The sequence below is a fragment of the Oncorhynchus mykiss genome, chromosome 7 (genome assembly GCF_057628025.1).
Source record: "Oncorhynchus mykiss isolate SJ-2025 chromosome 7, ASM5762802v1, whole genome shotgun sequence".
Lineage (NCBI taxonomy): Eukaryota > Metazoa > Chordata > Actinopteri > Salmoniformes > Salmonidae > Oncorhynchus > Oncorhynchus mykiss.
This window is the reverse complement of record NC_143028.1, coordinates 84,419,177-84,537,794: the sequence shown is the minus strand read 5'-3', so window position 1 is coordinate 84,537,794 and position 118,618 is coordinate 84,419,177. Positions and strand designations below refer to the sequence as shown.

General features: G+C 44.0%; 2 protein-coding genes across 6 annotated transcripts; one reads left to right on the top strand and one right to left on the bottom strand.

The window, feature by feature from the left end:
• Positions 1–8,239: 8,239 nt before the first annotated feature.
• Positions 8,240–99,203, bottom strand: ptpdc1a (protein tyrosine phosphatase domain containing 1a). 5 transcript variants are annotated; one of them, XM_090242161.1, is made up of 12 exons: positions 98,963–99,201; positions 90,009–90,098; positions 56,607–56,778; positions 34,134–34,214; positions 33,330–33,448; positions 31,305–31,442; positions 26,914–27,233; positions 22,954–22,980; positions 21,555–22,883; positions 20,858–21,043; positions 13,230–13,340; positions 8,240–9,769 (listed from the first exon to the last, which is right to left on the bottom strand). In XM_090242161.1, exons 2-12 carry the CDS (start codon positions 90,088–90,090, stop codon positions 9,650–9,652), a joined length of 2,685 nt encoding a protein of 894 aa, XP_090098287.1. In that variant the 5' UTR covers positions 90,091–90,098; positions 98,963–99,201; the 3' UTR covers positions 8,240–9,649. The 5 variants fall into 5 exon arrangements, with proteins under 5 accessions (XP_090098287.1, XP_036840252.2, XP_036840254.2 ...); XM_036984357.2 differs by lacking the exon at positions 22,954–22,980 and having other exon boundaries at positions 21,555–22,910; positions 98,963–99,203; XM_090242162.1 differs by lacking the exons at positions 8,240–9,769; positions 22,954–22,980 and adding an exon at positions 11,219–11,290 and having other exon boundaries at positions 21,555–22,910; positions 98,963–99,203.
• Positions 99,204–108,441: 9,238 nt separating this feature from the next.
• Positions 108,442–112,160, top strand: barx1 (BARX homeobox 1). Its single transcript, XM_021610827.3, has 4 exons — positions 108,442–109,449; positions 110,638–110,929; positions 111,222–111,306; positions 111,474–112,160. The coding sequence occupies exons 1-4, from the start codon at positions 109,242–109,244 to the stop codon at positions 111,639–111,641; spliced, it is 753 nt and encodes a 250-aa protein (XP_021466502.1). The 5' UTR covers positions 108,442–109,241; the 3' UTR covers positions 111,642–112,160.
• The last annotated feature ends 6,458 nt before the right edge of the window (positions 112,161–118,618 follow it).

Below are 118,618 nucleotides of genomic sequence, written 5' to 3'. Positions count from 1 at the left end.
TCCCTTTAATGGAGCTGCAGCTCCCCTCCCTTTAATGGAGCTGCAGCTCCCGTCCCTTTAAACTGGAGTTTACGTCCCTTTGTCATGTACTGTCATGTTGTCTTGTCTCTGTCCTTTCCCTTCACCCTGTCTCCCTCTGCTGGTCGTTGTTATGTTACCTTTTCTCCCCCTCTTTTCCCCAGCTGTGCCCTGTCTCCTCCTAACTACCTCGTCACCCCGTTCCCCACCTGTTCCCTTTTTCCCTCTGATTAGGTCCCTATATCTGTCTCTGTTTCTGCTCCTGTCCTTGTCGGATTCTTGTTTGTTTGTTTGTGTGTCTCATGCCTGAACCAGACTATCATCGTGTGTGCTGCAACCTTGTCCTGTCCTGTCGGAATCTACCTGTCCATCTGAGCCCACGTATGTTCGTCATTAAAGTACTCTGTTTGTTAATTCGCTTTTGGGTCCTCATTCACGCACCATAACAGAAGAATCCGAACAAGAATGGACCCAGCGACTTCGGATCCTCTCCACTCAGCCGTCGAGATCCAGGGAGCGATGCTAGGCAGACACAAGCAGGAATTGTCTGCTGCTCGACATGCCGTTGAGACCCTGGCCACCCAAGTCTCCAACCTCACAGAACAGGTTCACCATCTCCGCCTCGATCCACCGGCCACTTCCAGGGCTTTCGAATCTCCGGAGCCCAGAATCAATAACCCGCCGTGTTACTCTGGGGAGCCCACTGAATGCCGCTCGTTCCTCACCCAGTGTGATATTGTGTTTTCTCTCCAGCCCAACACTTACTCCAGGAGCACTGCTCGTGTCGCCTACGTCATATCTCTCCTTATTGGACGGGCTCGTGAGTGGGGCACGGCAATCTGGGAGGCAAGGGCTGAGTGTATTAACCAGTATCAAGACTTTAAGGAGGAGATGATACGGGTTTTTGATCGATCTGTTTTTGGGGAGGAGGCTTCCAGGGCCCTGTCTTCCCTATGTCAAGGCAATCGATCCATAACAGACTACTCTATTGAGTTTCGCACTCTTGCTGTCTCCAGTGGCTGGAACGAGCCGGCCTTGCTCGCTCGTCTTCTGGAGGGTTTCCGCGCAGAGGTAAAGGATGAGATTCTCTCCCGGGAGGTTCCTTCCAGCGTGGATTCCTTGATTGAACTCGCTATTCGCATTGAGCGACGGGTTGATCTTCGTCACCGAGCTCGTGGAAAGGAGCTCGCGCTCTCCGTCGCCTCCCTCTCCGCATCACTACCATCTTCCTCTGCCGGCTCGGGTGCTGAGCCCATGCGGCTGGGAGGTATCCGCATCTCGACTAAGGAGAGGGAACGGAGAATCACCAACCGCCTCTGTCTCTATTGCGGTTCCGCTGGTCATTTTGCCACTTCATGTCCAGTAAAAGGCCAGAGCTCGTCAGTAAGCGGAGGGCTACTGGTGAGCGCTACTACTCCTGTCTCTCCTTCAAGATCCTGCACTACCTTGTCGGTCCATCTACGCTGGACCGGTTCGTCAGCTTCCTGCAGTGCCTTAATAGACTCTGGGGCGGAGGGCTGTTTTATGGACGAGACCTGGGCTCGGGAACATGACATTCCTCTCAGACAGTTAAAGGAGCCCACGGCCTTGTTCGCCCTGGATGGTAGTCCTCTCCCCAGGATTCAGCGTGAGACGCTACCTTTAACCCTCACTGTTTCTGGTAATCATAGTGAAACCATTTCTTTTTTAATTTTTCGTTCACCTTTTACACCTGTTGTTTTGGGCCATCCCTGGCTAGTTTGTCATAATCCTTCCATTAATTGGTCTAGTAATTCTATCCTCTCCTGGAACGTCTCTTGTCATGTGAAATGTTTAATGTCTGCTATCCCTCCTGTTTCCTCTGTCTCTTCTTCACAGGAGGAGCCTGGTGATTTGACAGGGGTGCCGGAGGAATATCACGATCTGCGCACGGTGTTCAGTCGGTCCAGGGCCACCTCTCTTCCTCCACACCGGTCGTATGATTGTAGTATTGATCTCCTTCCGGGAACCACCCCCCCCCGGGGTAGACTATACTCTCTGTCGGCTCCCGAACGTAAGGCTCTCGAAGATTATTTGTCTGTAGCTCTTGACGCCGGTACCATAGTCCCCTCCTCCTCTCCCGCCGGAGCGGGGTTTTTTTTTGTCAAGAAGAAGGACGGGTCTCTGCGCCCCTGCATAGATTATCGAGGGCTGAATGACATAACAGTGAAGAATCGTTATCCGCTTCCTCTTATGTCTTCAGCCTTCGAGATCCTGCAGGGAGCCAGGTTTTTCACTAAGTTGGACCTTCGTAACGCTTACCATCTCGTGCGCATCAGGGAGGGGGACGAGTGGAAGACGGCGTTTAACACTCCGTTAGGGCACTTTGAATACCGGGTTCTTCCTTTCGGCCTCGCTAACGCTCCAGCTGTCTTTCAGGCTTTAGTCAATGATGTCCTGAGAGACATGCTGAACATCTTTGTTTTCGTTTACCTTGACGATATCCTGATTTTTTCACCGTCACTACAGGTTCATGTTCAGCACGTTCGACGTGTCCTCCAGCGCCTTTTAGAGAATTGTCTTTTCGTGAAGGCTGAGAAGTGCACTTTTCATGCCTCCTCCGTCACATTTCTCGGTTCTGTTATTTCCGCTGAAGGCATTAAGATGGATCCCGCTAAGGTCCAAGCTGTCATTGATTGGCCCGTCCCTAAGTCACGCGTCGAGCTGCAGCGCTTTCTCGGCTTCGCGAACTTCTATCGTCGTTTCATCCGTAATTTCGGTCAGGTGGCAGCTCCTCTCACAGCCCTTACTTCTGTCAAGACGTGCTTTAAGTGGTCCGTTTCCGCCCAGGGAGCTTTTGATCTCCTCAAGAATCGTTTTACATCCGCTCCTATCCTTGTTACACCTGACGTCTCTAGACAGTTCGTTGTCGAGGTTGACGCGTCAGAGGTGGGAGTGGGAGCCATCCTTTCTCAGCGCTCCCTCTCTGACGACAAGGTCCACCCATGCGCGTATTTTTCTCATCGCCTGTCGCCGTCGGAACGTAACTATGATGTGGGTAACCGCGAACTGCTCGCCATCCGGTTAGCCCTAGGCGAATGGCGACAGTGGTTGGAGGGGGCGACCGTTCCTTTTGTCGTTTGGACTGACCATAGGAACCTTGAGTACATCCGTTCTGCCAAACGACTTAATGCGCGTCAGGCGCGTTGGGCGCTGTTTTTCGCTCGTTTCGAGTTCGTGATTTCTTATCGTCCGGGCTCTAAGAACACCAAGCCTGATGCTTTGTCTCGTCTCTTCAGTTCTTCAGTAGCCTCCACTGATCCCGAGGGGATTCTCCCTGAGGGGCGTGTTGTCGGGTTGACTGTCTGGGGAATTGAGAGGCAGGTAAAGCAAGCACTCACTCAAACTCCGTCGCCGCGCGCTTGTCCTAGGAACCTTCTTTTCGTTCCCGTTCCTACTCGTCTGGCCGTTCTTCAGTGGGCTCACTCTGCCAAGTTAGCCGGCCACCCTGGCGTTCGGGGTACGCTTGCTTCCATTCGCCAGCGTTTCTGGTGGCCCACCCGGGAGCATGACACGCGTCGTTTCGTGGCTGCTTGTTCGGTCTGCGCGCAGACTAAGTCCGGTAACTCTCCTCCTGCCGGCCGTCTCAGGCCGCTTCCTATTCCCTCTCGACCGTGGTCTCACATCGCCTTAGATTTTGTCACCGGACTGCCTTCGTCAGCGGGGAAGACTGTTATTCTTACGGTTGTCGATAGGTTCTCTAAGGCGGCTCATTTCATTCCCCTTGCTAAGCTTCCTTCTGCTAAAGAGACGGCACAAATCATCATCGAGAATGTTTTCAGAATTCATGGCCTTCCGTCAGACGTCGTTTCGGACAGAGGTCCGCAATTCACGTCTCAATTTTGGAGGGAGTTTTGCCGTTTGATTGGGGCTTCCGTCAGTCTCTCTTCCGGCTTTCACCCCCAGTCTAACGGTCAAGCAGAACGGGCCAATCAGACTATTGGTCGCATCTTACGCAGTCTTTCTTTTCGCAACCCTGCGTCTTGGTCAGAACAGCTCCCCTGGGCAGAATACGCCCACAACTCGCTTCCTTCGTCTGCGACCGGGCTATCTCCTTTTCAGAGTAGCCTCGGGTACCAGCCTCCGTTGTTCTCATCTCAGTTCGCCGAGTCCAGCGTCCCCTCCGCTCAGGCTTTTGTCCAACGTTGCGAGCGCACCTGGAAGAGGGTCAGGTCTGCACTTTGCCGTTATAGGGCGCAGACTGTGAGAGCTGCTAATAAGCGTAGAACGAAGAGCCCTAGATATTGTCGCGGTCAGAGAGTTTGGCTCTCCACTCAGAACCTTCCCCTTAAGACGGCTTCTCGCAAGTTGACCCCGCGGTTCATTGGTCCATTCCGTATCTCTCAGGTCATTAATCCTGTCGCAGTGCGACTTCTTCTTCCGCGATATCTTCGTCGCGTCCACCCGGTCTTCCATGTCTCCTGTGTTAAGCCCGCTCTTCGCGCCCCCGCTCGTCTTCCCCCCCCCCCCCCCATCCTTGTCGAGGGCGCACCTATCTACAGGGTCCGTAAAATCTTGGACATGCGTCCTCGGGGCCGTGGTCATCAGTACCTAGTTGACTGGGAGGGGTACGGTCCTGAGGAGAGGAGTTGGGTTCCCTCTCGGGACGTGCTGGACCGTGCGCTGATTGATGATTTCCTCCGTTGCCGCCAGGTTTCCTCCTCGAGTGCGCCAGGAGGCGCTCGGTGAGTGGGGGGGTACTGTCATGTACTGTCATGTTGTCTTGTCTCTGTCCTTTCCCTTCACCCTGTCTCCCTCTGCTGGTCGTTGTTATGTTACCTTTTCTCCCCCTCTTTTCCCCAGCTGTGCCCTGTCTCCTCCTAACTACCTCGTCACCCCGTTCCCCACCTGTTCCCTTTTTCCCTCTGATTAGGTCCCTATATCTGTCTCTGTTTCTGCTCCTGTCCTTGTCGGATTCTTGTTTGTTTGTTTGTGTGTCTCATGCCTGAACCAGACTATCATCGTGTGTGCTGCAACCTTGTCCTGTCCTGTCGGAATCTACCTGTCCATCTGAGCCCACGTATGTTCGTCATTAAAGTACTCTGTTTGTTAATTCGCTTTTGGGTCCTCATTCACGCACCATAACACCCTTAGTTAAACTGGAGTTTACGTCCCTTAGTTAAACTGGAGTTTACGTCCCTTAGTTAAACTGGAGTTTACGTCCCTTAGTTAAACTGGAGTTTACGTCCCTTAGTTAAACTGGAGTTTACGTCCCTTAGTTAAACTGGAGTTTACGTCCATTAGTTAAACTGGAGTTTACGTCCCTTAGTTAAACTGGAGTTTACGTCCCTTAGTTAAACTGGAGTTTACGTCCCTTAGTTAAACTGGAGTTTACGTCCCTTAGTTAAACTGGAGTTTACGTCCCTTAGTTAAACTGGAGTTTACGTCCCTTAGTTAAACTGGAGGGCTTCTGTCAGTGTTACACATCTGCAGTGGGCCACCGGCCCATCAAACAGACCTACATTACGTTGACAAAGTATTGTCTTTACGTTGACAAAGTGTTGTCTTTACGTTGACAAAGTGTTGTCTTTACATTGACAATGTGTTGTCTTTACATTGACAATGTGTTGTCTTTACGTTGACAATGTGTTGTCTTTACATTGACAATGTGTTGTCTTTACGTTGACAAAGTGTTGTCTTTACGTTGACAAAGTGTTGTCTTTACGTTGACAATGTGTTGTCTTTACATTGACAATGTGTTGTCTTTACGTTGACAATGTGTTGTCTTTACGTTGACAATGTGTTGTCTTTACATTGACAATGTGTTGTCTTTACGTTGACAAAGTGTTGTCTTTACGTTGACAATGTGTTGTCTTTACATTGACAATGTGTTGTCTTTACGTTGACAAAGTGTTGTCTTTACGTTGACAATGTGTTGTCTTTACATTGACAATGTGTTGTCTTTACGTTGACAATGTGTTGTCTTTACATTGACAATGTGTTGTCTTTACATTGTCTCCTGGGCCTGCATCCCAAATGGCACCCTATTCCATATATAGTACACTACTTTAGACCCAAAAGGAATAGTAGTGCACTATAAAGGGAGTAGGGTGCCATTTGGGACGCCAGTCCAGTAAGTGAGGTCAGAGTAGTCTTAGCGGCTACGGTGTTCAACAATCTACAGTGTTTCCTTTAGAGACAACATTACAGATCCCCATATCAGGCCATTATAGTAGTTAACTAATAAACACAGTGACATTATAGATCCCCATATCAGGCCATTATAGTAGTTAACTAATAAACACAGTAACATTATAGATCCCCATATCAGGCCATTATAGTAGTTAACTAATAAACACAGTAACATTATAGATCCCCATATCAGGCCATTATAGTAGTTAACTAATAAACACAGTAACATTATAGATCCCCATATCAGGCCATTATAGTAGTTAACTAATAAACACAGTAACATTATAGATCCCCATATCAGGCCATTATAGTAGTTAACTAATAAACACAGTGACATTATAGATCCCCATATCAGGCCATTATAGTAGTTAACTAATAAACACAGTAACATTATAGATCCCCATATCAGGCCATTATAGTAGTTAACTAATAAACACAGTAACATTATAGATCCCCATATCAGGCCATTATAGTAGTTAACTAATAAACACAGTAACATTATAGATCCCCATATCAGGCCATTATAGTAGTTAACTAATAAACACAGTAACATTATAGATCCCCATATCAGGCCATTATAGTAGTTAACTAATAAACACAGTGACATTATAGATCCCCATATCAGGCCATTATAGTAGTTAACTAATAAACACAGTAACATTATAGATCCCCATATCAGGCCATTATAGTAGTTAACTAATAAACACAGTGACATTATAGATCCCCATATCAGGCCATTATAGTAGTTAACTAATAAACACAGTAACATTATAGATCCCCATATCAGGCCATTATAGTAGTTAACTAATAAACACAGTAACATTATAGATCCCCATATCAGGCCATTATAGTAGTTAACTAATAAACACAGTGACATTATAGATCCCCATATCAGGCCATTATAGTAGTTAACTAATAAACACAGTAACATTATAGATCCCCATATCAGGCCATTATAGTAGTTAACTAATAAACACAGTAACATTATAGATCCCCATATCAGGCCATTATAGTAGTTAACTAATAAACACAGTGACATTATAGATCCCCATATCAGGCCATTATAGTAGTTAACTAATAAACACAGTCACATTATAGATCCCCATATCAGGCCATTATAGTAGTTAACTAATAAACACAGTGACATTATAGATCCCCATATCAGGCCATTATAGTAGTTAACTAATAAACACAGTGACATTATAGATCCTCATATCAGGCCATTATAGTAGTTAACTAATAAACACAGTGACATTATAGATCCTCATATCAGGCCATTATAGTAGTTAACTAATAAACACAGTAACATTATAGATCCCCATATCAGGCCATTATAGTAGTTGAGGCAGAGAGCGTTTAAATGCAGAGGTGGCTGGAGGCAGGTTTTGATGAGGTCGTCCTAACCCACTGGGAACCCACTGGTTGAATCAACGTTGTTTACGTCTATGCCCAGTGGGAATGACATTTCATACAGTACAATGTTTTCTCATGTCTCAGTCAGGTGTTTTTGGTGTATTATTTAAGATGAGGACAAAAATTACAGTATTGCTTTAGAAGGACAATCACTGTGACCAGCTAGTTTGCATTACTTACGATAGAAAGAGCATTTCCAGTTGCATTTTAATCTAGCTAAGCAATTTACTAATTAACATATCAAGTTCTGCATTTTGTTGGTCTGCATCCCAAATGGCACTCTATTCCCTATATAGTGCACTACTTCTGACTAGAGCCCACGGCACAATGTAGGGAATAGGACTCTGGTCTAACGTAGTGCACTATATAGGAAATAGGGCTCTGGTCTAAAGTAGTGCACTATATAGGGAATAGGGCCCTGGTCTAAAGTAGTGCACTATATAGGGAATAGGGCCCTGGTCTAAAGTAGTGTACTATGTAGGGAATAGGGCTCTGGTCTAAAATAGTGCACTATATAGGGAATAGGGCCCTGGTCTAAAGTAGTGAACTATATAGGCAATAGGGTGCTATTTGGGACACCCTGTTTCATCATGTTTTTCTAATCAAGTAAGAAGTTCAATAAATAACACATTGGTTAGTTTTAGACAGTGAAAATATATTTTGGTTAAAATTAAATCAAGTTTTTATTTTTTTTCTCTTCTTCAGCTGAGCAAAGCAGAAGTTCAATTCTTCACTGAAATAAATTAACATTTACATTCATTTCATCAGGATTCCCTTTCCAGTCAATGCTGACAAAAACCAACGTACCGTACCGACCAACACCCTATTCCCTATATAGTGCACTACATACTTTTGACAATGACCCATTGGGCTCTGGTCTAAAGTAGTGCACTATATAGGGAAAAGGTCCCTGGTCTAAAGTAGTGCACTATATAAGGAATAGGGCCCTGGTCTAAAGTAGTGCACTATATAGGGAATAGGGCTCTGGTCTAAAGTAGTGCACTATATAGGGAAAAGGGCCCTGGTCTAAAGTAGTGCACTATATACGGAATAGGGCCCTGGTCTAAAGTAGTGCACTATATAGGGAATAGGGCCCTGGTCTAAAGTAGTGCACTATATAGGGAATAGGGCCCTGGTCTAAAGTAGTGAACTATATAGGGAATAGGGCCCTGGTATAAAGTAGTGCACTATGTAGGGAATAGGGCCCTGGTCTATAGTAGTGCACTATATAGGGAATAGGGCCCTGGTCTAAAGTAGTGCACTATATAGGGAATAGGGCCCTGGTCTAAAGTAGTGCACTATATAGGGAATAGGGCCCTGGTCTAAAGTAGTGCACTATATAGGAAATAGGGCCCTGGTCTAAAGTAGTGCACTATATAGGGAATAGGGTGCTATTTGGGACTACCATCCATTTCCACAGCAACACCTACAGTAGTAGATGGATGAGATCAGAACACTAAGTCATGTAGCTGAAACATCACCTGGCACATTAACACAGTATGGCAGTTTTACATTTAAAAAAAACGAACAGTAAGAAATAGCTAAAAACAAACAAAAACAAACCTTGATGCTGAAATCACATCACGTTGTCATACAACATCATCATTATTTCATCTAAAGCTTGGTAACAGTAGGGAACGCAGCGCAGCAGCAGTATCGTCCGTTAGCTAGTCAGGACAGAGCTCCACCCAAAACTATATTTTAGTATTTGTTTCATTAGTCCAATGTTGACATAGTCCCAAACTGTTTTGCTTGTCAGCAATCAAGTTTCCAAGATATGTAACTTTCAAAATACAGAAATCATCCCCATATGATGCATTTTGAAAGTTACATAACTTAAAAACTTGATTGCTGACAAGCAAAACAGTTTGGGACTATGTCAACAATGGACTAATGAAACAAATTCCAAAATAAAGTTTTGGGTGGAGTTTTCCTTTAACGTTGGGCCAGGAGAGAGAAAGAAGGGGAGCAGAGGCGGGAGGAGGTTAGCTGGTCAAAACAGAGCTGGGTTAAACTAGACGCAAAGAACAGGGGGGGTGGGGGGAGAGAGAAGAGGTCCAAGGGAACATCAGGAGGAGTGGTTGGTCGACTCCATCTCCTCCTCGGCTCTGTCTCTCAGCTGATGCAGGATGGGAGTTAGGGTGGCCATCAGTGTCTGGTGTAGAACATGGTCCCTCTCTGAGGAGATCTGGTGGATAAGACATAGAACATGGTCACTCTCTGAGGAGATCTGGTGGATAAGACATAGAACATGGTCACTCTGAGGAGATCTGTGAGATAAGATATAGAACATGATCACTGTCTGAAGAGATCTGGTGGATAAGACATAGAACATGGTCACTCTGAGGAGATCTAGTGGATAAGACATAGAACATGGTCACTCTCTGAGGAGATCTGGTGGATAAGACATAGAACATGGTCACTCTGAGGAGATCTGGGAGATAAGATATAGAACATGGTCACTCTCTGAGGAGATCTGGTGGATAAGACATAGAACATGGTCACTCTCTGAGGAGAGCTGGGAGATAAGACATAGAACATGGTCACTCTCTGAGGAGATCTGGGAGATAAGACATAGAACATGGTCACTCTCTGAGGAGATCTGGGAGATAAGACATAGAACATGGTCACTCGGAGGAGATCTGGTGGATAAAACATAGAACATGGTCACTCTTTGGGGAGATCTGGGAGATAAGACATAGAACATGGTCACTCTCTGAGGAGATCTGGGAGATAAGACACAGAACATGGTCACTCTCTGAGGAGATCTGGTGGATAAGACATAGAACATGGTCACTCTCTGAGGAGATCTGGTGGATAAGACATAGAACATGGTCACTCTCTGAGGAGAGCTGGGAGATAAGACATAGAACATGGTCACTCTTTGAGGAGATCTGGGAGATAAGATATAGAACATGGTCACTCTCTGAGGAGATCTGGTGGATAAAACATAGAACATGGTCACTCTCTGAGGAGATCTGGGAGATAAGACATAGAACATGGTCACTCTGAGGAGATCTGGGAGATAAGACATAGAACATGGTCACTCTCTGGGGAGATCTGGGAGATAAGACATAGAACATGGTCACTCTAGGGGATCTGAGGGATAAGACATACAGAACATGGTCACTCTAGGGGATATGGTGGATAAGACATAATGAACATGGTCACTCTAGGGGATCTGAGGGATACGACATAATGAACATGGTCACTCTAGGGGATCTGAGGGATACGACATACAAAACATGGTCACTAGGGGATCTGAGGGATAAGACATACATAACATGGTCACTCTAGGGGATCTGAGGGATAAGACATACAGAACATGGTCACTCTAGGGGATCTGAGGGATAAGACATACAGAACATGGTCACTCTAGGGGATCTGATGGATAAGACATACAGAACATGGTCACTCTAGGGGATCTGAGGGATAAGACATACAGAACATGGTCACTAGGGGATCTGAGGGATAAGACATAATGAACATGGTCACTCTAGGGGATCTGGGAGATAAGACATAGAACATGGTCACTCTCTGAGGAGAGCTGGGAGATAAGACATAGAACATGGTCACTCTCTGATGAGATCTGGGAGATAAGACATAGAACATGGTCACTGAGGAGATCTGGGAGATAAGACATAGAACATGGTCACACTGAGGAGATCTGGGAGATAAGACATAGAACATGGTCCCTCTCTGAGGAGATCTGGTGGATAAGACATAGATCATGGTCACTCTGAGGAGATCTGGTGTATAAGACATAGAACATGGTCACTCTCTGAGAAGATCTGGTGGATAAGACATAGAACATGGTCACTCTGAGGAGATCTGGTGGATAAGACATAGAACATGGTCACTCTGAGGAGATCTGGTGGATAAGACATAGAACATGGTCACTCTCTGAGGAGATCTGGTGGATAAGACATAGAACATGGTCACTCTGAGGAGATCTGTGTGATAAGATATAGAACATGGTCACTCTCTGAGGAGAGCTGGGAGATAAGACATAGAACATGGTCACTCTCTGAGGAGATCTGGGAGATAAGACATAGAACATGGTCACTCGGAGGAGATCTGGTGGATAAGACATAGAACATGGTCACTCTGAGGAGATCTGGTGGATAAGACATAGAACATGGTCACTCTGAAGAGATCTGGGAGAGAAGACATAGAACATGGTCACTGAGGATATCTGGTGGATAAGACATAGAACATGGTCACTCTTTGAGGAGATCTGGGAGATAAGACATAGAACATGGTCACTTTCTGAGGAGATCTGGTGGATAAGACATAGAACATGGTCACTCTCTGAGGAGATCTGGGAGATAAGACATAGAACATGGTCACTATCTGAGGAGATCTGGTGGATAAGACATATAACATGGTCACTCTTTGAGGAGATCTGGGAGATAAGACATAGAACATGGTCACTTTCTGAGGAGATCTGGTGGATAAGACATAGAACATGGTCACTCTCTGAGGAGATCTGGGAGATAAGACATAGAACATGGTCACTCTGAGGAGATCTGGGAGATAAGATATAGAACATGGTCATTCTGAGGAGATCTGGGAGATAAGACATAATGAACATGGTCACTCTAGGGGATCTGAGGGATAAGACATATAGAACATGGTCACTCTAGGGGATCTGAGGGATAAGACACACAGAACATGGTCACTCTAGGGGATCTGAGGGATAAGACATAATGAACATGGTCACTCTAGGGGATCTGAGGGATAAGACATACAGAACATGGTCACTCTAGGGGATCTGGGGGATAAGACATACAGAACATGGCCACTCTAGAGGATCTGGGGGATAAGACATACAGAACATGGTCACTCTAGGGGATCTGAGGGATAAGACATACATAACATGGTCACTCTAGGGGATCTGAGGGATAAGACATACAGAACATGGTCACTAGGGGATCTGAGGGATAAGACATACAGAACATGGTCACTCTAGGGGATCTGAGGGATAAGACATACAGAACATGGTCACTAGGGGATCTGAGGGATAAGACATACAGAACATGGTCACTAGGGGATCTGAGGGATAAGACATACAGAACATGGTCACTCTAGGGGATCTGGTGGATAAGACATAATGAACATGGTCACTCTCTGATGGGATATGGGGAGGGAACACACCACATCACACCAATGCTAGTAATGGATATGTTCCAAACAGCACCCTATTCCCTATTTAGTGTACCTTTGACCAGGACCCACAGGGCTCTGGGTGACAGTATGTTAGTATGGGTATTCAGCTCAGGACCCACAGGGCTCTGGGTGACAGTATGTTAGTATTGGTATTCAGCTAAGGACCCTAAGGGCTCTGGGTGACAGTATGTTAGTATTGGTATTCAGCTCAGGACCCACAGGGCTCTGGGTGACAGTATGTTAGTATTGGTATTCAGCTCAGGACCCACAGGGCTCTGGGTGACAGTATGTTAGTATGGGTATTCAGCTCAGGACCCACAGGGCTTTGGGTGACAGTATGTTAGTATGGGTATTCAGCTCAGGACCCACAAGGCTCTGGTCTAAAGTAGTGCACTATGTAGAGAACAGGGTGGCATTTAGAACACGCAAATGGCTTTCATATTCTGAATAACAGGGATGTCCTTCTGTCCAGTACTGACCTTAGTGAACACCTTGATGGTGTGATTGAGGAAGTCAGCTTCCTCCTTGTCAGGTAAGGCCAGCAAATGAGCAGCACAGTCCAGGATGCAGAGCAGGGTCAGTCTGTGGCCCTGGAGGAGAGGGAACAACAGACATAGAATTAGGGTTTAGGGTTCCAAAAGGTTTTCTCCTGCTTGGAGGATTTCCCACCTGGGAAATTCTGAAAAATCAAAGAATTTGGGGAATGTTACTGGAATATTTAAATTTGATTATATATATATATATATATATATATATATATATATATATGGAACGGTTACCTTAACCACACAATAACCTGTTCCTTTGTAGCTCAGTTGGTAGAGCACTGTGCTTGTCACTCCAAGGTAGTGGGTTCCACTCCAACGACCACCCATTCGTAAAATATATGTATCCATTATTAAATCATTTTGGACAAAAGTCTGCTAAATAGCATGTATAATTTGTTATTAATTCTACGGTTTACACACTCTATGTGATAAGCCACACCAACCACGCGGCAGCCCATACTAACTACGCGACAACACCATACTAACCACGCTGAAACCCATTTTACATAAGTGATATCCCATATTAACCACACGATAACCCATATGAAATAAGTGATATCCCATATTAACCACGCGATAACCCATATGAAATAAGTGATATCCCAACTGAAATAAGTGATAACCCATATTAACCACTCTGTACCCCATATCAACCATGCTGTAACCCATATCAACCACGCTGTAACCCATATCAACCACACTGTAACCCATATACCCACGTGACAATCCCATATCAACCACGTGACAACCCATATTAACCACGCTGTACCCCATATCAACCACGCTGTAACCCATATCAACCACGCTGTAACCCATATCAACCACGCTGTAACCAATATTAACCACGCTGTACCCCATATTAACCACGCTGTAACCCATATCAACCACGCTGTACCCCATATTAACCACGCTGTAACCCATATTAACCACGCTGTACCCCATATCAACCACGCTGTAACCCATATTAACCACGCGACAACCCATATTAACCACGCTGTACCCCATATCAACCACGCTGTACACCATATCAACCACGCTGTAACCCATATCAACCACGCTGTACCCCATATCAACCACGCTGTACCACATATCAACCACGCTGTACTCCATATTAACCCATATGTTAATAAGTGATAACCCATATTAATCCCGCTGTAACCCATATCAACCACGCTGTAACCCATATTAATCATGCTGTAACCCATATTAATAACGCTGTAACCCATATCAACCACGCTGTAACCCATATCAACCACGCTGTAACCCATATCAACCACGCTGTAACCCATATCAACCACGCTGTAACCCATATTAACCACGCTGTACCCCATATTAACCACGCTGTAACCCATATCAACCACGCTGTAACCCATATCAACCACGCTGTAACCCATATCAACCACGCTGTAACCCATATTAACCACGCTGTACCCCATATTAACCACGCTGTAACCCATATCAACCACGCTGTAACCCATATCAACCACGCTGTAACCCATATCAACCACGCTGTAACCCATATCAACCACGCTGTACCCCATATCAACCACGCTGTAACCCATATCAACCACGCTGTAACCCATATCAACCACGCTGTACCCCATATTAACCCATATGTTAATAAGTGATAACCCATATTAATCACGCTGTAACCCATATCAACCACGCTGTACCCCATATCAACCACGCTGTACCCCACATTAACCACGCTGTACCCCATATTAACCACGCTGTAACCCATATTAATCACGCTGTAACCCATATCAACCACGCTGTAACCCATATCAACCACGCGACAACCCATATTAGCCACTCTGTAACCCATATCAACCACGCTGTAACCCATATCAACCACGCTGTAACCCATATCAACCACGCTGTAACCCATATCAACCACGCTGTACCCCACATTAACCACGCTGTACCCCATATTAACCACGCTGTAACCCATATCAACCACGCTGTAACCCATATCAACCACGCTGTAGCCCATATTAACCACGCTGTAGCCCATATTAACCACGCGACAACCCATATTAGCCACTCTGTAACCCATATCAACCACGCTGTAACCCATATCAACCACGCTGTAACCCATATCAACCACGCTGTACCCCATATCAACCACGCTGTACCCCATATCAACCACGCTGTACCCCATATCAACCACGCTGTAGCCCATATTAACCACGCTGAACCCCATATTAACCCATATGTTAATAAGTGATAACCCATATTAATCACGCTGTAACCCATATGAATCACGCTGTAACCCATATGAATCACGCTGTACCCCATATCAACCACGCTGTAACCCATATTAACCACGCTGTACCCCATATCAACCACGCTGTACCCAATATCAACCACGCTGCAGCCCATATTAACCACGCTGAACCCCATATTAACCCATATGTTAATAAGTGATAACCCATATTAATCACGCTGTAACCCATATGAATCACGCTGTAACCCATATGAATCACGCTGTACCCCATATCAACCACGCTGTAACCCATATTAACCACGCTGTACCCCATATCAACCACGCTGTACCCAATATCAACCACGCTGTAGCCCATATTAACCACACTGTACCCCATATTAACCACGCTGTAACCCATATTAATCACGCTGTAGCCCATATTAACCACACTGTACCCCATATTAACCACGCTGTAACCCATATTAATCACGCTGAAACCCATATCAACCACACTGTACCCCATATTAACCACGTGACAACCCATATTAACCACGCTGTAACCCATATTAACCACGTGACAACCCATATTAACCACGCTGTAACCCATATCAACCACGCTGTAACCCATATCAACCACGCTGTAACCCATATCAACCACGCTGTACCCCATATTAACCACGCTGTAACCCATATCAACCACACTGTACCCCATATTAACCACGCTGTAACCCATATTAATCACGCTGTAACCCATATCATCCACGCTGTAACCCATATTAATCACGCTGAAACCCATATCAACCACACTGTACCCCATATTAACCACGTGACAACCCATATTAACCACGCTGTAACCCATATTAACCACGTGACAACCAATATTAACCACGCCTTAACCCATATCAACCACGCTGTAACCCATATCAACCACGCTGTAACCCATATCAACCACGCTGTACCCCATATTAACCACGCTGTAACCCATATCAACCACACTGTACCCCATATTAACCACGCTGTAGCCCATATTAACCACGCTGTACCCCATATTAACCACGCTGTACCCCATGTCAACCACACTGTACCCCATATTAACCACGCTGTAACCCATATCAACCACGCTGTAACCCATATTAACCACGCTGTAACCCATATTAACCACGCTGTAACCCATATCAACCACACTGTAACCCATATTAACCACGCTGTAACCCATATTAACCACGCGACAACCCATATCAACCACGCTGTAACCCATATCAACCACGCTGTAGCCCATATTAACCACGCTGTAGCCCATATTAACCACGCGACAACCCATATTAGCCACTCTGTAACCCATATCAACCACGCTGTAACCCATATCAACCACGCTGTAACCCATATCAACCACGCTGTACCCCATATCAACCACGCTGTACCCCATATCAACCACGCTGTACCCCATATCAACCACGCTGTAGCCCATATTAACCACGCTGAACCCCATATTAACCCATATGTTAATAAGTGATAACCCATATTAATCACGCTGTAACCCATATGAATCACGCTGTAACCCATATGAATCACGCTGTACCCCATATCAACCACGCTGTAACCCATATTAACCACGCTGTACCCCATATCAACCACGCTGTACCCAATATCAACCACGCTGTAGCCCATATTAACCACACTGTACCCCATATTAACCACGCTGTAACCCATATTAATCACGCTGTAGCCCATATTAACCACACTGTACCCCATATTAACCACGCTGTAACCCATATTAATCACGCTGAAACCCATATCAACCACACTGTACCCCATATTAACCACGTGACAACCCATATTAACCACGCTGTAACCCATATTAACCACGTGACAACCCATATTAACCACGCTGTAACCCATATCAACCACGCTGTAACCCATATCAACCACGCTGTAACCCATATCAACCACGCTGTAACCCATATTAACCACGCTGTAACCCATATCAACCACACTGTACCCCATATTAACCACGCTGTAACCCATATTAATCACGCTGTAACCCATATCATCCACGCTGTAACCCATATTAATCACGCTGAAACCCATATCAACCACACTGTACCCCATATTAACCACGTGACAACCCATATTAACCACGCTGTAACCCATATTAACCACGTGACAACCAATATTAACCACGCCTTAACCCATATCAACCACGCTGTAACCCATATCAACCACGCTGTAACCCATATCAACCACGCTGTACCCCATATTAACCACGCTGTAACCCATATCAACCACACTGTACCCCATATTAACCACGCTGTAACCCATATTAACCACGCAGTACCACATATCAACCACGCTGTACCCCATATTAACCACACTGTACCCCATATCAACCGCACTGTAACCCATATTAACCACGCTGTAGCCCATATTAACCACGCTGTAACCCATATCAACCACACTGTAACCCATATTAACCACGCTGTAGCCCATATTAACCACGCTGTACCCCATATTAACCACGCTGTACCCCATGTCAACCACACTGTACCCCATATTAACCACGCTGTAACGCATATCAACCACGCTGTAACCGATATTAACCACGCGACAACCCATATCAACCACGCTGTACCCAATATAAACCACGCTGTACTCCATATTAACCCATATGTTAATAAGTGATAACCCATATTAATCCCGCTGTAACCCATATCAACCACGCTGTAACCCATATTAATCACGCTGTAACCCATATCAACCACGCTGTAACCCATATTAACCACGCTGTACCACATATCAACCACGCAGTACCCCATATTAACCCATATGTTAATAAGTGATAAGCCATATTAATCACGCTGTAACCCATATCAACCACGCTGTAACCCATATTAATCACGCTGTAACCCATATCAACCACGCTGTACCCCATATTAACCACGTGACAACCCATATTAACCACGCTGTAACCCATATTAACCACGTGACAACCCATATTAATCACGCTGTACTCCATATTAACCACGTGACAACCCATATTAACCACGCTGTAACCCATATTAACCACGCTGTAACCCATATTGACCACGCTGTAACCCATATTGACCACGCTGTAACCCATATTAACCACGCTGTAACCCATATTAACCACGCTGTAACCCATATCAACCACGCTGTACCCCATATTAACCACGTGACAACCCATATTAACCACGCTGTACCCAATATCAACCACGCTGTAGCCCATATTAACCACGCTGTACCACATATTAACCATGCTGTAACCCATATTAATCACGCTGTAACCCATATCATCCACGCTGTAACCCATATTAATCACGCTGAAACCCATATCAACCACACTGTACCCCATATTAACCACGTGACAACCCATATCAACCACGCTGTAACCCATATCAACCACGCTGTAACCCATATCAACCACGCTGTAACCCATATCAACCACGCTGTACCCCATATTAACCACGCTGTAACCCATATCAACCACGCTGTACCCCATATTAACCACGCAGTACCACATATCAACTACGCTGTACCCCATATTAACCACACTGTACCCCATATCAACCACGCTGTAACCCATATTAACCACGCTGTAGCCCATATTAACCACGCTGTACCCCATATTAACCACGCTGTAACCCATATTAACCACGCTGAACCCCATATCAACCACGCTGTACCCCATATCAACCACGCTGTAACCCATATCAACCACGCTGTACCCCATATTAACCACGCTGTACCCCATATTAACCACGCTGTAACCCATATTAACCACGCTGTACCCCATATCAACCACGCTGTAACCCATATCAACCACGCTGTACCCCATATTAACCACGCTGTACCCCATGTCAACCACACTGTACCCCATATTAACCACGCTGTAACCCATATCAACCACGCTGTACCCCATATCAACCACGCTGTAACCCATATTGACCACGCTGTAACCCATATTAACCACGCTGTACCACATATCAACCACGCAGTACCCCATATTAACCCATATGTTAATAAGTGATAACCCATATTAATCACGCTGTAACCCATATCAACCACGCTGTAACCCATATTAATCACGCTGTAACCCATATCAACCACGCTCTACCCCATATTAACCACGTGTCAACCCATATTAACCACGCTGTAACCCATATTAACCACGTGACAACCCATATTAATCACGCTGTACTCCATATTAACCACGTGACAACCCATATTAACCACGCTGTAACCCATATCAACCACGCTGTAACCCATATTAACCACGCTGTAACCCATTTAACCACGCTGTAACCCATATCAACCACGCTGTAACCCATATCAACCACGCTGTAACCCATATCAACCACGCTGTAACCCATATTAACCACGTGACAACCCATATTAATCACGCTGTACTCCTTATTAACCACGCTGTAACCCATATTAACCACGCTGTAACCCATATTAACCACGCTGTACCCCATATTAACCACGCTGTAACCCATATTAACCACGCTGTAACCCATATTAATCACGCTGTACCTCATATTAACCACGCTGTAACCCATATTAACCACGCTGTACCCCATATTAATCACGCTGTAACCCATATTAACCACGCTGTACCCCATATCAACCACGCTGTACCCCATATTAATCACGCTGTAACCCATATTAACCACGCTGTACCCCATATCAACCACGCTGTACCTCATATTAACCACGCTGTAACCCATATTAACCACGCTGTACCCCATATTAATCACGCTGTAACCCATATTAACCACGCTGTACCCCATATCAACCACGCTGTAACCCATATTAAGTGATAACTCATATCGACCACGTGACAACCCATATCAACCATGCAATAACCCATATCAACCACGTGACAACCCATATTAAATGAGTGACCACGCGATAACCCATATTAAATGAGTGATAACCCACATTAACCATGCAACAGCCCATATTAAATACGCAACAACCCATACTAAATGAGTGATAACCCACATCAACCATGCAATAGCCCATATTAAATACACAACAACCCATATTAAATGAGTGATAACCCACATCAACCATGCAATAGCCCATATTAAATACACAACAACCCATATTAAATGAGTGATAACCCACATCAACCATGCAATAGCCCATATTAAATACACAACAACCCATATTTGCAAAAATGTCTAAAAACCAGTTTTCACTATCATTATTGGATATTGTGTAGATTTTTATTGATTTAATCCATTTTAGAATAAGGCTGTAACGTAACAAAATGTGGAAAAAGCTAAGGTCTGAATACTTTCCGAAGGCACTGTATATGACATCATCATACCTTCTCCAGAGAATTGAGTGCATGCTGAGAGTTGTAGTTTTTCTGGCCCAGGGCCTGGACATCCTGAGAGGAGATGATTGGTTCTTTGAGCTGCTCCAGCCAGGACCACATGAGACCAGCCAGCACCATAGGGTCTCTCTCTAGACTCAGCCTCTCCCAGGCTCCTTCTCTGGAGTTCAGCTCTGTCTGCCGGACCACACACACTATCGTATTAGTAGTCAACATCACACCTGGGTGCAAATACTTCATCTGTGTTTCATTGAGCTGCCTGTTGCAATGGAAGCAATAGAACAATTCAAATGGTGCCAACCTGGCACGCCAACCTGGCACGTCAACCTGGCACGTCAACCTGGCACGTCAACCTGGCACGTCAACCTGGCACGCCAACCTGGCACGTCAACCTGGCACGCCAACCTGGCACGTCAACCTGGCACGTCAACCTGGCACGCCAACCTGGCACGTCAACCTGGCACGCCAACTTGGCACGCCAACCTGGCACGCCAACCTGGCACGCCAACCTGGCACGTCAACCTGGCACGTCAACCTGGCACTCCAACCTGGCACATCAACCTGGCACGCCAACCTGGCACGTCAACCTGGCACGCCAACCTGGCACGCCAACCTGGCACGTCAACCTGGCACTTCAGTCAAACTGTCATGTCTTACCTACCACGTCAGTCAAACTGTCATGTCTTACCTGCCACACTGAGACCTTGTAGTGGAGATCTTCATCATTCAGGCCCAAAGCCAGAGCTCTGGCCACCAGCAGACGTCTGGCTTCCAGGGACAGCTCAGCATACAGGGTGATGACAGGGACCTCTGTCAGCCTCTCCCTGTCCTCTCTGTCCTTCCGTTCCTCTCTGTCCTCTCTTTCTCCAGCCTTCCCCCTCACTCTTTCCTCTCTGTCTCCAGCCCTGTCTACCCCACACACAGACTCCTCTCCTCCTGTAAGGCTCATCACAGGCATATCTCCTCTCCACGGCCTCCCCTCTGACAGCTCTTCTCCTGAGGGCTTGGACAGACTACCCCCAAACCCAAAGGACAGACTTCGCTGGCCCTCGCAGAGCTGCTTCCGTCTCTGGAAGAGAGGAGACATGTTCTTCTGGGTGTGGTGATCACTCTCCTTAGAACTCCTTTCCTGTCCTCCTCGCCTCTCCTCCCTTGTCTGCTCTCCCATGGAGAAGGGGTGGTGCTGTGGAGGGAGGCTAGGGGATGTGGGGGGCTCCCAGGCTGTGGCTAGCTGGTGATGGGTCAGAGGATTGCCGCAAGGGATGCTCCAGATGTGGTTCTGGTTCTGCTCCTGGTCTGGGTCTCGTCTGGGGTCTAGCTTATACAAGGCTGAGTCACTGTAACTCAGCAAGCGTTTCCCCGGATGCAGAGGCTTCAGGAGGGAGGCAGCCACCCCATTCTGCCGCTGCCACAGAGGGTCCAGCTCCTTGTCACTGGACAGAACCGGGTCGTGGGCCAGGGCTGGGCTGAGAGGGGGCTCTAAGAGTAACGATGGTTCCTGGAGTAGTGCTAGGTTTGGAGTGAGAGGTCGTTCCATGTGTAGTGTGTGGGTTAGGGCTGTCTGAGGGCGGGGACAAGGCTGGGTTAGGGCTGTCTCAGGGCGGGGACAAGGCTGGGTTAGGGCTGTCTCAGGGTGGGGACAAGGCTGGGTTAGGGCTGTCTCAGGGCGGGGACAAGGCTGGGTTAGGGCTGTCTCAGGGCGGGGACAAGGCTGGGTTAGGGCTGTCTCAGGGCGGGGACAAGGCTGGGTTAGGGCTGTCTCAGGGCGGGGACAAGGCTGGGTTAGGGCTGTCTCAGGGCAGGGACAAGGCTGGGTTAGGGCTGTCTCAGGGTGGGGACAAGGCTGGGTTAGGGCTGTCTCAGGGCGGGGACAAGGCTGGGTTAGGGCTGTCTCGTGGCGGGGACAAGGCAGGCAGGGTGAAGGCACAGGGATGCCCTTCCCTCTCATCTCCTTCCCCAGCAGCTGGATGGCCTGCTGGGACACTGTCTTCTCCACCTCCGCCGTCAGGTCTGGAACCTCCAACACCGCCTCCTCCACCACCACCTTCAATCACATCATCATCATCATCAATAGTCAGGTCTGGAACCTCCACCACCGCCTCCTCCACCACCACCTTCAATTACAACAATATCATCATCATAATCAGGTGTGCAAACATTTAAACGAAATTGAGATCCTTAACATTAAGAAAAATCCCTAAACAAAATGCAGTATTTTTTTTTACATTTATGTAGATGCAGAAAGTAAACAGCATAGTGGGTCAATTCCCTCAACAACTAAGAGCATTGAATCGCATGTCTCAACTTCTCTGCTGTCTTGGTGCCCTGCCTACCACGCTGTGAACAGCGTGAAGCCAACCTGTGCACATGCGCAGATACTGTGTGTGAATGTGTGAGAGCCGAGTGTTGCATCTCGCTCAGCTCAATATCCTAGCCTATTAATTGATGATAGGCCCTGCTTTACTGAAGATGCAAAACATTGCAAGCCAAGAAATTGCAAGATACAGCTTCTGATTGATGATAGATAGGCTGACTATCTGACTATTCTGACTCGGTCTGCCTGGTGGCCAACCTACCTATACTGATAGATAGGCATAGTACACAGTTCTGACTCGGTCTGCCTGGTGGCCAACCTACCTATACTGATAGATAGGCATAGTACACAGTTCTGACTCGGTCTGCCTGGTGCTCAACCTGGCTACTGTGCCCCTCCCCTCACTAGCCTGCTCTGCCAGGACAACAACCTCTCCCTCAACGTCAGCAATTCAAAGGAGCTGATTGTGGACTACAGGAAAAGGAGGGCCGAGCACGCACCCATCCACATTGATTGGGCTGTAGCATAGTGGGTCAAGAGCTTCAAGTTCCTCGGCGTAGATATCACAAAGGAATTAACATGGTCCACACACACACACACACAGTTGTGAAGAGGGTTCGGCAGCGCCTCTTTCCCCTCAGGAGGTTGAAAAGTTTTAGCATGGGTCCTCAGATCCTCAAAAGGTTATACAGCTGCACCACTGAGAGCATGTTGACTGGCTCCACCACCGCTTAGTACGGCAACTGCAAGGCACCCGAGGCACTACAGAGGATGGCCCTGTACATCACTGAGGCCAAGCTCCCTGCCATCCAGGACCTCTATACCAGGCGGTGTCAGAAGAAGGCCCTAAGAACTGTCGAAGACTTAAGCCACCAAAGCCATAGACGATTCTTTAATGCTTAACCATCTGAAAGGGACGCAATGTGAATTCACATGGTATTTTATGGATTTTTTATATCATTTGAACGAAAAACGGATTAAAAAAAAAAGACATTTAAAAAATTAAGACAAAAATTCAATTTGTCGCATCACTAATCCCCATCAACAGTCAGGTCTGGAAACTCCACCTTCAACAACAAAATCAACAGTCAGGTCTGGAAACTCCACCTTCAACAACAAAATCAACAGTCAGGTCTGGAACCTCCACCTTCAACAACAACATCAACAGTCAGGTCTGGAACCTCCACCTTCAACAACAACATCAACAGTCAGGTCTGGAACCTCCACCTTCAACAACAACATCAACAGTCAGGTCTGGAACCTCCACCTTCAACAACAAAATCAACAGTCAGGTCTGGAACCTCCACCACCTCCTTCAAAAACAAAAGTAATATTTAGTTTTTTTTTACCTGTCTATTACACCATAATAATGTATTACCTGTCTATTATACCATAATAATGTATTACCTGTCTATTATACCATAATAATGTATTACCTGTCTATTATACCATAATAATGTATTACCTGTCTATTATACCATAATAATGTATTACCTGTCTATACCATAATAATGTATTACTCATCTATACCATAATAATGTATTACCTGTCTATTATACCATAATAATGTATTACTCATCTATACCATAATAATGTATTACCTGTCTATTATACCATAATAATGTATTACTCATCTATACCATAATAATGTATTACCTGTCTATTATACCATAATAATGTATTACTCATCTATACCATAATAATGTATTACCTGTCTATTATACCATAATAATGTATTACCTGTCTATTACACCATAATAATGTATTACCTGTCTATTATACCATAATAATGTATTACCTGTCTATTACACCATAATAATGTATTACCTGTCTATTATACCATAATAATGTATTACCTGTCTATACCATAATAATGTATTACCTGTCTATTATACCATAATAATGTATTACCTGTCTATTATACCATAATAATGTATTACCTGTCTATAATACCATAATAATGTATTACCTGTCTATTATACCATAATAATGTATTACCTGTCTATTATACCATAATAATGTATTACCTGTCTATTACACCATAATAATGTATTACCTGTCTATTATACCATAATAATGTATTACCTGTCTATTATACCATAATAATGTATTACCTGTCTATAATACCATAATAATGTATTACCTGTCTATTATACCATAATAATGTATTACCTGTCTATACCATAATAATGTATTACCTGTCTATTATACCATAATAATGTATTACCCGTCTATTATACCATAATAATGTTTTACCTGTCTATTATACCATAATAATGTATTACCTGTCTATTATACCATAATAATGTATTACCCGTCTATTATACCATAATAATGTATTACCTGTATATTATACCATAATAATGTATTACCTGTCTATACCATAATAATGTATTACCTGTCTATTATACCATAGTAATGTATTACCTGTATATTATACCATAACGTATTACCTGTCTATACCATAATAATGTATTACCTGTCTATTATACCATAATAATGTATTACCTGTCTATTATACCATAATAATGTATTACCTGTCTATACCATAATAATGTATTACCTGTCTATTATACCATAATAATGTATTACCTGTCTATTATACCATAACGTATTATCCATCTATACCATAATAATGTATTACCTGTCTATTATGCCATAATAATGTATTACCCATCTATACCATAATAATGTATTACCTGTCTATTATACCATAATAATGTATTACCTGTCTATTATACCATAACGTATTATCCATCTATACCATAATAATGTATTACCTGTCTATTATACCATAATAATGTATTACCCGTCTATTATACCATAATAATGTATTACCTGTCTATTATACCATAATAATGTATTACCTGTCTATTATACCATAATAATGTATTACCTGTCTATACCATAACAATGTATTACCTGTCTATTATACCATAGTAATGTATTACCTGTATATTATACCATAACGTATTATCCATCTATACCATAATAATGTATTACCTGTCTATTATACCATAATAATGTATTACCTGTCTATTATACCATAATAATGTATTACCTGTCTATACCATAATAATGTGTTACCTGTCTATTATACCATAATAATGTATTACCTGTCTATTATACCATAATAATGTATTACCTGTCTATTATACCATAACGTATTACACATCTATATCATAATAATGTATTACCTGTCTATTATACCATAATAATGTATTACCTGTCTATACCATAATAATGTGTTACCTGTCTATTATACCATAATAATGTGTTACCTGTCTATTATACCATAATAAATTATTACCTGTCTATTATACCATAATAATGTATTACCTGTCTATTATACCATAATAATGTGTTACCTGTCTATTATACCATAATAATGTATTACCTGTCTATTATACCATAATAATGTGTTACCTGTCTATTATACCATAATAATGTATTACCTGTCTATACCATAATAATGTATTACCTGTCTATACCATAATAATGTGTTACCTGTCTATTATACCATAATAATGTATTACCTGTCTATTATACCATAATAATGTGTTACCTGTCTATTATACCATAATAATGTATTACCTGTCTATACCATAATAATGTATTACCTGTCTATTATACCATAATAATGTGTTACCTGTCTATTATACCATAATAATGTATTACCTGTCTATACCATAATAAATTATTACCTGTCTATTATACCATAATAATGTGTTACCTGTCTATTGGCAGCGATGTCCAGGAGGACCTTGCAGACCAGCTGGACGATCTTTGGCACGTTCTTCATCTGCCGCGCCTCGTACCCGTGCAGCAGGTGGCGTTGGCGAGTCAGGTACTGGGACAGCGTAACAGCGTTGGCTCGGGGTTCTGCGCAGGAGAACACGTTCCTCAACGGAACCAGGAACTGGGCGAACTCCCGGACACACAGCAGCTGGCCTCGGGTCTGGATGGAGTTGGGCCGCTTGGCTCTGACAAACAGGATGGCCTGGTCCGCACTCATACGAGAGGTGAACACCAGATAACACGCCAGTAATACACCTGGTAAATAGAGTAACACACCAGTAACACACCTGGTAAACAGTGTAACACACCTGGTAAACACAGAGGCACACTTGGTAAACACAGAGACACACTTGGTAAACACAGTAACAGGTAAACCCAGTAATACACCTGGTAAATAGAGTAACACACCAGTAACACACCTGGTAAACAGTGTAACACACCAGTAACACACCTGGTAAACAGTGTAACACACCTGGTAAACACAGAGGCACACCTGGTAAACACACAGGCACACCTGGTAAACACAGTAACAGGTAAACACAGTACTACACCTGGTAAACCCAGAAACACACCTGGTAAACACAGTAACAGGTAAACCCAGAAACACACCACGTAAACACAGTAACAGGTGAACACAGTAACACACCATGTAAACACACCTGGTAAACACAGCAAAACTCCTGGTAAACACACCAGTAACACACTTGGTAAAGACAGTAACACACCTGGTAAACAACCAGTGACATCCTAGTAGCCACTGGGCGGCAGAGAGCCTAGCGGTAAAGAGCTAGTTTCTCGAGGCAAATAACACTGAAACATACATGATAGCACCTGCTGTTCCGGGAGACTGTGTGATCAGGCTCTTCGCAGCCGATATGAGTAAGACCTTTAAACAGGTCAACATTCACAAGGCCGCAGGGCCAGATGGATTATCAGGACGTGTACTTAGAGCATGCGCTGACCAACTGACAAGTGTCTTCACTGACATTTTAAACCTCTCCCTGTCCGAGTCTGTAATACCAACATGTTTCAAGCAGACCACCAAATTGTTCTTGGGCACAGGCACTAAGGTAACCTGCCTAAATGACTACCGACCCGTAGCACTCACATCTGTAGCCATGAAGTGCTTTGAAAGGCTGGTCATGACTCACATCAACACCATCATCCCAGAAACCCTAGACTCACTCCAATTTGCATACCACCATAACAGATCCTGTTCAGATCCTGTTCATTGACTACAGCTCAGTGTTCAACACCATAGTGCCGTCAAAGCGCATCACTAAGCTAAGGACCCTGGGACTAAACACCTCCCTCTGCAACTAGATCCTGGACTTCCTGATGGGCCAACCCTGGTGGTAAGGGTAGGTAACAACACATCCGCCACGCTGATCCTCAACACAGGGGCCCCTCAGGGGTGCGTGCTCAGTCCCCTCCTGTACTCCCTGTTCACTCATGACTGCACAGCCAGGCACGACTCCACCACCATCACGACTCCAACACCTGGGGCAGCAGGGTAGCGGTTAGAGCGTTGGACTAGTAACCGAAAGGTTGCAAGTTCAAATCCCCGAGCTGTCGTTCTGCCCCTGAACAGGCAGTTAACCCACTGTTCCTAGGCCGTCATTGAAAATAAGAATTTGTTCTTAACTGACTTGCCTAGTTAAATAAAGGTAAAAACAATATTTAAAAAATAAGTTTGCCTATGACAACAGTGGCCTGACAACAACGAGACAGCCTATAGGGAGGAGGTCAGAGACCTGGCCGAGTGGTGCCAGGACAACAGGACAACAGCCTCTCCCTCAACGTGATCAAGACAAATTGAGATGATTGTGGACTACAGGAATAAGAGAACCGAGCACGCCCTTATTCTCGTCGATGGGGCTGCAGTGGAGCAGGTTGAGAGTTTCAAGTTCCTTGGTGTCCACATCACCAACAAACTAACATGGTCCAAGCACACCAAAAGTATTCCCACCCGGGGGACTTAAAAGATTTGTCCTCAGATCCTCAAAAAATTAAACAGCTGCACCATTGAGAGAATCCTGGTTGCATCACTGCCTGGTATGGAAACTGCTCAGCCTCCAACCGCAAGGCACTACAGAGGGCAGTACATCACTGGGGCCAAGTTTCCTTCCATCCAGGACCTCTATACAAGGCAGTTTTAGAGGAAGGCCCTAAAAATTGTCAAAGACTCCAGCCACCCTAGTAATAGTCTATTCGCTCTGCTACCACACGGCAAGCGGTACCAGAGCGCCAAGTCTAGGTCCAAGAGGCTTCTAAACAGCTTCTACCGCCAAGCCATAAGACTCCTGAACATCTAATCAAATGGCTACCCAGACTATTAGAAAATCCAGAAAATTACATTGTATAATTTTTAAGTAATTAATTTGCATTTTATTGCATGACATAAGTATTTGATACATCAGAAAAGCAGAACTTTATATTTGGTACAGAAACCTTTGTTTTTAAATACAGAGATCATACGTTTCCTGTAGTTCTTGACCAGGTTTGCACACACTGCAGCAGGGATTTTGGCCCACTCCTCCATACAGACCTTTTCCAGATCCTTCAGGTTTCGGGGCTGTCGCTGGGCAATACGGACTTTCAGCTCCCTCCAAAGATTTTCTATTGGGCTCAGGTCTGGAGACTGGCTAGGCCACTCCAGGACCTTGAGATGCTTTTTAGTTGCCCTGGCTGTGTGTTTCGGGTTGTTGTCATGCTGGAAGACCCAGCCACGATCCATCTTCAATGCTCTTACTGAGGGAAGGAGGTTGTTAGCCAAGATCTCGCGGTACATGGCCCCATCCATCCATCCCTCCTCCCCTCAATACGTTGCAGTCGTTCTGTCCCCTTTGCTGAAAAGCATCCCCAAAGAATGATGTTTCCACCTCCATGCTTCACGGTTGGTATGGTTTTCTTGGGGTTGTACTACTCATCCTTCTTCTTCCTCCAAACACGGCGAGTGGAGTTTAGACCAAAAAGCTCTATTTTTGTCTCATCAGACCACATGACCTTCTCTCATTCCTACTCTGGATCATCCAGATGGTCATTGGCAAACTTCAGACTTGGACATGCACTGGGTTGAGCAGGGGGACCTTGCGTGTGCTGCAGGATTTTAATCCATGACGGCGTAGTGTGTTACTAATGGTTTTCTTTTAGACTGTGGTCCAAGCGCTCTTCAGGTCATTGACCAGGTCCTGCCGTGTAGTTCTGGGCTGATCCCTCACCTTCCTCATGATCATTGATGCCCCACGAGGTGAGATCTTGCATGGAGCCCCAGACCGAGGGTGATTGACCGTCATCTTGAACTTCTTCCATTTTCGAATAATTGCGCCAACAGTTGTTGCCTTCTCACCAAGCTGCTTGCCTGTTGTCCTGTAGCCCATCCCTGCCTTGTGCAGGTCTACAATTTTATCCCTGATGTCCTTACACAGCTCTCTGGTCTTGGCCATTGTGGAGAGGTTGGAGTCGGTTTGATTGAGTGTGTGGACAGGTGTCTTTTATACAGGTAACGAGTTCAAATAGGTGCAGTTAATACAGGTAATGAGTGGAGAACAGGAGGGCTTCTTAAAGAAAAACTAACAGGTCTGTGAGAGCCGGAATTCTTACTGGTTGGTAGGTGATCAAATACTTATGTCATGCAATAAAATGCTAATTAATTACTTAAAAATCATACAATGTGATTTTCTGGATTTTTGTTTTAGATTCCATCTCTCACAGTTGAAGTGTACCTATGATAAATATTACAGAACTCTACATGCTTTGTAAGTAAGAAAACCTGCAAAATCGGTAGTGAATCAAATACCTGTTCTCCCCACTGTACCTGTCCTCCCCAGGCCATTATAACGTACCCTGTCCTCCCCAGCCCATTATAACATACCTTTCCTCCCCAGCCCATTATAACGTACCTGTCCTCCCCAGCCCATTATAACGTACCTGTCCTCCCCAGCCCATTATAATGTACCTGTCCTCCCCAGCCCATTATAATGTACCTGTCCTGTACCTGTCCTCCCCATCACATTAATATGTACCTGTCCTGTACCTGTCCTCCCCAGCCCATTATAATGTACCTGTCCTGTACCTGTCCTCCCCAGCCCATTATAATGTACCTGTCCTGTACCTGTCCAATACCTGTCCTCCCCAGCCCACTGTAATGTACCTGCTCTCCCCATTGCATCATAACGAACCTGTCCCTGTCCTCCACAGTCCATTATAACATACCTGTCCTTTACCTGTCCTCCTCCCAGCCCATTATAACATACCTGTCCTGTTCTGCCCAGCCATGTGACTTTATAGGTTTAGTGATGCTATGATTGGGTAGATTTGATGTACCTGTCCTCCCTAGGCCGGCGTGACAGTGCACGGCCATCTTTCCCTCCTGGATGGCGAACGACATCACCTTGACCATGTCCAGTATAGTAGTCAGGGACGCCACGCCGTAGTCCTTCCAGCCAAAGTTATAGAAATAAACTGGAAACAGAGGAAAGATAACAGGACTTCTCACAGGCTGAACATGACGGGGATCCCAAAAGACACACTATTCCCTATATAATGAAACTATATAATGAAACTATTGACCAAAGCGATGCACTATATAGAGAATAGGGTGCCAATTGAGACGCAGTAAGAACATGAACTACAATCTACCCCAATGATGTGTTATACATTGTTACAAAGGCCTGATTCAACCTGAAGAATGATGTTCACAGTGTTCCGAATGTCAAGGGAGCATCTGAGCAGTTTACACTACTGCAGACTCGCAGTACCGCAGACTCTGTGAATCATTTATTTGGGCTGCAGTCTGAGGTGCAGTTAACTCTAATCAATCTACACACAATCTACACACAACACCCCATAACAACAAAGCGAAAACAGGCTTTTTAGAAATGTGTAAAAAAAAAAAAACAGAAATACCTTATTTCCATAAGTATTCAGACCCGTTGCTATGAGACTCGAAATTGAGCTCAGGTGCATCCTGTTTCCATTGATCATCCTTGAGATGTTTCTGCAACTTGATTGGAGTCCACCTCTGGTCAATTCAATTGATTGGACATGATATGGAAAGGCACACACCTGTCTATATAAGGTCCCATAGTTGACAGGGCATGTCAGAGCAAAAACCAAGCCGTGAAGTCAAAGGAATTGTCTGTAAAGCTCCAAGACAGGATTGTGTCGAGGCACAGATGTGGGGAAGGGTACCAAAAATGTATGCAGCATTGAAGGTCCCCAAGAACACAGTGGCCTCCATCATTCTTAAATGGAAGAAGTTTGGAACCAACAAGACTCTTCCTAGAGCTGGCCGCCCGGCCAAACTGAGCAATCAGGGGAGAAGGGTCTTGGTCAGGAAGGTGACCAAATACTCAATGGTCACTCTGACAGAGCTCTAGAGTTCCTCTGTGTAGATGGGAGAGCCTTCCAGAAGGACAGACATCTCTGCAGTACTCCACCAATCAGGTCTTTATGGTAGAGTGGCCAGACGGAAGACACTCCTCAGTAAAAGGCACATGACAGCCCGCTTGGAGTTTACCAAAAGGACTCTCAGACCATGAGAAACAAGATTCTCTGGTCTAATGAAACCAAGATTGAACTCTTTGTCCTGAATGTCAAGCGTCACGTCTGGAGGAAACCTGGCACCATGAACGGAGCAAAGTACAGAGAGATCCTTGATGAAAACCTGCTCCAGAGCACTCAGGACCTCAGACTGGGGTGAAGGTTCACCTTCCAACAGGACAACAACCCCTAAGCACACAGCCAAGACAATGCAAGAGTGGCTTCGGGACAAGTCTCAATGTCCTTGAGTGGCCCAAGCAGAGCACGGACTTGAACCCGATCAAACATCTCTGGAGAGACCTGAAAATAGCCTTGCAGCAACACTCCCCAACCAACCCGAGAGGATCTGCAGTGAAGAATGTGATAAACTCCCCAAATACAGGTGTGCCAAGCTTGCAGCTTCATAACCAAGAAGAGTTGAGGCTGTACTCGCTGCCAAAGGTGCTTTAACAAAGTACTGAGTACAGGGAATGAGTACTTACATACATGTGGTATTTCTGTTTTTTTCTATATAAATTAGCAAAAATGTCTAAAAACCTGTTTTTGGTTTGTCATCACGGGGTATTGTGTGTCGATTTAATCCATTTTAGAATAAGGCTGTAATCTAACAAAATGTGGAAAAAGTCAAGGGGTCTGAATACTTTCCAAATGCACTGTATAGACATATGGAATGGAATGTTTAATGTTCGTTTTTTATTGTTTATTTCAATGTAGTATCTAATTCACTTGCTTTGGCTGTGTAAACATAAGTTTCCCATGCCAATAAAGCCCTTTGAATTGAATTGATTCAGAGGTAGAGATACTCACTACCAGCCTCCATGAACATCTCAGGTCTGTAGGTGAATCCAGAGTCGTGTTCCAGAGGGTTGCCACAGCTGGCGTGTTCCCCGGGACGCTGCAGGTTGATCACCGTACGAAGGCCACACCTGGAGGGAACATGTTGCCAGTTATCAACACCACCAATAGGCCTACACATCACACCTGAAAACACCAGGAGAACACTAGCTGTCACTAGCTATTAGCACCACCATGAGACCACTAGCTATTAGCACCACCAGGAGACCACTAGCTGTCACTAGCTATTAGCACCACCAGGAGACCACTAGCTATTAGCACCACCAGGAGACCACTAGCTGTCACTAGCTATTAGCACCACCAGGAGACCACTAGCTATTAGCACCACCACTAGCTATTAGCACCACCAGGAGACCACTAGCTGTCACTAGCTATTAGCACCACCAGGAGACCACTAGCTATTAGCACCACCAGGAGACCACTAGCTATTAGCACCACCACTAGCTATTAGCACCACCAGGAGACCACTAGCTGTCACTAGCTATTAGCACCACCAGGAGACCACTAGCTATTAGCACCACCAGGAGACCACTAGCTCCTGGTGGTGCTAATAGCTAGTTACAGCTAGTTGTCTCCTGGTGGTGCTAATAACTAGTGGTCTCCTGGTGGTGCTAATAGCTAGTTACAGCTAGAGGTCTCCTGGTGGTGCTAATAGCTAGTGGTCTCCTGGTGGTCTCAGGTTTGTAGGTCTATTGGTGGTACTAATAACTATTGACAGCTAGTGTTTTGTCCTCTAAAACACCAAATACCAAATACCTTGTAAACTGCTCTATGATATTGTATTTCTCGAGGATTTCAGTAGAAGGCCTTGCCATCGCCAGCAAGTTGTCAGTTATCCTGCAGAGAAAGAGACACAGAGCGAGAGCGAGAGAGCAGAATTACATGGTGATTACACATCAGGACAGTTCACACACCGTTAATGAATCACATGCAGTACATGTAATATGAATTATTCGAACAGAGCAGCCCGGAAAACAAGTGGATGAATGATACTACCAGTTAAGCTGTTGGGCGTTAGTTACTGGCCATGTGTGGCAGTGGAGGAGAGTGGAAAAGGGTGAGGAGCGTTTACTGATTACTTTGTGTTTACTTATTGATCAGATATCTATTTACAATAGGACACCACCCAGCTGGCTGCCTCAGACATGGGAGGAGCAGCATAGCACAGGACTTACAGGAAAAATACAGAATATATAGGATACCCAGAGAATACACAATACACAGAGAATATAGAACATGCAGAGAATATAGAACACAGAGAATACAGAACATGCAGAGAATATAGAATACAGAGAATATAGAATACAGATAATATAGAATACAGATAATATAGAACACAGAGAATATAGAATACAGAGGATATAGAACACAGAGAATATAGAACATGCAGAGAATATAGAACATAGAGAATATAGAATACAGATAATATAAAACACAGATAATATAGAATACACATATAAATGTAGAATACACAGATAATATAGAACAGCGGTAGGCCTGATCACTGACAACGATGAGACCGCCTATAGGGAGGTCAGAGACCTGACCTTGTGGGGCAAGGACAAAAACATCTCCCTCAACATGATCAAGACAAAGGAGAGGATTGTGGAAAACAGGAAAAGGAGGACAGAGCCCCATTCTCATCGACGGGGCTGTAGTGGAGCAGGTTGAGAGCTTCAAGTTTCTTTACTATTCCATGCGAGAAATTGCCAAGAAGCTGAAAATCTCGTACAAGGCTGTGTCCTACTCCCTTCAGCGAACAGCACAAACTGGCGCTAACCAGAATAGAAAGAGGAGTGGGAGGCCCCGGTGCACAACTGAGCAAGAGGACAAGTACATTAGAGTGTTGAGTTTGAGAAATAGACGCCTCACAAGTCCTCAGTCCTCAACCCGGTACCAGCAAAACACCAGTGTCAACGTCAACAGTGAAGAGGCAACTCCAGGATGCTGCCCTTCTAGGCAGAGTTCCTCTGTCCAGTGTCTGTGTTATTTTGCTCATCTTAATCTTTTATTTTTATTGACCAGTTGGAGAAAAGGCTTTTTCTTTGCAACTCTGCCTAGAAGGTTTCTGTTTCTCAAACTAGACACAAATGTACTTGTCCTCTTGCTCAGTTGTGCACCATAGCGCCAGTTTGCGCTGTTCTGTGAAGGGAGTAGTACACAGCGTTGTACGAGATCTTCAGCTTCTTGGCAATTTCTCGCATGGAATAACCTTCATTTCTCAGAACAAGAATAGACTGAAATCAGGACAAAAGTTTTCAGCTGTGCTAACATAATTGCAAAAGGGTTTTCTAAATGATCAATTAGCCTTTTAAAATGATACACCTGGATTAGCTAACTCAGCGTGCCATTGTAACACAGGAGTGATGGTTGCTGATATTGGGCCTCTGTACGCCTATGTAGATATTCCATTAAAAAAACAGCCGTTTCCAGCTACAATAGTCATTTACAACATTAACCATGTCTACACTGTATTTCATTTCTGAGTGACCCCAAACTTTTGAAAGGCAGTGTATAATTTAGAAAACACAGAGAATATAGAATAAACAGAGAATATAGAATACACAGAGAATAAAAAATACAGACAACATACAATGCAGAATACACAAACAATATACAGTTGAAGTCGGAAGGTTACATACACCTTAACCAAATACATTTAAACTCAGTTTTTCACAATTCCTGACATTTAATCCTGGGCTGAGTCACTGGCTTACTGGTGCTCTTCCATGCTGTCCCTATGAGGGGTGCGTCGCTTGAGTGGGTTGAGTCACTGACGTGATCTTCCTGTCTGGGTTGGTACCCCCCCTCGGGTTGAGATATTTGTGGGCTATACTCGGCCTTGTCTCAGGATGGTAAGTTGTGGTTGAAGATATCCCTCTTGTGGTGTGGGGGCTGTGCTTGGGGGTTATATCCTGCCTGTTTGGCCCTGTCCAGGGGTATCATCGGACGGGGCCACAGTGTCTCCTGACCACTCCTGTCTCAGCCTCCAGTATTTATGCTGCAGTAGTTTATGTGTCGAGGGGCTAGGGTCAGTTTGTTAAATCTGGAGTACTTCCCCTGTCTTATCCGGTGTCCTGTGTGAATTTAAGCATGCTCTCTCTAATTATCTCTTTCTCGGAGGACCTGAGCCCTAGGACCATGCCTCAGGACTACCTGGCATGATGACTCCTTGCTGTCCCCAGTTCACCTGGCCGTGCTGCTACTTCAGTTTCAACTGTTCTGCCTGCGGCTATGGAACCCTGACCTGTTCACCGGACGTGCTACCTGTCCCAGACCTGCTGTTTTCAACTCTCTAGAGACAGCAGGAGCGGGAGAGATACTCTGAATGATCGGCTATGAAAAGCCAACTGACATTTACACTTGAGTTGCACCCTCGACAACTACTGTGATTATTATTATTTGACCAGGCTGGTCATTTATGAACATTTGAACATCTAGGCCATGTTCTGTTATAATCTCCACCCGGCACAGCCAGAAGAGGACTGGCCACCCCTCATAGCCGTGTTCCTCTCTAGGTTTCTTCCTAGGTTTTGGCCTTTCTAGGGAGTTTTTCCTAGCCACCGTGCCTCTCCACCTGCATTACTTACTGTTTGGGGTTTTAGGCTGGGTTTCTGTACAGCACTTTGAGATATCAGCTGATGTAAGAAGGGCTATATAAATACATTTGATTGGATTTCATCACATTCTGAGTGGGTCAGAAGTTTACATAAACTCAATTAGTATTTGGTAGCATTGCCTTTAAATTGTTTAACTTGGGTCAAACGTTTCAGGTAGCCTTCTACAAGCTTCCCAGAGTAAGTTGGGTGAATTTTGGACCATTCCTGCTGACAGAGCTGGTGTAACAGTCAGGTTTGTAGGCCCCCTTGCTCGCACAACCTTTTTCAGCTCTACCCACAAATGTTCTACTGTTTGTGATGGCCACTCCAATACAATAAGACTTTGTTAAGCCATTTTGACACAACTTTGGAAGTATGCTTGGGGTCATTGTAGATTTGGAAGACCCATTTGCAAACAAGCTTTAATTTCCTGACTGATGTCTTGAGATGTTGCTTCAATATATCCACAAAATTTTCTCTCTCATGATGCCATCTATTTTGTGAAGTGCACTAGCCCCTCCTGCAGCAAAGCACTCCCACAACATGATGCTGCCACCCCCGTGCTTCATGGTTGGGATGGTGTTCATCGGCTTGCAAGCATCCCCCTTTTTCAACCAAACATAACGATGGTCATTATGGCCAAACAGTTCTATTTTTGTTTCATCAGACCAGAAGACGTTTCTCCAAAAAGTACAATCTTTGTCCCCATGTGCAGTTGCAAACCATAGTCTGGCTTTTTTTTGGCGGTTTTGGAGCAGTGGCTTATTCCTTGTTGAGCGGCCTTTCAGGTTATGTCGATATAGGACTCGTTTTACTGTGGATATAGATAGTTTTGTACCTGTTTCTTCCAGCATCTTTACACAGTCCTTTGCTGTTGTTCTGGGATTGATTTGCACTTTTCGCACCAAAGTAGGTTCATCTCTAGGAGACAGAACGCGTCTCCTTCCTGAGGGGTATGACGGCTGCGTGGTCCCATGGTGTTTATTCTTGCATACTATTATTTGTACAGATGAACATGGTACCTTCAGGTTTTTGGAAATTGCTCCCAAGGATGAACCAGACTTGTGGAGGCTGATTTCTTTTGATTTTCCCATGATGTCAAGCAAAGAGGCACTGAGTTTGAAGGTAGGCCTTGAAATGCATCCACAGGTACACCTCCAATTGACTCAAATGATGTCAATTAGCCTATCAGAAGCTTCTAAAGCCATGACATCATTTTCTGGAATTTTCCAAGCTGTTTAAAGGCACAGTCAACTTAGTGTATGTAAACTTCTGACCCACTGGAATTGTGATACAGTGAATTATAAGTGAAAAAAAATCTGTCTGTAAACAATTGTTGGAAAAATGACTTGTGTCATGAACAAAGTAGATGTCCTAACCGACTTGCCAAAACTATAGTTTGTTAACAAGAAATTTGTGGAGTGGTTGAAAAACAAGTTTTAATGGCTCCAACCTAAGTGTATGTAAACTTCCAACTTCAACCTTATAATACAGAATACACAATAGTTATAGAATACAGAATACACATACAATATAGAATACAGTATACACAGAGATTATATAATGTAGTATACACAGAGAATATAGAATGTAGTATACACAGAGAATATAGAATGTAGTATACACAGAGAATATAGAATGCAGTATACACAGAGAATATAGAATGTAGTATACACAGAGAATATAGAATGTAGTATACACAGAGAATATAGAATGCAGTATACACAGAGAATATAGAATACAGTATACACAGAGAATATAGAATACAGTATACACAGAGAATATAGAATGTAGTATACACAGAGAATATAGAATGTAGTATACACAGAGAATATAGAATGTAGTATACACAGAGAATATAGAATGTAGTATACACAGAGAATATAGAATGTAGTATACACAGAGAATATAGAATGTAGTATACACAGAGAATATAGAATGTAGTATACACAGAGAATATAGAATGTAGTATACACAGAGAATATAGAATGTAGTATACACAGAGAATATAGAATGTAGTATACACAGAGAATATAGAATGTAGTATACACAGAGAATATAGAATGTAGTATACACAGAGAATATAGAATACAGTATACACAGAGAATATAGAATGTAGTATACACAGAGAATATAGAATACAGTATACACAGAGAATATAGAATACAGTATACACAGAGAATATAGAATACAGTATACACAGAGAATATAGAATGTAGTATACACAGAGAATATAGAATGTAGTATACACAGAGAATATAGAATGTAGTATACACAGAGAATATAGAATACAGTATACACAGAGAATATAGAATGTAGTATACACAGAGAATATAGAATGTAGTATACACAGAGAATATAGAATGTAGTATACACAGAGAATATAGAATACAGTATACACAGAGAATATAGAATGTAGTATACACAGAGAATATAGAATGTAGTATACAGAGAGAATATAGAATGTAGTATACACAGAGAATATAGAATGTAGTATACACAGAGAATATAGAATGTAGTATACACAGAGAATATAGAATGTAGTATACACAGAGAATATAGAATGTAGTATACACAGAGAATATAGAATGTAGTATACACAGAGAATATAGAATGTAGTATACACAGAGAATATAGAATGTAGTATACACAGAGAATAAAGAATGTAGTATACACAGAGAATATAGAATGTAGTATACAGAGAGAATATAGAATACAGTATACACAGAGAATATAGAATGTAGTATACACAGAGAATATAGAATGTAGTATACACAGATAATATAGAATGTAGTATACACAGAGAATATAGAATGTAGTATACACAGAGAATATAGAATGTAGTATACACAGAGAATATAGAATGTAGTATACACAGAGAATATAGAATGTAGTATACACAGAGAATATAGAATGTAGTATACACAGAGAATATAGAATACAGTATACACAGAGAATATAGAATGTAGTATACACAGAGAATATAGAATGTAGTATACACAGAGAATATAGAATGTAGTATACACAGAGAATATAGAATGTAGTATACACAGAGAATATAGAATGTAGTATACACAGAGAATATAGAATGTAGTATACACAGAGAATATAGAATGTAGTATACACAGAGAATATAGAATGTAGTATACACAGAGAATATAGAATGTAGTATACAGAGAGAAAATAGAATGTAGTATACACAGAGAATATAGAATACAGTATACACAGAGAATATAGAATGTAGTATACACAGAGAATATAGAATGTAGTATACACAGAGAATATAGAATGTAGTATACACAGAGAATATAGAATGTAGTATACACAGAGAATATAGAATGTAGTATACACAGAGAATATAGAATGTAGTATACACAGAGAATATAGAATGTAGTATACACAGAGAATATAGAATGTAGTATACACAGAGAATATAGAATGTAGTATACACAGAGAATATAGAATGTAGTATACACAGAGAATATAGAATGTAGTATACACAGAGAATATAGAATGTAGTATACACAGAGAATATAGAATGTAGTATACACAGAGAATATAGAATGTAGTATACACAGAGAATATAGAATGTAGTATACACAGAGAATATAGAATACAGTATACACAGAGAATATAGAATGTAGTATACACAGAGAATATAGAATGTAGTATACACAGAGAATATAGAATACAGTATACACAGAGAATATAGAATGTAGTATACACAGAGAATATAGAATACAGTATACACAGAGAATATAGAATACAGTATACACAGAGAATATAGAATGTAGTATACAGAGAGAATATAGAATGTAGTATACACAGAGAATATAGAATGTAGTATACACAGAGAATATAGAATGTAGTATACACAGAGAATATAGAATGTAGTATACACAGAGAATATAGAATGTAGTATACACAGAGAATATAGAATGTAGTATACACAGAGAATATAGAATGTAGTATACACAGAGAATATAGAATGTAGTATACACAGAGAATATATAATGTAGTATACACAGAGAATATAGAATGTAGTATACAGAGAGAATATAGAATACAGTATACACAGAGAATATAGAATACAGTATACACAGAGAATATAGAATGTAGTATACACAGAGAATATAGAATGTAGTATACACAGAGAATATAGAATGTAGTATACACAGAGAATATAGAATGTAGTATACACAGAGAATATAGAATGTAGTATACACAGAGAATATAGAATGTAGTATACACAGAGAATATAGAATACAGTATACACAGAGAATATAGAATGTAGTATACACAGAGAATATAGAATGTAGTATACACAGAGAATATAGAATGTAGTATACACAGAGAATATAGAATGTAGTATACACAGAGAATATAGAATGTAGTATACACAGAGAATATAGAATGTAGTATACACAGAGAATATAGAATGTAGTATACACAGAGAATATAGAATGTAGTATACACAGAGAATATAGAATGTAGTATACAGAGAGAATATAGAATGTAGTATACACAGAGAATATAGAATACAGTATACACAGAGAATATAGAATGTAGTATACACAGAGAATATAGAATGTAGTATACACAGAGAATATAGAATGTAGTATACACAGAGAATATAGAATGTAGTATACACAGAGAATATAGAATGTAGTATACACAGAGAATATAGAATGTAGTATACACAGAGAATATAGAATGTAGTATACACAGAGAATATAGAATGTAGTATACACAGAGAATAAAGAATGTAGTATACACAGAGAATATAGAATGTAGTATACAGAGAGAATATAGAATACAGTATACACAGAGAATATAGAATGTAGTATACACAGAGAATATAGAATGTAGTATACACAGAGAATATAGAATGTAGTATACACAGAGAATATAGAATGTAGTATACACAGAGAATATAGAATGTAGTATACACAGAGAATATAGAATGTAGTATACACAGAGAATATAGAATGTAGTATACACAGAGAATATAGAATGTAGTATACACAGAGAATATAGAATGTAGTATACACAGAGAATATAGAATGTAGTATACACAGAGAATATAGAATGTAGTATACACAGAGAATATAGAATGTAGTATACACAGAGAATATAGAATGTAGTATACAGAGAGAATATAGAATGTAGTATACACAGAGAATATAGAATACAGTATACACAGAGAATATAGAATGTAGTATACACAGAGAATATAGAATGTAGTATACACAGAGAATAAAGAATGTAGTATACACAGAGAATATAGAATGTAGTATACAGAGAGAATATAGAATACAGTATACACAGAGAATATAGAATGTAGTATACACAGAGAATATAGAATGTAGTATACACAGAGAATATAGAATGTAGTATACACAGAGAATATAGAATGTAGTATAAACAGAGAATATAGAATGTAGTATACACAGAGAATATAGAATGTAGTATACACAGAGAATATAGAATGTAGTATACACAGAGAATATAGAATGTAGTATACACAGAGAATATAGAATGTAGTATACACAGAGAATATAGAATGTAGTATACACAGAGAATATAGAATGTAGTATACACAGAGAATATAGAATGTAGTATACACAGAGAATATAGAATGTAGTATACACAGAGAATATAGAATGTAGTATACACAGAGAATATAGAATGTAGTATACACAGAGAATATAGAATGTAGTATACACAGAGAATATAGAATGTAGTATACAGAGAGAATATAGAATGTAGTATACACAGAGAATATAGAATGTAGTATACACAGAGAATATAGAATGTAGTATACACAGAGAATATATAATGTAGTATACACAGAGAATATAGAATGTAGTATACAGAGAGAATATAGAATGTAGTATACACAGAGAATATAGAATGTAGTATACACAGAGAATATAGAATACACCAGTGGTGTAAGGTACTTAAGTAGTACTTTAAAGTTTTGTTACTTAAGTAATTTTTGGGGGGTATCTGTACTTTACTATTTATATTTTTGACAACTTTTAATTTTACTGTTAGTACTTTTTACTGTACTTTTTATTCCATAGACTCAAAAGTACAAAAGTTACATTTTGAATAGAAAATGGTCCAATTCACAAACTTATCAATAGAACATCCCTGGTCTTCCCTACTGCCTCTGATCTGGAGGACTCACTAAACAGAGAACATCCCTGGTCATCCCTACTGCCTCTGATCTGGAGGACTCACTAAACAGAGAACATCCCTGGTCATTCCTACTGCCTCTGATCTGGAGGACTCACTAAACAGAAAACATCCCTGGTCATCCCTACTGCCTCTGATCTGGAGGACTCACTAAACAGAGAACATCCCTGGTCATCCCTACTGCCTCTGATCTGGAGGACTCACTAAACAGAGAACCTCCCTGGTTATCCCTACTGCCTCTGATCTGGAGGACTCACTAAACAGAGAACATCCCTGGTCATCCCTACTGCCTCTGATCTGGAGGACTCACTAAACAGAGAACATCCCTGGTCATCCCTACTGCCTCTGATCTGGAGGACTCACTAAACAGAACATCCCTGGTCTTCCCTACTGCCTCTGATCTGGAGGACTCACTAAACAGAACATCCCTGGTCATCCCTACTGCCTCTGATCTGGAGGACTCACTAAACAGAGAACATCCCTGGTCATCCCTACTGCCTCTGATCTGGAGGACTCACTAAACAGAGAACATCCCTGGTCATCCCTACTGCCTCTGATCTGGAGGACTCACTAAACAGAGAACATCCCTGGTCATCCCTACTGCCTCTGATCTGGAGGACTCACTAAACAGTGAACATCCCTGGTCATCCCTACTGCCTCTGATCTGGAGGACTCACTAAACAGTGAATATCCCTGGTCTTCCCTACTGCCTCTGATCTGGAGGACTCACTAAACAGAGAACATCCCTGGTCATCCCTACTGCCTCTGATCTGGAGGACTCACTAAACAGAGAACATCCCTGGTCATCCCTACTGCATCTGATCTGGAGGACTCACTAAACAGAGAACATCCCTGGTCATCCCTACTGCCTCTGATCTGGAGGACTCACTAAACAGAGAACATCCCTGGTCATCCCTACTGCATCTGATCTGGAGGACTCACTAAACAGAGAACATCCCTGGTCATCCCTACTGCCTCTGATCTGGAGGACTCACTAAACAGAGAACATCCCTGGTCATTCCTACTGCCTCTGATCTGGAGGACTCACTAAACAGAGAACATCCCTGGTCATCCCTACTGCCTCTGATCTGGAGGACTCACTAAACAGAGAACATCCCTGGTCATCCCTACTGCCTCTGATCTGGAGGACTCACTAAACAGAGAACATCCCTGGTCATCCCTACTGCCTCTGATCTGGAGGACTCACTAAACAGAGAACATCCCTGGTCATCCCTACTGCCTCTGATCTGGAGGACTCACTAAACAGAGAACATCCCTGGTCATCCCTACTGCCTCTGATCTGGAGGACTCACTAAACAGAGAACATCCCTGGTCATCCCTACTGCATCTGATCTGGAGGACTCACTAAACAGAGAACATCCCTGGTCATCCCTACTGCCTCTGATCTGGAGGACTCACTAAACAGAGAACATCCCTGGTCTTCCCTACTGCCTCTGATCTGGAGGACTCACAAAACACTAATGCTTCTTTGTAAATGATGTCTGAGTGTGCCCCTGGCTATCTGTAAATGATGTCTGAGTGTGCCCCTGGCTATTTTTTTAAAACATTTTTTATATTGTGCTGTCTGGTTCACAAAATATAAAGGCATTTTAAATGACTTATACTTAATTAGGTATATTTTATTGATTACATTTACTTTTGATACTTAAGTACCAGTCATAAGTTTGGACACAGGTTTTTCCTTTATTTTTTACCATTTTCTATAATGTAGAATAAAACTATGAAAACTATGAAATAACACACATGGAATCATGTAGTAACCAAACAAATCTAAATATATGTTAGATTTGAGATTCTTTAAAGAATCCCTTTGCCACTGGTCTTTGTAGTTCTTATACATTTAGCATATTCATTCATCTGTATTAATATTATTTCTTAGGGGATCAGCGTTAATATGCGGACAGATTATCATTCAATAAATGCCATTGTCTGCATCATTTCCAATCCCCCTTATATTTTTGGGGTAAATATATATATTTATATCCACATATATTTAAGCAATAAGGCTTGGGTGTGGTATATTGCCAATATACCACAGCTAAGGGCTGTTCTTGGCATGACGCAAAGCAGAGTGCCTGGATACAGCCCTTAGCCGTGATATATTGGCCATATACCACAAAGCCCAGAGGTGTCTTATTGCTGTTATAAACTGGTTACCAACCTAATTAAAGCAGTAAAAATAAATGCTTTGTCATACCCGTGGTATACGGTCTGATATACCACGGCTGTCAGCCAATCAGAATTCAAGGCTCGAACCACCCAGTTTATAAATATATATATATAAATAAACATACATACAAATACGCATACATAAATACACTTTTTATTTTGCTACTCTTCGCATTCTCTCAACCAGCTTCACCTGGAATGCTTTTCCAACCATCTTGAAGGAGTTCCCACATATGCTGAGCACCTTGGCTGCTTTTCCTTCACACTGCGGTCTAACTCATCCCAAACCATCTCAATTGGGTTGAGGTCGGGTGATTGTGGAGGCCAAGTCATCTGATGCAGCACTCCATCACTCTCCTTCTTGGTCAAATAGCCCTTACACAGCCTGGAGGTGTGTTGGGTCATTTTATTGTTGAAAAAGTGAAAATAAAAAAATAATTGGTGCGTGCATATGTATTCACCCCCTTTGCTATGAAGCCCCTAAATAAGATCTGATGCAACCAATTACCTTCAGAAGTCACATAATTAGTTAAATAAAGTCCACCTGTGTGCAATCTAAGAGTCACATGATCTCAGTATATATACACCTGTTCTGAAAGGCCCCAGAGTCTGCAACACCACTCAGCAAGGGGCACCACCAAGCAAGCGGCACCATGAAGACCAAGGAGCTCTCCAAACAGGTCAGGGACAAAGTTGTGGAGAAGTACATATCAGGGTTGGGGTATAAAAACATATCAGAAACTTTGAACATCCCACAGAGCACCATTAAATCCAGTATTAAAAAAATGGAAATAATATGGCACCACAAGGTGTTGGTAAAGCCCCATCTTATCTCAGCTCACTGGTCACCATAGCAGCACGCGATCCAGCAGGTATATCTCACTGGTCACCCCCAAAGCCAATTCTTTCTTTGGTCGCCTCTCCTTCCAGTTCTCTGCTGCCAATGACTGGAACGAACTGCAAAAATCTCTGAAGCTGGAGACTCTTATCTCCCTCACTAGCTTTAAGCACCAGCTGTCAGAGCAGCTCAAAGATCACTGCACCTGTACATAGCTCATCTGTAAATAGCCCATCCAATCTACCTCATCCCCATACTGTATTTATTTATTTATCTTGCTCCTTTGCACCTCAGTATCTCTACTTGCACATTCATCTTCTACACACCTTACCATTCCAGTGTTTAATTGCTATATTTTAATTACTTCACCACCATGGCCTATTTATTGCCTAACCTCTCTCCTACCTCATTTGCACATGCTGAATATAGATCTTTCTACTGTATTATTGATTGTATGTTTGCTTATTCCATGTGTAACTGTTGTTTTATGTGTCGAACTGCTTTGCTTTATCTTGGCCAGGTCGCAGTTGAAAATGAGAACTTGTTCTCAACTAGCCTATCTGGTTAAATAAAGGTGAAAAACAACAAACCTGCGAAGAGAGGGCCGCCCACCAAAACTCATGGACCAGGCAATGAGGTCATTAATCAGAGAGGCAACAAAGAAACCAAAGATAACCCTGAAGGAGCTGCTCCAAAGCGGAGATTGGAGTATCTGTACATAGGACCACTTTAAGCTGTACACTGCACAGAGCTGGGCTTCAGGGAAGGGTGGCCAGAAAAAAGCCATTGCTTAAAGAAAAAAATAAGCAAACACGTTTTGGTTCGCCAAAAGGCATGCGGGAGACTCCCAAAACAAATGGAAGAAGGTAATCTGGTCAGATGAGACTAAAATTTAGCTTTTTGGCCATCAAGGAAAACACTATGTCTGGCGCAAACCAAACACCTCTCATCACCCCGAGAACACCATCCCCATGGTGGTGGCAGCATCATGCTGTGGGGATGTTTTTCATCGGCAGGGACTGGACAACTGGTCAGAATTTAAGGAATGATGGATGGCGTTAAATACAGGGAAATTCTTGAGGGAAACCGGTTTGTCTTCCAGAGATGAGAGACTTGGACGGAGGTTCCCCTTCCAGCAGGACAATGACCCTAAGCATACTGCTAAAGTAACACTTGAGTGGTTTAAGGGGAATCATTTAAATGTCTTGGAATGGCCTCGTCAAATTCCAGACCTCAATCCAATTGAGAATCTGTGGTATGTCTTAAAGATTGCTGTACACCAGCGGTACCCATCCAACTTGAAGGAGCTAGAGCAGTTTTGCCTTGAAGAATGGGCAAAAACCCCAGTGGCTAGATGTGCCAAGCTTATAGAGACATACCCCAAGAGACTTGCAGCTGTAATTGCTGTAAAAGGTGGCTCTACAAAGTATTGACTTTGGCGGGGTGAATAGTTATGCACGCTCAAGTTCTGTTTGTCTTATTTCTTATGTTTTACAATAAAAATGCATATTCAAAGTGGTAGGCATGTTGTGTAAATCAAATGACACAACACCCCCCCACCCCCCTATTATTATCTCTTGTAATGTGAAGAAAATAATAGTATACTAATAGTTTATACTTTTAATGTGAAGAGAGAGACTAATAGTTTATACTTGAAGCTAAACGTTCTGATCTGTTGCATCAGCCTCATTGCGTAAAACATTTTTTTTAATGCTAGTGGTTGTATTAATTTAGGATCTATCGCATCCCACAACTGTCCCAGACTATGTTTGGAATATTTATTTATTACACAGAATAGGTAAACTTTTGTACTATTGAAGATAGTAGATTGACATAGGCTAGTAATTTTGATGTTTGTTAGGCCTAGTCATCTTGTTCGCTGACAAAGTAAATGTGGACCGTTATCTTCAATGTGCACGTCGGAATTGGATAAGGATGCATGCAGTTGCATCCCCAATGTGTCGGTCTTCACTTGTAGCCTGTGAGAAAGACCAGATCAGGTGATGGAGAGCCGTGTGAGTGAAGTGCGTCGGAGCAGGCAGCAGGGAGAAGGGCTGCAGGCAGCAGGGAGAAGGGCTGCAGGCACCAGGGAGAAGGGATACAGGCACCAAGGAGAAGGGCTGCAGGCAGCAGGCAGCAGGGAGAAGGGCTGCAGGCAGCACTCAGGGGGAAGGGCTGCAGGCAGCACTCAGGGGGAAGGGCTGGAGGCAGCAGGCAGTAGGGAGAAGGGCTGCAGGCAGCAGGGAGAAGGGATACAGGCACCAAGGAGAAGGGCTGCAGGCAGCAGGCAGCAGGGAGAAGGGCTGGAGGCAGCAGGCAGTAGGGAGAAGGGCTGCAGGCAGCAGGGAGAAGGGATACAGGCACCAAGGAGAAGGGCTGCAGGCAGCAGGCAGCACTCAGGGGGAAGGGCTGCAGGCAGCACTCAGGGGGAAGGGCTGCAGGCAGCACTCAGGGGGAAGGGCTGCAGGCAGCACTCAGGGGGAAGGGCTGCAGGCAGCACTCAGGGAGAAGGGCTGCAGGCAGCACTCAGGGAGAAGGGCTGCAGGCAGCACTCAGGGAGAAGGGCTGCAGGCAGCACTCAGGGAGAAGGGCTGCAGGCAGCACTCAGGGAGAAGGGCTGCAGGCAGCACTCAGGGAGAAGGGCTGCAGGCAGCACTCAGAGAGAAGGGCTGCAGGCAGCACTCAGGGAGAAGGGCTGCAGGCAGCACTCAGGGGGAAGGGCTGCAGGCAGCACTCAGGGGGAAGGGCTGCAGGCAGCACTCAGGGGGAAGGGCTGCAGGGAGAAGGGCAGGCAGCAGGGAGAAGGGCTGCAGGCAGCAGGCAGCACTCAGGCAGAAGGGCTGCAGGCAGCAGGCAGCAGGGAGAAGGGCTGCAGGCAGCAGGCAGCAGGGAGAAGGGCAGCAGAAGGCATGGATTTTGTGCATTATGGCCACACAAAGGGGATGCCACCAGGAAATTTGAGGCATTATTAAAAATGTGTTTGATTTGAAATATGAACGCTGGTGATATGATCAAATATTTTTGTATTTTATTTAACTAGGCAAGTCAGCCGACCCCGGCCAAACCCGGACGACGCTAGGCCAATATTGTGCCGCCCTATGCGACTCCCAATTATGCCCAGATGTGATGAAGCCTGGATTCGAACCAGGGACTGCAGTGACGCCTCTTGTACTGAGATGTCTTAAGACCGCTGCGCCACCTGGGAGGCCTGAACACTGGTAATATGATAAAAAGCAGAACAGTAAGTTATGTTAGATGTGAACACGGGTGATATTGATTGATTTAGGAATCAACCATTCTGTTTTAAACAGGGTGCCTGTGAGAATCATGTGGGTTGTTTTTACTGGTGGGGATTGCGGTAGTAGTGGTCACCTGGGATGGGGTTAGCGGGTGCTGCAACATTGCCCAATCCTGATTCTGCAGCTGCGAGCTGGTCCTACAGGTGATGCCCATTCTGAGGAAGAGGCTGGTCCTACAGGTGATGCCCATTCTGAGGAAGAGGCTGGTCCTACAGGTGATGCCCATTCTGAGGAAGAGGCTGGTCCTACAGGTGATGCCCATTCTGAGGAAGAGGCTGGTCCTACAGGTGATGCCCATTCTAAGGAAGAGGCTGGTCCTACAGGTGATGCCCATTCTGAGGAAGAGGCTGGTCCTACAGGTGATCCCCATTCTGAGGAAGAGGCTGGTCCTACAGGTGATGCCCATTCTGAGGAAGAGGCTGGTCCTACAGGTGATGCCCATTCTGAGGAAGAGGCTGGTCCTACAGGTGATGCCCATTCTAAGGAAGAGGCTGGTCCTACAGGTGATGCCCATTCTGAGGAAGAGGCTGGTCCTACAGGTGATCCCCATTCTGAGGAAGAGGCTGGTCCTACAGGTGATGCCCATTCTAAGGAAGAGGCTGGTCCTACAGGTGATGCCCATTCTGCTGCAGAGGCTGGTCCTACAGGTGATGCCCATTCTACTGCAGAGGCTGGTCCTACAGGTGATGCCCATTCTGCTGCAGAGGCTGGTCCTACAGGTGATGCCCATTCTGCTGCAGAGGCTGGTCCTACAGGTGATGCCCATTCTGCTGCAGAGGCTGGTCCTACAGGTGATGCCCATTCTGAGGAAGAGGCTGGTCCTACAGGTGATGCCCATACTGAGGAAGAGGCTGGTCCTACAGGTGATGCCCATACTGAGGAAGAGGCTGGTCCTACAGGTGATGCCCATTCTGAGGAAGAGGCTGGTCCTACAGGTGATGCCCATTCTGAGGAAGAGGCTGGTCCTACAGGTGATCCCCATTCTGAGGAAGAGGCTGGTCCTACAGTTGATGCCCATTCTGAGGAAGAGGCTGGTCCTACAGATGATGCCCATTCTGAGGAAGAGGCTGGTCCTACAGGTGATCCCCATTCTGCCGCAGAGGCTGGTCCAGGTCTCCATCATCATCCTCAGGCTCCACAATGTCCTGGTTGCTGAGGCAGACGTGCAGCATTCAACCACCTCAGACACAAAGGTAGGCTTCACCTCCAGGCCTTCATGATGGAGCTTCACAGGGTCTTCATTATCCTGAAGGACCACTCCACCACATTCCTCGCCTTGGAATGCTTTACATTGTAGGTGGCCTCCACTGCACCCATCACCGGCTGCCTTTAGGATCATTATACAGATGGGCTCGGCCAGGCAGAGTTACCCTCGGCCAGGCAGAGTTACCCTCTGCCAGGCAGAGTCCATCCCTTAGGATGGAGGGTAAAGGACTGTGTTACAGGACCCTGGCGTCGTGCACAGACCCGGGGAAGGCAATGTAGATGAACCTGCACCTGTGGTCACAGATGGCCTGTAGCTGATATGAATAAAACTCTTCATGATCCCACCACTGACCCCATGGATGACATGGAGCACTGTGGTCCGGTGGACATCAAATGCCTCGGACACAACACGATACGAAGTGGCACTGGCCAGCCATTAGAGAAACAGGAGGCTTCCAAGGTCTGGTCCCAGCCATGGTCCTGGTCTTCATGCTGCAAGGACTCTACCAGCCTGTCAAAAGAGGGTCATTCGGAAGTGGGGCTTGAGGTCAAGGTCGTCTGGGATGGGTACATTGGGATTTAGCAGTAGGGTCCTCTGCCACCAGTCTGTGATGAGAAAAGGCAACTTTACCAAATTGAAAACAAAATAAATAGCTTTCACATGATTTGATATGTAGGCCTTTTCTGCCATGTGTGTGCATTATTGAATGTAGCCTATAGACTACACTAAACCACATGTTCTAACATTGTAGTCCAAGTAGATGTATCACATTGAGAATGAACTTGGCTACATACAGACCAGTACAGTGTAATGATTGACTTAGAATGTGGCCTACCTACATTTGCATTTTGGTCAAGGAGAATACAGCGCCTCAACAGCGCCCTCCTTTGACCAGATGCCTGTCGTCTCCTCCTCCTTCCAGCCTCGGTCTTCTGAACAGCCAACGGCAGTTCATCATTATAGCCAGGACAACAAATACAGCTGCCATGAAAGCTAAATACATGTCTAACAACGACAGACAGCAAGGACTATGAGATGTGGTGAGTTGCCGCTGCAGGTAACGTTAAAGTGTGTGGTATGTCTGTCTCAAGTCTCATACAGTGAACGGTGTGCCGAGTGGAGTCACAGAGGGTTTAACATACTATAACAATGGACACTTCCAATACAGACAAACAACGACACATCCAATACAGACGGAGGAAAACAGACACAGAGGGTTTAACATACTATAACAATGGACACTTCCAATACAGACAAACAACGACACATCCAATACAGACGGAGGAAAACAGACACAGAGGGTTTAACATACTATAACAATGGACACTTCCAATACAGACAAACAACGACACATCCAATACAGACGGAGGAAAACAGACACAGAGGGTTTAACATACTATAACAATGGACACTTCCAATACAGACAAACAACGACACATCCAATACAGACGGAGGAAAACAGACAAACAACGACACATCCAATACAGACAAACAACAACACATCCAATACAGACAGAGGAAAACATTGATTGACTTGATTATTCACATCATTCTTAGCTAAGCGGTATAGTCGTTGTGTGTTCTCAATGGACATTGTTCATGAAGTTGTAAGATGTGTAGATAGTCATTTGTTATGCTAACAAGCTAGCATCAACCTCCAATAGACAGGCGAAGCGCTAGTACACTTGACTGAAAGGACACCGTGCGTTTACAGTATACTAAAAATGAACTAATAGTATATACTCATGAAGTATATAGTATACAGTATGTTAGTATGGGAACACAGCTCCGGTCTTTGGTTGTCCTTGGCTGTCCCTTCGATGCCCCCTCAACTGAACCTACACTGCCTTTACAGACTAACTTGCCTCAACTTGATCCCAAACCGACTGACATGCTTTCAATCTCCGTCATTTACATATTTATTTGTTGTCTTACTTTTGATGCGCTTTGAGATTCTTTGAAAAGTTAAAGAATGTATTAATTATTATATCTGTAACTCAAGCATGCCTAGTAGTACTGAGTTTGGTAATGCTTAGAGACATTTATTTAAGAGGACCACAATGGAAATACCGTTTCAAACTTTTTTGTGTCATCCTCAATGATTTAAAATGGCTTTATCCACGAGGTTTTATTGTGTTTTAAATGATCAAATAGATCTATCATACTACCTATCTATCTAACTAAATATCTATCTTACTACCCACATATCTATCTATCTTACTACCCACATATCTATCTTACTACCCATCTATCTATCCATCCATCCATCCATCCATCTTACTACCCATCTATCTATCTTACTACCCATCTATCTATCTTACTACCCATATCGATCTATATCTACCCATCTAAATATCTATCCAACAACATATCTATATTACAACCCATCTACCTACCTATCTATCTACAGATCTACCTACCTACCTACCTACCTACCTACCTACCTACCTACCTACCTACCTATCTATCTTACTACCCATCTATCTATTCAATTCAAGGGGCTTTATTGGCATGGGAAACGTGTTAACATTGCCAAAGCAAGTGAGGTAGATAATATACAAAAGTGAAATAAACAATACAAATTTACAGTAAACATTACACATACAGAAGTTTTAAAATAATAAAGACATTACAAATGTCATACATACATACATACATATATATATATATATATATATACACACACACACACACACACACACACACTTCTCAAAAAAATAAAGGGAACACTTAAACAACATAATGTAACTCCAAGTCAATCACACTTCTGTGAAATCAAACTGTCCACTTAGGAAGCAACACTGATTGACAATAAATTTCACATGCTGTTGTGCAAATGGAATAGACAACAGGTGGAAAGTATAGGCATTTAGCAAGACACCCCCAATAAAGGAGTGGTTCTGCAGGTGGTGACCAGACCACTTCTCAGTTCCTATGCTTCCTGGCTGATGTTTTGGTCACTTTTGAATGCTGGCGGTGCTTTCACTCTAGTGGTAGCATGAGACGGAGTCTACAACCCACACAAGTGGCTCAGGTAGTGCAGCTCATCCAGGATGGCACATCAATGCGAGCTGTGGCAAGAAGGTTTGCTGTGTCTGTCAGCGTAGTGTCCAGAGCATGGAGGTGCTACCAGGAGACAGGCCAGTACATCAGGAGACATGGAGGAGGCCGTAGGACAATTTTGTTTCTGGTGTCCTTTGACAGCTCTTTGGTCTTGGCCATAGTGGAGTTTGGAGTGTGACTGTTTGAGGTTGTGGACAGGTGTCTTTTATACTGATAACAAGTTCAAACAGGTGCCATTAATACAGGTAACGAGTGGAGGACAGAGGAGCCTCTTAAAGAAGAAGTTACAAGTCTATGAGAGCCAGAAATCTTGCTTGTGTGACCAAATACTTATTTTCCACCATTATTTGCAAATAAATTAATTATCAAAATGTGATTTTCTGGATTTTTTTTCTCATTTTGTCTGTCATAGTTGAAGTGTACCTATGATGAAAATTACAGGCCCCTCTCATATTTTTAAGTGGGAGAACTTGCTCAATTGGTGGCTGCCTAAATACTTTTTTGCCCCACTGTATGTATAGTTTTTTGTGTGCTCTAGGGCAACAGTGTCTAGATGGAATTTGTATTTGTGGTCGTGGCGACTGGACCTTTTTTGGAACACCATTATTTTGGTCTTACTGAGATTTACTGTCAGGGCCCAGGTCTGACAGAATCTGTGCAGAATATCTAGGTGCTGCTGTAGGCCCTCCTTGGTTGGTGACAGAAGCACCAGATCATCAGCAAACAGCAGACATTTGACTTCGGATTCTAGTAGGGTGAGGCCGGGTGCTGCAGACTTTTCTAGTGCCCGCGCCAATTCGTTGATATATATGTTGAAGAGGGTGGGGCTTAAGCTGCATCCCTGTCTCACCCCACGGCCCTGTGAGTTTTTTGCCCATTTTAACCGCACACTTGTTGTTTGTGTACATGGATTTTATAATGTTGTATGTTTTTCCCTCAACACCACTTTTTATCAATTTGTATAGCAGACCCTCATGCCAAATTGAGTCAAAGGCTTTTTTGAAATCAACAAATCATGATAAGACTTTGCCTTTGTTTTGTTTGTTGGTGTGCAGGGTGAACACGTACGTACGGTAATTTGGTCAAAAAATTGACATTTGCTCAGTACATTGTTTTCACTGAGGAAATGTACAAGTCTGCTGTTAATGATAATGCAGAGGATTTTCCCAAGGTTACTTTTGACGCAAAGTAGTTTTTGGGGTCAAATTTGTCTCCACTTTTGTGGATTGGGCTGATCAGTCCTTGGTTCCAAATATTGGGGAAGATGCCAGAGCTAAGGATGATGTTAAAGCGTTTTAGTATAGCCAATTGGAATTTGCTGTCTGTATATTTGATAATTTTATTAAGGATACCATCAACACCGCATGCCTTTTTGGGTTGGAGGGTTTTTATTTTGTCCTGTAGTTCATTCAAGGTAATTGGAGAATCCAGTGGGTTCTGGTCGTCTTTAATAGTTGATTCTAAGATTTGTATTTGATCATGTACATGTTTTTGCTCTTTATCCTTTGTTATAGAGCCAAAAAGATTGGAGAAGTGGTTTACCCATACATCTCCATTTTGGATAGATAATTCTTTGTGTTGTTGTTTGTTTAGTGTTTTCCAATTTTCCCAGAAGTGGTTAGAGTCTATGGATTCTTCAATTACATTGAGCTGATTTCTAACGTGCTGTTCCTTCTTTTTCCGTAGTGTATTTCTGTATGGTTTTAGTGATTCACCATAGTGAAGGCGTAGACTCAGGTTTTCTGGGTATCTATGTTTTTGGTTGGACAGGTTTCTCAATTTCTTTCTTAGATTTTTGCTTTCTTCATCAAACCATTTGTCATTGTTGTTAATTTTATTCGGTTTTCTATTTGAGATTTTTAGATTTGATAGGGAAGCTGAGAGGTCAAATATACTGTTAAGATTTTCTACTGCCAAGTTTACACCTTCACTATTACAGTGGAACGTTTTACCCAGGAAATTGTCTAAAAGGGATTGAATTTGTTGTTGCCTAATTGGAAACCTACCAAAAAACAAACTGCATTCCTTCCATCTATAGCATTTCTTAATATTACTCAGTTCCTTTGGCTTTAATGTCTCATGATTTGAGTATTGCTCTGTTCAAGTAGACTGTGATTTTTCTGTGATCTGATAGGGGTGTTAGTGGGCTGACTGTGAACGCTCTGAGAGACTCTGGGTTGAGGTCAGTGATAAAGTAGTCTACAGTAGTCTACAGTCCCCTCGAAGCCTACCATTAACTATGTACATACCCAGCGTGCGACAGAGCTGCAGGAGGTGTGACCCGTTTTTGTTGGTTATGTTGTCATAGTTGTGCCTAGGGGGGCATATGTGGGAGAGAATGCTGTCACCTGCAGGCAGGTGTGTGTCCCCCTGTGTGCTGAGGGTGTCAGGTTCTTGTCCGGTTCTGGTATTTAGGTCACCACAGACTAGTACATGTCCCTGGGCCTGGAAATGATTCATTTCCCCCTCCAGGATGGAGAAGCTGTCTTCATTATAGTATGGGGATTCTAGTGGGGGGGATATACTGTAGGATGGAGAAGCTGTCTTCATTAAAGTATGGGGGTTCTATATATATACACATCTACCTATCTCAATACATGTATATATCTAACTACCTGTCTATCTAACTAACTACCTATCTATCTTACTACCTATCTATCTAACTACCTATCTATCTTGCCACCTACCTAACTACCTATCCATCTAACTACCTATCCATCCAACTACCTAATCCAGAGCTGTCTGATACTATCTAACTATCTATCTATCTATCTATCTATAAGCCCAGAAGAGAGACAGAGGACAGACACGGGATGTTAGACAGAGACTCACCATGAGGAGTACAGTCCCTTAACGGCCTGCTCCTTGTCACTCCAGCGGGCCGGGTTCTCGTATTTACAGGCCCTCCCTCCACACGCCATGGAGCACTGCATGTGACCTGGGATCACATGTCTCAAAGTCTCCCCCACCTTGGTGTACTTGGCTGTGGGGACCCGAGTACTGACTGCAGAGAGAGAGAAGAGGAGAGATCAACAAGCACATCCCACTAGACTACATACTAGCTGCATTCTGTGTGACTAGACTACATCATCCCCATTCTGTGTGACTAGGCTACATCATCCCCATTCTGTGTGACTAGACTACATCATCCCCATTCTGTGTGACTAGACTACATCATCCCCATTCTGTGTGACTAGACTACATCATCCCCATTCTGTGTGACTAGACTACATCATCCCCATTCTGTGTGACTAGACTACATCATCCCCATTCTGTGTGACTAGACTACATCATCCCCATTCTGTGTGACTAGACTACATCATCCCCATTCTGTGTGACTAGACTACATCATCCCCATTCTGTGTGACTAGACTACATCATCCCCATTCTGTGTGACTAGGCTACATCATCCCCATTCTGTGTGACTAGGCTACATCATCCCCATTCTGTGTGACTAGGCTACATCATCCCCATTCTGTGTGACTAGACTACATCATCCCCATTCTTGTGACTAGACTACATCATCCCCATTCTGTGTGACTAGGCTACATCATCCCCATTCTGTGTGACTAGACTACATATTCTCCTGCTGTATTTTACGTTGGCTTTTCTCTCCAACAACAGACACCTCTTTGAAAACACACGTTCACAGACAAAAAAATTCCCTAGCAACTAAAGCCTTCTCCTCCCCTCATTAATGTGGGTTAGCATCTCAGCATCTTTACCTCAAGGTAAACCAAACAAGACTAGAAATGTCCAAGTATCATTAGCCCTGTCAGTGCCTCAACCAGCTACTCTGACTAGCCCTGTCAGGTCTTCAACCAGCTCCTCTGACTAGCCCTGTCAGGTCTTCAACCAGCTCCTCTGACTAGCCCTGTCAGGTCATCAACCAGCTCCTCTGACTAGCCCTGTCAGGTCTTCAACCAGCTCCTCTGACTAGCCCTGTCAGGTCTTCAACCAGCTCCTCTGACTAGCCCTGTCAGGTCTTCAACCAGCTCCTCTGACTAGCCCTGTCAGGTCTTCAACCAGCTCCTCTGACTAGCCCTGTCAGTGCCACAAGCAGCTCCTCTGACTAGCCCTGTCAGTGCCTCAACCAGCTCCTCTAACTAGCCCTGTCAGGTCTTCAACCAGCTCCTCTAACTAGCCCTGTCAGTTCTTGAACCAGCTCCTCTAACTAGCCCCGTCAGTTCTTCAACCAGCTCCTCTAACTAGCCTTGTCAGTGCCTCAACCAGCTCCTCTGACTAACCCTGTCAGGTCATCAACCAGCTCCTCTAACTAGCCCTGTCAGGTCTTCAACCAGCTCCTCTAACTAGCCCTGTCAGGTCTTCAACCAGCTCCTCTGACTAACCCTGTCAGGTCTTCAACCAGCTCCTCTGACTAACCCTGTCAGGTCTTCAACCAGCTCCTCTGACTAATCCTGTCAGGTCTTCAACCAGCTCCTCTGACTAACCCTGTCAGGTCTTCAACCAGCTCCTCTGACTAACCCTGTCAGGTCTTCAACCAGCTCATCTAACTAGCCCTGTCAGTGCCTCAACCAGCTCCTTTGACTAGCCCTGTCAGGTCTTCAACCAGCTCCTCTGACTAGCCCTGTCAGTGCCTCAACCAGCTCCTCTAACTAGCCCTGTCAAGGTCTTCAACCAGCTCCTCTAACTAGCCCTGTCAGTGCCTCAACCAGCTCCTCTGACTAGCCCTGTCATACTGAGTTCAGACAGATTTGACCAGCCAGGTTAACAGAGAGATGTTCAGACAGATCTGAACAAGCCAGGTTAACAGAGAGATGTTCAGACAGATCTGAACTAGCCAGGTTAACAGAGAGATGTTCAGACAGATCTGAACCAGCCAGGTTAACAGAGAGATGTTCAGACAGATCTGAACCAGCCAGGTTAACAGAGAGATGTTCAGACAGATCTGAACCAGCCAGGTTAACAGAGAGATGTTCAGACAGATCTGAACCAGCCAGGTTAACAGAGAGATGTTCAGACAGATCTGAACCAGCCAGGTTAACAGAGAGATGTTCAGACAGATCTGAACCAGCCAGGTTAACAGAGAGATGTTCAGACAGATCTGAACCAGCCAGGTTAACAGAGAGATGTTCAGACAGATCTGAGGTCCCCCTGCGTGTCCGCTGTCCTCAAGGTCCCTCAGTGTCTCCTCAAGGTCCCCCTGTGGCTCCGCTGTACTCAAGGTCCCCCTGTCCTCAAGGTCCCCCAGTGTCTCCGCTGTCCTCAAGGCCCCCCTGTCCTCAAGGTCCCCGTGCGTCTCCGCTGTCCTCAAGGTCCCTCAGACTCCTTGTCTAATTGACACAGTCCTCCTAGCTGCCTCAGTCTAATCCTGTGCCATGGACCTAGTACAGCCTGCCTCTCCCTGCCCTGTCTAACCAGCCCCCCTCTCTCTCTCCCCTGCCCTGTCTAACCAGCCCCTCTCTCTCTCTCTCCCTCCCTGCCCTGTCTAACCAGCCCCCCTCTCTCTCTCTCCCTGCCCTGTCTAACCAGCCCCCCTCTCTCCCTGCCCTGTCTAACCAGCCCCCCTCTCTCCCTGCCCTGTCTAACCAGCCCCCCTCTCTCCCTGCCCTGTCTAACCAGCCCCCCTCTCTCCATGTCCTGTCTAACCAGCCCCCCTCTCTCCCTGTCCTGTCTAACCAGCCCCCCTCTCTCCCTGTCCTGTCTAACCAGCCCCCCTCTCTCCCTGTCCTGTCTAACCAGCCCCTCTCCCTGCCCTGTCTAACCAGCCCCCCCTCTCTCCCTGCCCTTTCTAACCAGCCCCCCCTCTCTCCCTGCCCTGTCTAACCAGCCCCTCTCTCTCCCTGCCCTGTCTAACCAGCCCCTCTCTCTCCCTGTCTAACCTGTGTATTGACAGTCAGTGAGGCTGCATGCTGGCTAAACGGAGCGATCCAGTGACTCATCGCAGTACAGTAGCCCGCTGGCACAAAGAGAGGCCAATACAATCCATCATTACTTTCATCACACAGTCACTGTCCCCATGACAACCAACTCACTCCTAAATCCTCAGTAGGTGGGAATAGGTCTCATTTGGGGCCGCCCTCAGCGACTAAACACAATGGGTTTGGAATGAAGCTGTTATTCTAGTGTTTACATCTCAACGACAATAAGAGTGGTTTATGTAACAGAAGAACACAAAGAGATGTTGTTCTGATAGAGAGAGGCTGCTGTTCAAACCTCCAGAGATCAGAGAGATATAACGAGAGAGAGACTGCTGTTCAAACCTCCAGAGATCAGAGAGATATAACGAGAGAGAGGCTGCTGTTCAAACCTCCAGAGATCAGAGAGATATAACGAGAGAGAGAGGCTGCTGTTCAAACCTCCAGAGATCAGAGAGATATAACGAGAGAGAGAGAGGGAGAGAGAGAGACTGCTGTTCAAACCTCCAGAGATCAGAGAGTTATAACGAGAGAGAGAGAGGGAGAGAGAGAGACTGCTGTTCAGACCTCCAGAGATCAGAGAGATATAACGAGAGAGAGAGAGGGAGAGAGAGAGACTGCTGTTCAAACCTCCAGAGATCAGAGAGTTATAACGAGAGAGAGAGAGGGAGAGAGAGAGACTGCTGTTCAAACCTCCAGAGATCAGAGAGTTATAACGAGAGAGAGAGGGAGAGAGAGAGACTGCTGTTCAAACCTCCAGAGATCAGAGAGTTATAACGAGAGAGAGAGGGAGAGACTGCTGTTCAAACCTCCAGAGATCAGAGAGTTATAACGAGAGAGAGAGAGGGAGAGAGAGAGACTGCTGTTCAGACCTCCAGAGATCAGAGAGTTATAACGAGAGAGAGAGGGAGAGACTGCTGTTCAAACCTCCAGAGATCAGAGAGTTATAACGAGAGAGAGAGAGGGAGAGAGAGAGACTGCTGTTCAAACCTCCAGAGATCAGAGAGATATAACGAGAGAGAGAGAGGGAGAGAGAGAGACTGCTGTTCAAACCTCCAGAGATCAGAGAGATAAAACGAGAGAGACTGCTGTTCAAACCTCCAGAGATCAGAGAGTTATAACGAGAGAGAGAGAGAGAGAGGGAGAGACTGCTGTTCAAACCTCCAGAGATCAGAGAGATATAACGAGAGAGAGAGAGGGAGAGAGAGAGAGACTGCTGTTCAAACCTCCAGAGATCAGAGAGATATAACGAGAGAGAGAGAGGGAGAGAGAGACTGCTGTTCAAACCTCCAGAGATCAGAGAGTTATAACGAGAGAGAGAGAGGGAGAGAGAGAGACTGCTGTTCAAACCTCCAGAGAGTTATAACGAGAGAGAGAGAGGGAGAGAGAGAGACTGCTGTTCAAACCTCCAGAGATCAGAGAGTTATAACGAGAGAGAGAGAGAGAGACTGCTGTTCAAACCTCCAGAGATCAGAGAGTTATAACGAGAGAGAGAGAGGGAGAGAGAGAGACTGCTGTTCAAACCTCCAGAGATCAGAGAGATATAACGAGAGAGAGAGAGAGGGAGAGAGAGAGACTGCTGTTCAAACCTCCAGAGATCAGAGAGATATAACGAGAGAGAGAGAGGGAGAGAGAGAGAGACTGCTGTTCAAACCTCCAGAGATCAGAGAGATATAACGAGAGAGAGAGAGAGAGAGAGAGAGACTGCTGTTCAAACCTCCAGAGATCAGAGAGATATAACGAGAGAGAGAGAGGGAGAGAGAGAGAGACTGCTGTTCAAACCTCCAGAAATCAGAGAGATATAACGAGAGAGAGAGAGGGAGAGAGAGAGACTGCTGTTCAAACCTCCAGAGATCAGAGAGTTATAACGAGAGAGAGAGAGGGAGAGAGAGAGAGACTGCTGTTCAAACCTCCAGAGATCAGAGAGTTATAACGAGAGAGAGAGAGGGAGAGAGAGAGACTGCTGTTCAAACCTCCAGAGATCAGAGAGATATAACGAGAGAGAGAGAGGGAGAGAGAGAGAGACTGCTGTTCAAACCTCCAGAGATCAGAGAGATATAACGAGAGAGAGAGAGGGAGAGAGAGAGAGACTGCTGTTCAAACCTCCAGAAATCAGAGAGATATAACGAGAGAGAGAGAGGGAGAGAGAGAGACTGCTGTTCAAACCTCCAGAGATCAGAGAGATATAACGAGAGAGAGAGAGGGAGAGAGAGAGACTGCTGTTCAAACCTCCAGAGATCAGAGAGATATAACGAGAGAGAGAGAGGGAGAGAGAGAGACTGCTGTTCAAACCTCCAGAGATCGGAGAGATATAACGAGAGAGAGAGAGGGAGAGAGAGAGACTGCTGTTCAAACCTCCAGAGATCAGAGAGATATAACGAGAGAGAGAGAGGGAGAGAGAGAGACTGCTGTTCAAACCTCCAGAGATCAGAGAGATATAACGAGAGAGAGAGGGAGAGAGAGAGACTGCTGTTCAAACCTCCAGAGATCAGAGAGATATAACGAGAGAGAGAGAGGGAGAGAGAGAGACTGCTGTTCAAACCTCCAGAGATCAGAGAGATATAACGAGAGAGAGAGGGAGAGAGAGAGACTGCTGTTCAAACCTCCAGAGATCAGAGAGATATAACGAGAGAGAGAGAGGGAGAGAGAGAGAGACTGCTGTTCAAACCTCCAGAGATCAGAGAGTTATAACGAGAGAGAGAGAGGGAGAGAGAGAGACTGCTGTTCAGACCTCCAGAGATCAGAGAGTTATAACGAGAGAGAGAGGGAGAGACTGCTGTTCAAACCTCCAGAGATCAGAGTTATAACGAGAGAGAGAGGGAGAGAGAGAGACTGCTGTTCAAACCTCCAGAGATCAGAGAGTTATAACGAGAGAGAGAGAGGGAGAGAGAGAGACTGCTGTTCAGACCTCCAGAGATCAGAGAGATATAACGAGAGAGAGAGAGGGAGAGAGAGAGACTGCTGTTCAAACGTCCAGAGATCAGAGAGATAAAACGAGAGAGACTGCTGTTCAAACCTCCAGAGATCAGAGAGTTATAACGAGAGAGAGAGAGAGAGAGAGAGGGAGAGACTGCTGTTCAAACCTCCAGAGATCAGAGAGATATAACGAGAGAGAGAGAGGGAGAGAGAGAGAGACTGCTGTTCAAACCTCCAGAGATCAGAGAGATATAACGAGAGAGAGAGAGGGAGAGAGAGAGAGACTGCTGTTCAAACCTCCAGAGATCAGAGAGATATAACGAGAGAGAGAGAGGGAGAGAGAGAGACTGCTGTTCAAACCTCCAGAGATCAGAGAGATATAACGAGAGAGAGAGAGGGAGAGAGAGAGAGACTGCTGTTCAAACCTCCAGAGATCAGAGAGATATAACGAGAGAGAGAGAGGGAGAGAGAGAGAGACTGCTGTTCAAACCTCCAGAGATCAGAGAGATATAACGAGAGAGAGAGAGGGAGAGAGAGAGAGACTGCTGTTCAAACCTCCAGAAATCAGAGAGATATAACGAGAGAGAGAGAGGGAGAGAGAGAGACTGCTGTTCAAACCTCCAGAGATCAGAGAGTTATAACGAGAGAGAGAGAGAGAGAGAGAGAGACTGCTGTTCAAACCTCCAGAGATCAGAGAGATATAACGAGAGAGAGAGAGGGAGAGAGAGAGAGACTGCTGTTCAAACCTCCAGAGATCAGAGAGATATAACGAGAGAGAGAGAGGGAGAGAGAGAGACTGCTGTTCAAACCTCCAGAGATCAGAGAGATATAACGAGAGAGAGAGAGGGAGAGAGAGAGACTGCTGTTCAAACCTCCAGAGATCAGAGAGATATAACGAGAGAGAGAGAGGGAGAGAGAGAGACTGCTGTTCAAACCTCCAGAGATCAGAGAGATATAACGAGAGAGAGAGAGGGAGAGAGAGAGACTGCTGTTCAAACCTCCAGAGATCAGAGAGATATAACGAGAGAGAGAGAGGGAGAGAGAGAGACTGCTGTTCAAACCTCCAGAGATCAGAGAGATATAACGAGAGAGAGAGGGAGAGAGAGAGACTGCTGTTCAAACCTCCAGAGATCAGAGAGATATAACGAGAGAGAGAGAGGGAGAGAGAGAGACTGCTGTTCAAACCTCCAGAGATCAGAGAGATATAACGAGAGAGAGAGGGAGAGAGAGAGACTGCTGTTCAAACCTCCAGAGATCAGAGAGATAAAACGAGAGAGAGAGAGGGAGAGAGAGAGAGACTGCTGTTCAAACCTCCAGAGATCAGAGAGATATAACGAGAGAGAGAGAGGGAGAGAGAGAGACTGCTGTTCAAACCTCCAGAGATCAGAGAGATAAAACGAGAGAGAGAGAGGGAGAGAGAGAGAGACTGCTGTTCAAACCTCCAGAGATCAGAGAGATATAACGAGAGAGAGAGAGGGAGAGAGAGAGACTGCTGTTCAAACCTCCAGAGATCAGAGAGTTATAACGAGAGAGAGAGAGGGAGAGAGAGAGACTGCTGTTCAGACCTCCAGAGATCAGAGAGTTATAACGAGAGAGAGAGACTGCTGTTCAAACCTCCAGAGATCAGAGAGATATAACGAGAGAGAGAGAGGGAGAGAGAGAGACTGCTGTTCAAACCTCCAGAGATCAGAGAGTTATAACGAGAGAGAGAGAGGGAGAGAGAGAGACTGCTGTTCAAACCTCCAGAGATCAGAGAGATATAACGAGAGAGAGAGAGGGAGAGAGAGAGACTGCTGTTCAAACCTCCAGAGATCAGAGAGATATAACGAGAGAGAGACTGCTGTTCAAACCTCCAGAGATCAGAGAGATATAACGAGAGAGAGACTGCTGTTCAAACCTCCAGAGATCAGAGAGATATAACGAGAGAGAGAGAGGGAGAGAGAGAGACTGCTGTTCAAACCTCCAGAGATCAGAGAGATATAACGAGAGAGAGAGGGAGAGAGAGAGACTGCTGTTCAAACCTCCAGAGATCAGAGAGATATAACGAGAGAGAGAGAGGGAGAGAGAGAGAGACTGCTGTTCAAACCTCCAGAGATCAGAGAGATATAACGAGAGAGAGAGAGGGAGAGAGAGAGAGACTGCTGTTCAAACCTCCAGAGATCAGAGAGATATAACGAGAGAGAGAGAGGGAGAGAGAGAGAGACTGCTGTTCAAACCTCCAGAAATCAGAGAGATATAACGAGAGAGAGAGGGAGAGAGAGAGACTGCTGTTCAAACCTCCAGAGATCAGAGAGTTATAACGAGAGAGAGAGAGGGAGAGAGAGAGAGACTGCTGTTCAAACCTCCAGAGATCAGAGAGTTATAACGAGAGAGAGAGAGGGAGAGAGAGAGACTGCTGTTCAAACCTCCAGAGATCAGAGAGATATAACGAGAGAGAGAGAGGGAGAGAGAGAGAGAGACTGCTGTTCAAACCTCCAGAGATCAGAGAGATATAACGAGAGAGAGAGAGGGAGAGAGAGAGAGACTGCTGTTCAAACCTCCAGAAATCAGAGAGATATAACGAGAGAGAGAGAGGGAGAGAGAGAGACTGCTGTTCAAACCTCCAGAGATCAGAGAGATATAACGAGAGAGAGAGAGGGAGAGAGAGAGAGACTGCTGTTCAAACCTCCAGAGATCAGACAGATATAACGAGAGAGAGAGAGGGAGAGAGAGAGACTGCTGTTCAAACCTCCAGAGATCAGAGAGATATAACGAGAGAGAGAGAGGGAGAGAGAGAGACTGCTGTTCAAACCTCCAGAGATCAGAGAGATATAACGAGAGAGAGAGAGGGAGAGAGAGAGACTGCTGTTCAAACCTCCAGAGATCAGAGAGATATAACGAGAGAGAGAGAGGGAGAGAGAGAGACTGCTGTTCAAACCTCCAGAGATCAGAGAGATATAACGAGAGAGAGAGGGAGAGAGAGAGACTGCTGTTCAAACCTCCAGAGATCAGAGAGTTATAACGAGAGAGAGAGAGGGAGAGAGAGAGACTGCTGTTCAAACCTCCAGAGATCAGAGAGATATAACGAGAGAGAGAGAGGGAGAGAGAGAGACTGCAGTTCAAACCTCCAGAGATCAGAGAGATATAACGAGAGAGAGACTGCTGTTCAAACCTCCAGAGATCAGAGAGATATAACGAGAGAGAGACTGCTGTTCAAACCTCCAGAGATCAGAGAGATATAACGAGAGAGAGAGAGACTGCTGTTCAAACCTCCAGAGATCAGAGAGATATAACGAGAGAGAGAGGGAGAGAGAGAGACTGCTGTTCAAACCTCCAGAGATCAGAGAGATATAACGAGAGAGAGAGAGGGAGAGAGAGAGAGACTGCTGTTCAAACCTCCAGAGATCAGAGAGATATAACGAGAGAGAGAGAGGGAGAGAGAGAGAGACTGCTGTTCAAACCTCCAGAGATCAGAGAGATATAACGAGAGAGAGAGAGGGAGAGAGAGAGAGACTGCTGTTCAAACCTCCAGAGATCAGAGAGATATAACGAGAGAGAGAGAGGGAGAGAGAGAGAGACTGCTGTTCAAACCTCCAGAAATCAGAGAGATATAACGAGAGAGAGAGGGAGAGAGAGAGACTGCTGTTCAAACCTCCAGAGATCAGAGAGTTATAACGAGAGAGAGAGAGGGAGAGAGAGAGAGACTGCTGTTCAAACCTCCAGAGATCAGAGAGTTATAACGAGAGAGAGAGAGGGAGAGAGAGAGACTGCTGTTCAAACCTCCAGAGATCAGAGAGATATAACGAGAGAGAGAGAGGGAGAGAGAGAGAGAGACTGCTGTTCAAACCTCCAGAGATCAGAGAGATATAACGAGAGAGAGAGAGGGAGAGAGAGAGAGACTGCTGTTCAAACCTCCAGAAATCAGAGAGATATAACGAGAGAGAGAGAGGGAGAGAGAGAGACTGCTGTTCAAACCTCCAGAGATCAGAGAGTTATAACGAGAGAGAGAGAGAGAGAGAGAGAGAGACTGCTGTTCAAACCTCCAGAGATCAGAGAGATATAACGAGAGAGAGAGAGAGAGAGACAGAGAGGCAGAGCAGAGGTCAGGATCAGAGCTCCTGCATTTTTCAGCATTTTCTTTAAAAAAGATAGGTTAGGAGTTAGATAAACTTGGATTTTTTGTCAGGAACACATACTGGATTCTACCCTCTTCAACATAACCCCTACTTCAAATCAAAACTTAAAACCTACAACCTCATTTTGGACGGAATTACGGAATCACCTGGAAAGTTCACAACAACCAAGGATTTTTTACCCTATACAGCAAATTCTCTGGAAAACAACAGAAACCTGAAAACACCATCCAACCTGTAACTGAGTGAGTAATGTTTAGTCTGAAACAATATTTTATTTCCAAAAGCCAAGAAGAAAAATACACAACATTACTTTATAAGGACTGAATTCTAACATAATTCTGCCAAGCTTGATACAGCTTCAACTAGCACTGACGTGTCAAGTGAGAGGTGTCAAAGCCCATTAGCCCAACAATGGCAGGAGAGTCACACAGTCTACCCCAACCAAATGGAGAGGCCTTAGAAGCTCCCTCCCGCTGTTCAGAGGTAATTAAAATACAGTACCCTTTGCATGTAAAGAATGATAAGGCAAGAAAAGACCACAAGAAGAAGCTCCTTATGGAAAATCAAGAGACACTTTTTGCTGACTATTACAAAAATGGGAACATCAGCAACCTCATCTTCCACACAAACCATCCCCTGGCATGGCACAGTGCTATATTAGCACACTACCCCTTTGTTACGAGAGGGGGGATTAACGAGGGGTGGAAACTCAGAATACTTGATAACGAGGACTCTGAGTTAAGTAATATAAATATCTATAAATCCGGATCAGTAATGGTACAGAATAACCACAAACAGTTTCAGCTGGACTTTCACCTAATCAAAGAATTAGCCCAGCAGGAGAAGCTCTGCCTTGATAATGATACCCCCACACAGAGCGGGTCAGACCAGACCTCTTCATTATGTAACCCCACAGATGAGCAACCCCCAGTGGAGAGTCAACCTCCCAGCACAGATTACCACTCCCTCATTGAAATGAAGGACAAATTCACCCAGCTGGAGGTAAGACAGGTGGAGCTGGAACAGCAGGTGATTACACTAAAGTCAGCGCAGACCCAGACAACAGTCCAGCACAACAACAGCCCCTTAACCAGACCCGGAGAGCTGGAGGTGGACAGAGACATATCTGCACTTTGGACAGTGGTGAGACAAATACAACAGGAGAAAGAGGAGCAGAACAGAGCACTAGAGGAGAGTATCAGACTGCTGGTGGAGGAGAGGTTGAGGGGGATGGAGGAGAAGTTGATGGGGACGGCGTGTGACAGAGAACAACCCACTAGAGAGGTGGCCACCCCCACAGAGAAGCCAGCAGAACAGCCCACTTCAGCACCCAACAAAAGTCTCGACACCACAGCAGAACAGTCCACACCAGACCCTGAACATAGAGTCGACACCACAGCAGAACAGTCCACACCAGACCCTGACCATAGAGTCGAAATCACAGCAGAACAGACAAATGAAGAACCCCAAGCCCAGAGGCTCTCACCCCCTCTGAGCACCCCCCCTGTCAGCCACCCTGATAGCCCTTTTGACAACCCCCCCACACCCACTGAGGACAAACACAAGACACAGATTGTACTACTTATGGACTCAAATGGGAAATATATAGAAGAAAAAAAACTTTTTCCCAAACACAGTGTGTCTAAACTCTGGTGTCCAAACACCCAGCGTGCCCTCGACCTTCTGTCTGAGGCCAAACTAGGCTCACCCAGCCACATAATAATACACACAGGCACAAACGACCTGAGAGCACTGCAGGAAAGAGTGGCCACAGCACTGAAGAGAGTGATTGAAAAGGCTTCTTCTACTTTCCCCAACGCACAAGTGGTTATCTCCACCCTGCTACCACGAAAAGACTTCCACCCTGCCACAATACAGCGGGTAAATGCAAGTATTTCCCGTGACTGTGCCTCAAAACCAAACGTTTTCCTGGCCCACCACTCCACCCTGGACTTGAACAGCCTCTATGACCAGGTCCACCTCTACAAGGCAGCAGTGCCCACCTTTGCCCGAACTCTAAAGGACATCGCTCTCAAACGTATCCCCAACACTTCACACAGGAGCAACAGATCAATAGACACCCCATCCAGACCAGCGAGACACCCTCCCAGATCTGCAGGACCCCCCCCTGGACCTACACATAGAGGACCCACGCCAAGAGGAATTACATCCAGACCACAGTACACCCAGACACATCCACACCCCCACCCCAACCAATCAACACCCCCCCACGTCAACCATGCCCACACCCCATTTAGGCCCACCCAGGTCAGACCTATGCCACTCCTGCCCACCCCATGCACCCCACCCCCGCAAAGAGGGCCTCAACATGGAAGCCACACATACGCCCAGGTAGTGAGCGGGCAAACAGTCCCAACCCCCACTCTCACACTCGCCGAAGCCAATGGCATGTACCAGATGCTCAGCAGGCTCTGCTCACACTTACTGGCCTGAGGCCAAACCACGACCAACAACATTGGACACTCTATGGAACAAAAAGCCTTCACTATATTATCATGGAATATCCAAGGCCTGAGGTCATCTGCCTTTGGCCTAAAGAGCAGAAACCCGGACTTCACCAAAGAAATCGGTAATACAGACATTGTCATCCTGCAAGAAACCTGGTATAGAGGAGACGGACCCACTGGTTGCCCTCTAGGTTACAGAGAGCTGGTAGTCCCATCCACCAAACTACCAGGTGTGAAACAGGGAAGGGACTCAGGGGGTATGCTAATTTGGTATAGAGCAGACCTAACTCACTCCATTAAATTAATCAAAACAGGAACATTTTACATTTGGCTAGAAATTCAAAAGGAAATTATCCTAACAGAGAAAAATGTCCTCCTGTGTGCTACCTATATCCCCCCACTAGAATCCCCATATTTTAATGAAGACAGCTTCTCCATCCTGGAGGGGGAAATCAATCATTTCCAGGCCCAGGGACATGTACTAGTCTGTGGCGACCTAAATGCCAGAACCGGACAAGAACCTGACACCCTAAGCACACAGGGGGACAAACACCTGCCTGGAGGTGACAGCATTCCCTCCCACATATGCCCCCCTAGGCACAACTATGACAACATAACCAACAAAAACGGGTCACAACTCCTGCAGCTCTGTCGCACGCTGGGTATGTACATAGTCAACGGTAGGCTTCGAGGGGACTCCTATGGTAGGTACACCTATAGCTCATCTCTTGGCAGTAGTACTGTAGACTACTTTATCACCGACCTCAACCCAGAGTCTCTCAGAGCGTTCACAGTCAGCCCACTGACACCCCTATCAGACCACAGCAAAATCACAGTCTACTTAAACAGAGCAATAATCAATCATGAGGCATCAAAGCCAAAGGAACTGAGTAACATTAAGAAATGCTATAGATGGAAGGAATGCAGTTTGGAAACCTACCAAAAAACAATTAGGCAACAACAAATTCAATCCCTTTTAGACAATTTCCTGGGTAAAACGTTCCGCTGTAATAGTGAAGGTGTAAACTTGGCAGTAGAAAATCTTAACAGTATATTTGACCTCTCAGCTTCCCTATCAAATCTAAAAATCTCAAATAGAAAACCAAAGAAAATTAACAATAATGACAAATGGTTTGATGAAGAATGCAAAAATCTAAGAAAGAAATTGAGAAACCTGTCCAACCAAAAACATAGAGACCCGGAAAACCTGAGTCTACGCCTTCACTATGGTGAATCACTAAAACAATACAGAAATACACTACGGAAAAAGAAGGAACAGCATGTCAGAAATCAGCTCAATGCAATTGAAGAATCCATAGACTCTAACCACTTCTGGGAAAATTGGAAAACACTAAACAAACAACAACAACAAGAATTATCTATCCAAAATGGAGATGTATGGGTAAACCACTTCTCCAATCTCTTTGGCTCTATAACAAAGAATAAAGAGCAAAAACATATACATGATCAAATACAGATCTTAGAATCATCTATTAAAGACTACCAGAACCCACTGGATTATCCAATTACATTGAATGAGTTACAGGACAAAATAAAAACCCTCCAACCCAAAAAGGCCTGTGGTGTTGATGGTATCCTCAATGAAATGATCAAATATACAGACAACAAATTCCAATTGGCTATACTAAAACTCTTTAACATCATACTTAGCTCTGGCATCTTCCCCAATATTTGGAACCAAGGACTGATCACCCCAATCCACAAAAGTGGAGACAAATTTGACCCCAATAACTACCGTGGAATATGTGTCAACAGTAACCTTGGGAAAATCCTCTGCATTATTATTAACAGCAGACTCGTACATTTCCTCAATGAAAACAATGTACTGAGCAAATGTCAAATTGGCTTTTTACCAAATTACCGTACAACAGACCATGTATTCACCCTGCACACCCTAATTGACAACCAAACAAACCAAAACAAAGGCAAAGTCTTCTCATGCTTTGTTGATTTCAAAAAAGCCTTCGACTCAATCTGGCATGAGGGTCTGCTATACAAACTGATGGAAAGTGGTGTTGGGGGTAAAACATACGACATTATAAAATCCATGTACACAAACAACAAGTGTGCGGTTAAAATTGGCAAAAAACACACACATTTCTTCACACAGGGTCGTGGGGTTAGACAGGGATGCAGTTTAAGCCCCACCCTCTTCAACATATATATCAACGAATTGGCGCGGGCACTAGAAAAGTCTGCAGCACCCGGCCTCCCCCTGCTAGAATCCGAAGTCAAATGTCTGCTGTTTGCCGATGATCTGGTGCTTCTGTCACCAACCAAGGAGGGCCTACAGCAGCACCTAGATCTTATGCACAGATTCTGTCAGACCTGGGCCCTGACAGTAAATCTCAGTAAGACCAAAATAATGGTGTTCCAAAAAAGGTCCAGTCACCAGGACCACAAATACAAATTCAATCTAGACACTGTTGCCCTAGAGCACACAAAAAACTATACATACCTTGGCCTAAACATCAGCGCCACAGGTAACTTCCACAAAGCTGTGAACGATCTGAGAGACAAGGCAAGAAGGGCATTCTATGCCATCAAAAGAAACATAAATTTCAACATACCAATTAGGATTTGGCTAAAAATACTTGAATCAGTCATAGAGCCCATTGCCCTTTATGGTTGTGAGGTCTGGGGTCCGCTCACCAACCAAGACTTCACAAAATGGGACAAACACCAAATTGAGACTCTGCACGCAGAATTCTGCAAAAATATCCTCCGTGTACAACGTAGAACACCAAATAATGCATGCAGAGCAGAATTAGGCCGATACCCACTAATTATCAAAATCCAGAAAAGAGCCGTTAAATTCTACAACCACCTAAAAGGAAGTGATTCACAAACCTTCCATAACAAAGCCATCACCTACAGAGAGATGAACCTGGAGAAGAGTCCCCTAAGCAAGCTGGTCCTGGGGCTCTGTTCACAAACACAAACACACCCTACAGAGCCCCAGGACAACAGCACAATTAGACCCAACCAAATCATGAGAAAACAAAAAGATAATTACTTGACACATTGGAAAGAATTAACAAAAAAACAGAGCAAACTAGAATGCTATTTGGCCCTAAACAGAGAGTACACAGCGGCAGAATACCTGACCACTGTGACTGACCCAAAATTAAGGAAAGCTTTGACTATGTACAGACTCAGTGAGCATAGCCTTGCTATTGAGAAAGGCCGCCGTAGGCAGACATGGCTCTCAAGAGAAGACAGGCTATGTGCTCACTGCCCACAAAATGAGGTGGAAACTGAGCTGCACTTCCTAACCTCCTGCCCAATGTATGACCATATTAGAGAGACATATTTCCCTCAGATTACACAGATCCACAAAGAATTCGAAAACAAATCCAAATTTGAAAAACTCCCATATCTACTGGGTGAAATTCCACAGTGTGCCATCACAGCAGCAAGATTTGTGACCTGTTGCCACGAGAAAAGGGCAACCAGTGAAGAACACACACCATTGTAAATACAACCCATATTTATGCTTATTTATTTTATCTTGTGTCCTTTAACCATTTGTACATTGTTAAAACACTGTATATATATATATAATATGACATTTGTAATGTCTTTACTGTTTTGAAACCTCTGTATGTGTAATGTTTACTGTTAATTTTTGTTGTTTTTCACTTTATATTTTCACTTTGTATGTTGTCTACCTCACTTGCTTTGGCAATGTTAACACATGTTTCCCATGCCAATAAAGCCCTTGAATTGAATTGAATTGAGAGAGAGACTGCTGTTCAAACCTCCAGAGATCAGAGAGATATAACGAGAGAGAGAGAGGGAGAGAGAGAGACTGCTGTTCAAACCTCCAGAGATCAGAGAGATATAACGAGAGAGAGAGAGGGAGAGAGAGAGACTGCTGTTCAAACCTCCAGAGATCAGAGAGATATAACGAGAGAGAGAGAGGGAGAGAGAGAGACTGCTGTTCAAACCTCCAGAGATCAGAGAGATATAACGAGAGAGAGAGAGGGAGAGAGAGAGACTGCTGTTCAAACCTCCAGAGATCAGAGAGATATAACGAGAGAGAGAGGGAGAGAGAGAGACTGCTGTTCAAACCTCCAGAGATCAGAGAGATATAACGAGAGAGAGAGAGGGAGAGAGAGAGACTGCTGTTCAAACCTCCAGAGATCAGAGAGATATAACGAGAGAGAGAGGGAGAGAGAGAGACTGCTGTTCAAACCTCCAGAGATCAGAGAGATAAAACGAGAGAGAGAGAGGGAGAGAGAGAGAGACTGCTGTTCAAACCTCCAGAGATCAGAGAGATATAACGAGAGAGAGAGAGGGAGAGAGAGAGACTGCTGTTCAAACCTCCAGAGATCAGAGAGATATAACGAGAGAGAGAGAGGGAGAGAGAGAGACTGCTGTTCAAACCTCCAGAGATCAGAGAGTTATAACGAGAGAGAGAGAGGGAGAGAGAGAGAGACTGCTGTTCAGACCTCCAGAGATCAGAGAGTTATAACGAGAGAGAGAGACTGCTGTTCAAACCTCCAGAGATCAGAGAGATATAACGAGAGAGAGAGAGGGAGAGAGAGAGACTGCTGTTCAAACCTCCAGAGATCAGAGAGTTATAACGAGAGAGAGAGAGGGAGAGAGAGAGACTGCTGTTCAAACCTCCAGAGATCAGAGAGATATAACGAGAGAGAGAGAGGGAGAGAGAGAGACTGCAGTTCAAACCTCCAGAGATCAGAGAGATATAACGAGAGAGAGACTGCTGTTCAAACCTCCAGAGATCAGAGAGATATAACGAGAGAGAGACTGCTGTTCAAACCTCCAGAGATCAGAGAGATATAACGAGAGAGAGAGAGGGAGAGAGAGAGACTGCTGTTCAAACCTCCAGAGATCAGAGAGATATAACGAGAGAGAGAGAGGGAGAGAGAGAGACTGCTGTTCAAACCTCCAGAGATCAGAGAGTTATAACGAGGGAGAGAGAGAGACTGCTGTTCAAACCTCCAGAGATCAGAGAGATATAACGAGAGAGAGACTGCTGTTCAAACCTCCAGAGATCAGAGAGTTATAACGAAAGGGAGAGAGAGAGACTGCTGTTCAAACCTCCAGAGATCAGAGAGTTATAACGAGAGAGAGAGAGAGAGAGGGAGAGACTGCTGTTCAAACCTCCAGAGATCAGAGAGTTATAACGAGAGAGAGAGAGGGAGAGAGAGAGACTGCTGTTCAAACCTCCAGAGATCAGAGAGTTATAACGAGAGAGAGAGAGGGAGAGAGAGAGACTGCTGTTCAAACCTCCAGAGATCAGAGAGATATAACGAGAGAGAGACTGCTGTTCAGACCTCCAGAGATCAGAGAGTTATAACGAGAGAGAGAGAGAGAGAGAGAGAGAGAGACTGCTGTTCAAACCTCCAGAAATCAGAGAGATATAACGAGAGAGAGAGAGGGAGAGAGAGAGACTGCTGTTCAAACCTCCAGAGATCAGAGAGTTATAACGAGAGAGAGAGAGGGAGAGAGAGAGGCAGAGAGAGGCAGAGGTCAGGATCAGAGCTCCTGCATTTTTCAGCATTTTCTTTAAAAAAGATAGGTTAGGAGTTAGATAAACTTGGATTTTTTGTCAGGAACACATACTGGATTCTACCCTCTTCAACATAACCCCTACTTCAAATCAAAACTTAAAACCTACAACCTCATTTTGGACGGAATTACGGAATCACCTGGAAAGTTCACAACAACCAAGGATTTTTTACCCTATACAGCAAATTCTCTGGAAAACAACAGAAACCTGAAAACACCATCCAACCTGGAACTGAGTGAGTAATGTTTAGTCTGAAACAATATTTTATTTCCAAAAGCCAAGAAGAAAAATACACAACATTACTTTATAAGGACTGAATTCTAACATAATTCTGCCAAGCTTGATACAGCTTCAACTAGCACTGACGTGTCAAGTGAGAGGTGTCAAAGCCCATTAGCCCAACAATGGCAGGAGAGTCACACAGTCTACCCCAACCAAATGGAGAGGCCTTAGAAGCTCCCTCCCGCTGTTCAGAGGTAATTAAAATACAGTACCCTTTGCATGTAAAGAATGATAAGGCAAGAAAAGACCACAAGAAGAAGCTCCTTATGGAAAATCAAGAGACACTTTTTGCTGACTATTACAAAAATGGGAACATCAGCAACCTCATCTTCCACACAAACCATCCCCTGGCATGGCACAGTGCTATATTAGCACACTACCCCTTTGTTACGAGAGGGGGGATTAACGAGGGGTGGAAACTCAGAATACTTGATAACGAGGACTCTGAGTTAAGTAATATAAATATCTATAAATCCGGATCAGTAATGGTACAGAATAACCACAAACAGTTTCAGCTGGACTTTCACCTAATCAAAGAATTAGCCCAGCAGGAGAAGCTCTGCCTTGATAATGATACCCCCACACAGAGCGGGTCAGACCAGACCTCTTCATTATGTAACCCCACAGATGAGCAACCCCCAGTGGAGAGTCAACCTCCCAGCACAGATTACCACTCCCTCATTGAAATGAAGGACAAATTCACCCAGCTGGAGGTAAGACAGGTGGAGCTGGAACAGCAGGTGATTACACTTCAGTCAGCGCAGACCCAGACAACAGTCCAGCACAACAACAGCCCCTTAACCAGACCCGGAGAGCTGGAGGTGGACAGAGACATATCTGCACTTTGGACAGTGGTGAGACAAATACAACAGGAGAAAGAGGAGCAGAACAGAGCACTAGAGGAGAGTATCAGACTGCTGGTGGAGGAGAGGTTGAGGGGGATGGAGGAGAAGTTGATGGGGACGGCGTGTGACAGAGAACAACCCACTAGAGAGGTGGCCACCCCCACAGAGAAGCCAGCAGAACAGCCCACTTCAGCACCCAACAAAAGTCTCGACACCACAGCAGAACAGTCCACACCAGACCCTGAACATAGAGTCGACACCACAGCAGAACAGTCCACACCAGACCCTGACCATAGAGTCGAAATCACAGCAGAACAGACAAATGAAGAACCCCAAGCCCAGAGGCTCTCACCCCCTCTGAGCACCCCCCCTGTCAGCCACCCTGATAGCCCTTTTGACAACCCCCCCACACCCACTGAGGACAAACACAAGACACAGATTGTACTACTTATGGACTCAAATGGGAAATATATAGAAGAAAAAAAACTTTTTCCCAAACACAGTGTGTCTAAACTCTGGTGTCCAAACACCCAGCGTGCCCTCGACCTTCTGTCTGAGGCCAAACTAGGCTCACCCAGCCACATAATAATACACACAGGCACAAACGACCTGAGAGCACTGCAGGAAAGAGTGGCCACAGCACTGAAGAGAGTGATTGAAAAGGCTTCTTCTACTTTCCCCAACGCACAAGTGGTTATCTCCACCCTGCTACCACGAAAAGACTTCCACCCTGCCACAATACAGCGGGTAAATGCAAGTATTTCCCGTGACTGTGCCTCAAAACCAAACGTTTTCCTGGCCCACCACTCCACCCTGGACTTGAACAGCCTCTATGACCAGGTCCACCTCTACAAGGCAGCAGTGCCCACCTTTGCCCGAACTCTAAAGGACATCGCTCTCAAACGTATCCCCAACACTTCACACAGGAGCAACAGATCAATAGACACCCCATCCAGACCAGCGAGACACCCTCCCAGATCTGCAGGACCCCCCCCTGGACCTACACATAGAGGACCCACGCCAAGAGGAATTACATCCAGACCACAGTACACCCAGACACATCCACACCCCCACCCCAACCAATCAACACCCCCCCACGTCAGCCATGCCCACACCCCATTTAGGCCCACCCAGGTCAGACCTATGCCACTCCTGCCCACCCCATGCACCCCACCCCCGCAAAGAGGGCCTCAACATGGAAGCCACACATACGCCCAGGTAGTGAGCGGGCAAACAGTCCCAACCCCCACTCTCACACTCGCCGAAGCCAATGGCATGTACCAGATGCTCAGCAGGCTCTGCTCACACTTACTGGCCTGAGGCCAAACCCCGACCAACAACATTGGACACTCTATGGAACAAAAAGCCTTCACTATATTATCATGGAATATCCAAGGCCTGAGGTCATCTGCCTTTGGCCTAAAGAGCAGAAACCCGGACTTCACCAAAGAAATCGGTAATACAGACATTGTCATCCTGCAAGAAACCTGGTATAGAGGAGACGGACCCACTGGTTGCCCTCTAGGTTACAGAGAGCTGGTAGTCCCATCCACCAAACTACCAGGTGTGAAACAGGGAAGGGACTCAGGGGGTATGCTAATTTGGTATAGAGCAGACCTAACTCACTCCATTAAATTAATCAAAACAGGAACATTTTACATTTGGCTAGAAATTCAAAAGGAAATTATCCTAACAGAGAAAAATGTCCTCCTGTGTGCTACCTATATCCCCCCACTAGAATCCCCATATTTTAATGAAGACAGCTTCTCCATCCTGGAGGGGGAAATCAATCATTTCCAGGCCCAGGGACATGTACTAGTCTGTGGCGACCTAAATGCCAGAACCGGACAAGAACCTGACACCCTAAGCACACAGGGGGACAAACACCTGCCTGGAGGTGACAGCATTCCCTCCCACATATGCCCCCCTAGGCACAACTATGACAACATAACCAACAAAAACGGGTCACAACTCCTGCAGCTCTGTCGCACGCTGGGTATGTACATAGTCAACGGTAGGCTTCGAGGGGACTCCTATGGTAGGTACACCTATAGCTCATCTCTTGGCAGTAGTACTGTAGACTACTTTATCACCGACCTCAACCCAGAGTCTCTCAGAGCGTTCACAGTCAGCCCACTGACACCCCTATCAGACCACAGCAAAATCACAGTCTACTTAAACAGAGCAATAATCAATCATGAGGCATCAAAGCCAAAGGAACTGAGTAACATTAAGAAATGCTATAGATGGAAGGAATGCAGTTTGGAAACCTACCAAAAAACAATTAGGCAACAACAAATTCAATCCCTTTTAGACAATTTCCTGGGTAAAACGTTCCGCTGTAATAGTGAAGGTGTAAACTTGGCAGTAGAAAATCTTAACAGTATATTTGACCTCTCAGCTTCCCTATCAAATCTAAAAATCTCAAATAGAAAACCGAAGAAAATTAACAATAATGACAAATGGTTTGATGAAGAATGCAAAAATCTAAGAAAGAAATTGAGAAACCTGTCCAACCAAAAACATAGAGACCCGGAAAACCTGAGTCTACGCCTTCACTATGGTGAATCACTAAAACAATACAGAAATACACTACGGAAAAAGAAGGAACAGCATGTCAGAAATCAGCTCAATGCAATTGAAGAATCCATAGACTCTAACCACTTCTGGGAAAATTGGAAAACACTAAACAAACAACAACAAGAAGAATTATCTATCCAAAATGGAGATGTATGGGTAAACCACTTCTCCAATCTTTTTGGCTCTATAACAAAGAATAAAGAGCAAAAACATATACATGATCAAATACAGATCTTAGAATCATCTATTAAAGACTACCAGAACCCACTGGATTATCCAATTACATTGAATGAGTTACAGGACAAAATAAAAACCCTCCAACCCAAAAAGGCCTGTGGTGTTGATGGTATCCTCAATGAAATGATCAAATATACAGACAACAAATTCCAATTGGCTATACTAAAACTCTTTAACATCATACTTAGCTCTGGCATCTTCCCCAATATTTGGAACCAAGGACTGATCACCCCAATCCACAAAAGTGGAGACAAATTTGACCCCAATAACTACCGTGGAATATGTGTCAACAGTAACCTTGGGAAAATCCTCTGCATTATTATTAACAGCAGACTCGTACATTTCCTCAATGAAAACAATGTACTGAGCAAATGTCAAATTGGCTTTTTACCAAATTACCGTACAACAGACCATGTATTCACCCTGCACACCCTAATTGACAACCAAACAAACCAAAACAAAGGCAAAGTCTTCTCATGCTTTGTTGATTTCAAAAAAGCCTTCGACTCAATCTGGCATGAGGGTCTGCTATACAAACTGATGGAAAGTGGTGTTGGGGGTAAAACATACGACATTATAAAATCCATGTACACAAACAACAAGTGTGCGGTTAAAATTGGCAAAAAACACACACATTTCTTCACACAGGGTCGTGGGGTTAGACAGGGATGCAGTTTAAGCCCCACCCTCTTCAACATATATATCAACGAATTGGCGCGGGCACTAGAAAAGTCTGCAGCACCCGGCCTCCCCCTGCTAGAATCCGAAGTCAAATGTCTGCTGTTTGCCGATGATCTGGTGCTTCTGTCACCAACCAAGGAGGGCCTACAGCAGCACCTAGATCTTATGCACAGATTCTGTCAGACCTGGGCCCTGACAGTAAATCTCAGTAAGACCAAAATAATGGTGTTCCAAAAAAGGTCCAGTCACCAGGACCACAAATACAAATTCAATCTAGACACTGTTGCCCTAGAGCACACAAAAAACTATACATACCTTGGCCTAAACATCAGCGCCACAGGTAACTTCCACAAAGCTGTGAACGATCTGAGAGACAAGGCAAGAAGGGCATTCTATGCCATCAAAAGAAACATAAATTTCAACATACCAATTAGGATTTGGCTAAAAATACTTGAATCAGTCATAGAGCCCATTGCCCTTTATGGTTGTGAGGTCTGGGGTCCGCTCACCAACCAAGACTTCACAAAATGGGACAAACACCAAATTGAGACTCTGCACGCAGAATTCTGCAAAAATATCCTCCGTGTACAACGTAGAACACCAAATAATGCATGCAGAGCAGAATTAGGCCGATACCCGCTAATTATCAAAATCCAGAAAAGAGCCGTTAAATTCTACAACCACCTAAAAGGAAGTGATTCACAAACCTTCCATAACAAAGCCATCACCTACAGAGAGATGAACCTGGAGAAGAGTCCCCTAAGCAAGCTGGTCCTGGGGCTCTGTTCACAAACACAAACACACCCTACAGAGCCCCAGGACAACAGCACAATTAGACCCAACCAAATCATGAGAAAACAAAAAGATAATTACTTGACACATTGGAAAGAATTAACAAAAAAACAGAGCAAACTAGAATGCTATTTGGCCCTAAACAGAGAGTACACAGCGGCAGAATACCTGACCACTGTGACTGACCCAAAATTAAGGAAAGCTTTGACTATGTACAGACTCAGTGAGCATAGCCTTGCTATTGAGAAAGGCCGCCGTAGGCAGACATGGCTCTCAAGAGAAGACAGGCTATGTGCATACTGCCCACAAAATGAGGTGGAAACTGAGCTGCACTTCCTAACCTCCTGCCCAATGTATGACCATATTAGAGAGACATATTTCCCTCAGATTACACAGATCCACAAAGAATTCGAAAACAAATCCAAATTTGAAAAACTCCCATATCTACTGGGTGAAATTCCACAGTGTGCCATCACAGCAGCAAGATTTGTGACCTGTTGCCACGAGAAAAGGGCAACCAGTGAAGAACACACACCATTGTAAATACAACCCATATTTATGCTTATTTATTTTATCTTGTGTCCTTTAACCATTTGTACATTGTTAAAACACTGTATATATATATATAATATGACATTTGTAATGTCTTTACTGTTTTGAAACCTCTGTATGTGTAATGTTTACTGTTAATTTTTGTTGTTTTTCACTTTATATTTTCACTTTGTATGTTGTCTACCTCACTTGCTTTGGCAATGTTAACACATGTTTCCCATGCCAATAAAGCCCTTGAATTGAATTGAGAGAGAGAGAGAGAGAGAGAGAGACTGCTGTTCAAACCTCCAGAGATCAGAGAGATATAACGAGAGAGAGAGAGGGAGAGAGAGAGAGACTGCTGTTCAAACCTCCAGAGATCAGAGAGATATAACGAGAGAGAGAGAGGGAGAGAGAGAGACTGCTGTTCAAACCTCCAGAGATCAGAGAGATATAACGAGAGAGAGAGAGAGAGGGAGAGAGAGAAAGCTGTTCAAACCTCCAGAGATCAGAGAGATATAACGAGAGAGAGAGAGGGAGAGAGAGAGACTGCTGTTCAAACCTCCAGAGATCAGAGAGATATAACAAGAGAGAGAGGGAGAGAGAGAGACTGCTGTTCAAACCTCCAGAGATCAGAGAGATATAACGAGAGAGAGAGAGGGAGAGAGAGAGACTGCTGTTCAAACCTCCAGAGATCAGAGAGATATAACGAGAGAGAGAGGGAGAGAGAGAGACTGCTGTTCAAACCTCCAGAGATCAGAGAGATATAACGAGAGAGAGAGAGGGAGAGAGAGAGAGACTGCTGTTCAAACCTCCAGAGATCAGAGAGATATAACGAGAGAGAGAGAGGGAGAGAGAGAGACTGCTGTTCAAACCTCCAGAGATCAAAGAGATATAACGAGAGAGAGAGAGGGAGAGAGAGAGACTGCTGTTCAAACCTCCAGAGATCAGAGAGTTATAACGAGAGAGAGAGAGGGAGAGAGAGAGACTGCTGTTCAGACCTCCAGAGATCAGAGAGTTATAACGAGAGAGAGAGACTGCTGTTCAAACCTCCAGAGATCAGAGAGATATAACGAGAGAGAGAGAGGGAGAGAGAGAGACTGCTGTTCAAACCTCCAGAGATCAGAGAGTTATAACGAGAGAGAGAGAGGGAGAGAGAGAGACTGCTGTTCAAACCTCCAGAGATCAGAGAGATATAACGAGAGAGAGGGAGAGAGAGAGACTGCAGTTCAAACCTCCAGAGATCAGAGAGATATAACGAGAGAGAGACTGCTGTTCAAACCTCCAGAGATCAGAGAGATATAACGAGAGAGAGACTGCTGTTCAAACCTCCAGAGATCAGAGAGATATAACGAGAGAGAGAGAGGGAGAGAGAGAGACTGCTGTTCAAACCTCCAGAGATCAAAGAGATATAACGAGAGAGAGAGAGGGAGAGAGAGAGACTGCTGTTCAAACCTCCAGAGATCAGAGAGTTATAACGAGAGAGAGAGAGGGAGAGAGAGAGACTGCTGTTCAGACCTCCAGAGATCAGAGAGTTATAACGAGAGAGAGAGACTGCTGTTCAAACCTCCAGAGATCAGAGAGATATAACGAGAGAGAGAGAGGGAGAGAGAGAGACTGCTGTTCAAACCTCCAGAGATCAGAGAGTTATAACGAGAGAGAGAGAGGGAGAGAGAGAGAGAGACTGCTGTTCAAACCTCCAGAGATCAGAGAGATATAACGAGAGAGAGGGAGAGAGAGAGACTGCAGTTCAAACCTCCAGAGATCAGAGAGATATAACGAGAGAGAGACTGCTGTTCAAACCTCCAGAGATCAGAGAGATATAACGAGAGAGAGAGAGGGAGAGAGAGAGACTGCTGTTCAAACCTCCAGAGATCAGAGAGATATAACGAGAGAGAGAGAGGGAGAGAGAGAGACTGCTGTTCAAACCTCCAGAGATCAGAGAGTTATAACGAGGGAGAGAGAGAGACTGCTGTTCAAACCTCCAGAGATCAGAGAGATATAACGAGAGAGAGACTGCTGTTCAAACCTCCAGAGATCAGAGAGTTATAACGAGAGGGAGAGAGAGAGACTGCTGTTCAAACCTCCAGAGATCAGAGAGTTATAACGAGAGAGAGAGAGAGAGAGGGAGAGACTGCTGTTCAAACCTCCAGAGATCAGAGAGTTATAACGAGAGAGAGAGAGGGAGAGAGAGAGACTGCTGTTCAAACCTCCAGAGATCAGAGAGTTATAACGAGAGAGAGAGAGGGAGAGAGAGAGACTGCTGTTCAAACCTCCAGAGATCAGAGAGATATAACGAGAGAGAGACTGCTGTTCAGACCTCCAGAGATCAGAGAGTTATAACGAGAGAGAGAGAGAGAGAGAGAGAGAGAGACTGCTGTTCAAACCTCCAGAAATCAGAGAGATATAACGAGAGAGAGAGAGGGAGAGAGAGAGACTGCTGTTCAAACCTCCAGAGATCAGAGAGTTATAACGAGAGAGAGAGAGAGAGAGAGAGAGAGAGACTGCTGTTCAAACCTCCAGAGATCAGAGAGATATAACGAGAGAGAGAGAGGGAGAGAGAGAGAGACTGCTGTTCAAACCTACAGAGATCAGAGAGATATAACGAGAGAGAGAGAGGGAGAGAGAGAGACTGCTGTTCAAACCTCCAGAGATCAGAGAGATATAACGAGAGAGAGAGAGAGAGGGAGAGAGAGAGAAAGCTGTTCAAACCTCCAGAGATCAGAGAGATATAACGAGAGAGAGAGAGGGAGAGAGAGAGACTGCTGTTCAAACCTCCAGAGATCAGAGAGATATAACAAGAGAGAGAGGGAGAGAGAGAGACTGCTGTTCAAACCTCCAGAGATCAGAGAGATATAACGAGAGAGAGAGAGGGAGAGAGAGAGACTGCTGTTCAAACCTCCAGAGATCAGAGAGATATAAAGAGAGAGAGAGGGAGAGAGAGAGACTGCTGTTCAAACCTCCAGAGATCAGAGAGATATAACGAGAGAGAGAGAGGGAGAGAGAGAGAGACTGCTGTTCAAACCTCCAGAGATCAGAGAGATATAACGAGAGAGAGAGAGGGAGAGAGAGAGACTGCTGTTCAAACCTCCAGAGATCAAAGAGATATAACGAGAGAGAGAGAGGGAGAGAGAGAGACTGCTGTTCAAACCTCCAGAGATCAGAGAGTTATAACGAGAGAGAGAGAGGGAGAGAGAGAGACTGCTGTTCAGACCTCCAGAGATCAGAGAGTTATAACGAGAGAGAGAGACTGCTGTTCAAACCTCCAGAGATCAGAGAGATATAACGAGAGAGAGAGAGGGAGAGAGAGAGACTGCTGTTCAAACCTCCAGAGATCAGAGAGTTATAACGAGAGAGAGAGAGGGAGAGAGAGAGACTGCTGTTCAAACCTCCAGAGATCAGAGAGATATAACGAGAGAGAGGGAGAGAGAGAGACTGCAGTTCAAACCTCCAGAGATCAGAGAGATATAACGAGAGAGAGACTGCTGTTCAAACCTCCAGAGATCAGAGAGATATAACGAGAGAGAGACTGCTGTTCAAACCTCCAGAGATCAGAGAGATATAACGAGAGAGAGAGAGGGAGAGAGAGAGACTGCTGTTCAAACCTCCAGAGATCAAAGAGATATAACGAGAGAGAGAGAGGGAGAGAGAGAGACTGCTGTTCAAACCTCCAGAGATCAGAGAGTTATAACGAGAGAGAGAGAGGGAGAGAGAGAGACTGCTGTTCAGACCTCCAGAGATCAGAGAGTTATAACGAGAGAGAGAGACTGCTGTTCAAACCTCCAGAGATCAGAGAGATATAACGAGAGAGAGAGAGGGAGAGAGAGAGACTGCTGTTCAAACCTCCAGAGATCAGAGAGTTATAACGAGAGAGAGAGAGGGAGAGAGAGAGAGAGAGACTGCTGTTCAAACCTCCAGAGATCAGAGAGATATAACGAGAGAGAGGGAGAGAGAGAGACTGCAGTTCAAACCTCCAGAGATCAGAGAGATATAACGAGAGAGAGACTGCTGTTCAAACCTCCAGAGATCAGAGAGATATAACGAGAGAGAGAGAGGGAGAGAGAGAGACTGCTGTTCAAACCTCCAGAGATCAGAGAGATATAACGAGAGAGAGAGAGGGAGAGAGAGAGACTGCTGTTCAAACCTCCAGAGATCAGAGAGATATAACGAGAGAGAGAGAGGGAGAGAGAGAGACTGCTGTTCAAACCTCCAGAGATCAGAGAGATATAACAAGAGAGAGAGGGAGAGAGAGAGACTGCTGTTCAAACCTCCAGAGATCAGAGAGATATAACGAGAGAGAGAGAGGGAGAGAGAGAGACTGCTGTTCAAACCTCCAGAGATCAGAGAGATATAACGAGAGAGAGAGGGAGAGAGAGAGACTGCTGTTCAAACCTCCAGAGATCAGAGAGATATAACGAGAGAGAGAGAGGGAGAGAGAGAGAGACTGCTGTTCAAACCTCCAGAGATCAGAGAGATATAACGAGAGAGAGAGAGGGAGAGAGAGAGACTGCTGTTCAAACCTCCAGAGATCAGAGAGTTATAACGAGAGAGAGAGAGGGAGAGAGAGAGACTGCTGTTCAAACCTCCAGAGATCAGAGAGATATAACGAGAGAGAGGGAGAGAGAGAGACTGCAGTTCAAACCTCCAGAGATCAGAGAGATATAACGAGAGAGAGACTGCTGTTCAAACCTCCAGAGATCAGAGAGATATAACGAGAGAGAGACTGCTGTTCAAACCTCCAGAGATCAGAGAGATATAACGAGAGAGAGAGAGGGAGAGAGAGAGACTGCTGTTCAAACCTCCAGAGATCAAAGAGATATAACGAGAGAGAGAGAGGGAGAGAGAGAGACTGCTGTTCAAACCTCCAGAGATCAGAGAGTTATAACGAGAGAGAGAGAGGGAGAGAGAGAGACTGCTGTTCAGACCTCCAGAGATCAGAGAGTTATAACGAGAGAGAGAGACTGCTGTTCAAACCTCCAGAGATCAGAGAGATATAACGAGAGAGAGAGAGGGAGAGAGAGAGACTGCTGTTCAAACCTCCAGAGATCAGAGAGTTATAACGAGAGAGAGAGAGGGAGAGAGAGAGACTGCTGTTCAAACCTCCAGAGATCAGAGAGATATAACGAGAGAGAGGGAGAGAGAGAGACTGCAGTTCAAACCTCCAGAGATCAGAGAGATATAACGAGAGAGAGACTGCTGTTCAAACCTCCAGAGATCAGAGAGATATAACGAGAGAGAGACTGCTGTTCAAACCTCCAGAGATCAGAGAGATATAACGAGAGAGAGAGAGGGAGAGAGAGAGACTGCTGTTCAAACCTCCAGAGATCAGAGAGTTATAACGAGAGAGAGAGAGAGGGAGAGAGAGAGAGAGACTGCTGTTCAAACCTCCAGAGATCAGAGAGATATAACGAGAGAGAGAGAGAGGGAGAGAGAGAGACTGCTGTTCAAACCTCCAGAGATCAGAGAGATATAACGAGAGAGAGAGGGAGAGAGAGAGACTGCTGTTCAAACCTCCAGAGATCAGAGAGATATAACGAGAGAGAGAGAGGGAGAGAGAGAGACTGCTGTTCAAACCTCCAGAGATCAGAGAGTTATAACGAGAGAGAGAGAGGGAGAGAGAGAGACTGCTGTTCAAACCTCCAGAGATCAGAGAGATATAACGAGAGAGAGAGAGGGAGAGAGAGAGACTGCTGTTCAAACCTCCAGAGATCAGAGAGATATAACGAGAGAGAGACTGCTGTTCAAACCTCCAGAGATCAGAGAGTTATAACGAGAGAGAGAGAGAGGGAGAGAGAGAGACTGCTGTTCAAACCTCCAGAGATCAGAGAGTTATAACGAGAGAGAGAGAGAGAGAGGGAGACTGCTGTTCAAACCTCCAGAGATCAGAGAGTTATAACGAGAGAGAGAGAGGGAGAGAGAGAGACTGCTGTTCAAACCTCCAGAGATCAGAGAGATATAACGAGAGAGAGACTGCTGTTCAGACCTCCAGAGATCAGAGAGTTATAACGAGAGAGAGAGAGAGAGAGAGACTGCTGTTCAAACCTCCAGAGATCAGAGAGATATAACGAGAGAGAGACTGCTGTTCAAACCTCCAGAGATCAGAGAGTTATAACGAGAGAGAGAGAGAGGGAGAGAGAGAGACTGCTGTTCAAACCTCCAGAGATCAGAGAGTTATAACGAGAGAGAGAGAGGGAGAGAGAGAGACTGCTGTTCAAACCTCCAGAGATCAGAGAGTTATAACGAGAGAGAGAGAGGGAGAGAGAGAGACTGCTGTTCAAACCTCCAGAGATCAGAGAGATATAACGAGAGAGAGACTGCTGTTCAGACCTCCAGAGATCAGAGAGTTATAACGAGAGAGAGAGAGAGAGAGAGACTGCTGTTCAAACCTCCAGAGATCAGAGAGATAAAACGAGAGAGACTGCTGTTCAAACCTCCAGAGATCAGAGAGATATAACGAGAGAGAGAGAGGGAGAGAGAGAGACTGCTGTTCAAACCTCCAGAGATCAGAGAGTTATAACGAGAGAGAGAGAGGGAGAGAGAGAGACTGCTGTTCAAACCTCCAGAGATCAGAGAGATATAACGAGAGAGACTGCTGTTCAAACCTCCAGAGATCAGCATCATGCTGTGGGGATGTTTTTCAGTGGCAAGGATTGGTCAGGATTTAGGAAAAGATGAACAAAGCAAAGTACAGAGAGATCCTTGATGAAAACCTGCTCCAGAGCTCTCAGGACCTCAGACTGGGGCGAAGGTTCACCTTCCAACAGGACAACGACCCTAAGCACACAGGATCTCAGACTGGGGCGAAGGTTCACCTTCCAACAGCACAACGACCCTAAGCACACAGCCAAGACAATGCAGGAGTGGCTTCAGGGACAAATCTCTGAATGTCCTTGAGGGGCCCAGCCAAAGCCCGGACATAGAGAGAAGAACAGGATTAACTAGTCAAATGCAGATGTTTTATTTCACCTTTATTTAACCAGGTAGGCCAGTTGAGAACAAGTTCTCATTTACAACTGCGACCTGGCCAAGATAAAGCAAAGCAGTGCAACAAACAACAACACAGAGTTACACATGGAATAAACAAACATACAGTCAATAACACAATAGGGGAAAAAAGTCTATATACATTGTGTGCAAATGGCGTGAGGTGGTAAGGCAATAAATGGGCCATAGTAGCAAACTAATTACAATTTAGCAAATTAACACTGGAGTGATAAATGACCAGATGAACATGCGCAGGTAGAGAAACTGGTGTGCAAAAGAGCAGAAAAGTAAATATAAAACAAAAACAATATGGGGATGAGGTAGATAGAGTGGGTGGGCTATATACCGATGGACTATGTACAGCTGCAGCGATCGGTTAGCTGCTCAGATAGCTGATGTTTAAAGTTAGTGAGAGAAATCTAAGTCTCCAGCTTCAGCGATTTTTGCAATTCGTTCCAGTCGTTGGCAGCAGAGAACTGGAAGGAAAGGCAGCCAAATGAGGTGTTGGCTTTAGGGATGATCAGTGAGATATACCTGCTGGAGCGTGTGCTATGGGTGGGTGTTGCTATGGTGACCAGTGAGCTGAGATAAGGCGGGACTTTACCTAGCAAAGACTTATAGATGACCTGGAGCCAGTGGGTTTGGCGACGAATATGTAGTGAGGGCCAGCCAACGAGAGCATACAGGTCACAGTGGTGGGTAGTATATGGGGCTTTGGTGACAAAACGGATTGCACTGTTATAGACTGCATCCAGTTTGCTGAGTAGAGTGTTGGAGGCTATTTTGTAAATGACATCGCCGAAGTCAAGGATCAGTAGGATGGTCAGTTTTACGAGGGTATGTTTGGCAGCATGAGTGAAGGAGGCTTTGTTGCGGAATAGGAAGCTGATTCTAGATTACATTTTGGATTGGAGATGTTTAATATGAGTCTGGAAGGAGAGTTTACAGTCTAGCCAGACACCTAGGTATTTGTAGTTGTCCACATATTCTAAGTCAGAAACCGTCCAGAGTAGTGATGCTAGGTAGTGTGCCAAGCTTGTAGTGTCACACCCAAGAAGCCTCGAGGCTGTAATCGCTGCCAAAGGTTCTTCAACAAAGTACAGAGTACAGGATCTGAATACTGATGGAAATGTAATATTACAGTTGTTTTAGTTTTTATACATTTGCAAAAATGTCTAGAGAACTGTTTCTGCTTTGTCATTCTGGGGTATTGTGATGTCATTCTGGGGTATTGTGATGTCATTCTGGGGTATTGTGATGTCATTCTGGGGTATTGTGATGTCATTCTGGGGTATTGTGATGTCATTCTGGGGTAATGTGTGTAGATTGATGAGGGTAAAAAAAATAATTGAATCCATTTTAGAATAAGGCTGTAACGTAACGTAACGTAACGTAACAACATGTGGAAAACGTCAAGGGGTCTGAATACTACAAACACCGAGGACTTTGGATTGATATGGATTTGACCTTTAAAAAAACATATATACTGAAGAAAAATCTAAACGCAACAATTTCAAAGATTTTGCTGAGTTACAGTTCATATAAGGAAATCAGTCAATTGAAATAAATTAATTAGGCCCTAATCTATGGATTTCACATGACTGGGATGGCCTGGGAGGGCATAGGCTGGGGAGCCAGGCTCAGCCAATCAGACTGAGTTTTTCCCCACAATAGGGAAATACTCCTGTTTAATCAGCTTCTTGATAAACCACACGTGTCAGGTGGATGGATTACCTTGACAAAGGATTAAATACTAGCAGGGATGTAAACGTTTCGGTTAAAGGTGTCTTTTTCTACAGAAACAGATTGTACCTTTCCCTCAACAATATGAAGCACATTATTCAATCAACCTTTCACCTGTTCTCTATAATGGGGATATTATTTATCAAAGTGCAGCTGCTACTAAAACTCTTAAACCTTTGGATGCCATCTACCATAGTGCCCTTCCTTTTGTTACAGGTGACAGTGTTGATACTCATCACTGCATATCTATAGGTTGGCTGGACTTCACTAAAGACCCGTAGATCTCTACATTCATAAACGTCCATCTTTTCTAACTTTGATGTTGAATTGCCTAACCTGTTCACAGAATTGGTTAACCCTTGAGATTCCTAGGGTTTCCTCTCCACCCAGGTAAATATGTGTTTCATGCACCGTATTGCAGGAACAATAGGCAAAAATACACCACTGGTCATAACTTTTAGGACACCTACTCATTCAAGGGTTTTTCTTAAATTTGTTTTAATATTTTCTACATTGTAGAATAATAGTGAAGACATCAAAACTATGAAATAACACATGGAGTAACAAACAAAAAAAGTGTACACGATAGACACATTACTACTGTAGAACAGTAACACCTACCTGTGTTCATGCTGTTGCCTGTGTTGAGGTCCCCAGAGGAAGAGTAGGGCACATCAGTCAGCAGGCTAACACCAGCCGCCATGGCACACTCTGGAAGGACAGAGGTAACATGCTGTAACAGAGACAGGTAACACTAACAAACAGAAACACACACACAGGTGAGGCTGAGACAGAGGGACAGGTAACACTAACAAACAGAAACACACACAGGTGAGGCTGAGACAGAGGGACAGGTAACAGTAACAAACAGAAACACACACACAGGTGAGGCTGAGACAGAGGGACAGGTAACACTAACAAACAGAAACACACACAGGTGAGGCTGAGACAGAGGGACAGGTAACACTAACAAACAGAAACACACAGGTAACACTAACAAACGGAAACACACACAGGTGAGGCTGAGACAGAGAGAGACAGGCAACACTAACAAACAGAAACACACACAGGTGAGGCTGAGACAGAGGGACAGGTAACACTAACAAACAGAAACACACACACAGGTGAGGCTGAGACAGAGGGACAGGTAACACTAACAAACAGAAACACACACAGGTGAGGCTGAGACAGAGGGACAGGTAACACTAACAAACAGAAACACACACAGGTGAGGCTGAGACAGAGAGACAGGTAACAGTAACAAACAGAAACACACACAGGTGAGGCTGAGACAGAGGGACAGGTAACACTAACAAACAGAAACACACACAGGTGAGGCTGAGACAGAGGGACAGGTAACACTAACAAACAGAAACACACACAGGTGAGGCTGAGACAGAGAGACAGGTAACACTAACAAACAGAAACACACACAGGTGAGTCTAAGACAGAGAGACCCCAGGACAGCAGCACAATTAGACCCAACCAAATCATGAGAAAACAAAAAGATAATTAAATACAACCCATATTTATGCTTATTTATTTTATCTTGTGTCCTTTAACGATTTGTACATTGTTAAAACACTGTGTGTGTGTGTGTGTATATATATATATATATATATATATATATATATATATATATATATATATATATATATATATATATATATATATAATAATAATAATAATAATAATAATAATAATAATAATAATATGACATTTGTAATGTCTTTATTGTTTTGAAACTTCTGTATGTGTAATGTTTACTGTTCATTTTTATTGTTTATTTCACTTTATATATTCACTTTTGTATATTATCTACCTCGCTTGCTTTAGCATAGTTAACACATGTTTCCCATGCCAATAAAGCCCTTGAATTGAATTGAGACAGAGCCTGAGGCAGAGAGACAGCGAGCGAGACAGACAGGCACTCAAACACCCTATATAATCCAACCCAGATCAGGACCCCCACCCTTGCAGCAAGGACCTCAAAATGACAGCCACACAAACTCCAAAACCCAACCAAGCCCATCCATCGACCTAACAGGTATTCACCAGACGCTCAGCATAACGTTGCACAGTATACCGAAACATATATATATTTTTTATTTATTTACGGTTTGATACTATAATTTTTGGTACTTCATTCAAATGTGTCCCAGGTGATCGAGAGGACCAACTCTGTATCTGCCCCTTTATAGCACAAAGAGCAAAGAGCCTGCTCCACTTCCTGATTCATTACTAGAGCAGTCTGTCCACTTCCTGATTAATTACTAGAGCCGTCTGTCCACTTCCTGATTCATTCCTAGAGCAGTCTGTACACTTCCTGATTCATTCCTAGAGCCGTCTGTCCACTTCCTGATTCATTACTAGAGCCGTCTGTCCACTTCCTGATTCATTACTAGAGCTGTCTGGCTGTGTTGTTAGCTCCCTACTCATCATGTTACATAGCTCCACTTCCTGATTCATTACTAGAGCCGTCTGTCCACTTCCTGATTCATTACTAGAGCCGTCTGTCCACTTCCTGATTCATTACCAGAGCAGTCTGTCCACTTCCTGATTCATTACTAGAGCTGTCTGTCCATTTCCTGATTCATTACTAGAGCTGTCTGGCTGTGTTGTTAGCTCCCTACTCATCATGTTACACAGCTCCACTTCCTGATTCATTACTAGATATGTCTGTTCACTTCCGGATTCATTACTAGAGCTGTATGTCCATTTCCTGATTCATTACTAGAGCTGTCTGGCTGTGTTGTTAGCTCCCTACTCATCATGTTACACAGCTCCACTTCCTGATTCATTACTAGAGCTGTCTGTTCACTTCCTGATTCATTACTAGAGCTGTCTGGCTGTGTTGTTAGCTCCCTACTCATCATGTTACACAGCTCCACTTCCTGATTCATTACTAGAGCTGTTTGTTCACTTCCTGATTCATTACTAGAGCTGTCTGGCTGTGTTGTTAGCTCCCTACTCATCATGTCACACAGCTCCACTTCCTGATTCATTACTAGAGCTGTCTGTCCACTTCCTGATTCATTACTAGAGCCGTCTGTCCACTTCCTGATTCATTACTAGAGCTGTCTGTCCACTTCCTGATTCATTATTAGAGCTGTCTGTCCACTTCCTGAATCATTACTAGAGCCGTCTGTCCACTTCCTGATTCATTACCAGAGCAGTCTGTCCACTTCCTGATTCATTACTAGAGCCGTCTGTCCACTTCCTGATTCATTACTAGAGCTGTCTGTCCACTTCCTGATTCATTATTAGAGCTGTCTGTCCACTTCCTGAATCATTACTAGAGCCGTCTGTCCACTTCCTGATTCATTACTAGAGCCGTCTGTCCACTTCCTGATTCATTACTAGAGCCGTCTGTCCACTTCCTGATTCATTACTAGAGCTGTCTGTCCACTTCCTGATTCATTACTAGAGCCGTCTGTCCACTTCCTGATTCATTACTAGAGCCGTCTGTCCACTTCCTGATTCATTACTAGAGCTGTCTGGCTGAGTTGTTAGCTCCCTACTCATCATGTTACACATCTCCAATTCCTGATTCATTACTAGAGCCGTCTGTCCACTTCCTGATTCATTACTAGAGCCGTCTGTCCACTTCCTGATTCATTACTAGAGCCGTCTGTCCACTTCCCGATTCATTACTAGAGCTGTCTGGCTGTGTTGTTAGCTCCCTACTCATCATGTCACACAGCTCCACTTCCTGATTCATTACTAGAGCCGTCTGTCCACTTCCTGATTCATTACTAGAGCCGTCTGTCCACTTCCTGATTCATTACTAGAGCCGTCTGTCCACTTCATGATTCATTACTAGAGCCATCTGTCCACTTCCTGATTCATTACTAGAGCCGTCTGTCCACTTCCTGATTCATTACTAGAGCTGTCTGGCTGTGTTGTTAGCTCCCTACTCATCATGTTACACAGCTCCATTTCCTGATTCATTACTAGAGCTGTCTGGCTGTGTTGTTAGCTTCCTACTCATCATGTTACACAGCTCCAGAGATCTATCAGCACCCACTTAACACAGCTCTGCTCCTAGGCAGACTTCCTCCATGAGGAGAGATCTATCAGCACCCATTTAACACAGCTCTGGTCCTAGGCAGACTTTCTCCATGAGGAGGGATCTATCAGCACCCACTTAACACAACTCTGCTCCTAGGCAGACTTCCTCCATGAGGAGAGATCTATCAGCACCCATTTAACACAGCTCAAGTCCTAGGCAGACTTTCTCCATGAGGAGGGATCTATCAGCACCCATTTAACACAGCTCTGGTCCTAAGCAGACTTCCTTCATGAGGAGGGGTCTAAGATTCCTATGAAACAAAACAAGAAACACTTTGAAGCAGAATGATTCTAAGCCTAACTCATACTTCACTTTTTACAGTATGGGGATGAGGTAGGTAAAAATGGGAGGACTATTTACCGATGGGCTATGTACAGCTGCAGCGATCGGTTAGCTGCTCAGATAGCTGATGTTTAAATATGTTAGACTCCGCCTGAATCCACTAGCCAGGGAGGGAGGATAGAACCAGCTGGGTTAGACTCCGCCTGAATCCACTAGCCAGGGAGGGAGGATAGAACCAGCTGGGTTAGACTCCGCCTGAATCCACTAGCCAGGGAGGGAGGATAGAAACAGCTGGGTTAGACTCCGCCTGAATCCACTAGCCAGGGAGGGAGGATAGAACCAGCTGGGTTAGACTCCGCCTGAATCCACTAGCCAGGGAGGGAGGATAGAACCAGCTGGGTTAGACTCCGCCTGAATCCACTAGCCAGGGAGGGAGGATGGAACCAGCTGGGTTAGACTCAGAGTAAACATAAGCTATAACAACAAAATATTAAAATGTGGTCAAGGGACAAAAAAGCTAGCATGTTCTTGCTGTGTGCTAGTCCATTGTGGAGGGAAGCTAGCATGTTCTTTCTGTGTGCTAGTCCATTGTGGAGGGAAGCTAGCATGTTCTTTCTGTGTGCGAGTCCATTGTGGAGGGAAGCTAGCATGTTCTTGCTGTGTGCTAGTCCATTGTGGAGGGAAGCTAGCATGTTCTTGCTGTGTGCTAGTCCATTGTGGAGGGAAGCTAGCATGTTCTTTCTGTGTGCTAGTCCATTGTGGAGGGAAGCTAGCATGTTCTTGCTGTGTGCTAGTCCATTGTGGAGGGAAGCTAGCATGTTCTTGCTGTGTGCTAGTCCATTGTGGGGGGAAGCTAGCATGTTCTTGCTGTGTGCTAGTCCATTGTGGAGGGAAGCTAGCATGTTCTTGCTGTGTGCTAGTCCATTGTGGAGGGAAGCTAGCATGTTCTTTCTGTGTGCTAGTCCATTGTGGAGGGAAGCTAGCATGATCTTGCTGTGTGCTAGTCCATTGTGGAGGGAAGCTAGCATGTTCTTGCTGTGTGCTAGTCCATTGTGGAGGGAAGCTAGCATGTTCTTGCTGTGTGCTAGTCCATTGTGGAGGGAAGCTAGCATGATCTTGCTGTGTGCTAGTCCATCCACACACACACAATTGTTCAGACGTCCTCTTCACTTGAACCTTGACCTTTTCTGTTGGAATATGTATTTTGCATCTGGATTCCGTTGGAGTTTCCTTTTTGTTGGCTTTTTTCAACCTTATTTCTTTGGATAACTTTGGACTTGGACTTTCATACCAGGACTGAAAGGTTCAACCAGAGGTCAATCCGGCTGCAAGACTGACTTCAATGTGGTCCACAGGAAGGGAAAGCCCAACACTGTACCTGATGCCTTGTCCTGCTCTCTCTCACCACCTGACTCGATAGCTGCTGCCTGTATAAGGAGTGAGACTATCCAACCTTCCAGCTGATTGGTCAGAGACTGCAGATGCTCAAGCCACTGACAAGGAGATGCATGTTGTCATATACGAGGTCAAGAAGGGAAGTCAAGACCAGGCCGAAACCCCTGCATCCTGGAAAATGACGACCTGTTCAGACAGATACCAGGACAGAGTTTTAGTTACCTGTCCTAGAGACCTCCTGTTCAGACAGATACCAGGACAGAGTTTTGGTTACCTGTCCTAGAGACCTCCTGTTCAGACAGATACCAGGACAGAGCTTTGGTTACCTGTCCTAGAGACCTCCTGTTCAGACAGATACCAGGACAGAGCTTTGGTTACCTGTCCTAGAGACCTCCTGTTCAGACAGATACCAGGACAGAGTTTTGGTTACCTGTCCTAGAGACCTCCTGTTCAGACAGATACCAGGACAGAGCTTTGGTTACCTGTCCTAGAGACCTCCTGTTCAGACAGATACCAGGACAGAGCTTTGGTTACCTGTCCTAGAGACCTCCTGTTCACGGGACGGCTGAAAAGACTGTTGCGGCTGGATGTAGCTTACTGGCCACAAGTCAGAAACGAGGTATACAGCAGAAACATTCAATCTCCTCCAGGATCAAGATCTCTGTTGCCTAAACGGTTGTGTGAGTCATAAAACAAACAATTACCGGAAGTGTGTTTTCCCCCAAGTATGGTACAGAAATGGTATAAACATCTGGATACCACCCACCCCCCCACACACACACACACCTAATAGGCCTTATCACTTGCAGTGCTGATCATTGTGGGTGAAACACCTGTTCCTCTGCCTTCATCCAAAATGGCATCCTTATTTAGTGCACTACTTTAAATAGGGAAACGGTTCCATTTAGGACACAGGCTCTTTTTCTTTCTGTATTAATTCATCTCAAACATGAACAGCCAGAACTAGTTAGACCCAGACTACAATCAAAACACATTTCACCTGACGGACCAACTCCGGGTCGTATTCACCTGACGGACCAACTCCGGGTCGTATTCACCTGACGGACCAACTCCGGGCCGCGGTCACCTGACGGACCAACTCCGGGCCGCGGTCACCTGACGGACCAACTCCGGGCCGCGGTCACCTGACGGACCAACTCCGGGCCGCGGTCACCTGACGGACCAACTCCGGGCCGCGGTCACCTGACGGACCAACTCCGGGCCGCGGTCACCTGACGGACCAACTCCGGGCCGCGGTCACCTGACGGACCAACTCCGGGCCGCGGTCACCTGACGGACCAACTCCGGGCCGCGGTCTCCTGACGGACCAACTCCGGGCCGCGGTCTCCTGACGGACCAACTCCGGGCCGCGGTCACCTGACGGACCAACTCCGGGCCGCGGTCACCTGACGGACCAACTCCGGGCCGCGGTCACCTGACGGACCAACTCCGGGTCGCGGTCACCTGACGGACCAACTCCGGGTCGCGGTCACCTGACGGACCAACTCCGGGTCGCGGTCACCTGACGGACCAACTCCGGGTCGCAGTCACCTGACGGACCAACTCCGGGTCGCAGTCACCTGACGGACCAACTCCGGGTCGCAGTCACCTGACGGACCAACTCCGGGTCGCAGTCACCTGACGGACCAACTCCGGGTCGCAGTCACCTGACGGACCAACTCCGGGTCGCGGTCACCTGACGGACCAACTCCGGGTCGCGGTCACCTGACGGACCAACTCCGGGTCGCGGTCACCTGACGGACCAACTCCGGGTCGCGGTCACCTGACGGACCAACTCCGGGTCGCGGTCACCTGACGGACCAACTCCGGGTCGCGGTCACCTGACGGACCAACTCCGGGTCGCGGTCACCTGACGGACCAACTCCGGGTCGCAGTCACCTGACGGACCAACTCCGGGTCGCAGTCACCTGACGGACCAACTCCGGGTCGCAGTCACCTGACGGACCAACTCCGGGTCGTAGTCACCTGACGGACCAACTCCGGGTCGTAGTCACCTGACGGACCAATAGAAACTCTTGTTTTAGTAAAAGAAAACATCAAACCGGTGCAGGCCAAAGGGTTGAATAGGTTCAGTTAGTATTGTTTCAACATTCATCTGATAGCATCTGGTTAATTCATGTTGGGAACACAGACCGGTGTGTGGGTGTAGACTAGCGTTTTCTCCACTAATTTACATTCATTGTAATGTACACTGACTGACAGATCCACCAGAGACATAGTGAGACAGCAGCTCAAACCAGCCAACTAGGCCACTTCAACAATTCCATAGGCAGCATCCCAAATGGCACCCTATCCCCTGTAGTGCACTACATAGGGAATAGGGCCCTGGTCTGAAGTAGTGTACTATATAGGGATTAGTGCCCTGGTCTAAAGTAGTGCACTATATAGGGAATATAGAAATTCAATCAGCTGCTGACGTCAGGCTGATGTCACATTGGAATCTGACGCTGGTACAATCACCACCCTGTTCTCTACAGGCCTATACACATTCTCCTCCCTCCCACTCACCTGCACAATGCTGCCAACAGCACACAGAGAGAGAGGAGAGAGAGACTGTCCTTCAGTTCATACATTACCTGATGTTAAGACAGAGGTGAGGTACACTCACTGGATGTAGCATCCCAAGACGAGAGAGAGAGAGAGAGAGAGAGAGAGAGAGAGAGAAGACAGAGAGAGAGGGTAAGAGAGAGCCAGAGAGTAAGAGAGAAAAAGACAGAGAGAGAGAGAGGAGAGAGAGACAGAGAGGATGACTCTCTCAGTGCGTAGGATATTGTGCAGTGAGTGGTACTAGTCATCACCCACTGGGCTTGTTAATAAATAAGCATGCTCTGTCTGAGCTCGGTCTCTCCCACACGTCTGTTGGGGTCTCTAAAGGATTGGTGAGATTCAATTCAAGCGCTCTACAGTGCCACCATTTTACTTGCGTAAGCGCCTAAATATTTTGTGTGCGACCGGGATTTTTAATTTAGGAGCACCAGTGTGCCAAGAAAAACATCACCCAGATGGTAATTGAATGATTACTTCCCTGTACAGCAGCCCCTGAGTGGAGAATACACTGAGCGTCGTTTCATGACCTTCATGCTTGCACCATTACTACAAATAAAATGGATCTCTATCTCATTTTTCATTGTGCTCCTAAAATTGTTCTACTTAAGCGCACACATGCTCCGTGTAAAAATTTTTTTTTTTAAAAGTCAGAGTAGAATCTTGAATACAGTTATTGTGCCAGCTAAGGTCTGGTATGACTGTCAAAACGGGTCTTGTAAAATAAAATAGCCCACTGGTGGATCCCTTGACTGCATTGAGCATCAACAGTCTTTGAGCTGATAGCCCTTAGTGACTGTCTATGCCACTACCTATGGCAATACAGTCGATCCATGGTATTGTTTCAATGCAATGCTTTGAAGTAGGTAGAATCTGTTCATGATTGGCTAGCTACTATTCATATGAAATAGTCACAGCCTACTGGTCTGGTTCATGAAAAGATCAACTGACATTCAAAAGGCAGAAAACAGCTAGCCATCTGCTTCCATACTCTGTTCATCCACTGTTAGGCATGATTGCTTTTGTTCTGGGGAGGATAGGCTTCATGCTAGTAACTAGCTAGCTCGACACGACAAAACAAACGAGTAACCGTCTGGGATCTGCTAGCTAGCTAATATTTGTTTGATTGATTGATCATAGGTAATTTTAGCTACCCACCGTTTTTTTTAATCAGAGTTAGCTAGCTAGTTACATCCTCAATCGCTAACAGCTAATGTTTTAGCATTTAACTATCTAACGGCTAACAAGGAACTGCAAATACCTTAGTCTTCTCTTTTGATTGTGCTGCTTTCGATGACTTTTGACTGAAGCGAACTCAGCTAAAAGCAAGACAATCGTTCACGTTGCAACACCATATCTTCTTAATCGCTGTTAAATAACCCGTATCTATTTATTTCTGCCCATTGTGAATGAATTTATCCTGCAGGCTAGCTAACTAGATAGCAACCTGACATGTTGTCAAATGAAAAGTGCTGTGCTCATTGGCTGTTCCAGTATCATATGACCACGCCCCGCTTCAGTAGTAGGATGCGTTCCAGGATGACTGCATTTCGGCGCTGCGCTACAAGTGATTTCAAACTAGAAGGCTCGAATTCTTTACTCTTCCTGGCAATGTTTTTGCAATTGACTCGTTCACTTGAAAATATAGAGTGGTACTGCCCCATTGACCTTATCCCTGGAATAATCCAAAATGCACCTCAAACAGGTATAGAATGGAAAATATTAAACAAACTTGGAAATAGTAGGGTATCTCGTCAATTAAACTAACAATAATTATTGCCATTACAATAAATACTTTTCTATAATTGAATTATCAATGGACAATACGTCATATTCCGTAATATCAGGACATAACAAATAAAATAATTTGGAAAATATAACCAACACCAAAATGGAACAGACAGAACTAATTCATATCACAGAAAATAAAATGTATTTGCCACATGCACCAAATACAACAGATGTAGACTTGCACTGCAGTGAAATGCTGAATACAACAGATGTAGACTTGCACTGCAGTGAAATGCTGAATACAACAGGTGTAGACTTGCACTGCAGTGAAATGCTGAATACAACAGGTGTAGACTTGCACTGCAGTGAAATACTGAATACAACAGGTGTAGACTTGCACTGCAGTGAAATACTGAAAACAACAGGTGTAGACTTGCACTGCAGTGAAATACTGAATACAACAGGTGTAGACTTGCACTGCAGTGAAATACTGAATACAACAGGTGTAGACTTGCACTGCAGTGAAATGCTGAATACAACAGGTGTAGACTTGCACTGCAGTGAAATGCTGAATACAACAGGTGTAGACTTGCACTGCAGTGAAATGCTTACTTACTAGTTGTTTCCCAACAATGCATAATTTAAAAAGTAAGACATTTGCTAATAAAAACGGGACATAAGACAATAAAATAGCAATAACAAAGGCCATTGTCGAGATATTCATACCCCTTGACTTCAATGCCCCTTGATTTTGTTGTTACAGTCTGAATTCAAAATGGATTAAATGTATATTTTTTCTCACCTATCTACACATAATACCCCAAAATGACTACGTGAAAACATACATATATATATTTACAAGTTTATTAAAATTGAAATAAAGAAATAACACATTTACATAATTATTCACATAATTATTCACACCCCTGAGTCAATACTTTGTAGAAGCAGCTTTGGCAGCGATTACAGCTGTGAGTCTTTCTGGGTAAGTCTCTAAGAGTGATTACAGCTGTGAGTCTTTCTGGGTAAGTCTCTAAGAGTGATTACATCTGTGAGTCTTTCTGGGTAAGTCTCTAAGAGTGATTACAGCTGTGAGTCTTTCTGGGTAAGTCTCTAAGAGTGATTACAGCTGTGAGTCTTTCTGGGTAAGTCTCTAAGAGTGATTACAGCTGTGAGTCTTTCTGGGTAAGTCTCTAAGAGTGATTACAGCTGTGAGTCTTTCTGGGTAAGTCTCTAAGAGCTTTACACACCTGGATTGCGCAACATTTGCTCATTATTCTTTTCAAAATTATTCAAGCTCTGTCAAACTGGTTGTTGATCATTGCTAGACAACTATTTTCTGGTCTTGCCATGGATTTTGAAGTAGATTTAAGTCAAATCTGTAACTCAGCCACTCAGGAACATTCACTGTCTTCTTGGTGAGCAACTCCAGTGTAGATTTGGCCTTGAGTTATTGTCCTGCTGAGAGGTGAATTAATTTTCCTCTAGGATTTTGCCTGTGCTTAGCTCCATCCCATTAATTTTTTTATCCTGAAAAACTCCCTAGTCCTTAAGGATTACAAACATACCCATAACATGATGCAGCCACCACTATGCTTGAAAATATGGTGAGTGCTACTCGGTAATCTGTTGTATTAGATTTTCCCCAAACATAACACTTGCTATTCAGGACAATACGTGAATTGCTTTGCTACATTTTTGATGTGTTGCAAACAGTATGCATGTATTGGAATACTTTTATTCTGAACAGGCTTCCTTCTTTTCCCTCGGTCAATTAGGTTAGTATTGTGGAGTAAGACAATGTTTTGATCCATCCTCAGTTTTCTCCTATAAGAGCCATTAAACTCTGTAACTGTTTTAAAGTCACCATTAGCTTCCTTTCCAACTGAGTTAAGAAGGACGCATGTATCTTTGTAGTGACTGGGTGTATTGATAAAGGACAACAACCCTAAGCACACAGCCAAGACAAAGCAGGAGTGGCTTCAGGACAAGTCTTTGAATGCCCTTGAGTGGCCCAGCCAGAGCCCGATTGAACATCTCTGGAGACTGATCCAACCTGATAGAGTTTGAGAGGATCTGCAGAGAAGAATGGGAGAAACTCCGCAAATACACGTGTGCCAAGCTTGTAGCGTTATATCCAAGAAATGTGATATTTACCCAAGAAATGTGATATTTCAGTTAAAAAAAAATATATATATACATTTGCAAACATTTCTAAAAATCTGTTTGTGCTTCATCATTATGGGGTATTGTGTGTAGATTGAGGGGGAAAAACATTGTAATCCATTTTAGAATAAGGCTGTAACATTACAAAATGTGGAAAGAGTAAAGAGGTCTGAATTACTTACGGAATGCACCGTAAATCACAGCCACTGACAAAGCACATGCCTACTATCGTTACATCGTAGCTCAGCAACAAAGAGTGGTTTCATCACAGTAACACATTCAGAGATTGATTTATAGCCATTATTCTAAAATAATTCATAGATTTTAAACAATCCATTTCTGTTTCTCATAGACAGGCAATATTCATATGAGATGAAAGGCGAGTTCCTAACGACTTCAGAAAGCCAAGCTAGAGCTCTGTGAGATGTCCACAGCAATGGAGGTAGACATTTTCTAATATGTATTTTTCCGTTATAAGGACAGTGAAATCTTATACTTAGTCGTTTTATAATTTGATTATGCAATATTTAGAAAGCGTATCAGTCATTTCAAGCCTTATTCATAAAGTGTATTTTTAATTTGTTACATTTGATAAAAAATGTCACACTTGTGTCGTATTCGTACTGCGTACTTGAGCTTGTTTCGTCAGAAGTGACTAGACCTCAGCAATGTGGAACTATTTTCACCCGAAAAGTGAGATTTGAACCTTTCATGGATTATGCAGCATTACTAGTTATTGTTTATGGCCCTCGTGATAAATAATAACTTTTGGGGATTACGTAAATTACATTTTCGATTACATTATTGAATGCTACCATGATTACGAATAATTCTTGAATTAATCATGAATAACGAGTGAGAAAGTTACAGAGAAAGTTACCCCAAGATATGCTATCCCCCCTGTATTTGTATTGGTGAGGGGTTAGCATATCTTGGGGGAATGATATTTGTGCATCTGTAACTTTCTCACTCATAATTATTCAATATTCATTCAGGATTATACGTAATCATGGTAGCATCCACATTAATGTAGAAAAGTTTAGAAATATATTCGACTCTTATTTACCATAAAAGTGACAACAAAATGACACAATACATTATTTATCATGAATTTCTATTGGTCACGACATAATCTGAAACACAACCAAAACAAACAGCAAATGCATCCACCATGTTTGCGTGCTATGAACTTGGCATCAAATACAACCTTCTGACTACTTTAATACACATATAAGTGAATGTGTCCCGAATAGTTTTGGTCCCCAAAAGGGGGGGATTATGTACAAAAAGAGCTGTAATTTCTAAACGCTTCACATGATATGCATGAAAATACCTTCAAATTAAAGTAGTCTGCACTTTAACCTCATAGTCATTGTATAATTTAAAATCCAAAGTGCTGGAAAACAGAGGCAAAAAAACAACAAATGGGTCACCGCCCCAATACTTTTGTAGCTCATTGTAAATACAGTACATATATGTATGTATGTATGTATGTATGTATGTATGTATGTATGTATGTATGTATGTATGTATGTATGTATGTATGTATGTATAAGTGAGGGAGTGTTAGAGTGAGGCAGTGGTAGAGTGAGGTAGTGGTAGAGTGGTATAGTGTGGTAGTGGTAGAGTGGTATAGTGTGGTAGTGGTAGAGTGAGGTAGTGGTAGAGTGAGGTAGTGGTAGAGTGGTATAGTGTGGTAGTGGTAGAGTGAGGTAGTGGTAGAGTGGTATAGTGCGGTAGTGGTAGAGTGTGGTAGTGGTAGAGTGTGGTAGTGGTAGAGTGGTATAGTGAGGCAGTGGTATAGTGTGGTAGTGGTATAGTGTGGTAGTGGTAGAGTGAGGTAGTGGTAGAGTGAGGTAGTGGTAGAGTGGTATAGTGTGGTAGTGGTAGAGTGGTATAGTGTGGTAGTGGTAGAGTGAGGTAGTGGTAGAGTGAGGTAGTGGTAGAGTGGTATAGTGTGGTAGTGGTAGAGTGAGGTAGTGGTAGAGTGGTATAGTGCGGTAGTGGTAGAGTGGTATAGTGTGGTAGTGGTAGAGTGTGGTAGTGGTAGAGTGGTATAGTGAGGCAGTGGTATAGTGTGGTAGTGGTATAGTGTGGTAGTGGTAGAGTGAGGTAGTGGTAGAGTGAGGTAGTGGTAGAGTGGTATAGTGTGGTAGTGGTAGAGTGTGGTAGTGGTAGAGTGGTATAGTGAGGCAGTGGTATAGTGTGGTAGTGGTATAGTGTGGTAGTGGTAGAGTGGGGTAGTGGGAGAGTGAGGTAGTGGTAGAGTGGTATAGTGTGGTAGTGGTAGAGTGAGGTAGTGGTAGAGTGGTATAGTGAGGTAGTGGTAGAGTGAGGTAGTGGTAGAGTGGTATAGTGCGGTAGTGGTAGAGTGTGGTAGTGGTAGAGTGTGGTAGTGGTAGAGTGGTATAGTGAGGCAGTGGTATAGTGTGGTAGTGGTAGAGTGAGGTAGTGGTAGAGTGTGGTAGTGGTAGAGTGGTATAGTGAGGCAGTGGTATAGTGTGGTAGTGGTATAGTGTGGTAGTGGTAGAGTGAGGTAGTGGTAGAGTGTGGTAGTGGTAGAGTGGTATAGTGAGGCAGTGGTATAGTGTGGTAGTGGTATAGTGTGGTAGTGGTAGAGTGAGGTAGTGGTAGAGTGAGGTAGTGGTAGAGTGGTATAGTGCGGTAGTGGTAGAGTGAGGTAGTGGTAGAGTGTGGTAGTGGTAGAGTGGTATAGTGAGGCAGTGGTATAGTGTGGTAGTGGTATAGTGTGGTAGTGGTAGAGTGAGGTAGTGGTAGAGTGAGGTAGTGGTAGAGTGGTATAGTGTGGTAGTGGTAGAGTGAGGTAGTGGTAGAGTGAGGTAGTGGTATAGTGTGGTAGTGGTAGAGTGAGGTAGTGGTAGAGTGAGGTAGTGGTAGAGTGAGGTAGTGGTAGAGTGAGGTAGTGGTAGAGTGGTATAGTGTGGTAGTGGTAGACTGAGGTAGTGGTAGAGTGTGGTAGTGGTAGAGTGAGGTAGTGGTAGAGTGGTATAGTGTGGTAGTGGTAGAGTGAGGTAGTGGTAGAGTGAGGTAGTGGTAGAGTGAGGTAGTGGTAGAGTGTGGTAGTGGTAGAGTGGTATAGTGTGGTAGTGGTATAGTGTGGTAGTGGTAGACTGAGGTAGTGGTATAGTGTGGTAGTGGTATAGTGTGGTAGTGGTAGAGTGAGGTAGTGGTAGAGTGTGGTAGTGGTAGAGTGGTATAGTGTGGTAGTGGTATAGTGTGGTAGTGGTAGACTGAGGTAGTGGTATAGTGTGGTAGTGGTATAGTGTGGTAGTGGTATAGTGCGGTAGTGGTAGAGTGAGGTAGTGGTAGAGTGGTATAGTGTGGTAGTGGTATAGTGTGGTAGTGGTAGAGTGAGGTAGTGGTATAGTGTGGTAGTGGTATTGTGTGGTAGTGGTAGAGTGAGGTAGTGGTATAGTGAGGTAATGGTATAGTGTGGTAGTGGTAGAGTGAGGTAGTGGTAGAGTGAGGTAGTGGTAGAGTGAGGTAGTGGTATAGTGTGGTAGTGTTAGAGTGAGATAGTGGTAGAGTGGTATAGTGTGTAGTGGTAGAGTGAGGTAGTGGTAGAGTGAGGCAGTGGTAAAGTGAGGTAGTGGTAGAGTGGTATAGTGTGGTAGTGGTAGAGTGAGGTAGTGGTAGAGTGAGGCAGTGGTAAAGTGAGGTAGTGGTAGAGTGGTATAGTGTGGTAGTGGTAGAGTGAGGTAGTGGTAGAGTGAGGCAGTGGTAAAGTGAGGTAGTGGTATAGTGTGGTAGTGGTAGAGTGAGGTAGTGGTAGAGTGAGGCAGTGGTAAAGTGAGGTAGTGGTAGAGTGGTATAGTGTGGTAGTGGTAGAGTGAGGTAGTGGTAGAGTGGTATAGTGTGGTAGTGGTAGAGTGAGGTAGTGGTAGAGTGAGGTAGTGGTAGAGTGGTATAGTGTGGTAGTGGTAGAGTGAGGTAGTGGTAGAGTGTGGTAGTGGTAGAGTGGTATAGTGTGGTAGTGGTATAGTGTGGTAGTGGTAGACTGAGGTTTTGGTAGAGTGAGGTAGTGGTAGAGTGAGGAAGTGGTAGAGTGGTATAGTGCGGTAGTGGTAGAGTGTGGTAGTGGTAGAGTGAGGTAGTGGTATAGTGTGGTAGTGGTAGAGTGGTATAGTGTGGTAGGGGTAGAGTGGTATAGTGTGGTAGTGGTATAGTGCGGTAGTGGTAGAGTGTGGTAGTGGTAGAGTGAGGTAGTGGTATAGTGTGGTAGTGGTATAGTGTGGTAGTGGTATAGTGTGGTAGTGGTAGAGTGAGGTAGTGGTAGAGTGTGGTAGTGGTAGAGTGGTATAGTGTGGTAGTGGTAGAGTGGTATAGTGTGGTAGTGGTATAGTGCGGTAGTGGTAGAGTGTGGTAGTGGTAGAGTGAGGTAGTGGTATAGTGTGGTAGTGGTATAGTGTGGTAGTGGTATAGTGTGGTAGTGGTAGAGTGAGGTAGTGGTAGAGTGTGGTAGTGGTAGAGTGGTATAGTGTGGTAGTGGTATAGTGTGGTAGTGGTAGACTGAGGTAGTGGTAGAGTGAGGTAGTGGTAGAGTGGTATAGTGCGGTAGTGGTAGAGTGTGGTAGTGGTAGAGTGAGGTAGTGGTTTAGTGTGGTAGTGGTAGAGTGTGGTAGTGGTAGAGTGTGGTAGTGGTATAGTGAGGTAGTGGTAGAGTTTGGTAGTGGTAGAGTGTGGTAGTGGTATAGTGAGGTAGTGGTGAATGAGGCAGTGGTATAGTGTGGTAGTGGTATAGTGTGGTAGTGGTATAGTGCGGTAGTGGTAGACTGAGGTAGTGGTAGAGTGAGGTAGTGGTAGAGTGGTATAGTGTGGTAGTGGTAGAGTGTGGTAGTGGTAGAGTGTGGTAGTGGTATAGTGAGGTAGTGGTGAATGAGGCAGTGGTATAGTGTGGTAGTGGTATAGTGCGGTAGTGGTAGACTGAGGTAGTGGTAGAGTGAGGTAGTGGTAGAGTGGTATAGTGTGGTAGTGGTAGAGTGTGGTAGTGGTAGAGTGTGGTAGTGGTATAGTGAGGTAGTGGTGAATGAGGCAGTGGTATAGTGTGGTAGTGGTATAGTGTGGTAGTGGTAGAGTGAGGTAGTGGTAGAGTGAGGTAGTGGTAGAGTGGTATAGTGTGGTAGTGGTAGAGTGAGGTAGTGGTAGAGTGGTATAGTGTGGTAGTGGTAGAGTGTGGTAGTGGTATAGTGAGGTAGTGGTAGAGTGAGATAGTGGTAGAGTGAGGTAGTGGTATAGTGAGGTAGTGGTAGAGTGAGATAGTGGTAGAGTGAGGTAGTGGTAGAGTGAGGTAGTGGTAGAGTGGTATAGTGTGGTAGTGGTATAGTGTGGTAGTGGTAGAGTGAGGTAGTGGTATAGTGTGGTAGTGGTATAGTGTGGTAGTGGTAGAGTGAGGTAGTGGTATAGTGAGGTAATGGTATAGTGTGGTAGTGGTAGAGTGAGGTAGTGGTAGAGTGAGGTAGTGGTAGAGTGAGGTAGTGGTATAGTGTGGTAGTGTTAGAGTGAGGTAGTGGTAGAGTGGTATAGTGTGTAGTGGTAGAGTGAGGTAGTGGTAGAGTGAGGCAGTGGTAAAGTGAGGTAGTGGTAGAGTGGTATAGTGTGGTAGTGGTAGAGTGAGGTAGTGGTAGAGTGAGGCAGTGGTAAAGTGAGGTAGTGGTAGAGTGGTATAGTGTGGTAGTGGTAGAGTGAGGTAGTGGTAGAGTGAGGCAGTGGTAAAGTGAGGTAGTGGTATAGTGTGGTAGTGGTAGAGTGAGGTAGTGGTAGAGTGAGGCAGTGGTAAAGTGAGGTAGTGGTAGAGTGGTATAGTGTGGTAGTGGTAGAGTGAGGTAGTGGTAGAGTGGTATAGTGTGGTAGTGGTAGAGTGAGGTAGTGGTAGAGTGAGGTAGTGGTAGAGTGGTATAGTGAGGTAGTGGTAGAGTGGTATAGTGTGGTAGTGGTAGAGTGTGGTAGTGGTAGTGGTAGAGTGAGGTAGTGGTAGAGTGAGGCAGTGGTAGAGTGAGGCAGTGGTAGAGTGAGGTAGTGGTAGAGTGAGGTAGTGGTAGAGTGAGGAAGTGGGTCAGTTTGTTATATCTGGAGTACTTCTCCTGTCCTATCCGGTGTCCTGTGTGAATTTAAGTGTGCTCTCTCTAATTCTCTCTTTCTCTCTTTCTTTCTCTCCCTCTGAGGACCTGAGCCCTAGGACCATGCCTCAGGACTACCTGAAATGATGATTCCTTGCTGTCCCCAGTCCACCTGGCCGTGCTGCTGCTCCAGTTCCAACTGTTCTGCCTGTGATTATTATTATTTGACCATGCTGGTCATTTATGAACATTTGAACATCTTGGCCATGTTCTGTTATAATCTCCACCCGGCACAGCCAGAAGAGGACTGGCCACCCCACATAGCCTGGTTCCTCTTTAGGTTTCTTCCTAGGTTTTGGCCTTTCTAGGGAGTTTTTCCTAGCCACCGTGTTTCTACACCTGCATTGCTTGCTGTTTGGGGTTTTAGGCTGGGTTTCTGTACAGCACTTTGAGATATCAGCTGATGTACGAGGGGCTATATAAATACATTTGATTTGATTTGATTTGGTAGAGTGGTATAGTGTGGTAGTGGTAGAGTGAGGTAGTGGTAGAGTGGTATAGTGAGGTAGTGGTAGAGTGAGGTAGTGGTAGAGTCAGGTAGTGGTAGATTGAGGTAGTGGTAGAGTGAGGGATTCATTTTATTGAACCAAACAAAGAGATTGATGCTCCTCTGGCCATCAGTGCATATTTCTACACACTTTTGCATGACCTGATTTGTTGATGTATTTGGGTGTGTGACTGAATTGTATGTCTATAAATAGATTCCAAAATATATATTTTTATATTTATTTGATCAAAATGTTTACTTTCTACCCCTAAAAAATTGAACATTCATTGTAAATGTATTTCAAAGACGTATATACGCCATGGGCCCTTCAAATGGACGAGCATTCCTTTCCTTCAACATTGTGCACAATAAATCCTTCTATCTCTCGCTCTCTTTCTTCCCCAGAGTAGGGAGGTAGGCTAATTTGGCCTAACCAAATTTCGTAATTTGTTTAAAGAATTATTTTAGCATGCAAATTCATGTTAATCGATGTTTCCTTCCTCTGGGTCTGAGAGACTGGCTGGTCTGAAGAGAGGAGGGGCATAGAGAGCGTACTCTTATAAACCTTCAACTGCATATCTTCCTCAATCCATAAACACCGTGATGCTAGTCTACTGGTGTAAACAGGGGTATGCTTCATTAGGCTTCTCGATATTGGCCGGAAATTAAACGTGTTGATGAAACGTTTTGGACGTTTGGTTCCATACTGAATTCGAAAGCAAAATTGGGATTCAGCAGCAAAGAAAAGGTTGGAGAAGTTTACGTCTAAGGCGAATAGAAGAAGAGGACGCATCGGATTCTGCAACAGCAAAGGACTGTTATTTATTTCAGTGTCCATTTCAGGATGTTATTAACTTCCTTCATCAGAGTGTCTTCTTCTCTCCCCGTGTTCTAGAATAAGGAAGGACGTATTGTTAATGTGAATGCCTGTCTCTACGGTAGAGAGAGACTAAACCCAAGGAGGAAGAAACAGTGAAGCTTTTATTGCGCTCCGCCTTTCCCGCGTGCTGAACTGAACCATGCAGCATCCCTTGGACTTGGGGGCTCACTATTATCCCCCGGAGGTTCACCCCGACCACCGCTCCCACTCACACCGCTACCGAAGCTTTATGATCGAAGAGATTCTCACCGACCACCCGGACCATAAGGTGTCTACCCCGGCAGGGGAGCTGCTCAAGTTCGGAGTACAAGCTCTGCTCTCGGCGCGGCCATACCACAATCACCTGGGTAAACTGCGATGCTTTTGGTACTAGCTTGTTTTTAGAGGGGAGATGTAGCCTACTCAACTTTGTATTCAAAATGACTCAAATTATTAAATTGTATTTTCTATTAGTCTTTGTTAGTCTTCTCTTGAGTACTGCTTATGGTTTTCCACTCAAAACAACTCGTTCTGTCATAAACCTAATTGTCCTAAATGGCGAGCGTAAAACATTGATTTAAAACATATTTGCATATGATTTACATTCGTTTCCTTCGTATTATTTTCTTATACAAAGTGCACAATCTAGATTATTTAAAAAAAAATGTATGCCGACACCTTGGCAATAGGGCAGGCCTGCCAACGGGTTCCTTTGATGCTTCCCTTTGGACTTTCAACAAGGGTTCTATATATTGTCATATAAACTGTAATCTATCGAAATGTATAGACAAGTCTGAGTCATTTGTGAATATTTCCACTCATGGAGCGAATGGTCACAGTGGGTCACCAAACTTCAGAAAAGACGATGCGGGCCTTCTTCTTCTTGACGCAGCCAGGTCTCTACAGGGTATTGGGCTCATGTCTATGTACAATTACCATAGTATTATCCTTTTCTTAAAGCTGTTTACATTGATTGGCCATACAATTTGTAAAACGAGGCCTTGTTTATCGAATACCACTATGTTTTGCATATCAGCAGTCATGGGCCATATGAATTTGGCTCAGGGAAATTGTATTGGTGGAGGGAAAAACAGACAAATTCAAACATTTCATGAAGTATATGCATAATAGGTTTGCTTATCAACATTTCAACCAAGTTATTACATTTCTACATTTCCTGACAGTGACTGAATTTAGCATTTAATTGTTATTAATTCCAATATAATAAACTATTATAAGCATGATAATAATCAAATAATTACGTCTAATAGACCTAATAAAAACGACAATACATATGTATCACTACTAGTACTATACTACTACTTAAATACTATCATAATAACTCATAATATAATCATTGTTCTTTTAATTATATAATAAAATGTTACTGTATTTATTTTAACCTATATTTTACTAGAAAATATGTAATCATCACGTAGAACCAATTAAGAAAATAGCCAAGTGTGTAGCCTATAGGCGTTGTTAAATGTATTATTTTCGTGTAGGAGTTCAATGGGGGATAATCACATTTATACGTGAAATTGTTTGATTTACAGTTTTGAAGGCAGACCAATCGGGTATCCTGAAGTTCCCGATGTCGCCACTCTCCTGCTCACTGGGATCACCGTTAGGCTCCGCTCTCCTATCCGGGGCTCCGGGGCTCCACGGCGGCTCAGCTTCCCACCACCTCCCGTTGGACCTCCACCTCCGGAGCAAGCTGGAGCATGGCGGAGACGGCAACAGCAAGACCAAGAAAGGCCGCCGGAGCAGGACGGTCTTCACTGAGCTACAGCTAATGGGCTTGGAGAAAAGATTTGAGAAACAGAAGTACCTTTCAACGCCAGACAGGTATTTAAATAAATTAAACCATTCAATTAACCTATTTATCCCTAGGGGGCTATTATTGCTGTGGGTAAAAGTGACTCGCAAATTAGTCAGACATACAACACAACACAATAACATAGGCCTACAATCAGTCATCTCTCTCTCTAAGACGGATGACACGAATGCAAGATATTGACACCAATGTAATATATATCTTACCTTTTTAGATATTGACTCAAATGTGGTTTAGTGCAAGATGTGAAATTGGATTGAAATGAAAGAAAATCTCTGTAAAAGCCACTTTGTCCCCATACAGAATAGATCTGGCTGAGTCTCTGGATCTGAGTCAACTACAAGTCAAGACCTGGTACCAGAACAGACGAATGAAATGGAAGAAAATAGTAAGTTCTTATTTCTTATTATGAACAATATGACAAGGAGGCGAGTGGTTTTGATAAATAATAATATGAGTTTACTTGTCCATTAACTTGGTTTTATGGTAGGCCTAAACAGTTTAATTGTAGATTATGTTTGTCGTTTTAAAACTTGAATTGTTTCTACTGTACAGGTCCTACAAGGAGGAGGATTGGAATCTCCAACCAAACCAAAAGGCCGTCCTAAGAAGAATTCCATCCCGTCGAGCGAGCAGCTTTCGGAGCAGGAGAGGTCTGGAGACGTCGACCGTCAGTCGGACGGTTCCACCTCGTCACATTCAGACACTAACCAAGAGGAATAATAATGTTGGTGCTCCGACTAACTGACAACTCTCTGAAGACGTTCACCAGACGTTCATACAGCCTCTGGGATGCGTAATGGTGGTCGACGGTTGAATCGAAGTGCCTTGCCCTTGACTTCGATATTTTTGGCACTTACATAGAGAGACTGATGTTGGCCTCCCGTAGGAGAGGCGGAACTCTATTTTATTACTAGTATCGTCCTCCAGACACTTCCTCCTTGGGACGAGGTTACTTTTTGTATGCTATTGTCACATCTTCTTTCGTAATCAATGTGTTGTCAATACCTATGCTTCCATCCGCGTCACGCCGAACTAACCGTTATGGAGCGGTTGCGGAGGGAGGGAGGGAGGGACACACATCGAGCAGTAGGTGCACTCTTTCATTGCCTCCATTCAAATGACCCACTTTACACATACGTCTTCTGTTCTGCTTTTGTTTAGCATATTTACATGTTTTATTAGGCTATGTTTTTATTATAAGGACATTGTTGGATGTAATTAAATATTTTTTCACTTACACTTAATCGTTCTTTTATTTTTTTATATTGAAAGGAAATTAGACCAAATTTGCTATTTCCTGCAATCACATGAGAATGTTGATGTTGTTGGCAGCTGGGAGGTAATTTTACCCCCAAAGCATTTCCATTCACCGACACATATAGTTTATATTCCAGCGCTGTGATGTAAATCGTTTACTTGTAACATTTTACCAGTGCTACAATTTCTTGGTAGGTAGTCCTAACATTACGCACAATTCTGCATGATATGGAGCTCTGGGTTGAGTTGAACGAAAACTAAATATGACGACCAAAACGAAAGAGGAACGTTCAATAATATTACATTACGGTAATTTGACACAAGTATAGTCTAACGCCATTCCATCAGAGGCAACTTCTCGGTTCTTCAATGTGAAGACTCAGAACTGCGATTCTCGGCCTAGAGGCAAATCCAATAGTCGAACAATTAGTGTCGCCACTCCAATTGCAAATGATACTGTCCCGTTGCAAATATTGCAAACATAACTATCTAATCACACCTGTTTAATTAGGAAACAAATAACCCTTCTGGTTCAATTACATCTCAACTAAATGCTGGCCTTTAGACTCGGAGTGCATTGTAATTCTCTTTCAACAATGGTGTTACCATAGTGCAGGGTGTGCGTAAAGAACGCTCTACGCCATATGTAGATTTTCAATACAACCGAATAGTATCCTCTCTCTCATATTCCCAATGGGCCCGATTCAGACTTAGGAAATGTATGCCTTTCCTACCCATTTCTCAGTAGTTGGTATTCAGACATACCCTATGAAGGTGTGTAATTGGCTTTGCAGGCGTGGTTCTCTTGCTCACATTGAATACATTTAATTCAACCGCTGAAAACCATGCCACTTGCTGGCCTATATATTTTCTTGTGGAGTTTTCATTCAATAGGGTTTTCAGGACATTTATGAAAATCCATCCCTTTAAATTTGGTGTACCTTTAATTTGCTCTACAGACTCACTAGAATATATGGAGTGAACGTTCAGAATATTAGGGATCAATGAAAGATAGCCATGTAAATTCTTCTCCATTCCAGCTCCGGTTTTTAGATTTAAATATACCCTGATCTTGTATATGATGGGGGGTTAGGAAAGTATTTATGAATAATAATAAAAACTAGTTTGGAGATCCTTAATGTAAGAAATATATTGATGAATCAAACAATTCCATGGTTTGATTAATCCTAAAAGTTGCCATATTTAATTGTTCAATCCATGAAATATTGGAAGGTGAGAAAAGTGTAGAATAAGGGTTGACCAGTAGTCCTGTACATCTACGCTGATAATCCTCACTAGTCATGGAACTGTGATGCCAATAGTGCAGTCTTTGGGAACCGTGCTCCAGGCTCCAGGTTTAAACTGCTACATACGGTCTGCTGTACCATAATTATTCCCATAGGCCACATGTACCAAATTATTGCAGAAGTTGTAATACGTTAGCCTAATATGATCCACCATGAAATTATTGTTGCCAGCGATTTATAACGTGCAATAGATCTAAAATATTTATAATTTATATTTACAATTCCCTTTTCCAAACAGATTACTCATTTACCTAGCTCTTATCAATAATTGTTATCAAGTTGTAAATTACAGTTAGTGGAGAATGGTGTTATTTACAGTGCATGGAGAATGGTGTTATTTACAGTGCGTGGAGAATGGTGTTATTTACAGTGCATGGAGAATGATGTTATTTACAGTGCATGGAGAATGATGTTATTTACAGTGCTTGGAGAATGGTGTTATTTACAGTGTGTGGAGAATGGTGTTATATACAGTGCTTGGAGAATGGTGTTATTTACAGTGCATGGAGAATGGTGTTATTTACAGTGCTTGGAGAATGGTGTGATTTACAGTGCTTGGATAATGGTGTTATTTACAGTGCTTGGATAATGGTGTTATTTACAGTGCATGAAGAATGGTGTTATTTACAGTGCATGGAGAATGGTGTTATTTGCAGTGCATGGAGAATGGTGTTATTTGCAGTGCATGAAGAATTGTGTTATTTACAGTGTGTGGAGAATTGTGTTATTTACAGTGCATGGAGAATGGTGTTATTTACAGTGCATGGAGAATGGTGTTATTTACAGTGCTTGGAGAATGGTGTTATTTACAGTGCTTGGAGAATGGTGTTATTTACAGTGCTTGGATAATGGTGTTATTTACAGTGCATGAAGAATGGTGTTATTTACAGTGCATGGAGAATGGTGTTATTTGCAGTGCATGGAGAATGGTGTTATTTGCAGTGCATGGATAATTGTGTTATTTACAGTGTGTGGAGAATGGTGTTATTTACAGTGCATGGAGAATGGTGTTATTTTCATGGGTAAAAAAATAAGTAGATGCTTTTCCCGCTTGGAACCCACAGGTTGCTCAACATTATTCATGTTTCTCCTCGCATGTAAATGTGGTGGAATTATGAGGTAATTCAATTAAGTTAAGAATACGGCGTCTCTGTAGACACATCTCCGCCACACCTTAATTTATTCGATTCCCACCCCAAACGAATAGCGGGTGAATAGCATGCTATTCTCATGTTTAAAATAGTCAGAATATGTGTAGAGAGAAAAGTGCCTAAAGGGGGAATTATGTTCTACTTATGCACGCCTAACTAGGGTCGGAATTCCCCCCAATAAGAATAATAATCGATGTGCGTCAGCAGAGATCCAGTGTTCCGGGGCAGGTTCCTGACCAGGTTCCTGACCAGGTTGCTGACCATATACAGTAAGTCTAGTGTCCTACTCCTATCGTCCATTGTAGCTAAGCTTCCACATTTTGTTCGGGTCCCGCAACCAAACAAGTATGTCCCGAATCTTATCAACAAATTCAAACGCCACTAATTTACAAAAAAAGTAGTTTTGTCTCTTTCAGTCAGACATTATAACCTGTAGCTGTTCAAATCAAATCAAATCATATTCTATTGGTCACATTCACAGGGTTAGCAGATGTTAATGCGAGTGTAGTGAAAGGCCTATGCTTCTAGTTCCGACAATGCAGTAACATCTCACAAGTAATCTAACAATTCCACAACAACTACCTAATACACACAAATCTAAAGGGGTGAATGAGAATATGTACATATAAATATATGGATGAGTGATGGCCGAGCGGCATAGACAAGATGCAGTAGATGGTATACAATACAGTATATACATATGATATGTGTAATGTAAGATATGTAAACATTATTAAAGTGCCATTATTTACAGTGGCATTGTATAAAGTGACAAGTGATCCATTTAGTAAAGTGGCCAGTGATTTGGACTCATAGTTGGCAGCAGCCCCTCTGAGTTAGTGGTGGCTGTTTAGCAGTTTGATGGCCTTGAGATATAAGCTGTTTTTCAGTCTCTCGGTCCCAGCTTTTGCAGTAGAGAGGAAGAGGCAAAGCTAGAGGTTTCACTCTCGCCAAAATATGTTTTAAAAAAAAAGCCAATGCGTTTCTATCGGCTTACTTTGGATCTAAACTTCTGTATTGCCTTCATGCCTTTGGGACAGACTCGCATAGTTATGGCGGAGACATGAGCATCTCGTCACATGCATATCTTTGTTTGCAGTCACGTTGCCCGTTTGACAAGATATATATATATATATATATATATATATATATATATATATATCATAATGATGTTTTACTGGTGACGTTAAACATTTCTCCAATCATTGTTGAGATCTGATATTCTGTGCAGCGCAAGGCGAGGCTTCATAGGCCAATGTAATATCGATCACATATTAAATAATTTCGTTCTAAATTCGAGCTAAAGTTAGAGTACAGTTAACTACTTACAAAAAAAGCATGCTCCCGACGAAGAGCTCTGAAAGTAAGTAAATGGCCGTTTTAGACAGAATGGTGATGAGACTGAAAAGATAGAAGCTGATTTCGTCAACCTTGTGATGCTCTCCATGCTAGTTAGTGCCCATTCAACATATTTGCTGCTTCTTCACTCAATTCGGTATTTAAAGTCTCCCTTCCTGTTTTACATTCCCTGAGACCAGAAACTATTCCCTTGGCCAAGTATTCCCAGCTTTTTATAAAACCGTCACACATTTGGTATCTCGTTTCTGCATGACCACATTTTGCACGAGGACAAAAACTATAGGCAAGCTTCAACGATCTCCATCCGTGCAGCGGGACGTTTTACTTGTCCCAAATGTCCGGCTAAATCATCCCTTTGTCCTGCATTTGGGTATTTTAAATGTGGTCCCCCTAATTGTAGCTGTAACAATCTTTGATAAGAAAGGACTGTCTGATGCATTCGTTTGTATCAAAGTATGGGATCAATACTCACAATTAAACCTAAACGTTTTGCAAATGTAACAATATAGTGAAAATGAAGATTATTTAGGTTACACTGTATCCACATATCAGATTGCAACAGTCTCTGAAATACTATCAAACACGACGTAACAGGAGCATCAACTATTTAGCATCTAACAAATATCGCGGTAGCATTTTTATGTTTTTAGTCGCAGTGACATTATTGACATTTTCCTCCTTTCAAAGTGATATATATTTATAGGTCTACAAACAGTATAACCTCAACCTAGCGCTGGTGACGCTCTTCAAATAAAGCAGTTTGGTTGAACCACATCACCCGACGATGGCTTTTTGCATGTTCCATTTCAGGACGAAGTGTTTAGCAATAAAGTTGGTTGCAGGAGATCTTCAATTTTCATTAAACCCTCCAGCTCTGTGAGGGAGTGTTTACACTGCCTGGTAAATATGTGGTAACGCAAGAATAGTTTCAGAGATTCGAAGTTATTTATTCTTACAAAAATATTTACAGAAGTCTTCACATCAAAGGATTTGACTTAAATGAACTTCTGTTGATTTGAATAGAGGCTAATTAGTGTAGATTCCAAGGCAACGGACGGATTGGTTAAATAACCTTGGTCGACATTTCTTCATAATGGCCTTCTCCAGAATCACTGGGTTGAAAAACTCTCAATGATGTTTATTGTCTTACTTGAGGAGTATTGTTTTTACATCGTCATATAACACGTTCTCTCTGTCTCCATTAACCTGGGTTTTGACTAAGTGGAATACAGCTACGAACAGAAGTGACTTTTTCGTAGCAGGTTAGGAGAACTAATGTTGCAGGTTAGGAGAACTTACGCAGCAAGTTAGGATAATTAATGTAGCAGGTTAGGATAATTAATGTAACAGGTTAGGGTAATTAATGTAACATGTTAGGGTAATTAATGCAGCAGGTTAGGATAATTCATGTAGCAGGTTATGGTAATTAATGTAGCAGGTTGGGATAATTAATGTAGCAGGTTTGGATAATTAATGTAGCAGGTTAGGATAATTAATGTAGCAGGTTATGAAAATTAATGTAGCAGGGTAGGAGAATTAATGTAGCAGGTTAGGATAATTAATGTAGCAGGTTAGGATAATTAATGTAGCAGGTTAGGATAATTAGGTTACTGTAGATGTAATCCATCTAGTCACAACCATTTATGCCGCGTTCAAATGCTACTCAGAACTAGGAAACTCGGAAATGTCTGACTTGCTTTCGATGAACGCGGCACTTGTATAACTACAACCAGTAGCAAGGCTGAAATCTCAGAGTTCCGACAAGCACTGACGTGCCGCGCACTTTTATGCACAGTTATGCTGTCTCTCCCGTGGCAGGTGTAATGGTGCTTTCAAGACAACTGGGAACTCGGAAAAAGTCAAATAATGACATCAGTGATCTTCAGGTCGTAAATTCGGAGTTTTAGAAAGATGTCCGAGTTGGATGACCGTTCAAAACGATTTTCCCAGTTGGAGCTTGTTTTTTTTTAAAGTTCTCAGTTGTTTTTAACCCGGCATAAGATAATTGAAGCTCACCTATCAGTCATTTTGCAGAAAGAATATACCCTCCAATCACAGAGATGCGATCCTGGCCCGTTTTCTACACTAGCAGGCAGCAGATTCATGTTGCATTCAAAAAAACTGGGAACTCGGATCTCAGAAAAATCATTTTGAACGGTCACCTAACTCGGAATTCCAAGTCGGGAATTCGGGCCTCTTTCTTGAGCTCCGACTTTCCGACCTGAAAACCATTGACGTCATGATTTGACTTCGCTTTTAATTTTTTCTTTTATTTTTGACCTAGGTCCCATTTGTCTTGAAAGCACAAAATAGCCGCTTGAAACACGTTGGCCCGTGACAATATGACATAGACTATAGTTGATTTGTGTTTACGTGAAATGAAAGTGTCTCATATTCAATCTACTCCTACCGTCCGACTAAGTAGCTATATAACATGCACTTTTCGGGGAACGATGTTGGATGCATACTAGCCTAATAAAATAGGCATGAATAGGCCCAAAACCAAACAATTCCAGAATACTATTGGAATTCCCAATTTTTACCCTAATGTTCCTGGTCAATAGGCCTATAACATTAATGAATTATGCTACAATTAAATACAATTCATAATTTAGGCCATAGC

Coding starts and splice junctions, on each gene's coding strand:
- barx1 (XM_021610827.3), top strand. CDS start 109,242: ATGCAGCATCCCTTGGACTTGGGGGCTCACTATTATCCCCCGGAGGTT. Junction 110,930..111,221: donor TACCTTTCAACGCCAGACAG/GTATTTAAATAA, acceptor GTCCCCATACAG/AATAGATCTGGCTGAGTCTC. Junction 111,307..111,473: donor GAATGAAATGGAAGAAAATA/GTAAGTTCTTAT, acceptor TCTACTGTACAG/GTCCTACAAGGAGGAGGATT.
- ptpdc1a (XM_036984357.2), bottom strand. CDS start 90,090: ATGGCGGCTGGTGTTAGCCTGCTGACTGATGTGCCCTACTCTTCCTCT. Junction 56,779..90,008: donor AGGCAACAGCATGAACACAG/GTAGGTGTTACT, acceptor CTCTCTCTGCAG/TCAGTACTCGGGTCCCCACA. Junction 33,449..34,133: donor ATCATAGAGCAGTTTACAAG/GTATTTGGTATT, acceptor TGTTCCCTCCAG/GTGTGGCCTTCGTACGGTGA.